This window comes from Sciurus carolinensis, chromosome 18 (assembly GCF_902686445.1).
Source record: "Sciurus carolinensis chromosome 18, mSciCar1.2, whole genome shotgun sequence".
NCBI classification, from domain to species: domain Eukaryota; kingdom Metazoa; phylum Chordata; class Mammalia; order Rodentia; family Sciuridae; genus Sciurus; species Sciurus carolinensis.
Window position 1 is genome coordinate 20,577,532 of NC_062230.1, and position 134,531 is coordinate 20,712,062.

The 134,531-nt window shown below is 51.6% G+C and overlaps 9 protein-coding genes and 1 long non-coding RNA gene across 51 annotated transcripts; 7 read left to right on the forward strand and 3 right to left on the reverse strand.

The window, feature by feature from the left end:
• Positions 1–4,303: 4,303 nt before the first annotated feature.
• On the forward strand, positions 4,304–17,003 carry Atxn2l (ataxin 2 like). 26 transcript variants are annotated; one of them, XM_047533995.1, is made up of 24 exons: positions 4,306–5,110; positions 6,593–6,629; positions 6,841–6,897; positions 6,982–7,053; positions 7,365–7,515; positions 7,909–8,033; positions 9,170–9,261; positions 9,983–10,183; positions 10,780–10,955; positions 11,107–11,217; positions 11,737–11,949; positions 12,043–12,114; positions 12,304–12,374; positions 12,534–12,829; positions 12,908–12,977; positions 13,478–13,624; positions 13,749–13,821; positions 13,914–14,101; positions 14,446–14,575; positions 14,670–14,791; positions 14,946–15,158; positions 15,453–15,696; positions 15,846–16,005; positions 16,243–17,003. In XM_047533995.1, exons 1-23 carry the CDS (start codon positions 4,809–4,811, stop codon positions 15,998–16,000), a joined length of 3,318 nt encoding a protein of 1,105 aa, XP_047389951.1. In that variant the 5' UTR covers positions 4,306–4,808; the 3' UTR covers positions 16,001–16,005; positions 16,243–17,003. The 26 variants fall into 26 exon arrangements, with proteins under 26 accessions (XP_047389975.1, XP_047389951.1, XP_047389952.1 ...); XM_047533996.1 differs by having other exon boundaries at positions 16,266–17,002; XM_047534008.1 differs by having other exon boundaries at positions 4,307–5,110; positions 15,969–16,005; positions 16,243–17,002.
• Positions 17,004–19,266: 2,263 nt separating this feature from the next.
• Tufm (Tu translation elongation factor, mitochondrial) lies at positions 19,267–23,053 on the reverse strand. Its single transcript, XM_047534034.1, has 10 exons — positions 22,902–23,053; positions 22,605–22,799; positions 21,846–22,012; positions 21,501–21,605; positions 21,245–21,409; positions 20,977–21,109; positions 20,794–20,898; positions 20,523–20,674; positions 20,303–20,422; positions 19,267–19,575 (listed from the first exon to the last, which is right to left on the reverse strand). The coding sequence occupies exons 1-10, from the start codon at positions 22,942–22,944 to the stop codon at positions 19,402–19,404; spliced, it is 1,359 nt and encodes a 452-aa protein (XP_047389990.1). The 5' UTR covers positions 22,945–23,053; the 3' UTR covers positions 19,267–19,401.
• Positions 23,054–32,551: 9,498 nt separating this feature from the next.
• Sh2b1 (SH2B adaptor protein 1) lies at positions 32,552–41,111 on the forward strand. Of its 11 annotated transcripts, none has more exons than XM_047534032.1 (10): positions 32,888–33,031; positions 35,002–36,029; positions 36,303–36,404; positions 36,652–36,743; positions 36,856–37,031; positions 38,728–38,940; positions 39,137–39,348; positions 39,479–39,647; positions 40,069–40,168; positions 40,328–40,498. In XM_047534032.1, the coding sequence occupies exons 2-10, from the start codon at positions 35,091–35,093 to the stop codon at positions 40,344–40,346; spliced, it is 2,022 nt and encodes a 673-aa protein (XP_047389988.1). In that variant the 5' UTR covers positions 32,888–33,031; positions 35,002–35,090; the 3' UTR covers positions 40,347–40,498. The 11 variants fall into 11 exon arrangements, with proteins under 11 accessions (XP_047389978.1, XP_047389988.1, XP_047389986.1 ...); XM_047534030.1 differs by having other exon boundaries at positions 39,479–39,700; positions 40,328–40,470; XM_047534033.1 differs by having other exon boundaries at positions 32,889–33,031; positions 38,728–38,931.
• LOC124970577 (uncharacterized) lies at positions 41,093–44,345 on the reverse strand. Its single transcript, XR_007106154.1, has 3 exons — positions 44,210–44,345; positions 41,546–41,669; positions 41,093–41,352 (listed from the first exon to the last, which is right to left on the reverse strand). It is a non-coding gene; the product is annotated as an uncharacterized LOC124970577 (long non-coding RNA).
• Positions 44,346–45,256: 911 nt separating this feature from the next.
• Positions 45,257–62,664, forward strand: Atp2a1 (ATPase sarcoplasmic/endoplasmic reticulum Ca2+ transporting 1). Its single transcript, XM_047532911.1, has 23 exons — positions 45,257–45,565; positions 45,878–45,895; positions 46,266–46,348; positions 47,786–47,890; positions 48,599–48,737; positions 50,521–50,601; positions 51,426–51,511; positions 51,638–51,935; positions 52,358–52,524; positions 56,048–56,136; positions 56,383–56,485; positions 56,719–56,850; positions 58,325–58,450; positions 58,573–58,791; positions 59,596–59,931; positions 60,099–60,319; positions 60,397–60,599; positions 60,787–60,872; positions 60,959–61,092; positions 61,228–61,345; positions 61,531–61,648; positions 61,929–61,971; positions 62,388–62,664. The coding sequence occupies exons 1-22, from the start codon at positions 45,448–45,450 to the stop codon at positions 61,931–61,933; spliced, it is 2,985 nt and encodes a 994-aa protein (XP_047388867.1). The 5' UTR covers positions 45,257–45,447; the 3' UTR covers positions 61,934–61,971; positions 62,388–62,664.
• On the reverse strand, positions 62,364–75,245 carry Rabep2 (rabaptin, RAB GTPase binding effector protein 2). 2 transcript variants are annotated; one of them, XM_047532912.1, is made up of 14 exons: positions 74,617–75,244; positions 73,910–74,119; positions 70,548–70,705; positions 67,757–67,867; positions 67,324–67,671; positions 66,440–66,535; positions 66,242–66,340; positions 65,353–65,508; positions 64,389–64,566; positions 64,206–64,217; positions 64,056–64,111; positions 63,904–63,957; positions 63,667–63,783; positions 62,364–63,246 (listed from the first exon to the last, which is right to left on the reverse strand). In XM_047532912.1, the coding sequence occupies exons 1-14, from the start codon at positions 74,675–74,677 to the stop codon at positions 63,145–63,147; spliced, it is 1,758 nt and encodes a 585-aa protein (XP_047388868.1). In that variant the 5' UTR covers positions 74,678–75,244; the 3' UTR covers positions 62,364–63,144. The 2 variants fall into 2 exon arrangements, with proteins under 2 accessions (XP_047388868.1, XP_047388869.1); XM_047532913.1 differs by lacking the exon at positions 63,904–63,957 and having other exon boundaries at positions 74,617–75,245.
• Positions 75,246–80,117: 4,872 nt separating this feature from the next.
• Positions 80,118–86,658, forward strand: Cd19 (CD19 molecule). Of its 4 annotated transcripts, none has more exons than XM_047532914.1 (15): positions 80,121–80,607; positions 80,835–81,101; positions 81,395–81,598; positions 81,731–82,015; positions 83,248–83,358; positions 83,634–83,682; positions 83,977–84,065; positions 84,448–84,561; positions 84,684–84,785; positions 84,868–84,936; positions 85,043–85,099; positions 85,188–85,244; positions 86,005–86,091; positions 86,192–86,287; positions 86,451–86,658. In XM_047532914.1, the coding sequence occupies exons 1-14, from the start codon at positions 80,439–80,441 to the stop codon at positions 86,281–86,283; spliced, it is 1,752 nt and encodes a 583-aa protein (XP_047388870.1). In that variant the 5' UTR covers positions 80,121–80,438; the 3' UTR covers positions 86,284–86,287; positions 86,451–86,658. The 4 variants fall into 4 exon arrangements, with proteins under 4 accessions (XP_047388872.1, XP_047388870.1, XP_047388871.1 ...); XM_047532915.1 differs by having other exon boundaries at positions 83,251–83,358; XM_047532916.1 differs by lacking the exon at positions 85,188–85,244 and having other exon boundaries at positions 80,118–80,607.
• A 9,646-nt stretch (positions 86,659–96,304) lies between these two features.
• Nfatc2ip (nuclear factor of activated T cells 2 interacting protein) lies at positions 96,305–106,648 on the forward strand. Its single transcript, XM_047533496.1, has 8 exons — positions 96,305–96,779; positions 97,521–97,593; positions 99,255–99,375; positions 99,989–100,069; positions 100,163–100,349; positions 101,616–101,760; positions 102,170–102,279; positions 104,458–106,648. The coding sequence occupies exons 1-8, from the start codon at positions 96,366–96,368 to the stop codon at positions 104,614–104,616; spliced, it is 1,290 nt and encodes a 429-aa protein (XP_047389452.1). The 5' UTR covers positions 96,305–96,365; the 3' UTR covers positions 104,617–106,648.
• Positions 106,649–107,052: 404 nt separating this feature from the next.
• Spns1 (SPNS lysolipid transporter 1, lysophospholipid) lies at positions 107,053–115,263 on the forward strand. Of its 2 annotated transcripts, none has more exons than XM_047533495.1 (13): positions 107,053–107,928; positions 108,158–108,465; positions 108,563–108,628; positions 110,141–110,277; positions 111,403–111,554; positions 111,641–111,707; positions 112,483–112,628; positions 112,907–113,062; positions 113,371–113,560; positions 113,869–113,934; positions 114,085–114,183; positions 114,493–114,664; positions 114,910–115,263. In XM_047533495.1, exons 2-13 carry the CDS (start codon positions 108,225–108,227, stop codon positions 115,002–115,004), a joined length of 1,587 nt encoding a protein of 528 aa, XP_047389451.1. In that variant the 5' UTR covers positions 107,053–107,928; positions 108,158–108,224; the 3' UTR covers positions 115,005–115,263. The 2 variants fall into 2 exon arrangements, with proteins under 2 accessions (XP_047389451.1, XP_047389450.1); XM_047533494.1 differs by having other exon boundaries at positions 107,203–107,928; positions 108,174–108,465.
• A 427-nt stretch (positions 115,264–115,690) lies between these two features.
• On the forward strand, positions 115,691–121,219 carry Lat (linker for activation of T cells). 2 transcript variants are annotated; one of them, XM_047533577.1, is made up of 11 exons: positions 115,691–116,095; positions 116,317–116,430; positions 116,651–116,738; positions 116,883–116,947; positions 117,047–117,076; positions 117,162–117,225; positions 117,298–117,401; positions 119,220–119,273; positions 119,452–119,514; positions 119,593–119,679; positions 119,808–121,219. In XM_047533577.1, exons 1-10 carry the CDS (start codon positions 115,993–115,995, stop codon positions 119,670–119,672), a joined length of 765 nt encoding a protein of 254 aa, XP_047389533.1. In that variant the 5' UTR covers positions 115,691–115,992; the 3' UTR covers positions 119,673–119,679; positions 119,808–121,219. The 2 variants fall into 2 exon arrangements, with proteins under 2 accessions (XP_047389533.1, XP_047389534.1); XM_047533578.1 differs by having other exon boundaries at positions 117,298–117,392.
• The last annotated feature ends 13,312 nt before the right edge of the window (positions 121,220–134,531 follow it).

Below are 134,531 nucleotides of genomic sequence, written 5' to 3' on the forward strand. Positions count from 1 at the left end.
TAAAAAGGGGTGGGGATGTGGCTCAGTGATTGAGGGCTCCTGGGTGCAATTCCCAGTACCAATAAAATAAGAGTTGAGTCAGGCATGTTGGTAAATGCCTTGTAATCCCAGCAACTTGGCAGACAAAAGCAGGAGAGTCACAAGTTCGATGTCAGCCTGGGCAATTTAGAGAAAGTCTCAAAATATTAAAATTTTTTTTTTTAAAAAAGAGCTGGGTGTAAAGCTCAGTGGTAGAGCACCTTTGAGTTCAATTCCCAGTACCACAGAAAAAGAAAAGTGTGCTTCTTTGTTTATATCTGCATTCAGTTTTTTGTTTTTTTCAGGAACAATGCATTTTATTGAATCCCACTGTGGACAGATGAGTGAGTGTAAATGCTTCAGAAGGCGTGGGGTGCAGGGCCAGCTAGGGAGGGTCAGGACGTGGCAAGACTAGAAGCCCTCATGATTCTTTATCATCAGTGAAATGACCTGGAAGATCACCGCAGAGAAGATGAAAATAACGATGAAGCCGATGGTCAAAATGATGTTGAAGATCAGGGCCCAGATGTTCCAGCATTTGGCAGTGGAGGCAAAGGCCTGAGCCTTAGTTAGGTGACCCACCATCTTCCTGTCCCTAGACTTCACGGAGTAGGTGAAGGTTCTGAAGCCCAGACAGATGTAGAGCGTGTTGAACAGGGACAGAGAACATGGTCAGGCACAGAGATATTGCTAGGCATGTTGATCACGGTGGTCATCTGGGGGGCCTAGCTGGGGCCCCCTATCAGGGACGCTTCTTACTTCTCCTTGTGCATCTCCTGGCTTTGAGTGACACAGTGTTGAGAGAGAAGCAGCCCTGGCCAGTGAGGTTGAAGGGAAGAGCAGAGCCTGCATTCAGTTGTTTAAGTTCTTACCTGATCCTTGCTGATTTAATTTTTGGACTATTTCAGAATATGTTAACACAGTTTGAAGTAAAAACTCCATGAAAAGGTCTACTCAAAGCAGTGTCTCCCCTCCCCAGTCAGAACTTCGTGGCTTCCTTTAATAAGACTGTAACCCAAGAAATCTTCATTTCCTCCTCTACCTCCAAAAGTAACTAATTTGACTCATTTTTGGTCTATTCTTTCTGTATTTTTCTTTGTAAAAACCTGCACATCCATTTGTTTTCTTGTTACTCCTTTCTTATACAAAAGCTAGCCCACTATATAGTCTTTCGAACTTTTCTTTCTTCACAGCATATCTTGTGAATCACTGTAGCATATTATTATTCCTTTTTCAAGAGATGGTGTCTTGCTATGACCCCCAGGTTGGCTCTGAATGCCAGGGCTAAGGTAATCCTCCTGCCCCAGACTCCCAAATAGTTAGGACTACAGGTGTGTGCTCCTCAGCTGAATTTCTTTTTTTGTTTGTTACTAGGGATTGAACTGGGGTGCTTTACCACTGGGCTACACCCCCAGTGATTCTTATGTTTGAGACAGGGTTTCTCTAAATTGCTTAAGTCCTCATTAAGCTAGCCTCAAACCTGCAATACTCCTGCCTCAGCCTCCTGAGTCACTGGGATTATATGCGTGAGCCACTGTGCCTGGCTCTCAGCTAATTTTTAAATCGCATGCAATAAGACAGCATTTACCAATTAGTGAGTGGGTGCTAGCGATTGAGCTGATAGAGGGATAGAGAAATGCCCTTCATGATATCAGACTCCACAAGAAACAAATACTCAAGAACACTGCTTTTGAGGCTTGGAGGAAGGAGTCAATAACAAGAGACATTTGAGCTTGAAATGAGAAAGCAGAGAATCAGAAGGGAATTGTGTGAGTAGAAACAGGACTCGGGCAGGCAGAGTTGAATTAGGACAAAGCTGGCTATGGAAAAGGGAGTTTAACGGGGCTAAAACTTAGAATTTGAAAGTGGGAGCAGAAAGGGCTGGGGAGCAGGTAGACACCCACAGTGAGGCTGAGAGGTGGCACTTCACCATGTTGTGAGGTAATGCTGGGAAAAAGCTGAACTGTTACGGTACCTGAGAGACAAGAAGGTCTTTAAAGTACCCTTTGGATTCATTCACCTTATAAATATTCAATTGACTGCCTACCTTGCACTAGATATCACAGGGAGAGAAGCAGGAGTCAAGACCCCAATCATAGGGAACTAACATTAGCAGGAAGACAGAATTCAGGGAGCCTAGAAAAAGAAGGGTAAATTGCTGGTCAAGTACCCGCGAGAGGAACCTAACACATTTGACTGAGGTGGGGTGACAATATTTCCCAAACAGTAAGAAGGACTCATAGCTAGCCATGTGTGTGTTTGGGAGGGAGGAGTTGGGAACAGTTCCAATGCTGGTGCCTTCTGCAGAAAGAATGGAACTTTGGGATTAAAATGGCACGCCCAGGCAGGAGAGGTGGAGCACAGCTGTAACCCCAGAGACTCACAACTCAGGAGGCTGTGGCAGGAGGACGCCAAATCCCAGCCAAGCCTCAGCAACTTATTAAGACCATGTTGCAAATATAAAAAAGAAGAAAAAAAGAAAAAGAAAAAGGACTGGAGATGTTGCTCAGTGCCCCTGGGTTCATTCCCCCAGTACAAAAACCAAACAAACAACAGAAAAAGCAAACCACATGCCAATCACTGATCCATTCCATTTGCCTTTAAAACCTGGGCTAAGGCTACCTACCTCTCTGTCTTTAGTATTTGGGTTCATTTTGACAAAATTATACACGTAAGGAATTTCAATTCCCATTCCCTTCTTCCCCACCATTCCTCTGTCCCCTTTTTTCTTTCTATTTTATTGACCTTCTTTTCACTCCTTTATTTTTTATTATTATTTTTTAAATAAACTTCAAGGTGAGATTCCCTTTGGAACATTTATATGTATATAACATGATTTTATTAGATTCATTCCATATTTCTTCCCCTTTCCCTTCTTTCCTCCCTCCCTCTCATCTACTCTGATTTTTAAAATTTGTATTTATTTATATATTTTGGGAGCGCTGAGGATTGAACCCAGGGGTGCTCTACCACTGAGTATAGTCCAAGACCTTTCTATTTTTAATTTTGAGATAGAGTCTCTCTAAATTGTCAAGGCTGACCTTGAACTTGCAATTTTCCTGCCTTGGCCTTCCCAGGCTCTGGGATTACAGACAAGCACCATGATGTCCAGCTTGTCTTTTACCTAATTTATGTTCCAGCCAAGCTGAATTTTTCATGTTATTCCTGCCTAGAAATCTATCTCCCTACCCTCTTCTCAATTTAGATGTCACCTAATGTTGGATATATACTGGATAATGTTGATGATATACTTACCTTCTCTCATAGTGCTCTGCTTCAGCTAACAGATCTCATCAAATTATTTTAACTTGAACTTTTTTAAAGAAAGGATTCTATTTTAAGAAACCTATATTTTAATTTTTTTTTAGTTGTTGGACCTTTATTTACATGCAATTCTGAGAATCAAACCCAGTGCCTCACACATGCTAGGCAAGTGCTCTACCACTGAGCTACAACCCCAGCCTAACTTGGAACTATTTGAGCAATAAGTGGTTTAATTACTCTTGTGTGCAAATTATCTAGATTAATGTTCAACTCATTTCGAATAAATGAAGGCTGCCTTCATTGCAGACTTGGGCAAAGGATTTTTAGTTTTGTTTTGCAGTGTTGGGGATCGAATCCAGGCAGAGGCTAGGGCTCTACCACTGAGTTACAGATACCCCCAGCCAACTGGTGTAGGGTTTTGAAGTAGACCCTAGGAATTTTGGCTTTCGATGATACCGTTCAAGGATTCATTCTCAGGTATGAAGAAAAGGCAATTTAGGTTTAAAGTTACTGGAATTTAAAATTTAGCACTGGGAATAGATTTATCTGCAAGGCAAGCACGCTCAAACTTTTTTTTTTTTTTTTTTTTTTGCACTGGGCATTGAATCCAGGAGCGCTTTACTTCTGACCTTTTTGAAGATGGCTTCGAACCTGTGATCCTCCTGCCTCAGCCGCCCGAGTCGCGGGGATTACAGGTGTGCGCTACCACGCCCAGCTCAAACTTTAATGCGCATTAACCTTTTATTCAAAGCAGATGCGGTGAAATGTGGCTCGTTTGGAAAACTACCACCTGCCTGAAGCAGCAGTTGCTAGGTCGTCCAGTTCCCGGGATTTTTTGGCACCTAACTCCGCCCACCGGTACCCAAGTGGCGGAAGAACCTCACGCCACGACGTGACAGCTCACACTGCTGCGGAGGCATCCTGACGTTACGCCGGCGGCGTGGGCGGGGCGGCCGGTCCTTCCTCTCCGTTTCTTCGGCTCCTCCCCCAGAGCTTCACACGCTCATTGTGAAGCGACAGCGGCCGCCAGCCTCTAAGGCGGTTTGAGACCTAGAGACCCTAAATCCTTGGCGCGCGTGAGCGCCCGCGCTGCTCCTTACCCACACCAAGGGCCAGGGGTGCGAGGGTCACCTATTTGATCCTCTCCCCGCCTCTCGCCCGGAGCTAACCGCCCGGTGCGCGCGGGCACCTCGCGCCGCGCTCCCTCCTCCCCGCCCCCCCTTCGGAGCTCCCGCCCGCGCGCTCCTCCCCTCCCCTCTCCCCAGCGACGCGCACGCGCGCCAAGCCGGCTCGCGCCCTCTCGCTTTCCTCCGGCCCGCGAGACCCCCTCCCCTTCCGCCTCGCGGCGCTTCCTCGCGCCGCGGTCTTCTCTATCCACCCCCGACACCGCGGGGCTCCCCCCGCCCGCCAACGGCGGGTCCCCAGCTTCCCGATCCCCCTCGCTTCCCGCGCTCTCTGGCGGGGACCCAGCCCCGGCCCCCTCTCTCCCTCCCTTCCCTCTGATTCCCCTTCCGGACGCTGCCATCATGTTGAAGCCTCAGCCGCCACAACAGACCTCCCAGCCCCAGCAGCCGCCCCCCACGCAACAGGCCGTGGCTCGCCGGCCTCCCGGCGGCACCAGTCCTCCCAACGGCGGCCTCCCGGGGCCACTGGCCCCCGCCGCTGCTCCCCCAGGGCCTCCCGCGGCTGCCGCTCCCTGCCTGGGGCCTCCGGCTACTGCCGGCAGCGGGCTCCGCCGGGGAGCCGAAAGCATCCTGGCGCCGCAACCGCCGCCGCCGCAGCAGCAACATCAAGAGAGGCCAGGGGCAGCCGCCATCGGCAGCGCCAGGTGAGGAGGGGTGGGTTTCCGGGCGCGGGAGCCTAGGCTGCGAGGAGGCGGCGGCGGCTCGGTTCCGGCGGGGTGGGCCCAAGCCCGGCGTCTTTGAGGGGCGCCGGGAGCCGAGGGTTCCCGTGAAGATAGGAGTGGCCCCTCAGGTCCCAACAGGTCGGAGGGAAAGGGTCCCCGGCGGCCACCAGGAAATCTAGGGGCCGTGCTCGGCTCTCGGGGCCTAGTCGGGGCTCGGGGCTCGGGGCCCGGACCCTGAGGGGAGGCGGGGCGCGTCCCGCCAGCGCCGTCGGAACCGGGAGTTGGGGGGGGGTGAGGAGGTGTTCGGGGTCCCCGGCTCCATTACCACGAAGGGTCTCGCGGTCCCCGGCTTCAGCCAATGGGGAGTCAGCTGCGGGAAAGGGTCCCCGGCCGTAGCCAATGGAGGGGGGCGCGCGGCCCACAGTTTGGCCAATGGGGAGGGAGGGACTTGGGAGCGGGTTGCTACCTCCCCCTTGCCGGTCTGGCCAGTAGGAGGGGAGCGGGGTGGGCGGGGGCACGGAAGGAGCGACTACTGGGAGGACTGCGGGCCGGGAACCCCCAGCGCGCGCGCGCCCTCCCCGTACGTGCGCGCGGATGCTCTGTCTTATGACCCGGGCATTCGCGTGTCCCGGTAACTCTTAGGGCAGGGGCTAGGGGTGTGCGTGGAGGGATTCGTCTGGTGTCAGGTGGATGAGTAGTGGACACACCACTCAGTTTCTTCTGTGTGTGCGTGTGTGTGTGCGCGCGCGTGTGTGTTAATGCGATTGAGAGTGGCAGTACACGCAGGCGCAGTGGGTTCTGATAGCGGGAGGGGGGATTTTGAAGAGGCCCGTGGGCTTTAGTGCGCAGGCGCAGACCGGGCGAGGCCTCCCGGTGGATGGCTTTTGCGGCTGCGCTGTCCCCCAGCCCCGCCAACGGCCCCCTCATCGCCCTCCTCAACTGCCGGTTACATCAGCCATCGAGGAGCAGTGTTACCTGTCGATTGGTGACCCCTGCAGAGTGGGTAACAGGCTGAATGAGTAATGAGTGTGCCGGGGTGGGGTGTGGAGGGAATACCCCTCCTCCCAGGGTTTGGGGCATAAGGCTTCTGAAAATGATTTTTTTTTTCCGTTTGGGAGGTAGTGTGCCTGAGCTGAGTAGTTCTGCATCTGCGCCCCTGAGCGTTCACCTTCACATCTGGGGAGGGTTGGTGGTTATTGAATACTACAGCATTTGTCCGTTGGAAGCATGCAGCTCTGTCCCCTTGGAGAAAGTGAGAGGGCTGTGTTGCATTGGCCATTACAGCAGTTGACAGCCATTATTGACCGAGGTTTTTTTTTACTGGCATTTAGAGGAAATGTGTTTATTGGCATTTAATGTCTACTTTCTTCCTTTTTAGAGTTTGAAAATCTTTGTGATTAATTTCCTTGTAGGCTAAATCAGCAATGCTAACTGTAACTAGTTTCTTGTTTCCCTCTCTTTTAGGGGACAGAGCACAGGAAAAGGACCCCCACAGTCACCTGTGAGTTCCTTTTTCCCTTTTATATGATATAAAAACCTAAAAGACAAATATATGGGAATATAGGGCAGAATAGGTGCATTTGACTGAGATGGTGAAATGGACTCAGAAGGTTTGGAGGCACTGCACAAATAAGGTGGATGTGGGTAGACTGACCATTTAGAAAGTGGACTGTTTATTCACTACTTCTTTCTCTTTCTTATGTTACTGACAGGTGTTTGAAGGTGTTTATAACAACTCCAGGATGCTGCATTTCCTGACAGCTGTTGTGGTGAGGACTTAACTCCTAGGTTGTTTGAGGAATGCAATGCATCAGTTTTCTAGAGTCATTCTCCTTAATCTTCCATTCTTCTAGGGCTCCACTTGTGACGTAAAGGTGAAAAATGGCACCACCTATGAAGGCATTTTCAAGACTTTGAGCTCAAAGGTCAGTGTATATGAATGTTTATTTTTGGCACTGCATGGGAAGAGAAGGAGTAGAATGAACTTGAGGGTGTGTTTTCAGTGGTATTGGAAAATGCTGTTAATGATTTATGTAGAACTTAACGTTTAAAATTCAAAAATTTTAAGATAAAAAGTTTAAGTCTTTTCTGAGTCCTGTGGCTGGAGTTGAGAATACAGGCATATGAGAATGAGGTGTAGGGCAAAATGTAGAAAGGGTAAGAGAAATACGTCATATTTTGCCTTCACGTTTCTTGATACTGATGCTTGGGTGTTGGGGGAATGGGTCTTTTGTAGTTTGAACTGGCGGTAGACGCTGTGCACCGGAAAGCAACTGAGCCAGCAGGTGGCCCTCGTCGAGAAGACATTGTAGACACCATGGTGTTTAAACCGAGTGATGTCATGCTTGTCCATTTCCGAAATGTTGACTTCAATTATGCTACTAAAGGTATGATGGTGCTAGGCTATTGTGTCAGACTTAGTAGAAGGAAGTTTATGTATAGGTAAAATATATTAACTTTTTCTTCACGACTGAGGAAGAGGGCTGAATTTTTCTTGTTGAAAATGTGTTTTGATATCTAGTATATGGGGGGCAAATTCTGACCTGTTATGGTTTTTCATATTTTCTCTGTTTTCAAATTACTGTTCCTTATGAACTATTAAGATCAGGGTTTTCATGCTCTGCTCCACCTCCCATACCCCGTAAGCACAGGTACCCTAAATCTGGGCTTGTTAAAATATCTTTGTTCTTGAACTACTTATGAGGGGAGGGGGTAAAGGTGAGGGGGAAAAAAGCTGTCAAATGTCACCTGACTCCTGATCTTCAACTCTGCCCCCACAGACAAGTTCACTGACTCAGCCATTGCCATGAACTCGAAGGTGAATGGGGAGCACAAAGAGAAAGTGCTTCAGCGCTGGGAGGGCGGTGACAGCAACAGTGATGATTATGACCTCGAGTCTGACATGGTATACTTTCCTTCCCTGAGAACTGGGCAGCTACAATGTGGGTTGATGACAGTGACACATTGGAATCAGGAGTTGATTGTTGAAAATGAGGGAGAAAAATGTTGACTGTTGCCTGTTTGTGTGGTTAGCAAATAGAAAAGTACGGAAAAGAGCTTAACAAAAGTACCAGTTCTACTCTTCATAATTGACAATTATTAACTTCTGCTTCGTGGCATCTATTTTTTTTAATATAACAAAAAGTAGAAGTGAGATTGACTAATGTAGACCCATTTGCCTTTCTAAAACAGCTACCTTGATACATTTAGAATCTTGTGAATGAGTACATTTCATGTTTAATTTGTAGAAGAATCTATTTTTAATTTGAACTTTTCATACTCTTACACAGGTCCAGTTGATTGCTTTTAACTATATACATATACCTGTGTACATAAACCAAATTGTATTCCTTTTTTTATTTATCTGTAGTTTGTTACCATTATTTTGCTATTAAAAACAGTGTCTTGCTGGGCGTGTTGGTGCACTCCCGTAATGCCAGTTGCTCAGGAGGCTGAGAGAAGATTTTAAGTTCAAGGCCAACCCTAGTAACTTTGCCTAAACCACTTGGCAAGATCCTGTCTTTAAATAAATAAATGAATAGGGCCCCTGGGCTAAATTTTCAGTACCACAAACAAAAAAAAAAATAGCATCTTTGTGGGTGTGGTGGTGGACACCTATAGTTCTAGTGATTCAGGAGGCTGAGGCAGGAGAATCACAAGTTTGAGTCTAGCCTTGGCAAATTAGAGCTTGTCTCAAAATAAAAAATACAAAGGACTAGGGATGTAATTCAGTGATTAAAGCACTTCTGGGTTCCATTCCCAGTGCCACTTGCCCAATAGTGTCTTACTGGACCTTAGAACATATATTCTCATATATAAATTTTTCAAGTCTGTAAATCTGGAAGTAGATTTGTTAGGTCTTTAGACTTTATGTTTTAGTGGTTATTGCCAATATATGCTACAAATTGGCATTGTTAGTTGATGCTCTCGCCAGCTCTGTTCCATTACTCCATACACTCTGGTCACATTTTTCTTCTTCACCAGATGGAAAAATCAGGTTCCTTGCTGAGTTTTAAAACTTTCTCCCTTTCTATTCCTTAGTCCAATGGATGGGACCCCAATGAAATGTTCAAGTTCAATGAGGAGAATTATGGCGTGAAGACCACCTATGATAGTAGTCTCTCTTCTTACACGTGAGTATTTTAGTGCTTCCTAGGTGGTACAGTTGGGGTTGTGGGATCACCAACCAACAGAAGGCAGATCTCTAGGTGGAGCATAGTTTTTATACCTGCTTTTCTGGGTATCTAGGTAACCCTCTCCCTCTCCTGGCTGCCTTGTGAACTGCTCCCTGAAACGTATTCTGATTCCAGACCACCCATGTGTAGAATTAGCTACTTGGTTATTCATCCACCCATACCTTTTCCCTTGAACATAAAAAACATAAGCATAATATTTAGGATATGTTAGCTGGACATGGCATGAACTCCTATAATCCCAGTTCCTCAGAAGGCTGAGAGAGGATGATGGCAAGTTTAAGGCCAGTCTGGGAAACTTAGTGACATCCTGATAAAAATAAAAAGGGCTAGTGGCAGAGCACCCTTGGGTTCAATCCCCAGTACTGGAAAAAAGAAAAGATTTTGAATATATCTTAGTTCTCTGCCTGAGACCCAATAAATACCCATTTAAATATGTGTTGACTAGGATGATGTGTAGCTCAGTGATAAAGCACTTAACATGCACAGGGACCCTAGGTCTGATCCCCAGCACTGCAAAAGAATAGCTGTTAGTGGAGGAATTAAGTACCATTTGCCTGAATGCCTGAACTGGCTATGGGACTGATAAGAATGTTTTCCATTTTCTTCTTTTGTTCCCCGGTTGGTGACGGGATGTGGTGGTTTGTGGGTGTTTGCTCAGGGTACCCTTAGAAAAGGACAACTCAGAAGAGTTTCGTCAGCGGGAGCTGCGCGCAGCCCAGTTGGCTCGGGAGATTGAGTCAAGCCCCCAGTATCGCCTGCGAATTGCCATGGAGAATGACGACGGGCGCACTGAAGAGGAGAAGCATAGTGCAGTCCAGCGGCAGGGGTCAGGGCGAGAGAGCCCCAGCTTGGCATCCAGGTATTTGCTGGGGCAGCCAGGGCTTGGGCTGAGACCTTTGTACAGGTTGTTAAATATCACCACGTTGTTAGATGAAAGTTAGTGCCTAGTTATCCTCAATTTGTGAGTTAGGAGACTGAAACCTAGAGAGATTAATTTGCAACAAGGCCAAGGCTTACAGATTTAGAAAGAAAAGCTTTTTTAAAAAAAAAGTCATATAGTGTGTTTTGTTCATCAAAATGAAATCAAACTACTATGAGCTTGTGAAAGCTCTACCTTAAACTGCAGTCTGATTCCTCCTAAGACTCAGGAGTGGTAGAATTGTGGAGCATGACCAGGTTGTTTGGGTCAGGGTTCATGTAACACAAGGTCACAAGCCTCAACATTTAACTCAAACTGATTTTCAGGTAGAATAGTGATAAAAGCTGGAGCCAGGAAATGTGTCCACAGGGCAACTTCAGAAAGGCCTCATGTTGCCAATTTGTGTGGGGTGTTCCTAGTACTGGGAATTGATACCAGGTCTTCACACATGCTAGGCAAGTTCTGCCATTGAGGTACATACATCCCTGTCCAAAATGTTCTGCAGCTACCTTCCCTTATTTAAACTCTTTCCCTAGGGAGGGGAAGTATATCCCTCTGCCTCAACGTGTTCGAGAAGGTCCCCGGGGAGGAGTTCGGTGCAGCAGTTCTCGGGGTGGCCGACCTGGCCCTAGCTCTTTGCCACCTCGTGGCCCTCATCACCTTGACAATAGTAGCCCTGGCCCAGGTTCTGAGGCACGTGGTATTAATGGAGGTGAGTTATGAAGCAGACTTATGGTAGAGGGTGGGATGGAAAGAAAGTAGGAAGGGTGATTGAAAGGATTTAGACCATTTAGGAAGATGATGAGTTGTTGATGACATAATAGGTTCTCTATATCTTCTTCTTCTTCATCTTTTGAAAATAGGTCCTTCCCGCATGTCACCCAAGGCACAGCGTCCTCTGAGAGGTGCCAAGACTCTGTCTTCACCCAATAGCAGGCCTTCTGGAGAAGCTTCTGTTCCACCTCCTCCTGCAGGTAAAGCTTCAGTGATGTTGGATGAGGAAATGGGTAGGAATTTGTACCTGGAGATAAACATTCCTTGGAATGATGGGATGGGGGATAAGTTGTATTAGAGGGCTTGGTTTTATCTTTTGGAGGAAGAAATTTTTCAGTTTCCCTAGTATAGAAATCTGACCTATCAGTCCATGGGTTGTAGGTTGGCTGGCAGATGTCTTTTTTCGTTTAGATTTGAATTTGTTGCCAACACTCTTAAAGCTTGAGAAGTCATAGAAATTTTACAGATTATTTTGAAATATGTGAAATTCTGCCAACACCGAGCCTGTCTTACTGCATGGCTCTAGCTGGCACAGAAGCGCAACTGTTTCTTTAAGCATTCCAGTCTTTCATGGTGCCCTTGAGATTATTTACCTGCTTTATGTTACCTACCTTGGCCTTCTAGAGTTCAGTTTGTGGCCCTAGGTATAATAAATGTGTATGGGTTTTAGTAAGTTCCTTGTACTTGGTGTTTATTGACCAGCAGTAACCATTGTACAGCTCTCCCTTTTCTTCCAGTGGGCCGGATGTACCCTCCACGCTCTCCCAAGTCTGCTGCCCCTGCCCCAATCTCTGCTTCCTGTCCTGAGCCTCCTATTGGCTCTGCAGTGGCAAACTCTTCAGCCTCTATCCCTGTGACATCATCAGTTGCGGATCCTGGAGTGGGCTCCATCTCCCCAGCTTCTCCAAAGATCTCACTGGCCCCTACCGATGGTAAGAGCCAGATGGTTGAGTGCTGTGAACAGTATAAAGTGTGACTCTGGACAGGAGGACCTTCAGGCATCTCTCTCTCTCTTTCCTTGTCAGTAAAAGACCTCCCAACCAAGGAACCTGGCAGAACTCTGGAGCCTCAAGAGCTAGCCCGGATAGCTGGGAAAGGTGAGTGTGATGCCCCTTTGTTGACGAGAGCTTTCAGGAATAGACATTGTCTATTACCCCTTCACTTGTAGTTACTCCTTTGGAATTCTCTCATTTTTCTTTGGTTTCTTGTCCTCTGGGCTACTAGAACTGTGTAGACACCTTTGAGAAAGAGATGTATTTTCTCCTTTTTCCACCATTTTCTCATAGTCCCTGGCCTTCAGAATGAGCAGAAACGATTTCAACTGGAAGAACTGAGAAAGTTTGGGGCCCAGTTTAAGGTATGGAAATTATTTAGATGTTAGCAGGGGGTATGGAGGATTTATAGAAGAGACAGAAGGGCCAAGTGGGTATAAGAGACGAATGAGTTCAAGCTGACAGGAGGAGGCAAGCCTGAGGTCTGGATCAAACAGCATGATAATGTATCTCTCTCCTTCCAGCTTCAGCCTAGTAGCTCCCCTGAGACCAGCCTGGATCCTTTTCCTCCTCGAATTTTAAAGGAGGAGGTCAAAGGGAAGGAGAAGGAGGTTGATGGTCTGTTGACGTCAGAACCCATGGGGTCCCCAGTCTCATCCAAGACAGAATCCGTATCGGATAAGGAGGATAAACCACCCCTGGCACCTGCAGGAAGCACGGAGGGGCCAGAGCAACCCCCACCTCCTTGCCCAAACCAAACTGGCAGCCCCCCGGTGGGGCTCATCAAGGGAGATGACAAGGATGAGGGCCCTGTTGCTGAGTAAGTGGGGTTGGGGGCTGAGTGGATGTCGAGTGGTGAGGGGAAACCATGAGGTCCTAACTTTATTTTTTCTCACAGACAAGTAAAGAAATCAACGTTGAATCCCAATGCCAAGGAATTTAATCCCACGAAGCCTCTGCTGTCTGTGGTGAGATGGGACAGGAGAATGTGGACTTGGGTTTCTGTGAGGGAATCTTGGGAGCAGGCTAGAACAGCAGAGGTGGGGAGCACTTCACTTCCAGGACCACTGGACTGTCCAGCAGTGCAAGGAAATACTACAAAAGTATAGGGTAGCTGCAGTTGTGCTTGTTTGGGAAGAAAGGAGTCTTGAGGGTTGGGTGAGTCTGACAGGTGTTGAGTTTCCCCAAGAGGTTCTTAGTGTTGGAGTATTTGAGACCATTTTGAGTTTGGATTTCATTTAGACCAACTGACTTTGCTTGAACCTGTAGCTTACAGGGTTTATGGATCTTGGACAAGCCATTTAACCTTTTTTCCCACATATAATTTGTGAATGCCCATGTCAGGGTTTGATGGGGGGTTTAAAAGTGCAGAATGTGTTTAGCACACAACATTGTGAATGCCAGCTCTTATGACGGGGTAGGAGTGGGAACACAGAAATTAAATGTTATCCTCTTTTGTCTCTTATAGAACAAATCCACAAGTACCCCAACTTCTCCAGGGCCCCGAACTCATTCAACCCCCTCCATCCCGGTGCTGACAGCAGGCCAGAGTGGACTGTACAGCCCCCAGTACATCTCCTACATACCTCAGATCCACATGGGACCAGCTGTGCAGGTAGGAGAAGAACCTTGGGGCCCAGGGTAAGAAGAGTAGAGTTTGGTGGACAGACTGAGGGACCAGGTCAGGCCAGTACTAAACACTGATAAGCAAGCCGAGCCTCATGTGTCCTTGTCCCTAGGCACCTCAGATGTATCCATATCCTGTATCCAATTCGGTGCCTGGGCAGCAGGGCAAGTACCGAGGAGCAAAAGGTGAGCAGGGTCAGGAGGGGCAATTGGTGGGGCTGCCTGGTACCTCCTGGCAGATGGAGCTTGAGCTCTGCACTCTTTTCCCCCACCCTCAGGCTCCCTCCCGCCCCAGCGCTCAGACCAACACCAGCCAGCCTCAGCCCCTCCGATGATGCAGGCTGCTGCAGCTGCTGGCCCACCCCTGGTGGCTGCCACACCTTACTCTTCCTACATCCCCTACAACCCGCAGCAGTTCCCAGGCCAGCCTGCCATGATGCAGCCTATGGCCCACTATCCCTCACAGGTGACCATGGCACAGGAGGGAAGGGGTGGGTACAGAGCCCTTGCCAGGTATCCCATCTTCTCCATCTCCACCACTTGTGTGCTGGGTGAGGGAGATAGGTGCATGATTGGCAGTTTCAGACTTGTGCTGAAATCCTGGCTCTAACAGGGCTTGATGCCTGTAACAAGATATTGAACGCCTGCTTCTGAGTTTTTTCTTCTGAAGTGTAAATAAGTTAGCATCTGCTTGACAGGATTACTGTAAACCTCGAATAAGTAAGGTAGCTGCTGAGGCCCAGGCAGTGCTGTGCATGCATTGACCAGCCTCCGTAGTTGGCTGAACTAATTCTCTCTTCATCCCATCAGCCGGTGTTTGCCCCCATGCTTCAAAGCAGCCCACGCATGCTGACGTCGGGTAGCCATCCCCAGGCCATTGTGTCATCCTCCACTCCTCAGTACCCTTCTGCAGAGCAGCCCACTCCCCAAGCCCTCTATGGTGAGTTCTACTTGCCTTCCCCTCTGCCTGGGCTGTACTCCCTAGTGGCTTCTGGTGTGCTCAGCACTGGTTCTCTTCCTTCCTCCTGCTGCAGCCACTGTTCACCAGTCCTATCCACACCATGCCACGCCGCTCCATGCCCACCAGCCTCAGCCGGCCACCACACCTACTGGGAGCCAGCCGCAGTCACAGCATGCGGCCCCCAGTCCCGTCCAGGTGCCTACTGTTGGGGATCTGAAGGGTGGCTGGAAGAGAGAGAGAGAGCCTGGCATCATCATTATTCCCCAGTGGGGAGAGCAGGAGTCAGAAGTCGTTGGCCTGGTACCAGAGAAGTACATGGCACTCATGTTTCCCTTCGCCTCTCCAACAGCACCAGGCGGGGCAGGCCCCACACCTGGGCAGTGGACAGCCACAGCAGAATCTGTACCACCCAGGGGCCCTGACAGGCACACCGCCCTCTCTGCCACCGGGACCTTCTGCCCAGTCCCCTCAGAGCAGCTTCCCCCAGCCAGCCGCTGTGTATGCCATCCATCCCCACCAGCAGCTGCCCCACGGCTTCACCAATATGGCCCATGTTACCCAGGTAAGCATCCAAGGAACTGCTCCTGCTGGATCTCTTTGCCAATGGAAATGAGTCATGGGGCTGTCCCTTTCTTTCTTTTCTTTTTTTTGTGGTCTGGGGATTAGAACCCAGGGCCTTGGGCAAGTGAGGAAAGCACTCTACCAACTGAACTAAATCCCTAGCCCTGGGGGTGGGGGTGACTGTCTCTTTCTAGAGGTTACTGTACCACCTGTGCAGGAGTGTCCCCAGTGCTAGGATTCTCAAGTCCCTTCTCAGGCTTCTGTGGTACTCCTAGCTGCTTTTTCTCCTTCACAGGCCCATGTCCAAACTGGAATCACAGCAGCCCCGCCCCCTCACCCTGGGGCTCCCCACCCGCCCCAGGTGATGCTGCTGCACCCACCCCAGAGCCATGGGGGGCCCCCCCAAGGCGCGGTGCCCCAGAGTGGGGTGCCTGCACTCTCAGCTTCCACACCCTCACCCTACCCCTACATCGGACACCCCCAAGGTGAGCAGCCTGGCCAGGCGCCTGGATTTCCAGGAGGAGCCGATGACAGGATTCGTGAGTTCTCGTTAGCTGGGGGAATTTGGCATGGAAGAGCTGAGGGGCTGCAGGTGGGGCAGGATGCACGGGTTCTGGGTGGGGAGTGAGGGGTCTTGGAGGCAGGGCTGTCCCACAGGGCGCCCGCCGACCTGCACCTGTCTGTGAAGTATGTAGGGTGGGCAGAAGCCACAGTCGCCGCCGCCAGGGGCTTGCTCCTGGCTCTGTCCTTTGCTTCCCTCCGTCCTCGCTCAGTTGTGATCCAGCAGCCCCCCTCCCCACTGCCTCCCCAGCTCTCAGTGACCCCGACTGTCTCCTGACTTAGCCGAGGTAAGGTCAGCGCAGCAGACAGGGCCAGACTGGGGTGTGGGGGGCTGAGCTGGGCACATGAGTAAGGGCTCTGGCTTACTGGGAAACAGCGATTGACCTGTGCTTCTGACAGCCCCATGAGACACCTTGAGGAGGCCGCTCCTACCCACACACCCCCACAGCCCCTGGACGCATTGATGAAGGGACAGCTGCTTGGGTTCTAATGCTCCTGCTCTCTTCTCTTTCCCCTCCAACCAGTTCAATCTCATCCCTCCCAGCAGCTCCCCTTCCACCCCCCGGGGAACTGAAGATTGTCCTGGCCGCGACCTGAGACCTCCATGAGTGGAGGGAAGAGTGATCTATGTCTCTTCCCCCAGCAGCTCGGACCAGTCCCAGCCCCCCAACCCCCCCTTTCCCCGGGGGAGCTGGGGAATTCCTGCCAAGCACCTTGAATGGGAGGGGCCTCAAAGTGGGCAGGGCCAGGGTCCAGCAGGGGTGGGGGGTTCCTGCTCCGCCCCTGCCTGTTCCCACCCAATCTTGCCCTCCCATCCTCTCATCTATTCCCCCCCACCCCCGCTGGAGACGGAAGATCTTTTATTTTCTATTATTTATAACCTCAGACTTGGGCCCCCTGTTCTTTCTTCCCCATTAACTTGAGTGACCTGCGTGAGAGACAGACAGACAGATGCCCCACAAGGATGGTTGGACAAGGACTTTTACTTTTTATTACATAAAAATATTAAAAAATAAATAAAAAAAATAAAATTTTAAACTAACTTAACTTGCTTATAGTTTGCTCTTTAGAGGTGAGAGGAAGGTTATAGTTGTTAGTCTTAGATGATATTAGGATTACATTCATCTTGTCACCTGTTCTTTCTCCTCTTTGTCTAAAAATCATAGCTAGGGTCTCTGAACCTAGGATGAGGGGAACCAAACTGGAGAGGTAGGCTATTCATTTGAAAGTGGGTTCCAGACTTAATGTGAAGTTGTGTGGTTAATGATTGAGTTTCTGGGTAACTGGATAGTAAAGAGCTTAAGTACCTGGAAAGTTGTGTCCGTCTTTTTTTGGTTGTACCAGGGGTAGAACCTAGGGCCTCACACGCTAGGCAAGGGTTATACTACTGAACTACTGAGACAGGGTGCTGCTAAGTTGTCAAAACTAGCCTCAAACTGGGTATCCTGTTTTGGCCTCCTGAAGTGCTGGGGATTATACACATGTACATTCTACCCAGTTTTGTGTACCTGTTTGTGTTGAATGCAGTTTTAGTATTTTTGGCCATTGGAGATTTATAAATAACCAGCTTTATTGGTTGGTGCACAGCCTAGAGGTGTTGGGTATGGGTAAAATCTATGGCTGAAGCTGCTATAAAAGGGGAGTGAACTGGATTGGGGAACCAGTTTAGGGAGAAATTAGGGGTCGGGAAGAAGATGGAAGCATGGAATGCTGAAATGGTAACAGGCTTCACGTGAGGTATTTTTCCAAGGAGGCAGTTTGGAATTCTTTGTGACCTGACCTTAATGGTTTAGTCCATAAAATGAGATTATTCCTCCCAGGATTGTGAAGATGGGACTAGTGCTCAGTGCCAGAGGCAGGGTTAACTGCTTCAAAGAGAATTGAGAGGAATTCCCAGGGCCACAGGGTCTGAAAACCTGGTAATTGATGGGCAAAGGGAGGGAGTGGGGAGTGTATTAAGTGAAAAAAGCATGAAGAGGGGGGACTTTCAGTGAAAAACAATGTGAGCCATTAGGATTGGGATTCTAAGCAAAAGAGCCTGCAAGATGGAAGCCTGGTGTGGTTGTACACATCTGTAATCCCAACAACTTTGGGAGACTATGGCAGGAGCATCAAAAGTATTTGAGGCCAGCCTGGGCAATTTAGCCAAACCTTGTTTCAAGATACAAAAAAAAAGGGGGGGAGGCTGTCCATGTAGCTCAGTGGTTGTGTGTGCCCGGGTTCAGTCCCAACTACAGAAACAATGGGCAGCAATAGAAGCAGCTGGAGCTGTAAAGCCTGCGTGCATTTGGGCTCAGGATGTATGACAGAGATGCAGGTATCTAGTATTGTGGAAGCTACGTGGAGTACTTTGATGCTTCCTGGGAGGGTTACAGATTGATTGAGATTTCTGCCTAAAGAAAGTTGGAGTTTTCATGGAGTTGGGAATTCTCATGAAAACTTTCAGCCTTGCTTGAACCAGGACGGTGGTGAAACAAACCTGCCTTGTCTTAGACACACGAATCTTGCAAAGATTTTCCTTGCATCTGTTTTCTTTCCCCCTTGCCCATTTCTCTTAGTTTTCCTCTGATCAGGTTTTTGAGCTCTCAGGTTGGGCCCAAGAGCCTTCCCTTGAATGTGCAGGTATCGTGGTGACATTGAGGCATCAGGATGCAAGCCTTACAGGCATGCCCACTTATCCTTGCTTTTTTATTCATATCAGCTTCTGTGACAGTCACCATGTTTTATCTTTAAAAGATTTCAACATTTTATTCCTTTTGTATTTGACAAATGGCCTTTTCCTTAATTTCAAACCTTAATAAATACTGAAAATGAAACTTCTCTTGCAGTGCTGGGGACTGAACATGTAGCTGCATGCTACCGGCAAGCACTCTACCACTGACCTTTCTATACTCCCAGCCCCAAACTGCATTTTTCTTTCTTTTTTGGTGGTTGGACATTATGCCTTTGTTTATTTTGTTATGCGGTGCTAAGGACTGAACCCAGCACCTCACATGTGCTAGGCAAGCGCTCTGCCACTGAGCTACAGCCCCAGTCCCCCAAACTGCATTCTTAAACCTTCTCATTCCTATACTCGGAACCAGTCATAGAGCAGTAGTGACCACTCAGGTACTCTTCAGGAATGATCTTAGTACTTATGTACTGGCTCTAGGTCTAGAGATGGACAAAAGTATAGTCCCCACTACAAAGCACTTAAATTACACAAAACAGATGAGTGCTTAGTGTTTAAGCTGACCCCATGGTGACTCCAAGTGACAAATTCTTTCCCAATGTCTCAGGTACCCAACAATGTCTTGCTGTGGCATTTTGCTAGGCAATCATTGAAAGCTCACCACAGTAGATTCCGCTTCTGAAACTGTCAATAGCAGTTATGATGGTTTGGAAGAGATTTTAGTTTATCTAACCCCCTCAGAGATGGACCTGATACTAGAGGAACCACGTTAAAGGCTCAGATCTTACCAGCTCCTCATCCATCCTGGGCTTCACTTCCTCCATGTTCTCTCCTGTCACCCCAACTTATGCAATGGACATAAGACGCAAAGGCTAGCTTACTATTCACAGAACAGTTTATTGCCCTACCTTGCCTGGCAGGCCACCCCTTGTAACCAGGGGAAGTGTCCGTCTAGCTGCACTATGCTAGATTACAGCCCTAAAATTAAGAGAACCTGAACAGAAGTCCACACTCAACTCCACTTGATGTTCTTGTCCTCTTCAGTCATGGCCGGTGTGTCTGTGACAAGGCCTGTGCCAATGGTCCGGTTACCATCTCGAAGGGTGAAGCGCTGGCCTTTCTCTAAGATCATTGGCTGCCGCAAGATTAGGCTGAGCTTCAGGTCCTCCCCAGGCATGGCAAGCTCCTAGAAGAGGTGGCGAGAAGGACCAGACATGGACTTGAGTCTATAACTGCTGGCTGCTGTGGAGGTTAAGTTGTGGGAAAATGCAGCAGGGTGACGATTCTGTCTGAGGACAGGTTCATGCATTCTGACCATCGGACATGTATTCAGCGATCACCAAGGGGCCCAGTGATCAGTGCTCCAAGGATAGGGCACATTTCCCTTATTTTTGGTACCTGATATTGAACAAAGGTGCTTAATCACTGAGCCACATCCCCAGCCTCCCTCCCCTCCCCCCACCCATTTTTCCTTTGGAGACAGGGTCGTTAAGTAGTGGGTGGAGGCTTGGCCTTGAACTTGGAATCCTCCTGTCTCACCTTCCCAAATTGCTGGGGTTGTAAGCATGCAACAGCACACCCAGCCTAAGGTACATTCTTGAGAAAAAAAAAATATTTAGGAAACTGCCTTGTGCAGGTTTCTTTGTCAGAAGACTTCTCAGAGCCCTTGTATTTAACAACATTCATCAAAAAGGAACTCAATGAGAGGATCCTTTCCAGGGAATGTTTCTGTAGGTGCGTGCTGGTGTAACCAGGCCTTTGGCTTTGTTCAGCCTAGAGCATGCTGGATGAGGTCTCAGCAGCAGCAGCCAGCCTCTCTTCACCCCAGGAAACAGCCACCCAAGCTTTCTTATGACAGAACTGGTAGAAATAGTACCCCCTTCCCACCTTCACATTCCCTACACCCATCATACCTTCCCTGGAGGCAAGACGACACGACAGGCCATGTCCCAGGTCAGGGAGAACATGACAGGCATGAAGTGGGACACAAAGGGCTTGTGGCGGCCACCTTCCTCCTTGCTAAGGATGTAAACCTGGAGGAAAGAGCAGTGAGGAGCTGGGCTTGGCTGGAAGCCCTGCTGCTCTACAGGAGACAGGTTAGCTCAGCCTTACCACCATCACTTGTACCCTCACCTGTGCCTCTACTTTCTGATGGGGCTGGATGGAACCTGGTTTGACCATGACCAAGCCACGCCTCAAATCCTCCCGCTTCAAGCCTCGGACCAGGGCTCCAAGGTTATCCCCTGCCTCTGCCCTCTCCAGGCTCTTGTGAAACATCTCAATGCCTAAGAAGAGAAAAGGGAGGGTAGACAAGCTACAAGGGAAATGGGGGGTAGGGGGAGGTCTCAGGCAGAGGAAGGCACAAGGAAAAGTCATCTTGGAGCCAGCCCCTTGCTGCTTATACCTGTCACCACAGTGCGAATGTTCTTGCTATGTCCCAGAAACTCACACTCATCTCCTTTCTTCAAAATGCCCCGTTCTAATGTACCTGTCACCACCGTGCCCCGGCCTAGAAAAAGGACAGGACGTCAAAAGACCCTGGGGTAAGCTGTTGCTATGGAAGGCTGTGAACAAGCAGAGTCCTCACCAGGGATAGAGTAAACTGACTCTACAGGCAGAAGGAAAGGCTTCTCCAGATCCCGTGTGGGCACCGGGATGTAAGTGTCCACAGCATCCAGTAGCTTCTGCACCGACTTCACGCCTAGCTCAGGGTCACGTTGCTGTTGGGGGAGGGGACAGGATTCTGAAATTTCCATTCTATTCCTTTCACCAAGAGCCACTCCCCCAGATAACAGAGCAAAGCCCTTAGATGTCCACCTAGCCCCACCTTTACCAGCAATAACCCCTGCCTTTACCTCAAGGGCACAAAGAGCAGAGCCTACAATGACTGGTGTCTCCTCCCCTTTGTAGCCAAATTCTGTGAGCAGTTCCCGGATCTCCAGCTCTACTAGCTCCACCATTTCAGAGTCCTGGACCGCATCTGCCTTATTCACATACACCACAATGTGCTCTACCCCAATCTGTAAATGGGAAGGAACGGAGTTGACAACCAGAGAGAGGCACTCAAGTTCCCATTCTTCCTCTTTCCATCCTCATCCAGGCTCTGAGTACCTGCTTGGCCAGTAATAAGTGCTCTCGGGTCTGGGGCATGGGGCCATCGTTGGCTGCCACCACAAGGATACAGCCATCGAGAGGGGCAGTACCTGTGATCATATTCTGGGTAGAAGGAGAGAAAACAGCCTCCTCAGCTCCACATTCATCTAACTAAAGACAGCAGTTAGAAACCAAGACCTCCCATTCCCTCCCATCTCCTTACCACCACCTGGTGTGACCATGGCCACAAACCCTTGATCTCACATCCAAACCTCCAAATACCTCGTAAACACCCCGTTCTCCCCCAGTCTACCATTATCTTGACAGGAGGCACGTTCTGGACCTGTCCCGAGCAACCCTCACCTTAACGTAATCTGCATGACCCGGGCAGTCTGTGTGGGCATAGTGGCGGGCAGCAGTGCTATATTCCACATGGGCCGCATTGATGGTGATACCCCGAGCTCTCTCTTCCGGGGCATTGTCAATCTCTTCATACTTCTTGAATTTAGCCCCACCTCCCTCGGCTAGAACTAATTGGAGGGAAGAAAACACACCTTACCTCTCAGCTCAAGTTCAGAGCTAGAGGCAGAGCTCAGGCCACTCCCCAGGGTCCCGCCCACCTAAGTAAACCAGTCTTCGAAGGGAGATTAGCGGAGGAAAAGGGCAGGGACATAAGGGTAAATCTGGGGAATGATATTGGGCAAATTATAAATTACAATTATTTTGTGTGCAGATACAAATACATAACAAATCCCACTGTTATGTACAACTACAATGCATCAATAAAATGTGGACAAAATTCTCTTCCAGCAGAGACAACTTTGGGTCAGAAAAAATTTGTTTAAGGGCCTTAAGGGGCTGTCCTGTGACTTCTAGGGAAGCCTCTGCTTAGCAATTACCATGCTAACGCACGGACATCAGGGTTTATGCATAATTAAGCTCTTCATGTTCAGGGAAATCTGGCTCCTACGTATTCCAAATCAACTCCCCCACGCTCGAGTTCTGCCTCTTGGGGCCACACTAAACTCTACCAACTGACACCGAGCTGGTCCCACCTCCCTGGTTCCCGGTACCTTAAGGTGATAGGATTCTGCCGGACGCCCCCACCCCAAGCCCGCTCACTTTTCGTGATGGCTGCGGTAAGTGTGGTCTTGCCGTGGTCCACATGGCCAATGGTACCCACATTCACATGGGGCTTGTCGCGCACGTAGGTCTTCTTGGCCTCCACTGCTAGGCTGCGGTACAGGAGCGGTAATGCCCGGGCGTTCAGCGGCCGCAACACGCCCTGCAGTAATGGGGTCGGGCTGGCGCAGAGACCTGCCGGGACAGGGGCGTGGAGTCAGGACGCGGGTCTGAGCCCAGCTGCCCGCCAAGCCTCCATGTGCCTCCGGGTCGCCATCACCCTCCCTGCCTCCTCACCACTAAAGCGGGGCGTCGCGCGCAGCAGGGTGGTGGCCGCCATTGTGATCGTACTCCCACCGAGAGCGAGTACTGAGTACCGGGACCCGCGCGTGCAACCGAGGAAGGGCACTTGCGGCCGCAGGTCACTTCCGGCGGAAGTGAGGGCCGGGAGGGCGGGCCTGGGTACCTCTAGCCGCCAGTTTCTATGGACATATCGCCGACTTCCGGGCGTGGGGCGGAAGGGGAGGGTGTTTGCGTCTCAACGGCGGGGAAGGTGAATGTTGCCGTGTCTCTGTCCGGCCTGGCGAGCTGACTGGTGCGGGGCATTGTAGAGCGCTCCGAGATGCACCAGCGGCTGTGAAGCTCCTGGGCTTGCAGTTCCCAGGGCAGCGGACTTCAGGGGTCAGATAGGGCTGGGCCGGGCTCAAAGGGAAGTAGGCACCGCGCGGACTGCTCAGGCACATCCTGGGCCCGACGCAGAGCAGCACCGAACACCCTGAGCGATCTGGCGGCCTCTGCCGCAGCTGGAGGTAGGACCAGTTCCTGGACTGGGGCTCAGATGTGGCTCATCTCTTCTTTAAACTGTTAACTGCAAAGTGGGAATAGTTATTTCCACTTTCGAAGGAGATCTGAGAAGAAATGGACTGGGCAGGAGTCAGGGAAGAAATTCTGGGGCTCCCAGTCCCTTCCCTCAGATACTCGCATGTCTCAGCCTGCGGGGATGCTCGCTGTACTGCCTGACCTCACAGTCAGAGCCACCAAGACAGCTTTGCCGAACTCCCCTGTAGCCCCTCTGCCCCCTAAGAAGCAATTCCCTTGGTGGTCTCCCACCCATAGAATTTTGCAGATGACACCGAGAGTGAAGGACCACTTTGGGGAGCTTTTTAAAGACAGCCCTGGGTCTTGTTCCCGCCTTGGCTCCAGTGCCTAACACAGGATGGGGCACGCAGTGAGTGCCCAGAAATTTCGACTGAATGAGTCCAAGGTAGTAAATGACCTTTCACATCCATCTTATCGCAGCTGTGACCTCACCCTGAGGAGGCGACAGTGGCTGCCTAAATCTCGAGTTATGTTTCTGACACTCATATATGGATGGGGATGTAGCCCAGTATGTGCCATGTCCTGATTTCGGCACCGCAGGAAGGAGGGAAGCCTGGTGCAGTATCGCACGCCTGTAATCCCAGCGACTCAGGAGGCTGAGACAGGAGGTTTGCCAAGTTTGGGACCAAACTCAGCAACTTCTGGAGGACAAAAACAACTTAGACTTTGTCTCAAAATTTAAAAAAAAATTTTTTTTAGAGCACTTGCTTAGCATGTGTGAGGTCTAGGTTCAATTCCCAGCACCCCCTCAAACAAACAAACAAACAAACAAAAAAACCCAAAAGTTAAATGAGCGACTTAAAGAACACTGTTTGGTAGATAACATAATGAGTGGTATGAACATATGACAAGTTTGTGGGAAAGCAAAGTGTGAATGACTGAAGTTTGAGAAACAGTGCTTAGGAAAGAGTCCAAAGTGAGGGGTACTTTCTACAGCTGCTGATTATAGTAACTTCTATAATAGTGAATTTCCAAAAGGGGAAATATTTTCTACAGCTGCTGACCCCAGCAACTTCTATAATAGGAGTTGTCTTTCACATTTTTTAATTGGTACATTATAGTTGTGCATTATGATGGGATTTGTTGTTAAATATTCATATGTGCACACAATATAACTTGATCAATATCACTCCCCAACACCCTCCAACCTCAGGAATCTCGATTTATAGTTAATGGACTTTACATTGGCTTGTTTAAGCAAAGAGGGCTTGTTAAGGGTATTAGGCAGCTTATAGACTTATGACGCAGGTTTGAGTAACAGTTCCAAGCTATAGGATTGATCTGATCTGATAAGAAAACTGCTTAAAAAGAAGATAAATTGGGAAAATAAAACTGCTGCCACTGCCAACAAATACCATATGCCAGAATTTAGATTCATCTAACAGCTACTACTGGTGGCACTGAAGCTGCTGCTTCTACAAGAAAGTGACTCCCTCTTTCCAACCCCCAAACCTGGTATATCCAAAGACTTACATGGATGTGTCTCATTGGAGGACTTTAAATCATTTGTCAGTGTTTATATCAGTGGAGGCTGACAGGTTGACAGACGTTGATGCTGGGGAACAGGACTGAGAGCAGAGAATTTCCTCAGATGTAGTCTCTTCAAAAGCTGGCTGTCTACTGATGATCTTATTACAGTGAGTGGAAAGAGCACACAGGCCCAGTCTAGTCTGGATATGGTTGGGGTTTTGTTTTGCATGCTGGGCAAGCACTCTACCACCAAGTTATATCTCTAGCTCTTTTTATTTTATTTTGAGACAGGATCTCACTAAGTTGTTCCACCTGGCCTCAAACTTGCCTCCTGAGTAGCTGGGGTGAAATGTTAATAGGGTAGGTTCAGAGGTGCAGAGACCAGGAGAGCCAAACACCTGTGAAAACATTTGTGAGCAATGTTAAATGAAGGACAGCTGGCTACTGTAGAAGAATAGCATGTGTATGAGAGGTCGGGTGAAGGGGTGGAGACAAAGGAAACTGAAACATTGCAACTTTAGAAGGCTGAATTTGCTTGGAGATTTTTCTTTCAAATGTGTTTACAGTTGAAGAAAAACTCTTTGGGCAGAATCTTGAACTTTTCTCTTTTTGTACTAGGAATAGAACTCAGGGGAACTTTACCTCTGAGCTACATTCCGAATTCTTTTAATTTTTTTGAGGCAGGGTCTAAATTGATGAGGGTCTCCCTAAATTGCGGAGGCAGGCCCTGAACTTGTGATCATCCTGCTTCAGCATCCTGAGTCACTGGGATTATAGGTGTGCTCCACCTTGCCTGGCCTAGAATCTTGAACTCTAGAAGGATGCTCTTAAAACCAAATGGCTTTCCATCCCCCACATCCAGTAATCTGTTTTTTCTACTAATGGCAGACACTTTGAATTCCTGCTTAACAGCCATTTTTCTGTTTCTGCCAGCAGTGTGCTGATTTTTTTTTTTTTTTTTTTTTTTTTTTTTTTTTTTTTTTTTTTTTTTTTTTTTGGCGGTACTGGGGATTGAACTCAGGGCCTTGTGCTTGCAAGGCAAGCACTCTACCAGCTGAGCTATCTCCCCAGCCCAGTGTGCTGATTTTTGTTCAGGTGGCCTTTTCCCCAGCTCCAGAAGAAATCCTAACAGGTCTATTCCAATTTTGGTGAACCAGTTCTCCTTGCAGGGGTTTTGTTCAGCGCTGGATGTGTGACTTCTTTGGGATCAGTGATTCATAAGAGATCTGCTTGGGTACTTGTGGGAAAGAATTCCCCACCTCTTTCATATTTTTTATTGGAGTATTATAATTATACACATTGGTGAAATTCATTATGTATTTGTACATGCACACAATATAATAACAATTTGTTAAGGATTCCTCACTGCTGAGGTTTGAAGAGGTGCACGTTCTTCTGACTCTGGATGTTGGGAGGGTCTGGATAGGAAATCTGGAACTGCTGTGCCCTCCCAGCTGATGGTGAGGCCAAATCCCAGAGAAGGACAAAGCAAACACCTTCTAAGAAGACTACTGGTGTGAGATGATGAATGCCCTATAGTTTATACCAAGGCTGTTGGTGTTTTGCAGCCAAATATATCCTGATTACCATCTCTTAACGGGGCTTGGTACCAAGATGTATTTCTTGTTTTTTTTTTTTTTTTGTCCTGAGATGGTGACTTAAGTAGGGCTCGGGGTAGGCTTCATCTGTTTCTCTCTGGACATCTTTATGTCTTTAGGCCTCTGTGAGTGTTTACACTTGAATTATTAATGAGTCTTCCCAAGTGAAGGGGCCAGTATTGTGGTACTAGACTCACATGTGCAAAATAGGCCTCATTTTTCTCCCCCACTTTCCTCCCTTGCCCCCTACCCCATTCCATCACTGGGTACAGGGGCACTCTACCTCTGAGCTACACCCCAGTCCTTTAATTTTTTTTTTTTTTTTTCCAGATAGGGTCTCACTAAGTTGCTGGTCTCAAACTTGGAATCCTCCAGCTTCAGCCTCAGCCTCCCAAGTCATTGGGATTAGAGGCATGTGCCACCACATCTGGCTTCCAACCCTCTTGTACATTAAATAAAAGGCAACACAGCTCTCTTCCCCTACTCCCACACCTAACCCAGTACCCAGTTCTGCTGGTTGCCTCCCCACACTCGATCTCAAATGTGACCACTTCTCACCCTCACCACTGTGGCTCATTCTGGGATCATCTGTCATCTAGGTTACCTTATGTGCTCTCCAGTGGGTCCTGTAGATTCTGTTCTTATTCCCAGTATCTGTCAAGTTCATTCTCCACACAGTCTTTCAAATGTGGACTGGGGGTTGGGGGTGTAGCTCAGTGGTAGAGCACATGCTTAGCATGTGCAAGGCCCTGGGTTCCATCCCCAGCACTGCAAATAAGCAAACCAACCAACCATCCATCCATCCAGTAATTCCTTGCTGCACTTAGAATAAAATCTGAACTCCTACTTTCAATGTGTGAGTAGCAGCTCAGTGGGGGCAGGTGGTAGGTGAATTATATCTCATTAAGGCTGATGTTGACAGAAAATCCAGACTCTTCCCTGTGGCTGCAGGGCCTGGCCCCTGCCCACCTCTGAATCCACCTAATATGACTCATTTCACTTGCTCTCCCCCCAGCCAGACTGGCCATCTGTTTTACAAACATCCTAAGACTCTTCCCCGGGATCATTCAGATGTCCTTCCCTCTCCCTGGAATGCTGCTTCCCAGGTTTCCCCCTGGCTCATCCTCATTCAGTCTACCTCAGATGTCACTTCTATCTAGAGTAGCCCTCTCGTCAGTTGTCCTCTTTGATTTTTTTTCATAGCACCTAGATAGCCAAAATTACTAGTTTGTTTTGTTTTTGCTGTCCTATCTCACTAGCTCATGACAATGAGAACTTACTGTTTAACAATAGTGTGTGACCTTTAGATGAACAAATGATTCAATGAAAAAATTACTTGTATCATTCAGTTGAACATTTCTGTTGGGCTTTTTAAGTTTCCTGATGTTTTCAATGGAAACAAACTTTGTATTCATATTCACTTTGTAAATAAAGATGAGTTGCTGTGACTATATGGGCCTCAGCTTACTATCTATAGTTTGGGGATGGAAGTTAACTATATGATCTCTAAGAGAGAGTTCTTGTATCTCAAAAGTTTGAGAACTGCTCAAAGTTAAGTTTAGTTTTGTTTTGTTGAGCTAGATTCTCACCAAGTTGCCCAGGCTGGCCTCAAACTAAGCAATCCTTCTGCCTTCTTGTTGTCACTTTAAAAAGTTTGTTGTCATTTGAATGAATGCCTAGTAGCTAACGGAACAGGTTCCAAAACTTTGTCCTCAGTGACACTCATCAAGCCCTCACGGAAGTTCAAGGGTGTCCTTTACTCTTCTTCCCACCAGCCAGCTTGGCACTGTGTCCTCAGAAATCTCTGGATGTTCCCCTAGGTACAGGCCCCACTGCACTGCCTTTGCCAGGTTGGCATCAGCCCTTCCTGGACCACTGCACCAACTTCCTGTCTGCCCCCAGGCCTACCCACTTGCCCTCCACCCCTGCACACCAACCGTCAGTGCTGATCACACCCATGTCACTCAGATGTGAATGGAGATATCCAAAGAGGAAACACTGAATGTCACAAAAGCTGCTAAATCAAAGGCACTTGGGAGGTGGCCTAGGGGGTTAGCCATGCATGGCTGCCTAGGGGAGGTCACTAAGAATGCAGGAAGTGCTCCACTTGGGTACAAATCAAGACCAGCCAAACAACAATAGGCACAGGGCAAATTCTGGGAGAGTCTAAAGGCAGAGCTCCAGTATACTGTCCCTGTGAAATCCAGGTACTTTACCCCCTGCACATCAGTGCATTCACACCTGTTAGATTTCCAGCATCCTGAGTTTTTATTGGGGTTTCATTACTTAGGCATGGTTGATTAATAAATCATTGGTCATGTGAATAATCTCATTCTCCAGGTCAGCTGGCTCCAAATTCAAATCCACAAATCACCAGGTGGTTCTTTCTGGTGATCAGCCCCATACTGAAGCTGCATAAGGGCCGGCCATTAATCAACTCATTAGCAAAAACTTCAGAATAACCTAAGGGACTCATGAGTAAGTTGTTTATATCACCTAGGAAATTGTGCACACTTTAGCAGCTCTGTGCTAGGAACCTGGGACAAAGAACATAAATTCCTTTTTTTCTTTTTTCAGTACTGGGGATTGAGTCCGGGGGAGCTTTACTACTGAGCCCCAGCCTTTTAAAAAATTTTTTATTTTAAGATCGGTCCTTGCTAAATTGCTCAGGCTGGTCTTGAACTTGTGATTTTCCTGTCTCACCCACCCAAGTTGTTGGGATCACAAGTGTGTCCCCCCACATCCACTAACATTCCCTATTATCCAAGAGATGACCTTAAGGTGACTAAAAGCTGAACTGAGGGCTGGAGTTGTGGCTCAGTGGTAAAGCACTTGCCTGGCACATACGAGGCCCTGGGTTTAATACTCAGCACTATATATAAATAAAGAAAATAAAAGATCCATTGACAACTAAAAAAATTAAAAAAAAAAAAAAAAGCCGAGTTGATGACGGTCCTATTTCTTTTGGCGAAGCCATCAGGAAAGTTATGATCTTTTCCCTTGAGGTTGTAGGACAAAGCTTAGAGTTGCTGTTGGTCATCTTGCTATTAAAGAGAAGACTACCTGTCTGAGAATAAAGGCCCCTCAGAGGAAAGCTGAGCTAAAAGAGACAGGCCAAGTTCAAAATGACATTCTTAGAGTCTTTGAATCCAGCCATGCCTGAAGTCATTCTACCTCTGATATTTTAATTCTTTTAACTGACAAATGCCTCCCCTTCGTGTTTAAACTAGCTTAAATTGGGGTTTCTATCATTTGTAGTGTCCTGAGTATTAACCCATTCCTGAGGAAGAAGTTTTTCCCCTTCATATTAATACCTTGGTTTAACCTGGCCCTGGATGCCATCCTGTCCCCCTTCCCCAAACCTTGTTCCTTCAAGGGCCATTCTGTCTCCTAGCTTCTTGCCCCTTACACTTCCAAGTCTTCCTCTGCAAATTTTCCCACCTTTTGTGGGGATAGGGGTGGGTGGTGCTGGGGATTGAACCCAGGGCCCTCACTCTACCGCTGAGTTACACCCCCAGCCCATTCCCACCTTCTCAAACTCCAACCCTCCATTTGGCCTTCCCTTTTCAGCCAACCTGTAAAACAGCTCTCCACATTCCTCCTCCCACTTCTTCACCTTTCGTTCACTCCTTAAACCACTACCACTTGTATGCTACCACCTCCTCCCTAGAATTACTCTCCCAAGGTCACTCACAACCCCTCAGTTATCAATGCCTTCTGTAAGAGACAGTGGCAGTGTGCAGCCCCCGATTCCCACAGGTCCCTTCATGTCCTGTATGCACTTGTGCATTTGTCCATCTCCCTGTCACACGTCCTGTGTTCCACATTCCCCATCTTTGGTACAGTTTCTCTTCCAACAGTTAAAACTCCCGCCTTTTATTATTTATTTACTCATTCATTTTGAGGAACACCCTCATGCTGTTGGAGGGCTTTGCCTTGACAGAAGTGCCTGGGCCTCCACATCTCCCAGGGGAAGCCCTGGGCCAATGGCTGAGGGATGTGGAAGTACAAAAAGGCCAACTTTGTTTCTGGACAAATCCAAGGCATAACTTACTTCTGGGGCTCCCTTGTGGGCTCTAACTGAAGTACTCTCTGCCTGATAATCATGTGCTTGCTTGGCTTCCTCTCCTTCCTTCTAATTCTCCTGCTCCCTTACTTGTTTCTCTTGGTCTTGGTAGCACTTTTTTTTTTTTTTTTTTTTTTTTTTGGTGGGGTGGCGATCAGATTGAACCCAGGGCCAGTCTCAAGTATGCTATGCACATGTGCTAGCACTGGGCTACACCCCAGTTCAGGTAGCTTTCTGGTATTGGGGATTGAGCCCAAGAACACTTTATCCCTGAGCCACATCCCCAGTCCTTTTTATTTTTTGAGATAGGGTTCCGTTAAATTGTAAAGGCCGCCTTGAGCCTCCAGAATCTCTGGGATTACAGGGATGTGCAACCATGCCCAGCTCCAGGCAACACTTTCTTAATAAATAATTTGAACACACTGAACACAAACCCTCATCTCCGAACATTTCTGGGAAATATGACTCAAAACACCATCTCAGCACTTTCTACTACTCTGTCTGTTTAGTGTTGATTGTTCCCCAGAACAAGGTCTCTTCTTTACATGTTACCTGGACAGTCTCATTCATGTCCTTGGCTTCAACCACTGTTGCACTGCTCACGTCTCATCACCAAACTGCTTTGTACAGCTCAGACTAAATTCCTCTCTGCTGGACAGCTCCACCTAGCTGTCCAAGAACACCTCCTGATATATCTAATACAGAAGCCACTGACTAGGAGCTGGGTTTGTGGCTCAGTGGTAGAGCGCTCACCACACATGTATGAGGCACTGGCTTCTATCCTCGGCACCATATAAAAATAAATAAATAAATAAAGGTATTGTGTCCATCTACAACTAAAAATATTTTTTTAAAAAATAGCCATATGTGGTTAGTGGCTACAATACTGGACAATGCTGATGTAGAATATGTCAGTAATCTCAAAGATTTATTGGGGGCTGGAAGCGTAGATCAGTCACAGGCCTACTACTGTGTGAGGCCCTGGGTTCAATCCCCAGCATGCCCCTCCTCACTTCATTGGGCAGCCTAGACACAACACTTCCAAACCTAACTCAACAACGGCCCTTTGCCCTTCTGTATTCCTCAACCGTATCTCTCTCAGATGGATAAGTCAACTACCACGAGTGTATAAAGGTATGCGGGGGTAGACCATAGATATAGGTTCCCTTTCACTGACATCTTCCCCTGAATCAGGAAAAGGGGTGGACAAAGCTGGTGATGAAGACCTCAAACAAAGGCCATCTGTGACCTGATGTATGTTTGGCTTGCGCCAGCAGGACTAAGATTGTCTAGGTCAGAAATTGTTTTTGCACAATAAGTTCTTCCAGCCCCATCTGGCTTCCCTCAGTCTTAAACAAACGTCTTATGCGAGTCAGGCCATTTATCCATCTCCAGGTTACTTACCTGTTTTAGAATAGGCACTTGATCCAATCAGTCAGCTCTGGAAATTTTATCGGAACCCTCAGGAAAAAAGGTGTGCTGCTTCTGCCGAGTTGCTAAGCTATTGGGACTTATACCTGGAGATAGGGAAAACCATCTTGCCACCAAAAGAGGGCACCTCGTCTGAGGGTGACACTAAATGCATGGGAAAACTGAACTAGAGGTGGTGAGCCACAGGTTCCTCCTATCTTTTGGCCCCTGTATTCGGCGGATCCTGGCCCACTCTGGACTTTTCAATTACTTGAGCCATAGATTTTATACCTCCCGATGTCCTAAAACAGCCCTCATTATTTCTGGCCTCCATTTTTATTTCCCATCTGGGATGGAATCTCCTGGACCACCTGCCCCTTTCCTCACAGACGAAGCCAAATTAAGTTCAGGCTCCGCCTCCTCGCGGGGCCTCCCCAAGGTCACCTGTTTCTTTCCTCGCCCGGCTCCTTGGGGGCGATGTCCATGTCCCTCAGCAGCAGGGCCAGGCGCTCTAGGCTGCGGCGCGACCTTCTAAGAGCCTTAGCATCTCTCTGGTTTCCAGGACTCGGCGGCTACTCTAGCCTTCAGCAGGGACTCGGGACTCTATCCCCTAGGGTGGTATCTCTATGGTTGCCTTTTCTCCTTTGTCCCGAATTTCCTCCGAGAGGACGCTCTGGCGGAACCCTCGCCCTTCCCACGGCTGCCTCTGCGGCCCCTCTTAGATGCAACCAGAGAAGTCAACGCAGCCCTACGAGATTCACCGGCTTTTAGCTCCCGAGGGTCCGCACTGACAAGAAGGATGGCGGAAGTGAGTAAGAAGGTGCCCTTCCCTCTCGCCGCTCTTCTCTATGGTCGCTTCCTTCGGCGACGGGAAAAGGGGTCCCGGCGCCTGCGCAGCACCGGGCCGGGCGTTCGTCGCGGGGGGGGCGCGCAGGGAGCGGGAGCCGCCGCCGCCGCCGCCGCCGCCGCCGCCGCCGGAGCTAACCGCGGGGACCGAGATGCAGGTGGGACCGGAACCGGAACCCCCCTCTTCAAGTGCCTCTTCCCTCTCCGCGACCCGACCCCGGAGCCTGAGGGGAGCCCAGGGTGGGGGTGGGCGTGGGGATCCGGGGGCAGGAGGGGCACTTGGCCCCGGGGAATGCTGCAGACTGGGCTGGTCCCCAGGAGACTGCGGCCCGGGGGAATGCGCGGGAGGGGGGTGTCCAGCGAGTCGGGTCGGGTCGGAGTGGATTGAGCACGGAGCCGGGAGGGTCCTAGCCGGGAGCAGAGCCTGCACCCTCCACCACCCGCCCTTCGGGAAATGTCAGAACTGAGCCAAGAGGCAGGTGCACTGGGAAAATGTTTCTGAGTCCTGCTTGGCAGAAGAGAAACTGAGTCACCAACTCAGGAGCCGCAGGGTCAGCGGGCCTGAAGGGTGCTGGGTCTGCCTGGTGCAGAGGACTGGGTGGGCCTGTAGGAGCCGAGGTGGCCTCAGGTTGGGGACCGGTCTCTGCTTTGTCTGCACCTCTTGGCTCGGTTCCCCTGTGCTCCATGACTCCCGCATCTCCTGGCTGCTTCTCGTTGGTTTGGAGTTGTCCCTGTGTTTGGGGCCATCTGAGTATGTAAGACCCAGTCCATAGGGGAAGGGGAGGGGTCGCTGACTTACAGCTTGGCTGTGGATTTGAGCAGGAGTGTGAGGTCGCTGATGGATCCGGGAGACTTTCCTGAGCTGCCCTGGCCCAGTCCTGGGGCCAGTCATTTCCAGCGCAGCAGGGGGGAGGAGCACTAACCAAAGAGCCATGGGTTGTAAATTCCTCACCAGCTCTGCCACTTTGTAGTTTGTGAGACTTTGGGAAGCCCCTTCCTTTCTCCATTTCTCTTTCAGAAATTTGGAACCCCACCCCAATACTGTCCCTCATAAAGATAGCAATAATGGCAGTCATTTCCTATGTGCTTATTTTGTGTCAAGCACTGACATGTTCCGTTCCGAATGACTGTAGGGAGTAGAGATCTTTAGCTCTGTTTCACAGGCACGAAACCCACGGCTCAGGGTTGTGTAATTTGTTCACTCCAGAACCCCTGGCCTTAATCAATTGGCTAACCAGCCTTTAGAGCACACTCCCTTGGAAGAGAAAAGGGAGGAGCGAGATCCTAGGACCCCAGTGCTATGTGATGTTTTATTTTGTGGCCAGCAAAGACGTGCCCTGACCCAGCCATCTCTTCTGGTGCTGTTATTGCTGCTGTGTCCTTAGACTGGTGGGGACGCTCAAGGGCCATTCCAAGTCTCCTAAACATAGTGCTTGGGTGCTGGGCTCTGGGGTCAACTTCCAAAACAATTGCTGTTGGAATTCATCATTCATTCATCCATGAACCTGAATGTGTAAACTCTCTCTTCAGAGCTCAATCGTAGGGTGCAGGAGGTAGGGTCTCTAAGCTCTGTAGCCCCAGCACCCCCTTGGCCCTCTGAGAGCTGGGGTAGTAAGGAGATGTGATTGAGGCTGATCCAGCTAGTCCCTGGGTACTAGGACTATGCAGTAGGAAAACAGTAGACTCAGAGTTTTGAAAGTTTTCTGAGCTTCAGTTTTCTCATCTGTTGGAGAGGTCATTAAATCCTCTCGCAGGGAAAGGTAAGATGACCCCCATGGAAATCTCTCCAATGGCACATGAGGAATGTGTGGTAGATGGTGGAGGATCCATCTTAGAGAAGGGATAATGGTGATGGGGAAATCTTTTGTGGAGGAAGGTGTTCCTCAATTCTTTCGCTCCTGGATCCCACATAGGGAGAATGGTCTGAAAGGCAGCAGGAGAGATGCAGGCTAGACACCAGGAGGCCATTACCCTGGGCATGTGGAGGGAAGGGAGACAGTTTGGTTCTCTCCACCCTTGCTTTCTGAGGATGAACCAGAGTAGGGAGTCCCTGGCTTGGGGTGGGACATGCTTTCCAGCCCCACCTCTGCAGTGACTCCATATCTGTACCTCTCTCTTCCTCCTGCAGCTGCTGCCGCTCACCCCGCGTCTTCTGGCCACTTCCCACTTTGTCGCCCCTTCCCACAGGCTCCCCCTTTCCACCTCCTGGGGCCCATCATGAATGGTGCCCCCTCCCCAGAGGATGGGGCCTCCCCCTCCCCTCCCCCCCTGCCACCACCCCCTCCCCCAAGTTGGCGGGAGTTCTGTGAGTCCCACGCCCGGGCTGCAGCCCTGGATTTTGCCCGTCGTTTTCGCCTCTACCTGGCCTCCCACCCCCAGTACGCAGGACCTGGCGCAGAAGCCGCCTTCTCTCGCCGCTTCGCTGAGCTCTTCCTGCAGCACTTTGAAGCTGAGGTGGCCCGGGCCTCAGGCTCCCTCTCACCACCAGTTCTAGCTCCCCTGAGTCCCGGTGTGGAGATCCCGCCGTCACATGACTTGTCCCTTGAGAGCTGCAGGGTAGGCGGGCCCCTGGCTGTGCTAGGCCCTTCTCGATCATCCGAGGACCTGGCTGGTCCCCTCCCTTCCTCAGTCTCTTCTTCTACGACCTCCTCGAAGCCGAAGCTCAAGAAACGCTTCTCCCTCCGTTCAGTGGGTCGCTCCGTCCGAGGTTCTGTCCGTGGCATCCTGCAGTGGCGGGGAACTGTTGACCCTCCCTCCCCAGCGGGTCCCCTGGAAACCTCATCAGGCCCCCCAGTCCTAGGTGGAAACAGCAACTCCAACTCCTCTGGGGGGGCTGCGACTGTTGGTCGGGGACTGGTTAGTGATGGCACATCCCCTGGGGAAAGATGGACTCACCGATTTGAGAGGCTGAGACTAAGTCGGGGAGGGGGAACATTGAAGGACGGAGCAGGGGTGGTGCAGAGGGAAGAGCTGCTGAGTTTCATGGGGGCTGAGGAGGCCGCCCCTGACCCCGCTGGAGTGGGCCGGGGAGGAGGGGCAACTGGGCCTTCCTCTGGGGGAGGAGGGCAGCCCCAGTGGCAGAAGTGTCGCTTACTGCTTCGGAGTGAAGGAGAAGGAGGAGGAGGAAGTCGCCTGGAGTTCTTCGTACCACCCAAGGTGAGGCATGGAGGAGGGTGGGCACTGAGAGCAGCCAGAGGGTAACCCAGCTCTGCAAATCCGCGCAGGGTCTGCCAACCCACACCCATAGCTTCACCGACTTGTTTTCAAAGTGAGCTTCACTTTCTGTCAGTAGCTGTGGGCAGGACCAGAACAGCAGTGTTCCTGCCTTTTGCCACCTGCCCTAGGACTATAAGGAGAGATGCATGTCTGGAGGGAGGGGGAGCAGGTCTCTGCACACCGGAAGGCTGGATCCCGTCCCCTCTCACCTAGGCATCTCGGCCCCGACTCAGCATTCCCTGCTCTACTATCACGGATGTTCGGACAGCCACAGCCCTGGAGATGCCTGACCGGGAAAACACGTTTGTGGTTAAGGTAGGAGCTTGGAGCCTTCCACCCCCGCCCCTGCGGAGTGCTTGTGCTGGGGAGAAAGCTCAGCGCTTTTGAGCAGGCATCATGGGCTGAGAGAGGTATGTATTATCAGATGCCTCGAGAGTGTGTCCCTGGGACTGGCTTTCCTAGGAGTGTTAGAGTGGGAGATGTTTTCATTAGGGGTGGAAGTGGCCCGGGGGCTGCCTCCCTGGCCTCTACCCAGGCTGAGGTCCTCCTCTTGGCCTCATAGGTGGAAGGCCCCTCAGAGTATATCCTGGAGACAACTGATGCTCTCCATGTGAAGGCCTGGGTGTCTGACATTCAAGAATGCCTGAGCCCAGGGTGAGGAGCCTGCCTTCTGTTGCTGAGGGGACCTGGGGGTGGGGGTGGGAAGCAGCCTTATGCCTCTCTCCTGGTGACTTTCTCCCCAGCACTATTTTTCCTGTTTCTGCAGACCCTGCCCTGCTACCAGTCCCCGCCCCATGACCCTCCCTCTGGCTCCTGGGACCTCCTTCCTCACAAGAGAGAACACAGATGGCCTCGAACTGCCCTGCCTGAACCACTCAGAGAGTCTGCCCAGCCAGGATCTGCTTCTGGGAGCCAGTGAGAGCAATGACCGCCTTTCACAGGGTAAGGTGGGCCTTCAGGAACTGGGAGCCTCAGACTCCTCTGTGCGAGGCTCCTGCTGTCAGGCCCCACACCCTCTTCCAGACACTCTTGGGCACCCCATTCCTCTCCCCCAGCTGCCCTGCCAATTGCTTGTCTCTTGTCCCCAAACATGCCAAACACTCTTGAGCCACAGCTTGCCATTTAGAACCATCACTGTCACCATCCCACACAGGCCCCAAGCAAACTCCTAGTCAGCTTCCGTGCCCAGCCTTGTGACTTTTCCCCTAAGTCTTCTGTGGGTCACCACTCTTACTGGAGATAATGGTTTCCTTCTCCAAGCTTCCAGAACACTTTGTAGACATCTTTGTTTCGTTCTCACTCTGCATCTCTATGCATATGTTGAGGTCACCAAATTTCTTTTGTCTCTGTATCTTCTGGCCTGACCAAACACACAGAGGTGCCCACAGCTCACCTTTCTGGACTTGACTTCCACTCTGCCCTTTTTTCTGGCCTGTGTTCTGGGTTCCAGCATCACAGCACCTAGCACACAGCCATATTCAGCAAATTAACAAAGAAATCATAGACTCTTGGAGCTAGAATGGACCTTACACAGTATCAGAGCTCAGGCAGCCAAAACCAGAGAAAGGAAGTGGATTTTCTGAGGTGATCTGAGATGGGCTACATCATCTTGGTTCCTGAGCCCCAGCCCTCCTCTCCACACGTGCCTGTCTTCTCAGCATGGCCCAGGCCTGCCAGCCAGCAGACATGCAGGCAGGCCCTAGGACACGCATGGTCCTGGGTGGCCCTGGGGCAGGATGGGGGAACTCAGATGTCTGAGATGAGCTCCTTGCCCTCCGTGGGCTCAGTCTAGCTGGGTTGGCAAGACATCACTCCTGAGAAAAAGCAGGTCCCAAAACAGTGTCTGCTTAGTGTCCTCTGAACAGCACAAGCAGGAAGTCCTTAAAGCTCAGGAGGAAGAGCACAGGGGAAGGTGGAGTAGACGGAGTACTACACAGAGGAGGTGAGACAAGAGAATATGACTTGGAGCAGGTGAAAGGCCAGTGCAGAGACCTGAGGTGGGGAGGGCTCAGCACACTTGGAAAAATTGGATAGGCCGAAGCGAAGGCTTCATGGATGCAAATTAAGGCGAAGATGAAGTAGGAGATTTTTTTTTTTTTTTGGTTCTGGAGATTGAACCCAGCGGTGCTCTACCACTGAGCTATGTCCCCAGTCCTTTTTATTTTAAGACAGGGTCTCACTAAGTTGCCCTGGCTGGCCTCAAACTTGCAGTCCTTCTGCCTCATCCTCCCAAGTTTCTGGGATCACAGGCATGTGTCACTGCACCAGCTAGAAGGAGGCTTTTCGATGCCTCTGAGAGTTGGGAAATTTGTCCTATATTCCAAAAAAAGGACTCCTTTTTAATGTGAGAATATTTGAGAGATTCTGTCCCCACACCTCTGCAGCACTTTTTCAGCTATTGATTCAGAAAAGCAGTAGGCACATTTGGATTCTAGGACCTTCTTGCAACAAGCACGGTCCCTCGACAGCGCAGAAAGTGGCAGTCAGGAGCCATCAGAAATCAGCGGGGGTCCCTGCCTTCAAAGGGGTCTGGCAGTTGGGCCCAGGGCTGGGTTGCTGGTGGGGCAGTGGGCAGGAGACCAGGCCTTCGGAAGAGGGATTCTCCAGTTCTCAGCTTTGCCCTCCAATTTTTTTCCAGGGGCATATGGGGGCCTCTCAGACCGGCCCTCAGCATCCATCTCCCCCAGTTCAGCCTCCATTGCTGCCTCCCATTTTGACTCCATGGAACTGCTTCCCCCAGAGCTACCCCCCCGCATCCCCATTGAGGAGGGCCCCCCGGCAGGGACAGTTCATCCCCTCTCAACCCCTTACCCTCCCCTGGACACTCCGGAAACAGCCACAGGTACCAGAGGTGTGCGTGGGTGTCTCTCTAGGCCAGTTGCCTGCCTCCCTGACATTCCTGTCTTGGGATTCTGAGGGCTGTGACCCTGGCGGAGGGGGTGACGTGTGAGGGAGGAGGCACCGAGTGAGGAGGGCAAGGTTTTTTCCTCCCAAGATGGGGAAGCTTCCCTGACACCCAGGTTTCCCTCCCTCTCTCCTCCCTGAAGGGTCCTTCCTGTTCCAGGGGGAGTCAGAGGGAGGTGAGGGGGACCAGCCCCTCTCAGGATACCCTTGGTTCCATGGAATGCTCTCTCGACTCAAGGCCGCCCAGCTAGTGCTGGAAGGAGGCACCGGCTCGCATGGTGTCTTCCTGGTACGTCAGAGCGAAACGAGGCGGGGTGAATATGTCCTCACTTTCAACTTCCAGGGCAAGGCCAAGGTAAGTTCCTCCGAGGCAGAGGCTCTGCTTTATGCCTGGGGAGCTTGAGGGACACTGCCGTCTAGGGGAAGAGGGTCTTGTGAATGGCAGGGGCCTCGGCTCCCACCTTACTTGCTCATCCTGCCCTCAGCACCTGCGTTTGTCACTGAACGAAGAGGGTCAGTGCCGGGTCCAGCACCTGTGGTTCCAGTCCATTTTCGATATGCTCGAACATTTCCGGGTGCACCCCATCCCTCTGGAGTCTGGAGGCTCCAGCGACGTTGTCCTTGTCAGCTATGTGCCCTCCCAGCGGCAGCAGGGTGAGCAGAGCAGGTCTGCAGGGGAGGAGGTGCCCGTGCACCCAAGAAGTGAGGTGTGTGTGCCAGAAAGCTGGGGCGGGGGGATGCGAGGAGAGGCGTGTTAGGGGAGATCAGGGCAGCGGAGGCTCCCTCCCAGGGGTCTGGAGGGGACGGAGGAAGGCTGTTAGGGCGTAGGAAGGAGGGCTCCTGCCGGGCTGGTGCATTCCCATTCCATTGGCCTCCTCCGTTCCATCGTCTGTCTCCTGGTCCATCCTCCCAGCGTTGTCTCTGCCCTTTGTCACTGCCTTGCCTTGGGCCTGCCCTTCAGGGGTGCTTGGTCTGATCCACTCCCTCCACCCCTGATGTCTGATGTCCCTGTCTGATCTCTCCCTCTCCCCCACCCCAATGTCCCATCTGTCCCCACGTTGCCCCTCCCCCCCAGGCCGGGAGCAGGCCGGGAGCCATGCAGGGGTGTGCGAGGGAGATCGATGCTACCCCGATGCCTCCTCTACCCTCATGCCCTTCGGAGCGAGTGACTGTGTGTAAGTGTGGTCCTCCTCTCACCTCCGCCCATGATCCATCTTCCACGGGGGGTGCTCAGGAGACGGGCTGGGGGGAGATAGCACATGGCTGCTGGGGGACGAGCAAGGGGCAGGTCACTGCCAGAGCAATCAGTCTGTCTTCTTGCCATTCCTGTCCAGAATCGAACACCTCCCATGACCTACCCCAGCCCCCTGAACCCCCTTCATGGACAGATGCCCCACATCCTGGGGCAGAAGAGGCGTCGGGGGCGCCAGAAGTGGCGGCAGCAGCAGCCCCAGCAGCCAAAGAGAGGCAAGAGAAAGAGAAAGCGGGCAGTGGAGGGGTCCAGGAAGAGCTGGTCCCCGTGGTTGAGCTGGTCCCCGTGGTCGAATTGGAAGAGGCCATAGCACCCGGCACTGAGGCCCAGAGTGGCGCTGGCTCTGGTGGGGAAATTGGGGTGACCCCGATGGTGCAGCTCCAGCAGTTACCACTAGGGGGCAACGGAGAAGAAGGGGGCCATCCCAGAGCCATTAATAACCAGTACTCCTTCGTGTGAGACACCCCACCTCACCCTCTCTCCACTCTTCTTGCTCCCCAGTCCTCAGGTCATGAGATTGGACTGGGTAGGGACATAGAGGAGAGTTGGGAGTCCCCTTCCCACATGCTTCCTGACCCTTGTCAGCCAAGGGCATATGTGTTGGTACAAGCAGAGGTTCAAGAGCCCTGTCAACTTCCTAGTTTGTACACTACAGGCGCCCATCCCCTAGGCAGGGGATTTGGGCCCCATTACCTACCTGAGGGGCTCTTACGGTCAGTCCCATCCCTGGGGGCCATTTCCCCATTAACCACCTCCCAGCCCACACAAGGGTGATGGGGGGAAGGGCTGTCAGTTATATTAAGGTTGTTGTTGTTGTTGTTTTAAACAAAATGGAGAAGCATAAATAAATAAAAGGGTTTATCTGAGTTCCGCTGTGATGGCTGTGGCTAGTGTTTGTGGTGAGGACCCAGACAGGTGGGTTGGGAAGGCCATGTGTCAGTGTCGTGAGCTCCAGAGCTGGGAGGCTGGAGAGCTGGCCCAGGTCCAGCCCCTGTCACTCTCCAGCTCTCTGGTTTGGTGAGTACTAAGCTCAGCAGTGCTTCTTGGTGTCTCCAGGAAGGTCTCTTAGTGGGACAGGATTGGTGACTGCCAAAGGCCCTTCCTGCCCTGGGGAGAAAGCAGGCAGAGAGTAATGGGAAGTGAGGATGGAACACTGTCGGCAGATACCCAGCGTGGCAGAGGGATGCAGGGCAAGCTGGCTGCCCCTCCTCAGGGCCAGTCTGGAAGCTGAATGACAGAGCACTGGCTTCCAGCCCTGGCTCCTCTCTCATTTGCTGTGTGCCTTGGGGGCAAGGCGTACCTGCTCTGGGCCTTGGTGTCCTCAACCAAGATGAGGTTTCATCTCTGTCATGCTGCTGAAGTGATTTGTTTGGCCTGGATAATGTTTCCAGTGTGTCACAAACACACTCAGATTACTGGCTTCCCTTGAAAGTCAGAAGATCCACTCGCATGGGTCCGGATTCCACATCTGCCACATCCCCACCAGCTCCTTTCCTGCACTACAGTGCCTGGCCTGTGGGCATGGAGCTAGCAATGCCCACATTTTTAAACTGCTTTCTGAATTGATTTTCTGCGCTACAGCCATGCCCTCCAACAGAGGGCACCCCTGGACTTTGCAATGCTGGGGTGATGGGTGCCAGCAAGGGGACTGGGTCTGAAGAATCCCACCTCTGTGCTTTCCCCTACCCCCCAGCCCTGCCTCCCATCATGTCCCTTACTCCCTACGCCCAGCACCACCTCTCAGCCCCTGAGTCTCTGCTCAAGCTCCAGGAGGCCCTACCCATGCTCATGACCTTGCTATTCTGGGCCTTGTGTCCTGTGGGGAGATGGACAGGAGACAGCTGGGCACACAGGCTACACTGACTAGGGGAAGCCTGCTGGCTCTCCCTGTTTTGTCTCATCCCTGGGGCTCCCCCAAAACTTGGCCTCAGGAGACAGAATAGAATTGGCCATCAAGGGGTGGGGAAGCACTTTGGACACCTGGGTGCTGTGTTCTCAAAGCACGACAGCCAGTGACGCCCCAGGGTAGGCAGGGCCTGATCCTATCCTAATGCGGCAGCAATTGGTCCTCTGAGGCCCCCCCTTCCCCCTAAACGCTGCCAGCCTTCAGGGACTTGCCTTCCAGAGATGAAGCAGGGACTGGCACGAGGACACCTACCCACTCTCCAGACAGGCAGGTCTCAGCTGGGGGAGCCTGAGACATTTATTTCCCTCTTAAGTCTTTATAAACTGAAGTTCAGAACCTGTCAGGGAAGGGTGGCTCAGCACCCCAGCAGGAGGAAGAACACCTTCAACCCTGAGGGTACAGACCACCGTCGAGTCCAAGAGAGCCCTCTGTTGCCATTCTCCCCATCCCAGTTCCCACCGCAGCCACACCTCCCTGGTGGAGAGCCTTCTGCAGTGTCTGGCTGGTGGCTTTCCCTCTCTGACCTCGTTCTGCCCCTCTGGGAAGCCGGAGGAGAAACAAGTAACCTCAAAGGGCCCTGTTGGCAGGAGCACCCTGTAAAGCCTGCCTCTTTCCCTCCGTCTCAGGCTTGACTCCCCTGAAGCCACCCAGCTCCCAGCTTCCCCCCTCCATGTTTGGGCATTCCTGCTGCTGTAAGACAGTGGCCCTGTCACTCCTCCAGGTGCTGCTGGAGAAGAGCCAGCCAGTGCCAAAAGGCTTGAAGGGTGCTGGGCCTGACTCTGGTCTGAGACATGGGTGCTAGGCCAGGTGGAGGTGCCTGTTGATGTGACCCCCGACACATACACCCCCCATTGTCCGAGGCATCCACCTCCCAGGTCACGGCAGGACTCTACTTCAGGGGAGGGGTTTGTGGGAACTGTGAAAAGGGGGAGGGAACACCTTGTCCTCAACTCACCCAGGAGGCTCTCCCTCCCCAACTCCAGGCACAAGGCGTAAACCTATGAGGCCAAATCCCTAGCTTGCATCCACCTCTGTTGGCCTTACCCTCCCCAGTGCAGGCAGTGCTTCCCTGTGCTCTGCTCCACTGCCTCCTGCATCCTGTCTGGAAGCTGGAGACAGCGGCAGAAGCGGCCTTAGAAACCCTTTCAGATCATAGTTTTGTGGCGCATGTCTAATCCCAGCGACTTTGGAGGCTGAGGTAGGAAAATCACAAGTTCAAGGCCAGCCTCAGCAATTTAGCAAAACTGTCTCAAAATAAAATCAAATGAACTGGGGATGTAGCTCAGCAGTGAAGCACCCCTGGGTTCAATCCCCAGTACTAAGAAAGAAAAAAAAAAAAAAAAAAAAAAACAAAGTCAGGTGTGGTAGTACAGCCTGCAATCCCTGTGACTCAGAAGGCTGAGGCAGGATTGCAAGTTCAAGGCCAGCCTCAGCAATTTAGAGAGACCCTGTCTCAAAATAAAAAAATAAAAATGAACTGTGGATGTGACCAGTGGTAAAGCACCTCCGGGTTAAATCCCCAGTACCAAATTAATTAATTAATTAATTTTAAAAATACTTTTGAGTCATCTATACATTCCTTGTTCACTGCAGGCAACTGAGGCCCTGGCAGAAGGACTTGAGCCCAGGTCACTAGGCTGCTTGCTCTTACTGACCTTTCACACTGCTCTCACACTCTCTGCCTGGCTTCCCTCCCCTGCCCACACACACCCCTGGTACCCTGTCTGCTTCTCTAGCAGCTGCCCTGGTGGAAACCAGAAGACGCCCCCATCCTAGAGCAGGGTGGGGAAGGGCAGCTCAGAGCAGCTGCTTCTCTGAGGAAGCTGACACCAAGGCCAGCCGCTCAGCAACAACTTGTGGCTTTGCACCCAGCCCTGGGGTCCCCGCCCACCTGGCTACCACTAGCCAGCTCCCACTGTCCCTTTTCCCCACTGCTTCTCAGACTTCCCTCTGATCCTGGTGGCCCTGTCTTTCTGCTCCTTCTTTCCTCATTTCCCCCAAACCTGTTCCCAAAATCTGCCCCCTCCCTGTTCCTCTGGACTGGAGCCTCTGCTTTACCCAGCTTCCCTGGGTGCTTCATCCGTGGGGCAGGACCAGCTCCATGAACACGACATGTCTGATCCTCATTCCCTCTCAAGGGTGTCAAGACCATCAGTGCCAGAGTACAGTGATGACGACATGCTCCGGGGTCTACCATATTAACGCCCTGGATCAGAGCAAGCGCAGAGGGAAATGAAACGACACTCGTTCCATGACTTGGGGTGACCCCCTCCCCCATCCTGAAAGTTATCCCTCCCCCTCTGCCATCAGCACATTCTGTAGCCTCTTGGGTTACCTGGCTGCCTGGGTGTCCCATTTTCTTGGAGGGGGATTCCCTGTCAGGGATGGGGGGGCCCTGAAGCCTGTGTTCCCAGAGGCTGAGCTAGAGCAATGGGGGGAGGTGGTTTAGGGGAGAGACAGGCAGTCCTGGCTTTGCTCACCAGGCGCTGGACACTAAATCCCCTGTTGATGGCTGCAGCAACCCCTCCCTAGGGTAGGGTTACCATCTTCGGCCCTGTCCCCTTGACCCTCTCCCCTCCCTACTTCCCCTTGTCCCTCTAAGAACCACTTCCTCTGGTCCCCAAAAGATGTTCTCCCCTGCTTTGGTCCCCTGAAGGCTTGGAGTTGTCTTTGCTGCTGCTCTTACAATACACTAGGTTAACAGGAGACGGACAGTGGAAACAGGTTCAGGGTGACAAGACTGAGATGGAAAGAGGGTGTGACGAAAACAAAAGGCCAGGCCCAAGAGTGGGAGAGGACTTAAGAACTGGGGGGATGAGTCTGGGACCGGAAACTGGGTGCAACTGGGGAAGCTGAGGCAATTGGGGGAGGGGTCAGTAGCAGATGATAGTGAAGTCTATCCTTGCCCCCCAACCCCCAGGGCTAGGGCCACCTTTGCTTCCCTCATGAGTGACATCTCAGGCTGCAGCCCCACTGTTCCCCTCTGTCAGCAGAAATATCTCTCTCTTCTGACCCCTCCTGCTGGAGTCTCAGCCAGCCAATCCCTGATCTGGGGGAGGGGGGAGCCTGGCCCCCCCCACTCCCTCAAAAGGACCAGCTGGGGGCTGGGGGGGTGGCCGGCTGCTACAAGTGGGACGGGGGTCAGAGCTTCGTGGAGGGAAGGAAAACCTGGGGGGGGCAGGCGAGAAAAAGGAAGAAACCCAGACCTACAGGCAGGTGAACACTGAGGAAGGCCCCCACGTGTGAGAGCCCCCCGGAAGGAACAACCGCCCCCTGGCCCCCAAGAAGGGAGCACAATGGAGGCTGCACATGCCAAGACCACAGAGGAATGTTTGGCCTATTTTGGGGTGAGCGAGACCACTGGCCTCACCCCGGACCAAGTTAAGCGGCATCTGGAGAAATACGGCCCCAATGGTAAGTGTTCCTTGGAGAATAGGCTGGTGGCACCATCCTGGGCCTACACACATCCCTCCCCCACCCCCCCGGGGGGGGGGCTGCTCCCTCCAGGGCAGCATAGAGACGTGGTCTGATGAGTGCAGGGGTAAAAAGATACTGAGAAAGCTGGGTCTGAGATGTGAAGTTTGGGGAGGTTTTATGGGATGACCTTGATGAACCTCAGATGCCTGTTGGCCTGATTCTCTTACCTTAGCCACAAACTCCTGGGCGTGGGGGGTATGAGGCTGAACCCCAAATGAACATGTCCTTTTCTCCTTTTTCCCTGTGTAGAGCTCCCCGCTGAGGAAGGTAAGTACTGGAAGCCCTGAGCCCTCATAAATGATCCACCCTTCTCCCTGCCATACAGACCCCACACTCCTTCCCAAAAGGCAAAGATCCCCTTCCCGGATATTGAAGTCCCCAAGGCAGAAGTCTCCAGGCACTTTCTCCTTGAGGCGTCCCATCCTTGAATAACTGCCCACTATTTTGAGGAGCCTGTCTTTTGGACTCCTGGCAGCTCCCTCAGCCATTCTCTCATAAAAGCCGCCTGCCCATCATCCTAGGGATTCAGGGCACTACATTCCCTGGACCCCTGCCTGTATGCAAAGTCCCAGACTTTCATCCTTTGGATCTTAACCCCGGGGACCCTTCCCCTTGCCTCTCCCCTCCCCCCTCCCAGGGAAGTCCCTGTGGGAGTTGGTGGTAGAGCAGTTTGAAGACCTCCTGGTGCGGATCCTTCTCCTGGCCGCCTGCATCTCCTTTGTAAGTGTAGGAGGGCGTCTGGGGGCTGGCTGGGGTGTGATGGGGGATCAGGAGTCTGCTCGTGGCAGAGGTGAGCCAGACTCCCGGTCCCGGATCCTCTAGTCCAAGCCCTGAGCATCCTTATTTTCCAAACCAAAGTTGGGGGGCGGGGGGGCTGGTTCGCGCCCTCCGTCCTCCCCCACACCCCGCAGGCAGGTTTTATTTTAAGCTGTAAGGGTGTTCTCAGCCAAAACACTGAAGCTAAGCCACCCTCGGAGCTTCAAGGGCTTCGAGAGCTCGGGTTACCCCGCAAGCGCTGGACTCGGGGCTCAGACGCGGGCGCTGAGGCTCCTGGGCCATGACCATTCCCGGCATGCCCCGGGACCCTCCGTGCAACCAATCACCGAGCATCCCGGCGCCCCTGCCCCGCCCTCCCCGGTCTCTGACGCTGATTGGTCGAGGGAAAGACTTTGCTCAGAGAAGCGGGAAAGCGCTGCTGGTGCGAGGGTGGCTCCAAATGCGCCCCCAGCGCCCCAACTCCTCACCTGTCTCCAGGATTCACCACCACCCCAACACCCATCAGGGCTGGAACTGGGGATCCTCCTCCTAACCCACCGGGCTGACTTGCCCCTACCCCTTCTGCGCCTCCCCAGACCCCTCACAGCCTCAGGGCTACCCCACCCCTCTTCAGACCCCTGCCACCTCTCCTGCCCCGGGCATTCTCCTCCAGGGTCTGCAGCCCTTGCTGGCCGCTCCTCCGCAGACACCATCTCAGCAGGCCACCCTGCATTTCGGACTTTCTTTAACTTCTTAGTCCTGCTGGAAGCCAAGACTCTGGTCTCCTTAATGGAGGCCCTACAGCCCCTGAGCGCAAGCTGGCAGGGCCTCACTTCTCCCTTCTCCCTTCTCAGATTTGCTCCTTGACATTTGCCTGTGACTGTTGCCTGGCAGTGGCAACAGCTGGGGCGGGGTGTGTACAGGAGGCGGGTAACACTATCCCCCCCTCCTGCTCCCTCGTGAAATTGGACCTTCCCTACCTCGGCTGTTGGGGGAGGGCTGTGGGTGGGCTGGGCGCCTGCCTGTGAGAACCACAGGGTTTTTCCTATGGGTTTTGGCTCCCCTGGGATGGATGTGGCTGTGGGGGTAGTTGGCCTGGGTGTCCTCTGAACTTTGCTTCCAAGCCAAAAATTCAGTGAGGGAAACCTGAAAGCGCTCCCAGTTAATCCTGAAATTGTGCATGTCTGTGCTGGCCTATTCGCGCTGAATCACGGCAGTGGCCATGGCCAGTGTTCCCAGCATGTAGAACTTCCCACAGATGTGGGCCTGCAGTCCCCATGTGCCCCATAAGCTCCTGCAAAGGACCTCTGCAGTGGTACCTGGAACCCTTCCACTTCCTTTCTTTACCCATGTTTGAGGGAGGGCTTATTATCTGTTATTCTTCCTTGCCCTGCTCCCCAGGTGCTGGCCTGGTTTGAGGAAGGTGAAGAGACTATCACTGCCTTTGTTGAGCCCTTTGTCATCCTCCTGATCCTCATTGCAAATGCCATCGTGGGGGTTTGGCAGGTGAGCATTGACCCCTCCTCTTTCCTTTGCCTTCTAACACTAAACATGGGGCCAACCCTCCCTCCAGTCTGCTCCTCCTCCTTTACTTCCCCTGGGTCAGGTCCCTGTTCCTCTGGTCCTCTCACCTACTTTGGAAACAGGATGGAGTGTTGGAAAGGATGGAGAAACACTGTCACTTGTTCACTGTATGACCCTCAGCAAGTTCCTTCATATCTCTGAGGCTCAGTTTCCTCATCTGTAAACTAGTGCCAATAATCCTGTCCCTCAGGCTTGTGGTGGAATTGAATAAGATGAGCAGGAAAGTGCCTGGTACACAGTAGGACCTCAATAAGTACTAGTTTGGTTTCCTTCTTCCTCTTATCTTACCACCCTGTACTTACCTCGTCCCCTGCTTCCTGATTATCTTTCTTTTTTCTCTGCTCAAACCCCTTTTACCTGTTTTTAGCTATAGGTGACAGCTTTCTCAACACACACACACACACACACACACACACACACACACTCATGTGGGGTTTTGTCTACTCCCTGTGCCAGTTGGAACTACATAACTCTGCCTGTGGTGGTCCTAAGTCCCCTAGAATCCTGATCCCTGCTCCTCCATCTCTGCCCCCCTCACCCCTGACCCACAATCCTCCTGGACCAGTCCCCTCCCTCCCCACTCCCTTCCTTCCTTTGGTGACCCTGCTTTCCTCCACCCGCTTCCCTCAGGAGCGAAATGCAGAGAATGCCATTGAGGCGCTGAAGGAATATGAACCCGAGATGGGGAAGGTCTACCGGGCTGACCGCAAGTCAGTGCAAAGGATCAAGGCTCGGGACATCGTCCCCGGGGACATTGTGGAGGTGGCTGGTGAGTGATGGGAGTGAGTGGTCCAGGATGGGCGGCCTTGGGTCTGAGGCCAAGAAGAAGGTGGGGGCTGGTCAGTCTTGATCCTGGTGTCCAGGAGGATGGTGGAGTCTGCTTCTCCTTCCCAGCCTCCTCAGGAGGTCACCCCAGGACATTCCAGCCACACACTCTCTCTGTCAGAGTCTCAGCAGGAACAGCCAGTCCTGTCCCTGAGTCTGCAGGCAGACCCCCTCTCCCCCTCTCTCCCCCAGCACTGCAAGCAACAGGTGGAACCCAGTCTCTGCCAATGGCCCCGTCTCCACCCCCTCGTGGGGCCTGGCTTCCCTCTCCTTCCACCCACCCCCAAGCTTGGTCAGCTTTCAGTCTTGACCTCCTAGTGCCCTTGAGGCCTCTCAAAGGGGAAGGAGTGAGGGTAGAAGGGAGGAGGGGAGCTGAGGCTCAAGCCCCCGGCCATGTAAGGGAAACTCTGGTCCCAGCTCCGAGCACGGGACCTGGGAGGAGGGGAGCTCAAGGAGGGCCCCACCCCCAGCAAGGGACACTTAATGCCTGCCCAGGGAGGGTGGGGGCCGGGTGGCTAAGATTACTGGGATTCTGCCCCCTTCAGCGGTTTTTATATTTGCCCTGCGCAGGCTTCCCGCATCTCCAGGCCCCTGGCATGGGGAACGTATCTTTCTAGGCCTCCTTCCCTTCATCAGACACCCATGTCACCACCACGGGAAACACGGGGAGGAGGGCAGGCAGGCTGAGGACCCCAACGCTGTCCTGCTTCGGCGACAGTTTGGAGTCAGCGCCATGAATATCTATAAATATCCCTGGGGCTTGGGTGACAGGGTGTCGGACTCCATCACTGACCTCTTCCCTCTTCCGTCTGCTTCCTCTGACACAGGAAGAGGGACCTCAGAAACTGAGGGAAAGGAAAGACAGTGAACCCTGTCCCTAGGACCAGGGTGGACTTAGACAGAGGCCCTGGGGACTGTTCAGCCTCCCTGAAGGTCTCTGAGTCTGTGGGGCGTCCGCCTCTTCAGCTCCTCCCAGGGTGCTCTCGGTGTGCAGGCCTCCTACCTAGGCCCTCACTTACCCACCACAGCCTTCGTAGCTGCCCATGTGTTGCTCTTCCTGTTGCAGGAACACGCAGACTCCTTTTCTCTCCCCAGATCACTCACCCCTGGCTCCTGCCTGCCCCCAGATGCTCAGACCTGGCTGCCAGGTTTGGGTGTGTGGTCCCATCCGCGACCACACGTGCCCCTTCCTTTCCTCCCACATCCTCCCCTGACCTCCCTCCTGGGCACTCCTTTCCTGCTTCACACTCCACTTTTTCTCCTGTTCAACCTTGATTTTCTCAACTCTGGGCTTTTTCCTCTTTCTTTCTGCCTCCTCTGGCTGTCCACTTCCTTCTCTTGCCTGGTGCCACCTCTTCCAACTCAGCCTGTTCTCTCTGAGTTATCTTCCTGCCTTGCCCACCTCACCTTTTTCATTCTTGTCCTCCTCTCTGTTCTGCTTTCGCTGGGATTGTCTCTGATTTTCCCCCTCGGCTGTTTTAATGAGTACATACTATGTGCCAGGAATTACACCAGACCCTCCCTTCACAGGCTCAAGCAGTGGGAAGAAAAGCATTCAACAAGGGGGACAGTGGGAACAGTGCTATACAGTGGAGGGGTGTGCTTGCTGGGGTGGCAGGAGTGTATGCCGGTGCCCACCTGAGGAGGGGTGAGGTAAGCTTGGGGTTTCTTAGGAAGGAACAAACTCCATCCCCAACTGATCTTGCTGTTCTCTACTCTCTCCACAGTGGGGGACAAAGTCCCCGCAGACATCCGCATCCTCTCCATCAAATCCACCACCCTCCGGGTCGACCAGTCCATCCTGACAGGTCCGCTGGCCTGGGTGGGAGGATGCACTGAGGGAGAAGCTGGGTGGACAGGGATGAGGTTCCAGGCGGACATAGAAGAGCCGGTGGCAGAGCCTCCTCCTGGCTGGTGGCAGTGGCGATGAGAGCCTGGCTCAGCCTTCACTGTCCCATGCGGGGTCATGGGCGGGAGCTTGATATTGGTGCCCATTCTCCATAGGGCCATCGACCCACCCCTTCCACACAGACATGGGGACACACATACCCCACGAACCGTCCTGTCTCCTCCAGCATCCTCTGAGTGCCCAAGTGAGACGCCATGAGATTCTGGAACAGGTGGAGGGTTCAGACACACTTCAGACCATGGCTGCTTCTCTCTTTACTGGGAGGGCAGGGGAAGAACCCTAAACATTCCCCAAGGCCCAAGGAGGCAAGGAGGCCTGAGCCCCTGCCATTAGGGAGAGGGAGGCCATATCCCAGCAGTGGGCAGCTCCTCCGCCCAGGAGCATGCTCTGCAGTATGGTGCCTCTCCACGTGCATCAGCTCATCTGATTTTGTCACTAAAACTCTGTTCTCGAGTGTACCTGATCTTGTGTGCAGTTCTCAGAGGAGCAGGTGGAGGTTAACTGATCATAGTCATGCAGCCAGGGCTTGGGTCAAAGTCCTTTTCCTCGAAATGCAATGGACTTCCCATTTTCCTTGCTCAGTTTCTTCCAGAGGCCAGACTTCCTCCAGGACGGTTTCTTGGTCCTGGCCAACCTTGTCCTGCTGAGCAGGGAGGGAGTTAGGGACAGGAAGTTAAGGGGAAGTTAAGTCATCTGAAAATCCCCTTGGCCCCTTCTCTGCAGGCGAGTCTGTATCTGTCATCAAGCACACAGAACCCGTCCCTGACCCCCGAGCTGTCAACCAGGACAAGAAGAACATGCTTTTCTCGGTGAGTGATCCAGGGCCAGCTGTCGTGTCCTCAAGCTGGAGGCCCTGGTTTGGGAGAGAAACATGGTGTCCCTCTGCATGGGCGGATGTGGCATGAAGGTTCCTTGCTTCTTCTTCACCTTCCCAGGGCACCAACATTGCAGCCGGCAAGGCCTTGGGCATTGTGGCCACGACTGGTGTGAGCACTGAGATTGGGAAGATCCGTGACCAAATGGCTGCTACAGAGCAAGACAAGACCCCTCTGCAGCAGAAGCTTGATGAATTTGGAGAGCAACTGTCTAAAGTCATCTCCCTCATCTGCGTGGCAGTCTGGCTCATCAACATTGGCCATTTCAATGATCCTGTCCATGGGGGATCCTGGTTCCGTGGTGCCATCTACTACTTTAAGATTGCCGTGGCCTTGGCTGTGGCTGCAATCCCAGAAGGTATGGAGCAGCCTTTCTTTCTCCTTCCCTTTGCTAATCTCAATAGCAAAGACTCTTTTTCACATTAAGGTAACAGTGACAGTTCTAGGGATCGAAAGTTGATATCTTGCTGGTTGTGGTGGTGCACGCCTGTAATCCCAGGGACCTGGGAGGCTGAGCCAGGAGGATTGCAAGTTTAAGACCAGACTCAGCAATTTAGCAAGGCCCTAAGCAATTTAGCAAGACCCTGTCTCAAAATAAAAAATAAAAGGGCTGGGGATGTGGCTCAGTGGTTAGGAGACCCTGGGTTCAGTCTCTGGTACCATAAAAAATTAAATAAAATAAATAAGAAGCCAATATCTTTGGGGTCAGTAGGTATCTAGCTGACCACATCAGGCCTCCCTCCTGCCCTGCACTGACCCTGCGCCCCTCTCTCCCCACAGGTCTTCCTGCAGTCATCACCACCTGCCTGGCCTTGGGTACTCGTCGGATGGCAAAGAAGAATGCCATTGTGAGGAGCTTGCCCTCTGTAGAGACCCTGGGCTGCACCTCCGTCATCTGCTCCGATAAGACCGGCACCCTCACCACCAACCAGATGTCCGTCTGCAAGGTCAGGAGCAGTGTGGGCAGAAGAGAAACCTGTTTTGAGGGTGCAGTGAGCCCTCCAAACATGGGGTTATCCCTTCATCACCAACAGCTTCTCTGTCTGACCTGAGAAATGCTTAAAGAGCGGAGCGTGCCATCCTGCCAGCTGTGAAAGGGATGCTGGAGCCACCATCCCGGTGCCAGCCACGGCTGCGTGTTCTCGCACCCTCCACAGCAGCCCATTCAGGCGAAGGGCTCAGTCATGCCGCTTTTCAAAGGCAGAAACTGAGGCTCAGGGAGCGTCAGTGGCTTGCTGAAAGATGCACGGTAGCAGGTGGCGAAGCTGTGTGCTGTCATCCCTGCTACTCAGGAGGATGAGGCAGGACAGTCCTTTGAGGCCAGCCTCGGCAACATAGCAAGACCCATCTCAGAAAGACAGGTAGCAGAGTTGAGTCCCAAATCCAAGTCTGCGCAGTCCTAAAGCTTCTGCCTGTGCGGCAAACTGACCTCCAGAATGGTCACTTCAAGGCAGCACCTGGCAGGCCCAGCCACACTTATCTTGGACAGCACTTTCCCTCCCTCCCTCCCTCCCTCCCTTCCTTTCTTCCTTTCCTTCCTTCCTTCTTTTGGTTACTAGGGGTCAATCAAGCCACATTCCCAGCCCCTGAACAGCATTTCTTTTATTTTTTTTTTAATTTTTCATTTATTCTTCATACATTTTATTTATATAAAATAATTTCATTTCTAACATGTAATTATGTTTATAATTTTATTATTGCAGAAGGAATATTAAAAGTCACTAATTGCAATAGATAAAATAGGTCAGATTTCAAATTAAGAATTGTGTGTGTTTCTGACAAGAATATAACATCTGACTTGAGAAGTTAAGTTTCCTTTGGAGTATAATAAATTTCTATTTTAGTTCAACCCTTGAACAGCATTTTTTAAACTGAGAATTTTTTTAAAAAATATTTTTAGTTGTCAATGGATGCAATACCTTTATTTTGTTCATTTTTTCTTTTTTTTTTAAAGTGGTGCTGGTGATCAAACCCAGTGCCTCATGTGTGCTGGGCAAGCTCTACCACAACCCTAGCTCCCCTTTTTTTGGTACTGGGGATTGAACCCAGGAACCCAGGGGCCCTTAACCACTGAGCAACATCCCCAGCCTCTTTTTGTATTTTATTAGAGACAGGGTCTTGCTGAGTTGCTTAGGGCCTCTCTAAATTGCTGAGGCTGACTTTAAACTTGTGATCCTCCAGCCTCAGCCTCCCGAGCAGCTGGGATTACAGGTGTGCACCAAGGCACCTGGCTTAAACTGAGAATTCTTAATCTTTTCTGTGCATCGGATCCTTGGTAGTTGGACTTCTTCTCAGTATAATATGTATGTTTGTATATTTAAATACATATATTTTCTTTTCTTTTATAATGCTGGGGATTGAAGCCAGGGACTCATGCTTGCTAGGCAAGCATTCTGCCATGAGATACAACCCATCGTCCCTCCATGTAAAATTTTAAATGTGTAAAACAAAATACACAGGATTCTGTTTTAGAAATTTAAAAAAAAAAAAAAAACAGCTGGGTGTCATGAATCATGCCTGTAATCCCAGCAACATGGGAGGCTGAGGCAGGAGGATTGCAAGTTCAAGGCCAGCCTCAGCAACTTAGCAAGACCTGTCTCAAAATAAAAAACAAAAAGGGCTGGGGATGTGGCTCAGTGGTAAAGCTTCCCTGGGTTCAATCCCTAGTACCAAAAAAAAAAAAAAAAAAAAAAAAAACAGAAAAAATACATAGAATTACAGAAGTACCTAATGATTGAAATAAAGTGGTTTATATATATTTGGGAGGGTAATGGGGCTAGAACCCAGGGATGCTTTACCACTGAGCTACATCCCCAGCCCTTTCTATTTAAAAAAAATTTTTTTAGTTGTCAGTGGACATTTATTTATTTATTTGTTTATATATGTGTGATGCTGAGACTCAAACCCGGGGCCTCACACATGCCAGGCAAGTGCTCCACCACTGAGCCACAACCCCGGCCCAAGCCCTTTCTATTTTGAAACAGGATCTCACTAAGTTGCCCGTGCTGGCCTTGAACTTCAAATCCTCCTGCCTCAGCCTCCTCAAAATATTTTAAAAAGGTGTAATTTGGTAACATGTGTTTATTTATTAATGCATTTAAATAGTGAGTTCTAGCAGCAGGTCTAAAAATTATCACAATGTTGAAGTTGCGATGATGCTCTTTTTAGAGATTTGCAGAATGGTAACGTAACAGGAAGCAGCTCTGATTATACTGATGAAACATCAGTGGTTTTGTTTTGGGGCTTTTTGGTTTGTTTTTTGAGATGGGTCTCTATAATAACCAGGCTGGTCTTGAACTTCTGGGCTCAAGTGATCCTCCTACCTCAGCCTCCCAAGTAGCTGGGACCACACCCAGCTCAAAGTCACAGGTTTTACTAATTCTAATGTGGCCTACCAACCACATAACTGAAAGGAAATGCTATATGTCAGAGACAAAATAAAAGACATAATTTTTTTTTTGCTATGAAAGTTCACAGACTTCCTTGAGAGGTTGCCCATGGACCCTAGACACAAAATCCCTACCCTAAACAGAGCTCTGTGGAATTCTGTGTCCTTGAAATAGAAATTGCTGCTCTCTAGTGCTGGGGTGTAGCTCAGTGGCAGAGGGTGTGCTTAGCATGCATGGGGCCCTGGGTTTGATCCTCAGTACTGGGTAACTACTCTGAGGAGTGAGGGATATGGGATCAGATCAGCGCAAGAAAGGATGTGCCCTTGGCACCTTGTGGAGACCACAAGAGCCCTCTTGGCATCTGAAAGCCTTGGAGAGCCATCCGTAGAAGTGATGGCTTCTACTTTATTTAACCAGAGTTTCCCAAGAACCTTCTTTCCTGGGAATGCAGTATGACCATTTTTCTTCTCAGGAATGAGAAACCCTCTCCCCCTGATGCTTGCTGTGGGATCAGGGCGGGCCACTGCCCTCTGGAAGTTATGTCCTCATAACATAAATATGTTTCAAAGCCAGACCACGGGCACGTGTAACTTGGCTCCTGTCCTCTTTCATAAAAAAAAAAAAAATTAATTGCTGACATTTGAAAGAGATAAGATTGCATAGAAAAGTAACCTGAATTTTGAGCTCCTCCTGCAAAACTGGAAGATCTGGCCAAAAGGGACTCGAACTGTAGATGGGCCAGGTGCTAACAGGTGCATTTAGCTGCAGTCCACACCACACCTTAATGGACTGTCCTATTTTATCAGCTGATTTTCTTTAGCCCCAATGTGGCCTGCAGTAACTTTTAAGTCCACAGGGACAGAATGTGGAGAATGATTGACTGCTAAGCCACGGAGTGGAGGGGGATGCAGGGAGGAACAGGGAAGGAGCTGGAGGGAGATGCCAGGAAGCTTGCTCAGTCTGCTTGGCGTGCTGGGTCTAGTGGGGTTGGACATCAGGAGCGTGGGCCTCCCTCAGTGCGAATGCCTTCTTTCGAGGATGGGGAGATGCAGACATCTGTGCATGCCCTTCTCCCCTGCAGATGTTCATCATTGACAAGGTGGACGGGGACATCTGCCAGCTCAACGAGTTCTCCATCACTGGTTCCACTTATGCTCCAGAGGGAGAGGTGTAAGTCACCCGGAGCCTTCTCCCGGCACCTTTGCATGCCCCATCTCGTGGGCCCTCCCTCTGTTTTTGCTTCCTTTCCCTCTTCCCTTCCTTTCCCTACCTTTTCTTTCTCCCAGCCCATCTCTGATCTCCAAGTTCATTACCATCTCCCTGAACCCTGCTCTCTGCTTCCCTGTGCTCTCTGCATCTCACTCCCTGTTCTTCTCGACTGTCTCTCTCCTTCCTTCCTCCCCACCCTGCTGCCAGTTTGAAGAATGATAAGCCAATCCGAGCAGGGCAGTATGATGGGTTGGTGGAGCTGGCCACCATCTGTGCCCTCTGCAATGACTCATCCTTGGACTTCAATGAGGTAACCTCCCCACCCCCAGAGCTGCCCCTTCTTCCCTTCCAGCTGGCTCAGAGTCTGTGCCTCCTTAGCAGGCCGGGAGGAAGGGTCATAGGAAGGGGCAGGGAGCTGAGCCACTGCCCTGGGGTGCAAGGGAAAGGAGTTCTTGGCTCCCTTCTCACTCCATCCAAGTGGAAGGTGGGTGTGATGGTGGGGGCAAGGGCACCCACTTCCTCTTCCTTCTCTGCCCATCTCAGACCAAAGGTGTCTATGAGAAGGTCGGTGAGGCCACCGAGACTGCGCTCACCACCCTGGTGGAGAAAATGAACGTGTTCAACACTGACGTGAGGAGCCTCTCCAAGGTGGAGAGGGCCAATGCTTGCAACTCGGTGAGTCTGGACACGCCTCCCTGGGCCTTCGCTTCACACCACACAGCCGCAAGCAGCCCCAGGCCCAGCAGAGCCTTGTGCCCTGTATTGGGTCCCAGCTGTCGCAGGTGGGCGACCTTACCTGCTGTGAAGTTCAGTCAAGCTGACTTCTGGGGGGACCCACTGTCCCTGCAGTTAAATGGGTTCTGCTGCTGCCTGGCCAGAGTGCCCGTGGAGGTCACATCTTCTGTCATGTCCCAAGTTGAAATGGATGGAGGTGGACACAGAAACTACAAGCAGCCCATCCTGGGCCCCCTTTCACCCTGATCCCTTTGTCTCTGGGAGCACGCTTGTTCCCATCAGCTCTCAGGTCCTGCTTTAGAACTGGGCTATGTGGCCACTGCACCTGCAGGGCAAGACCATCCGCGTCCAGATGATCAAGGCCAATTCTGTTACACTCAGTCTGAGCTCTCGCTATTATTGTAATATTTACTGAATTTCCCTATTGAGTCTCTTTGAGATGTTATTTTCCTCTCTCTCTCTCTCTCTCTCTCTCTCTCTCTCTCTCTTTCTCTCTCTCTCTCTCTCTTTCTTTCTCTCTTTGTACCAGGGATTGAACCCAGGGACCACTGAGCCACATCCCCAGCACTCTTTTTGTATTTTATTTAGAGACAGGGTCTTGCTGAGTGGCTTAGGGCCTCACTAGGTTGCTGAGGCTGGCTTTGAACTTGCGATCCTCCTGCCTCAGTGTCCCGAGCCACTGGGATTACAGGAGGGTGTGCCACTGCACCCAGCTCAGGGACACTCCATCACTGAGTTACGCTCTCAGTCCCTTTTTTTTTTTTTTTTTTTGAGTCAGGGTCTCACTAAGCTACCCAGGCTGGCCTTGAACTTGTGATCCCCATCGTAGCCTCCCAAGTCACTGTGAATACAGGTGTGCACCACCACACCCAGCCAGGAAGGATTAATTTTTAAAATTTACAAATGATAACAGAAATTTATTTTTATTTTGTTGTTTGTTATTTTGATGTTGGTCTTATTTTGTGGAGAGGTAGGCACGCGTATTTGGTGAAAAAAAAGGCTTTCATTCATTTTTGTGAAGTGCTTTTTTCAGCATGCCAGGTACGAGGCCTGTGCTATCCAACAATCCATGTGGTTATTTACATTTGAATTAATTAAAATTAAATAGAGATGGAAATGCAGCTTCTCAGTCACACAGACCACGTTCCCAGTGCTCAGTAGCCGTGGCTCGCCTGCTTACCCAGTGCAGATGGCTGATCTCAGTCATTTCTCAGAGTGCTGTTGAACAGTACCACACAAGGCCATGCTGTTTCTGCTGTGCTTTACACCAGTCCCTGTCAGCACTGTGGCAACATTAGCCTTGGGATTCTCCCCATTTGTGCTCCTGGTATCAGCCTTAGCATTAGTCTTGGGGTCTACTCTGACCTCCAAATCCTTCGTGACTGTTTTAACGGGTCTGGTCTCCTCTCTCCAGGTGATCCGACAACTGATGAAGAAGGAGTTCACCCTGGAGTTCTCCCGGGACAGAAAGTCCATGTCTGTCTACTGCTCACCAGCCAAGTCTTCCCGGGCTGCTGTGGGCAATAAGATGTTTGTCAAGGTCAGAAATTGGAATGTGTCCCCACCCCTTCTTCTTCCCAATCCTGCAGACTTCTCTGTGCCCACCCCGACTCACTGTGTCCTGGCAGACAGCGGTCTCTGAATGCTATTCTGGTCTCCTAGGGTGCCCCTGAGGGCGTCATCGACCGCTGTAACTATGTGCGAGTTGGTACCACGCGGGTGCCATTGACCAGCCCAGTGAAGGAGAAGATCATGTCAGTCATCAAGGAGTGGGGCACTGGCCGGGACACCCTGCGCTGCTTGGCCCTGGCCACCCGGGACACGCCTCCCAAGAGAGAGGAGATGGTTCTGGATGATTCTGCCAGGTTCATGGAGTATGAGGTGAGCAGGGGGAAGCCTCTGTTGTCCTGGAGGTCACCAAGAGGTGGACTTCCCATTGCTTGCCTCCTTCACCCTCTTATTTCAAACTGGTGGCTCTGTGATGTGGTCATGGAATCACAGGATGTTAGACTTTGAAAGAGCCCTAGAGAGCGTCTAGTCCAGTGCTGCTCTGTTGATCTGAGGTGCTGGGGATGGAACCCAGGGCCTTACACATGCTGAGAACATACTCGTACCGCTGAGCTGTGCTGCAGCCTCCCGGGCTCCTTTAAGTGTGACCTGTGGGTGGTCTTCGACCAGGGGAGGGAGGCTCCTGTGCCAGAAAGGAAGTCAGCGTCACTCCACAGAGGGGCTCAGCTGAAGAGCCTCCTGCAGGAGACTGCCTCCAGGTGCTCACGCTCATTCTGGTGCAGGGCCCTACTGGTGCTGGACTCTGCCTGGCACCAAAAGCCCACGCCTTCATTTCACAGAGGGAGACTGTGGCCTGTCAGGTCACAGGGATATGCTCAAAGTCGTGGGTCAAGAGGTGGCGCTGCTGGAAGCAGAAGCCACTTGCTCTTACTTCCAGAGTGTATTCTATGAAGGGCACAGCGTGGCACCTGAGCTTGGCCTGGCACTGCGAGGACCTGCAGGCACATATTGGAATGAGAGACGTTTCTTGTCCCTGAGCTTCCAGGGCACTGCTGAGGCCTAGCCCCAGGGCCCGAGGCTGCGAGCTGCAGAGCCTCACATCTTTCTCCCCATTCCCCAAGCTCCTGCCTGGCTCATTTCCGAGTCCCTTCCCGACCGCTGTCTGCTCTCTCTCAGACGGACCTGACATTCGTTGGTGTGGTGGGCATGTTGGACCCACCCCGCAAGGAGGTCACCGGCTCCATCCAGCTGTGCCGCGATGCTGGGATCCGTGTGATCATGATCACTGGAGACAACAAGGGCACAGCCATCGCCATCTGCCGACGAATTGGCATCTTTTCGGAGAGTGAGCAGGTGACAGACCGTGCCTACACCGGTCGTGAGTTCGATGACCTGCCCCTGGCTGAGCAGCGGGAAGCCTGCCGTCGCGCCTGCTGCTTCGCTCGCGTGGAGCCCTCCCACAAGTCCAAGATCGTGGAGTACCTGCAGTCCTACGATGAGATCACAGCCATGGTGAGGGCCCGGCTGGCTGCCAGGCCTGGGCTGGTCCTCCGAGCGTCCTCTGAGTCCTGGTGTACTGGGGGCCCTGGGCGGGAGGGCCCTGGTGACAGGCACAGAGGGAGGGATCCAGGCTCCAGGGGTAGACTCTCAAGGAGGGGTGCGCCTCCTTCTCCCCTCAGACAGGGGACGGCGTCAATGACGCCCCTGCCCTGAAGAAGGCCGAGATCGGCATTGCCATGGGCTCTGGCACCGCTGTGGCCAAGACAGCCTCTGAGATGGTGCTGGCCGACGACAACTTCTCCACCATCGTGGCGGCCGTGGAGGAGGGCCGCGCCATCTACAACAACATGAAGCAGTTCATCCGCTACCTCATCTCCTCCAACGTGGGCGAGGTGGTCTGGTGAGCAGCCAGGGCCCCTGTGGGGTGGGCGGGGTCGCCAGGGTCTGGACCCATGTGTGACCCCCCCCTTCTGGCAGCATCTTCCTGACAGCCGCCTTGGGTCTGCCTGAGGCCCTGATCCCCGTGCAGCTGCTGTGGGTGAACCTAGTGACTGATGGGCTCCCAGCCACAGCCCTGGGCTTCAACCCCCCAGACCTGGACATCATGGACCGGCCCCCCCGGAGCCCCAAGGAGCCCCTCATCAGCGGCTGGCTCTTCTTCCGCTACATGGCCATTGGAGGTAAGCAGGATGGAACCCCATAATCCTTCCCAGCCCTGGGGATCGACCCCCTCCTTGGGACACCAGCTTCCCCAGTGCAGCCTCCCGATGGGTCCTCTTCCCCAACCAGCTGTTATCAGGCATGGGAGACCCTCCCAGTGCTGGTCATCTCCTGGCCCTGACCCCCACCCCATATTCTCCACCGCAGGCTATGTGGGTGCAGCCACCGTGGGAGCAGCTGCCTGGTGGTTCCTGTATGCAGATGATGGGCCTCATGTCACCTACAACCAGCTGGTAAGAGGGGGGACAGAGAGGTGGGCACCAGGAAGGTGGTGTGGAGGTGTCTACAGGACCTCAGGCTCCTGTCCCTTCCCCTGCAGACCCACTTCATGCAGTGCACAGAGCACAACCCTGACTTTGACGGTCTGGACTGTGAGGTCTTTGAGGCCCCTGAGCCCATGACCATGGCCTTGTCTGTGCTGGTGACCATCGAGATGTGCAATGCTCTCAACAGGTAGGGCTGCCTGCCTGCCCCCTCAGGCCTTCTGGGGTCACCGCCTTGGTCTTCCACCTCCCTGCCCACCTCCTCTCCTCATGGTCTCTCCCTCCTTGTGTCCCCCTCTGTGGCTCGGCCCGGCCCTTGCTGCAGCCTGTCTGAGAACCAGTCCCTGCTGCGGATGCCGCCCTGGGTGAACATCTGGCTGCTGGGCTCCATCTGCCTGTCCATGTCCCTCCACTTCCTCATCCTCTACGTCGACCCTCTGCCGGTGAGCTCTCCTGCCCTGTCCCTAAGTCCCAGGGAACCCACGCAGGGCTTGTGGTCACTTGCACTGGAGTGCTGACAAGGGGAGGAAGGTGGGACTGCCTGGGGCAGTGCCTGGTCCCCTGGTCCCCTCTCCACCTCCTCCCAGAGGTGACCTGCTTTCCTCACGGCTGCCATCCCCACCCCCAGATGATCTTCAAGCTCCGGGCCCTGGACTTCACCCAGTGGCTCATGGTCCTCAAGATCTCACTTCCAGTCATCGGGCTGGACGAAGTCCTCAAGTTCATTGCTCGGAACTACCTAGAGGGTAAGGAGCGCCCCTCCTCTGACCCCCTGAGCCCCAGGCCCTGAGCACACCCCTGCCCTCTGCGCTGCGAAGCGCCCGCCCTACCCTCCTTTGCAGGCAGGTAAGTTCTCTGTGGCCCTGGTAGGACCAGTGTCCCCAGGGAGGGCGCCCCAGGCCCCTTCTCTGCTCCACCACTCCTGGCAGGGTCACTCTCCTGGGTGGCCCCCAGCCTGCTCAGCCCTCTGGCCCTGCAGGCCACCTCCCTCCTTGACATCAGCTCTCTCTGTCCTCTTGGCCATAGGATAACCGCCCCCCTCCTCCATGTCTTTGAACCCGTGTCACAGGTATCGCCCTCCCTCCTTGCCCTCGCGCCAGCTGCTGCGCCCCGCCGCCTGCCCCCTAGCCTCCCGCGCATCCCAGGTCACTTGCGCTCGCAGCTCCACCTGGAGCCACTGCCACTGCTGCCACTGCCGCGCTTCCACATGGCTGGCCTGTGCCCTCACGATGGCACAGCACCGCTGCCAGGGCCTTGGCACCCTGGTGGTGCCCAGCTGCGGGACACCACTGTCTGCTGGGCTGCGCTGCGTGGCGCCGGCTGCCTCTGCTGCTGGGGCCGTGGGTAGGGGTGGGGTGGGATCTGGGGACACAGGTAAGTACGGGGAGGAAAGGGGCTGGATGACCTTCCGGGCTGCACCAGGAGGCGGACACTGGGAGGGACATCCCCCCCCCGCCCGCTTCATCCTTCCCTTTCTCCTTCCAGATCCAGAAGATGAGAGAAGGAAGTAACCGTCCCACTGCCCCCTCCTCCCCCGATAGCGATGCACCTTCAGCCAGAGCTGTGGCACGACTCCTCTCTCACCCCGACACGTTTCTGTTTATAAACAACGTCCCCCTCCTTTGCCCTTCCCTCTTCAGCGACCTGTCCTCCCTCCAAACCCTGTCAATCCTCCCCTCCCGACCCCATGGGGCTTGCAGGGACAAGGCGACCGACTGAGCTGAGCTGCTTATTTATTGAAAATAAATGACGGAAAATTCTGGCCTCGCCTCCGTGCACGTCTCGAGCCTGCGTCAGGCCCCTGTGGACAAGCGTTTTAGTGTCATGCGGTCCAGAAAGCAGCTGCCTGTCTCAGGGTGTGCATGAGGGACCTGTTGATGCTGACAGAGGCTTCCAGCCACCACACAGCTGGGCTAAGGCCTTGGGACGGGGACGGACTGTAGCCAGTGTGGCTGTTGGCCAGCTGGGGCCCTGGAGGCAGCATGGCAGCCAGAAAGCCGCAGGGTTCAGCCTGCACCTTTGGTTCCAGGAGGGGCTGGTGTCATCCCTGAGAGCAGAAGGCCCAGCCACCCTGGGAGGAAGCGCTGGGCAGTGGTGGCCCCAGCACGCCGACTCCAGGCTTGGAGAGAGTGAGAGCTTTGTCCTGAGACCCCAAAGCCCAGGCCACAGGGTCTGGACTGGAGGAAGGCAGTCTTCCCCAGGCTGGGAGGAAGCAGGGTGGGGTGGGTTCTCGCCGAGCCCCTCAGGTATCCTTGATGTCCCTCACATCCCTCAGGGACCCCTCATCCATGATGCCGCGCACTTGCTCCAGAGTCTCTGCCTGGCGGATCCGCTCTAGGCGCACCTATCGGGTCAGGCAAGGGACGAAGAAGTCCCCTGGTAGGGAAACACAGTTCCTACCCCACCTGCCCGCCCCCGGTGGCAGGGCCCAGAACCAGTATACCTAGGGGCACCTGGCCTCCCCAAACCCACGATGCCATCAGGGAAAAGGGAAAGAAAGGGTCCCAGGACAGCTCAGGGAAGTTTAAGCTACCACTGGTGGTGCTGATGGCACAGACTCTAGGTGTCACCAAGCCTGTGCTAAAGGCATTCTGTGACCAACCAAGATACAAAGAGCTTCGGCTTTTAGAGCATCGTTCAGGGGAACAAACCATGCCAGCCCTAGGAGGAGGAGGAGGACTCCCCCAGTTGAGGGCCTGTCCTTGCAAGACCCTGGGCAAGTCACTGAAAGCCACGCCAGCCTGGTGGGAGGGGCCTGCCATACCTGCAGGGCCTGGGACAGTCGTACGAAGTCCCTCTGCACCTGTTCACTGGTCTCCAGCTCGGCCTGCAGCCGCAGCACTTTGGCCCTCTGTTCTGAGAGGAGGTCTGTGAGCTGGGCCTATGGGGACAAGACACTGAGTTAGGCCCCTGCTCAGTCTTGGGTCAGCCAGGAGGGAGCGTGGCCAAAGCAACGGGATGTCCCCACACAGTCAACCCTTCTACATCAGCTGACTCTGACCTCTTCTGTCCGGCCAGAGCCTGGCAGTTGTATGAGGCCTTCCTGGCGCTGGGCCTGAGGGAGACACAGAGGCAGGAGGGGCTTGGAAGGGCCTTCTCTGCATAGCTGCCCGTCCCTCAGTAACCCCATCTCCTCCCTGGGCTCTGCCTCACCTTGTTCTGTTCCTGCTGGATCCGTTCCATCTCTGTCCTCAGGCTACACAGGGAGGCTGGGAAGTCAGGCGCAAGGAGGCTGGAAGTCAGGCCCCCGCTGGTTCCTTCCCCACCGCATCCAGACCCGGCCAGGGCACCTCCCATACTCACCCTCTAACACTTCTGTGTGGGAGGGGGAGAGGAAGAGAGGGAGAGGGAGAGGGAGAGGGAGAGAGGTGTCCAGGTTGGTTCTCATTCCATCTCCCCTCCTCTGCCCATCCCTGGCCCACGTGTCCCCACGGGAAGTCAGGCACCCAGGCAGCAGGGCAGGTGGCTCCTGCCCTCTTCCCTCACCTGTCTCCTCCCGCTGCACCCTAAGCTGCCCCTCCAGGCTAGCCCTGGCCGAGGTCTCCTCCTCCAAAGCCTCCCGCAGAGTCACGATCTCAATCCGCAGGCGCTCGGCCTCGTGCTCCTGGGCCTGCTGCCGGGCGCGAGCCTCCTGCCGCGTGCGGTGCAGCAGCTGCTGCAGCTCCTGGAAGGGACGCGAGTGGCCAGCTAGGCACAGGGCAGAAGAGCAGGAGGGCAGGGGTTGGCGGGGGGCCGCTGAGAATTGTGGGGAGGAAGCGGAAGGAAAGAAACTGCCCAAACAGGGAAGAACCCAAATGCCAGTTGGGAGGGTGGATAACCGCTCCTAGTTCAGTGATGGAAATGAATGAACCACAGCCACGGCTGCCACGCCAGGACTCTCAAAAATGGGGCGGGGCCCAAGTTCCAGGCGACCAAGAGACCCCTTCCTAAAGGCCCAAAGAACAGAAGTTTAGCAGTCCATCATTTATGTAATGAAAATCATACCAAAAAAGAACAGGGCCCAGGAGGACTACAGGGCATGCGCAGAAGTAGATGTGAGCTGTGATCCTGGGGTGAGGACCGGTTCCAGGTGATCTTTGCATTTTTAATAAATTATATTATTCATAAATTAAATCAACAAAGGCCATGCACAGATCAATGGTGACAGCTTATGAACCAAAGATTATGATGAATTCAGTCTTAATAGACCTCAGGTCTCTTAAAAACAGGAAACAAACCAAATCATTGACTCCTTGGTGTCAAGAAATATTAACTCGCTCTTCTTCATGCCTATGCTGGGAAGACGGTATGGTCCCACTTCTCGGATGAGGAAACTAGCCTTAGAGAAGTCAAGTGGGTTGGCCAAGGCAAAGCAGCCAAAATAGAGGATCTGTCCCCTTCTCCCCACATGGTCCCAGGCTGATGCTCTCCTCCGCCTGGAAAGGAAGGGCTGACAGCTGCCCCGGCTCACCTGCACGGAGCTGGGCAGTGACTCCTCCTTGCCCTCGAGCTGCTCCAGGCCCTGGGGGGCTGAAGACGGCAAATGCTCGGCCCGGAGCCCTTGGTTTTCCTCATTCAACCGCTTTACCTCATGGTGCAGGCACTTGTGAGAGGTGGCGAGCTCTGCCTGGGGACAAACAGGAGCACATGGCAGTGAAGAGGTCAGGGCATCTCTAGTCCCTGCGAGGCAGGCTGACTGTTGTCGTGCTGAGACAGGAAGACACCCCCCTTACTGCCTGGCTTTGGCTCCACGCTCTAGACAACTCCCTGCTGACCTGGGGTCATATGCTGGCAGCCACAGTGCACACTGGGTGTCTGATTTGCTCCACACACTATTTTTAAAACCTTCAAGTAGTGCCAACTTTGAATATTGAGAGATGATACACACATATCAAGATTTCTGGCTTCTCTTGAAAAATCAGCACATCTGGCAGCATGGGGCTGGCGTTCCCAGACAGGTAGGCTCTGTGTAACTGAGTGGCCGTCCCCTTGGCACCCACTCCTCCGGGCCAGGCTAGCTACCACACCTTCCTACCTTGCCCCTGGCCCCATGTGATCACCTCCCTCTCCTCTGGCCCTGGAAAGCACCTGACCTGCTTTCTGTCTCACGATTCTGCATACCAGGCCCTGTTATCTCAGCTTCCGGGATGGTGAAGCAGAGGCACCGAGGTTGCAGGTTAGTTCAAGATCCCACAGCAGTGGCCGTGGCTGGGCTAAACCCTTTACCTACCTGGCACCAATGCCTGGGGGAGGCCAGAGCAGCTGGAGGAGGAACAGGTGCCTCAGCTTTCCATGTGTCCCCACAGTACCCCAACTAGTCCTGACCCCTCTTCCTCCTGCCACACGTCCCCAGCACTCACCATCTGCAGCTGCACCCGCTCCTGGGCCTGGCTCACAGTCCCTTGCAGGGTCCGAAGTAGCTGCTCTGAGTTCTGGACCTGGGCCAGGAGCACCTGCATCTGGGGTTGGAAGGAGGGCAACAGTCAGGTCAGGGCCACCTGGGGGGCAGCAGGTGGCCAGAGGCCCCATGAGGGGCCACAGCAGAGGCCAGGACCCACCTGCTTGGCGCAGTCCTCGTTGCTCCTCCTCAGGCCTTCCTGCAGTTCATCCCGCTCACGGCTGATGCTTTCCAGATCCTTCTGCAGTTGCCGCCCCTGCCACGGACCCAGACCTGTCTCAGTCCACGAGGGAGGCCATCCCTCTCCTGCAGGCATGGCGCCATCGCCCCCTCCCCCCAAAGCCAGAAGCCCCGGGATCGGGTCAACTCTTCTCTTCCCTGCCCACGTCCACCCCGGCAGGCCCTGCCACTATTCCTGCACCGTGGATTCCAAACCCACCTGTCTTTCCATCTCTGCTGCCATCTCCTGGCCAGTCACTATTTTCTCCTAAGCCACAGTCCCAACCAGTCACTGGTCATTCAGCTTCTCCCAGCCCCACCACAGCCCAGCCCTTCACCCTGGCCCAGGGAGCTCCCCAAGCAGGAAACCAGGCAGGCCGCTCCCTGGCTAAGGCTGCAGGCACTTCCTCCACTCCTGTCTCAAACGCAGGCTCCAAACAGGCCCACAAGGTGCCTGCTACTTCCTGACCTCTCCCCTCCTGGCTGGCCTTCCTGCTCCTCAGACACGGTGGGGTCTGTACATCCTCAGGGCCTTTGGACTTGCAGTTCTCCTGCCCCTGCCCCTGCGAAGTGCCTCTTTCCCTCCATCTGGGTCTGTTCCGACACCGACAGTTTCTGCCCCAAAGCCCCCTCTTCAGTTCTGTCCTGGGCAACTCACCCTGTGACCTTATCTCCTTTGTCTGTCCAAGTGCATGTTGGTGTCTGATGCCTGTTCCCTAGGAGACAGTGTCTATCTTTCCCTGTGGCATCCCCAACTCTAGCTCTCGCTCGGGCCTGGACCAGGTGGTGTGGCTGCCCCCAGACCATCCTCCCCCGGCCACACACCTCCACCTGTAGCTGCTCCCACTGGTTGTCTGGGACAAGCTGGTAACCAGGAGGGGGCAGGTAAATGCCCTCAGGGACCAGGGTGCCCGTGGACACCAGAGAGGCTGTCTCTTCCTGCTCAGGGCTCAGGCCTTGGCGGTTGCGGGGCAGGGAGGCGCTGCTGCCAGCCCCGCCAAGGGAGAAAGAAGAGATGGAGGCGCTGTCGTCACAGTTGTGGGCGAAGGCCTCGGCCGCCGGGCCCCCGTCTCCGCTCGGCTCTTCCAGGGGCTCCAGTGGAGGAGATGGGTTCCGGGACAGTGGCAGCAACTCCGTGGAGCCATGCAGGGAAGGAGGATGCCGGGGACGTCTCTAGGGAAAGGGTGCAGGGAAGAGGCTGGGGACCCGGGCTCCTGGGGCGCCACTTCTCACCTCCACACCCTGGCTGCCCCCTCACCTGGATCTCTTGAATCAGCTCCTCTGCCTTCAAAAGTTTTGCCTTTAGCTCCTCGATCTCCTGCTCCATGGGCAGCACTATCTCCCGCAGCTTCTCAGAGTCCTCGTGGGCCTGGGGGGATGGGGGGGGACGTCAGGAGGTGGATGGGCAGCAACAACATCCCCAGCAACCTTTGGACCCCTCAGTTCTGTTCAGGGCTTTCTCTCAGACGCCAGCTCTTCTCACTAGAAGGTGCTGTCCACCTTTGTGACTTGCCCCAGGGCAGGAGGTAGGTAAAGGGGTCAAGGTCATGACTATCTTCCTGTTGCCCATTTCCTCTCCAACATCCATTTTTTTTTTTTTTTTAAATCCTAAAAACTTTTTAATTGAGCACATGGTCTAACTTCTACCATATTACCTATATTTCTTGGTGTTCCTATAACTAAACGGGATCCTATGATTCAGTTCCAGCTAATGAGCCCCATGTGAACTTCCAGGAAAACTCCTTAGCAGATGTGCCCCATGTGAACTTCCAGGAAAACTCCTTAAAGGAACAGAGCATGTCTTTCTGTACTTCCTTCTCCTCCTTCTTGCTGGTTGAAATGTGGATATGACGGCTGTCACTCAAGCAGTCATCTAGGACCACAAGGCACTTTGCTACCTATGGCAAAATATCAATACAGGAGGAGCCTGGGTTCCTAATGACTTACTGAGCTGCTATACCAGTCTGCACTTTAAGAAAAATAATCTTCTATCTTATTTATGCCACTGCTAATTTGGATCTCAATTACACGTAGCCAAACCTCATCCTAACCTACTGATATGTCCTCCCACACTCCCAATGCAACTCTAAGACTGATTCTTTTCAGTTCCCACTGAGCTTACAGAGCAAGAGCCTCTGGATGTGTCCATTTGGCTCCTCTAACCTAACACAACCAAAACTGAGCCAACTCACCACTGCAGTTCCTCCTGCCCCAAGTGCCAGGTCACAGAGAATGGCCCTGTCATCCACCCGGGTGTTCAAGGCAGAAATTGGCCAGTCATCCTTTCTGTCACCACCCTCTTCCAATTCATGCAGTTTTTCTTTCTTACTTTCTTTCTCTCTTCTTCATTTTTTTTTTTTTTTTTCAGTGCTGGAGATTGACCCCAGGGCCTTGTGCATGACAGGCTGTGCCATTAAGCTACATCCCTAGTCTTTTTGAGTTTTTTTTGTTTTTCAATCTTGAGACAGGATCTTGCTAAGTTGCTGAGATTGGCCTTGGATTTGCAATCCTCCTGCCTCAGCCTTCCAAGTCACTAGGATTACAGGCAGGTGCCACTGTGCCATTTCTACCTCTTGAATTACTCAAAACCTGTTCACATGAGCGCAATTTAAACCTCCAAATCTCTTATAGGAACAGCTGCAATGGGCAGGAAAACCTGTGTGGTCAGAACACAACACCCCAATCTCATTGTGGCCCTCAAATATACTCTGCAGATGCCCAGGCAACAGAGGGTGACACTGAAACGCAGGGGTTGGCCAGACTAGCCCCTGCCTGACTGCAAACTGGGCACACCTTCCTCCACACCAGGGGCTTGTCCCTGAGTGAGGTCCTCCTCTTTACTACTTTGTGTGAATGTTCACAGAGGAACAATGGATGCAAGTAGCAGCCTCTGCCAGAAGCAGAGGAGCAGAAGGAAGCTTTCCTTTCTTGGACTCCTGTTTTGATCTTTGTCTTTCTAACTGGGCAGTTCCCTCCATTTCTCTGAGCCTCAGTTTCCTTGTGTATGAAATGAGGTATTAATTACTTACATACCTCACAGGGCTGCTGAATGGATCAAGTGAGGCAATGATATAAATTTGCTTTGAAAGATGAAACATTTGACATTTAGAAATACATGCTTCCTATCTACTGTTGTTTTTAGGGGTTTTGTTTGTTTTTTTGCGGTACTGGGGATCGAACGCAGGGCCTTGTGCTTGCGAGGCAAGCACTCTACCAGCTGAGCTATCTCCCCAGCCCTGTTTGTTTGTTTTTATGTGTACATGTTTATGTGGTGCTGGGGACTGAACCCTGGGCTTTGCATATGCTAGGCAAGTGCTCTACCTCTGCACTACATCCCCAGTCCAATTTGTTCATTATATGTGTGTGTGTGTGTGTGTGTGTGTGTGTGTACACATACATATTAAACATATACATATATAAAGACAGACAGATAGATAGATAGATAAGGTTTTTCATTTTTTAAGACACAGGATTGTCCAACCTGGCTTCAAACTCCTAGGCTCAAGCCATCCTCCAGCCTCAGCCTCCTGACTGGCTGGGAGCTACATCCAGCTTACTATTTTTGTTAATAACAACAAAAATGATAAAGGAGGCAATGTACCATAGATGTTAAGAACAAAAACTTCAGAACACGCTGCTTAGACTGGTAAATCCCAACTTGGCGCCTTTATATCTACATAAGCCAGGAGAATCACTGAGTCCCTCTGGCACTCCCCTTACCTGTTAAATGGACCTGATGATCCTGCTTCACATGTGGGGCAAAGACTGGAGGCCCCAGGTCTGCCCAGCACTAAGCACAGTGCCTGGCACATGCGAGGTACCCTTAAGTGTTAGTTCCCTTCCCCTTACACGACTGACCAGGCTTTGGAGGTAATGAAGTTGGTCACCCCACAAGCACAGGGCAAGCCGGGACTTCGCCAAGTGGTCAACTATATGCGGTGCTCCTTACTCTGCATCCTACACCCAGTGACTGTGGACGGGCACATTAGTGATTCTCACCCCACCTCTTCCCCAGGCCCAGGGAGAGCAGAGGCCACCCCAGCCCCAACCTTTTCCATCTGCTTTTCCAAGGTGTCCAGGGGGTGGGCCCGGGCCAGCAGCTGCTTCAGGTGGCCCAGCTCTCGCTCCTTCTCCTCACAGTCCTGCTGCTGCTGCTGCCGCTCCTGCTTCAGGGACACGATCTGAGCTTCGTAGCTGCTGATGGAGTCTGTGGGAGGGAAGGGGGGCACTCTTGATGTGCTGCCTTTCTCTGTAAGGCCATCTGCCATGGTGGGCGCCACAGGGGCTCTGCAGACAGACCTGGGTGGGCAGGCCATTAGCCTCTGTGTGCTTTGGAGTCCTCAACAATAACTGCTGAGCTACTGCTGGTTACAGGACCAAGTGAGATGACATGTAAGGTGTCCAGTATTCTCCCTGGCTCACAACAAGGACCAACTGGCCAATCTGTCTCTCAGACATACTCAATTAAAGAACTGGTCCCTGGATATTTATACTAAAACCAAAAGTCAAAACACCATTTTAGTTAAAAGGAAATGGTTTTGACAGAGTATTTATCTTAATGTGGACTAATGTTAGAAGTAAAGGCTCAGTCGCCACACTGCCTGGGTTTATATTGAAAGCACTAAGTCCAAATCAATCATGCCACATAAATTCACCAAGAGGTGAGAGGACAGAGAAGCTGGGATGGTGATGGCTACTCTGAGCATACTTATAGGGAAGGAGTGGCTGAAGGTGATGATACACACACAGCCCATGAATCAGAGTGGGTGTCACGACAAGGCTGAACTACACCCTAGAAGACAGACAGCCAAGTTTGGGCAGAATGGTCACCAACAATTTCCAAATAACCAATAGCTGGTTGATGGGTAGTACCGATGATACCAGAAACCTTTATTTTCTGCTCTGGAGCACTGTGTGGTGATACTTGATTTTGTGGCCAAAACAGGACTAGATTTGCAAGTAATGCTCTGGGCCACCAAGCTGTTTTGGATACAGTTCAAAGTAATGCTTGGATATTTCACGATGGAAACTGTAGATGCTAACAACTGTGTGGGCCAAAATTTCTGTTAAAGCAGTAGTTACTATATCTTACTATATCTGTGTCTTCTACAGGGGCAGACTGTCAGATGGAGAACCACTGGGAGGGCTGGGGGGCTTAGTGGTAGCACACTCACATAGCATGCATAAGGCCCTGGGTTTCAACCTCAGCACCACATAAAAATAAAGGTATTGTGTCACCTATGGCTAAAATATAGTTAAAAAAAAAGAATCACTGGGAGAATTTGAAGAATCTGATCCACTCAGAGACAAACTGTCCAATCGATCCCATAATAGATAATACCTAACAGCTATTCCTATTAATATATATCAGCCACAACAAATTTTTTTGGGTTTTTTTGATTTGGGGTGGTACTGGGGATTGAACTCAGGGGTGCTCTACCACTGAGCTACATCCCCAGTCCTTTTCATTTTTATTTTGAGGTGGAGTATCCCTAAGTTGCTGAGGCTGGTCTCAAACTCACAATCCTCCTGCCTTAGCCTCCTGGGTCACTGGGATTACAGGCAAGCACCACAGTGCCCAGCTTACAATAAATATAAATATTTAATAATAGTAATAAACATTTATTCTGGGCTCTGGAAATACAGGAATTACTCAAACACAAAGTCTGATACCAGGAGCTCACAGTCCAGTGGGGAAGTTAGGAGACAGCGGAAGATCTACAAAAGAGGACATTCCTGGGTTTGTGGATCCCCTAGGAAGGAGCGCTTTCTCTGCCTGCCTGGCCTGGCCACGAGAGGATGCTGGCATGTGTGAAAGAGGGACAAGACATACCAGGTAAAAAGGCCAGCATGAGCAAAGGCTCAGAGGTGGAAGGTGGCTAATGTGTCTGGGCACAGTGGCATGTCAAAGAGCACAAGTGAAGGCTCCTGAGAGATGCTGGGAAGGGTAGAGGGGGTGGTAGTACATGGCTCCTGAGGCTTTGAATGCCACACCAAGAGGTCTGAAAATTATACAACAGTCAGTGGCAAAGGAAGACAACTACAAAAACAAAAACATTTTGTATTGGCACAGATATTTATTTATCTTAATGTGTACTAATGTCAGAAGTAAAGGTTCAGTTGCCAGATTGCTTGCCAAATCTTCTGCTGCTTTCTAGCTGTATGACCTTGGGCAAGTTACTTAAACTCTCTAGGACTCAGAGTTCCCTCTGTAAAATGGAGATGGATAATAGTTCCTTCCTCATAGAGTTTGTTACGGAGATGAAGTACTCATCAAGCATTTAGCTTTGTGCCTGGCATATACAAGTGCTCAATAAAAGCTATTGTTATTATTTGAGACACACCTTTTTTTATAGAGATAAGAAGCTTCCTTTAATACATGTATGCAAGCTTTTAAAAAGTGGATCTATTTAAAGAATAAATATTGCCAGGTATGGTGGAGCATGCCTGTAACCCAGCAACTTGAAAGGCTGAGACAGAAGGATCTCAAGTTCAAGGCCAGTCACAGCAACTTACTGAGACCCTAAGCAAGCAAGATCCTATCTCAAAATAAAAAGGTCTGGGGATGTAGAACTGGGTGGTAAAGTGCCCCTGGGTTCAATCCCTAGTACCAAAGAAGTTTTTATTTTTGTAAAAGGAACTTGAAGTAAATAACAGGATAAGTTGTATGAAGACACAACTACACTGCACAGGTATATGGATGTCCGAAAATGTGGGAAATGGCTCCAGAGAAGGAAACACAAGGTGGGATGGGATTTTAGGCAGTTTACTCTGGAAACCAAAGTCAAAGCCAGATAATAGAGGAAGATCTGTGAGGAGTCTAGGACAATTTAGGAAAGTGCAGACAGAACCCCACTATAGCAGGTGGCAATGGGTCTGTCATCTGTTTCAAAGAATTTGGCCACTGACTAGAGGATGAGGCAGGAATTAGGAAAAGAATCTCTGGAGCCAGAGAGTTGGTGTTTCCAAGGACAGAGGAAGGAGGGAAGAGGGTGCATGTGTGTGGATAGTGGTGCCTGGGGAAGGTAGGAAATCAGAGGAACAGACTCACAGACTTGGCCCCAAGTGGAGTCTGTAACCCAAAGGCCCAGACCAAAATGAGACTCATTCAGGGAACTGAAAAGTTTCTTGCTCATCTTTAGGGTTGATCAGTCATCAGTGAGGGACGAGAAATGACAGGGGCAAGGGAAGAGACAGAGGCAGGGAGCTAAACTTAGATGTAAGTAACAGAGTTGCAGCCATCACATGTGGTTCCTCTATGCAAATCATAAAAGAGTGGCCCTAGCTCTGGGCCATAGGCGTACCCTGTGGTAGACCACCCTGTAAACCTGCCCACCACTGATCTGTACTCTTTCTTGTCCTGTGCTCCCCTTATGAGCTGATGGGGAGTCTGGGAGAGAGCCCTTCTCACCTTTCAGGATGGCCTGCAGCGAAGCCACCTCCTCTTGACACTGCCGCTGTACTGCAGCCACAGCCTCGGCTTTCGTGCTCTCGCTCACCTCCGCCACAGCCTTCATGGTCTCCATTTCTGCCAGGGCGCCTGCTAGCTCAGCCCGAAGCCGGCTGAGCTCACCTGACTCCGTCTCAACCTTTGCACCTTCAAGGGACTGGGAGTCCATGACTGTGGGGGACAAGGATCAGCCTCTATTCCCATTACTTCACGAATCCCCAACACTCTAGGCCACCCACCAAATCAGCAATTCCTTCAACTCAGTATTGCAGCGCCACCTTCAATTTGGCCCCGCCCACTCACCTGGCCCCCGCCCCACTCACCTGGTCCAACCCCTTTCCCGCCGCCTTCCCACTTCATTCTGCCTAGGACCGCCTACAGTCGGTTCCTCGATTCACCCAATCTCCTCTTCCCTTTGACGCCACCTCCCCCCAGTAGCCCCGCCCCTTCCCCACTGCGCCCCGCCTCTCACCTGCTCCTGGCCCTACCCTGAAGCCGCTAGGCCCCGCCCCCTGAGCCGGATGCTCCAGGCCCCGCCCCCTTTCCCGACGGCGTGGCCCCGCCCCTTTCCCTAGCCTCCCCTCTCCACCCCCCACCCTCCGGCTGCCGAGCTCCGCCTCGCCTCGGGCCCTAGCACCCCCCGCGTGCACGGACGCGTCCCGACGTACCGGCCCCCGGCCGCCGTAGCCGCTCATCCTCGCCCGAGGCCGCCGGCGCAGCTGCCGCCATCGCCTCAGCGCAAACGGCGGATTCCCGCACTCTCTGGTGACGGCGCTTGCCGCTTCCGGGTCCGCTCGGCTGTTTCCGGATCCGCTCGGCTGTTTCCGGATCGGCCCCGTACCCACGGCCGAGGCCGGAGGTGAGGGGAATTTCCGAGCGTCGGCCGAAGATTACCGAGTGGATCGACGGCCCCTGGTTCCGCCCCTCTCCTGGGCCGCGCGGGTCCTGAGGACGCCTGCCCTTCCAACTCCAACAAGGTTCTCGGTGCGGATCCCTTCCCTGGCGTCTCTCCGTCACCTTGGAAGTTCTGCTTCTATCCCACCTCGGGACGCCGGCCGGCCTCGCCCGGGAGGACGAAGCGCTCTCTGGCTCCTGTCGCGCTCCTCCCGGCGTCAACCCTGGATGGCCCCCGGCCGCCCTTCCGCCGCAGCCCGGCTCACGTTACAGCCAGCGGTGGCCCGGCCCTCCCCGCCCCTCCGCCCCGGCGGAGCGTCCCTCGGGCCGGAGCTGGGTCGGCTTCATTTTTCTGGGCGCCTCTGAGTCCCCGCGTAGTCGGGCGTAGAAGTGCGAAACTGCCACGTCCCCACCCCCATTTTGAAGCCGCTTCCTGCTAATCCCCTTCTCCCCCTCCCAGTGCCTCAAATCCTTCCTCTGGCGCAGCCTGGGTCAGGCTCTCATTATCTGTGACCTCTCCTTTTGGAGAGTGCAAACAATTCAGACTCAAGTCCAGAGTCTTGCTTCTCCTTCTCCCAAACCTGTATTCTGCTTGTTTATTTGTTTTAACTGGGGGTTGAACCCAGGGACGCTTTACTACTGTTACAGCTTCAGTCCTTTTTTTTTTTTTTCCTTTAAACTTTTGAGACAGAGTCTCTCTTAAGTTGCTGAGGCTGGCCTCAAACTTGTGAACCTCCTGCCTCAGCCTACCGTGTCGCTGGGATTATAGGTGTGTGCCACCGCACCGGTCCTGTAAACTCTACCTCCAAGGTACTCAATATTCTAGAATGCGTTCCCTTTTCTTCCATTGCCAACATTCAGTCCCAGGGCCCATCGCCTGAACTTCCATGATCCCCCAGTGTCAGTGTCAGTATGGATCCTGTGGACCCCTTTAGTTAATCTTCAAAGCTGCTGATGACATCTTTGTAAAATATTGGTCATGTTTCATTCCTACTTAAAGCCTTGTAGTTATCTAGCTTGAAAATGGGCGAAGGACAAGAACAGACATTTCACTAATGTCACAAGTGGCAGCCTCATGAAAAGATGTTCAACACCGTTAGCCTAGGAAAATGCAAAGTAAAGTCGCAGGGAGACAGCACCGCAGGCCTCTGGGAATGGCTGAATAAAAGTGATAACACTAAATGCTGCCGGGTATGTGAGCAACACGTGTTTCTTATATATTGCTGATAGGAATGTGAAATGGTGCAACCATTGGGGAAAGAATATGGAAGCTTCTGACCTCAGTAAATGTGCTTACTTGAACACGCCAAGTTTACCCATCTCAGGTCTCCCCTCAAATGCCTCCTTCTGAGGCCTTCCTTTACCACCCTCTAAAGTAGCCATCTCTCTGGGGGCAGTGACTAACACCTATAATCCCAGCAGCTTGGGAGGCTGAGGCAGGAGGATCGAGAATTAAAGGCAGCCTCAGCAATTCAGTGAGGCCCTTAGCAATTTAATGAGACCCTATCTCTAAATAAAGTATAAAAAAGGGCTGGGGATGTGGCTCAGTGGTTAAGCACCCCTGGGTTCAATCCCTGATACCAAAAAATAGATAAATAAATAAATAAATAAATAAATAAATAAATAAATAAAATAAAGTAGCCACTTCTGTCACCTGGCCACTATATGGTGAGTGCTTCTCACCACCTGCAAATTATTTATTGGTTAATACCATCCCCTTTATCCTTCCTTGACCCCAAAACTTGCATCAGAGCTTTGTGAGATTAGGAACCTTGTTTTTCTTGTCTTCTGTCTCCCCAAACCCACTGGGGGAAAAAGAAATGAATAAGTGCTTTCCTTACAGGTCTGTCTGGCCTCCCTCCATGTTGCAGCCAGAGGGACTTGTGGGAAATATCAATCTGGCCAGGTTTATAAATCCCCAATAACTCCTTGTCCTCAGAATTAAGTTAGACTTTCTGTGTATGTGCAGGGTTTCTAGAAGAAAGTAAAATGATGACTAGCCCCCAGTCAGTTTGGGGAAAGCCTGACTGGCAGCTCTCAGGCCTGGCTTTTATCCTGTAGGCCCTGGGAGCCATTGAGGCTGTTGAGCAAGGAAAGGACGTGACCAATTAAGAAGCTTTGGGAATCAGAGACTCATTAGAATATTCAAATGACCACTGATCTTCAAGAAATGCAAATTGTCTTTGTCCTGGAGATCTATCTGTAGAGGACTGGGGAAGGCACTAGGAAAAGTGATTCATTGTGATCATGTTTGACCATTGACACCCCAATTCTGTTACTGGGGATAGACTCATGCCATCATTTCAGGTCCACTGGCAAGGCAGTCAGTCCATCATATATATCGGCTTAAAGTCCAGATACCTGTAGAACTTCGTGGTGTCTATTTAAAACAATCATGTCTCTAAGTCATTTGGACTTGGGCACTTAGCGTCCTATTTTTTGGTACAGCAGATTGACCCAGGGGCACTTAAACATTGAGCCACATCCCTAGCCCTTTTTTATATTTTATTTAGAGAGGCTCTTGCTTAGTTGCTTTGGGGACTTGCTAAATTGCTGAGACTGGGTTTGAACTTGCAATCTTCCAGCCTCAGCCTCCCGAGCTGCTGGGATTACAGGCATGCGCCATCCCACCCAGCTACTAGCACATCTTGCACAACCGAATATTTGCAGTTATGTTGTCAGTTGGGCATTCTACACAAATAGTAAAACAGAACATAACAACAACAAAAATGCCAGGCACCACTGTGGTGCATGTCTGTAGTCCCATCAGCTCTGGAGGCTGAGGCAGGAGGATCAGGAGCTCAAAGCCAGTCTCAGCAATTTAGTGAGGCCCTAAGCAACTCAGTGAGACTCTGTCTCCAAAAGTTCGGGGGATGCGGGGATGTGGCTCAGTGATTAACTGCCCCTAGGTTCAATCCCTAGTACCAAAAAAAAAAAAAAAAAAAGCTTTTTAAAAGTTTCTTTTTGCAGTACTAGAGCTTGAACTCATGTCCTCAAACACTACCACCAAGCTGCACCCTCAGCACCCTCCCCTTGTTTTCCTCCAAAGGAAGCTTTCTTCTTTTTTCTTTTCCTTTTTTTTTTTTGAATCCAAGTGCACTTAACCACTGAGTCACATCTCCAGCCCTTTTTATTTTGAGTCTCACTAAGTTGCTTAGAGCCTTGCTAAATTGCTGATTCTGGTTTCAAACCTGCGATCCTCCTGCCTCTGCCTCCGGAGTCACTGGGATTACAGGCTTGTGCCACCATGCCTGGCCCAAAAGAAGCTTTCTTGATCTACAGTGTGTAAGTGGGAAGCAAAATGCTCAGGGAATAGAACCCCAGGATAGAAACTGGTGAATTGGTTCTGGATGGGTCCAAAGAGAGGAGAAAATTGATTCAAGAAATGTTTAGGATCTAGAATGAATCAGCCTTGGCGATTGAGAGAACACATACAGGAAGAGAGAAGAAACTTTTCTTGCATGCTTTGTAACTTCTTTCCTTCCTTTATTTAACAGATACTTAATTGAGCACCTAATAGGTGCCAGTGTACATCTAGGGATAGTAAAGATCCCTGTTGTCAAAGAGTGAACATTCTGGTACAGGGGGCAGGTGAGAATATTAATGAGCATGCATGATTTGAGATGGGACAAGCACTGGGAAGGAAATAAAACAAAGATGTGAGATCAAAAAAGTACCTGGGGAATCAAGGAAGGCCCTTCTGAGGAAGCAGTATGTGAGCAGAGAGCTGAGTGATGAAAGGAGCCAACCAAGTGGGAAAACAGCAAGTGCAAAGGTCCTGGGGGTGGGAAAGTGCTTCTAGGTTGGAGCATGGTGAGAGAAGAGGAGAGTGGTGGAGGAGTAGATAGAAAATACAACATCATTTGGATCTTTGGAAGCCATGGTTTGGAGTTTTATTTTAGGTAGATGAAAAGCCACTGCAGTGTTTTAAGAAGGGGAAGGCCATGCTCTGGCAAGAACTAGACTGGGCAGCTGGGGAATTAATGCCAGGGATTTAAACTGTTTTGTTGAGTGAAAAGCAAATGGGGATCCAGCTACTCACTCTCTCCATTCCCCAATGCCCCACTTGTCCCCTCCCAGCCCCCTTGACTTGGCTAAAGGGAAGTGGGGGCCCTGCCACCTGTAGAGTCCCCTGGGGTTTGCCCAGGGCAAACAGGAAGCCACAGCCCAGTGAGACGGACCTGGGAATTAACAATTGAGAAAGCAGGTCTCTTGGGTCCCTGAGCCCTTTCCCTGAGTACCTTCAGCAGTGAAAGGCACATAGACACACACACGACAGAGAGGGAGGGGGAGAGTTAGGAGTTGGGACTCCTGGGTTCTAGTGTTCATTGGATCACCAGCTCCATGCTCAGTGTGTGACCTTACACAAAGCCCTGCTCTTCTCAGGGTCTTAATTTCCCCATTTCTAAGTGGGTATTTTTCATAACCAAAGCAGGGGTTTCCTGGAGGAAGACCTGGATGAAAAAGTGAATCATTAGTCATTTCTAAGGACCACTGCAAAGGGGCTGCCGCTGCTCCTGCCTTCTCAAATAGCTGCCTAGCGCTTCCCAGCTTTATGTACGTTGACTGATTTATCCCGAGTTATCTGTGGGATAGGTTCTCTTACCATCCCCCCAGTTTATAGATAAGGAAATTGCCCATGGTTTTGAACACAGGCAGCTTTTAACCATTAATTGACACTGTCTTTAACTGAGGGCCTACTATGTGCTGGGCTAAAACTGCCATACATATATTGTCCTATTTAATCTACACAAAGTACATATATATTTCTTTTTCTTTTTTTCCCTGCCATGTTGGGAATTGCTCCCAGGGCCTGGCACACGCTAGGCAAGCACTGAACCACTGAACCACATCCTCAGCCCACAAACTATTTTTTTTAGTTCGAATAGTATCTCTCGAGAAAGACACTGAGGCTTTGAATGAGGAAGGATTTGGCCTAGGGTTGGAGATAGAAAGTTCAAACCCCAGTGCTGGGCATAGTGACACACGCCTGCAATCCCAGCGGCTCAGGAGGCTGAGGCAGGAGGATTGCAAGTTCAAAGCCAGTCTCAGCAACTTAGCAAGACCCTGTCTCAAAAGAAAATATAAAAAGGGCTGGGGATGTGGCTCAGTGGTTAAGTATCCCTGGGTTCAATCCCTGGTACCAAAAAAAAAAAAAAAAAAAAAAAAGAAAAGAAAAGAAAGAAAGAAAAGTCAAACTCTAGACCCCGAAGTGTGCTGGAGGTGGAAGAAGCCCCAAGAAATGGGTTCAGAGCCTGGGGTGGGGAGGAGGAAAGATGAGGAAAAAGAGGGAGCTCCTAAATCTGAACCCATTCATTCAACAAATATTTATCAGGTGACTCGCTTTAGGCTCTGTGCATACAGGGGCACACAGGACAGTGTCTGCTCCCAAGGGCTTATGTGCTGTAGGGGGAAGCAGAGCAAGGAGACATAAATATGAGCATTTCTCAGGGTGGCGAGTGGCTGAGATGCAAACAGAACAGCAGCAGGAAGAGGGCAAGCTCCACGGGTCTGGAGGGGTGAGCCGAGAAGGGGCCTGAGGCGTGACCACCCCCTTCCTCTCTGGGGGGATTGCCTGCCGCCCTCACAGACACCCATGCTCCATTGCCCACCAGGCCCCGGCCGGCCCCAGCATCCCCTGCGCGGGGAAGCTGGGTGCCCGAGGAGCCTGGCGACCATGCCACCTCCTCTCCTCCTCTCCTTCCTCCTCTTTCTTACCCCTATAGGAGTCAGGCCCCAGAAACCGCTGCTGGTGGAGGTGGAAGGTATGTCTGAAGGGCAGAAAGGGAAGGAGTGGGGGCTGGAAGCTTGGGTTCCGGCTGGGTGACCTCGACTGAGTAACTTGCCCTCTCTGGGCCTCCATTTTCTTATTTGTGAAATTCTGGGAGTGAGAAGGACTCCGAGGGCTCATCCATGCCTAGCCTGTGGGGTCCTCAGATATTTGAGCGGGGAAGGGGACTAGGGGCTCCTCTCTCTCTTTTTCTCTCCACAGAGGGAAATGATATTGTGCTGCCATGCCTCCAGGGTCCTTCATATGCTCCCTCTGAGCAGCTGGCCTGGTCTCGGGGGACCCAGTCAGCACCGTTCTTAGAGCTGAGCCTGGGCTTCCCAGACCTGGGCTTCCAGGTGGGGCCCCTGGGCATCCTGTTGTTCATCTTCAACGTCTCTCACCAGATGGGGGGCTTCTACCTGTGCCAGTCGGGGCCCCCCTCCGAGGATGCGTGGCAGCCTGCCTGGACAGTGAGCGTGGAGGGCAGTGGTGAGGGCCAGGCCGGGCTGGGCAGCGGGCTGGCCAAGGAGAGGGAGGCCTTCCGTGGACAGGGGTCCTATGGTCAGAGTGGAGCTGGAGGGAGGGGCGGGAGGGGTACGGGACAAGCCAGGTTCTGCCTGCAACTGTGTGACTGACACAGCTGCCCCGTGTCTCTCTGCTCTCACTCTTCTCTCTGGTCACTGTTTCTCTGCCCACCACCCCCTCTCTGGGTCTTTATTTCCGGGTCTCTATCTCTCTTCCTCTCCTGATGTCTCTCTGCCTGCTTCTGGGTTTCTTCCCAGGGGAGCTGTTCCGGTGGAATGCTTCAGACTTAGAGGCCCTAAACTGTCACCCAAGGAACATGGCCTCAGGGAGCCCCAGGGTCTCTTCTGGTCCCCCCACCAGCTCCCAGCTTTATGTGTGGGCCAAGGACCACCCTGAGATCTGGAAGACAGAGCTGGTGTGTGACCCACCAAGGGGGATTCTGAACCAAAGCTTCAACCAAGGTAAAGGGTCAGTGCTGAGGAGAAGCCGGAAGTGGGGTTCCCAGATGGGGGATGGTGACTGGAAACTGGGAGGTTCCGGGAGGTTCAGACCCCGAGCATAGGCTTTCCTTGCCTTGTCTCTCTCTGCTCCAGATCTCACTGTTGCCCCTAATTCCACACTCTGGCTGTCCTGTGGCGTGCCCCCTACCCCGGTGGTCAAAGGTCCCCTCTCCTGGACCCATGTGCGCCCCAAGAAGCCTACCATCTCAATCTCATTGCTGAACTTAAACCTGAGCAAGGAGGCCCCATCCAGAGAGATGTGGGTCCTGGGGCCTCTTCTGTCGCTGCCCCAGGCCACAGCTCAAGATGCTGGTACCTATTATTGTGTCCGTGGCAACCTGACCAGCGAGATGCACGTGAAGGTCACTGCCCGGCCAGGTAGAGTATCTCCCCACTATAGGGCCATTGTGTGGGGCTCCTGGAAGAGTTGGCAGCTAGTCAGCCTTGGACCCCTGACCTGAGGGCTACCCACACCCTGGTCCCAAAACCCAGTTTCTACACTGGACACACTCCCAACTCTTTCCCCCTTGCGTCTAGGACCTGGTTTTTCTGAGTCTTCCACTGCCACTGGCTGTTCCTCGCCATCTGCTGTGGGAGGAGTCTTGTCCCCTGCCCCTCACTGCTGGAGCCCCGGGCCTTCTCATCCATGTCTTCTCACTCTCATTCCCCATGACACATTCTTCTCATTGGACCTTTATTCCCATGGCTCCTTGTGTCACCATGCCGTGGTGACCCTCTTCCAGGTTCCAACTCAGCTATCCCTGCACTTGCCCCTGGGAACCTTAGGTACAACATATATAAAATCAAAACCAACCTCTTTCCCAAGTATGGTCTTCTGGGTGGTGCTGCATAAGCGAAGGATGCCAACCCCTGTGCACTTGCCCCAGCGGGATCCCAGCGTGGGCATCCTTCCGTATCCCTCAGCCCGGTCATGCTGTTCTGCCCGTTCTGTCTCCTTAATACACTCCCACCATGCTCTCCTAACCAAACCCTCAATCTCCACCTCAGCTTCCACTCCGAACTTGACCTCAGTGACATGCTGGATCCCAACTCTAACCTTGCAAACTCACCTCTGCCCTTCACTTTGACCTTGATTATTCTTAACAACAGCAAGAAGCTGATTACTAAGCTCCACTTAATCCTCACTTTGCCTTGGATCATACCCATGCTTTGTACTTTGTTTGCTTAATAGATACTGCCTCATGCTTTGTGCCAGACTCTGTGCCACAGTCCCTGTCCCTGTCCTCCTAGGACGTGGCTCCTTAGAGCAACGGAGAAGAGCCCTCCTCTTAGCTTGGGATTTAGAATCTCTATCTTGTTCCCGTCCCCCAGATGTGTGGTCCCTTTTTTTTTTTTTTTGTACCAGGGATACTTAACCTCTGAGCCACATCCTCAGCCCTTTGTAATTTTTTAAATTTTGAGACAGGGTCTTGCTAAGTTGCTTAGGGCCTCACTAAGTTGCTGAGGCTGACCTTGAATTTGCAATCCTACCTCAGCCTCCCACATCACTGGAATTACAGGCTTGTGCCACCACAGCCAGCTCCTTTGTATTCTGGGTTGGGAAATAAGATGCCAGCCTGGAGTCTTGTCTCAAAGCACCTTTTCCCTAGCAGTTTGGCACTGGCTGCTGAGGACTGGTGGCTGGAAGGTTCCCATTGTAACTTTGGTTTATCTGATCTTCTGCCTGGGTTCCCTGGTGACCTTTCTTCATCTTCGAAGAGGTGAGTTATGTCCCCCATCCAGTTTGCCCAAACCCTACCCCATCTACCTCAGGATAAGTACACACTGGCCAGTATGACCACTGTTTTTCTCTCCTCCCATCCCCCGATCCTACAACCCTGTCCCCCTACTTCTTCTCTAACCCCTTTCCAACCTCCCAATCCCCCTGGAATTAGATCTCATCTCCTCTGTTGACACAGGGGACCTCCTTAGTACCCCTGAATCCTCACTCTGCCAAGCAGCCCCTCCTCTGATCCCTCTTCTTAATTCCCACCAGTTCTGATCCAGAGGAGGGTAAGGAAGCGGATGACTGACCCCACCAGGAGGTAATTCGGCAAGTGCACCCCTAACCCCCTTTATCTTATGCGTTGCATTTACTGCCTCCTTGGCCCCAGGTGTTTGCTCCATCTCCACCGGCAGTATTACTGCCCAGGCTCCAAGTGCAGCTCCAAAGCTGTGCCAAGACCACCTCGGAGTGATCGGACTCCTCCGTAGCCTGTCCCACAGAGGAGCCAATCACGAGCGACCACGTTAAACCTCTGAGGGCCCGAACTGAATCTGAAGTGTGTCCCGGAGTCCTTTTCAGGTCTAGCCTCATGCACACCCGCTTCTTCCTCCAGATTCTTCAAAGTGACGCCTCCTCAGGGAAATGGGACCCACAACCAATATGGGAACGTGCTATCCCTTCCCACGCCCACCGCTGGCACTGGTGAGAGGCAACAGCATTCCTTCTGGCCCAGGCCCAACCCCTCCCGCCTTTAGCTCCGCCCCAGCGTTAGAGCTCCACCCATCGGCCTCGTCCCTCTAATCCCCAGAGCGCCAAGCCTTCCTGAGGGGCCGGTGGGAGGAGGGTGCGGAGCCCCGCCCAGGAGTGGCTCCTCCCCTAGAGCCAAGCCCCACCCCCATGACGCCTCCTGAAGTCCAGTTCCACAGCCGAACCTCACCCCAGAACTTGAGGCCACCACCCCAGATATAGATCTGGCCTCCATGGTTCAAGGCCAGGTACCTAAACCCAGAGTCCTTCCTTGGAACTTAAAGCATCCTCTCTCCCTGTCCCCCACCCTGTCTCCTTACCACGCCATTCTCTCCAGGACGTACCAAGCGCTGGGCGGCAGGCCTGGGGAGCGCCTCCTTGTCCTACGGCAACCCGCGCAGCAATGCCCAGGAGGCTGGAGCCGTGAGATTCCGGAGCACCCCAGAAGCGGGTGAATGAGGGGGTCGTTCCTCACTTGGAGGGTGTTGCAGCTCTCTGTGGCAGGATTAGTGGCCTGGGGCTGGAGGCGGACAACAGGAATTCAGTTCCCCACTCCTGTCCCCAAACCCGCAGGACTAGAAGAAGTTGGAGAGGGTTATGAGGAACCGGATAGCGAGGAGGAATCCGAGTTCTATGAGAACGACTCCAACCCTGGGCCGGATCAGCTTTCCCAGGGTAAGGCTGCCCACTCTCGGTCTCCCCACTTCTGCGGCGGTGGGAGGTGGACCCCTGCTGGACATCCCTCCTTCTCCACCAGATGGCAGCGGCTATGAGAACCCTGAGGAAGGGTCCCTGGGTCCTGAGAACGAGGACTCCTTCTCCAACGGTAATTTAGGGTCCCTGTGGGGCTTCAGATACAGGGGAGGGACCAGCCAAAAGTGGAGCCCCTAAGGGTTGGAGTGGCCCCTGGAGTTTTCCTCCTTCTGCCTCAGCTGAGTCTTACGAGAACCAGGATGAAGAGCTGGCCCCACCAGTCACCAAGACAATGGGTGAGTGAGTGTGAAGAAGGTCACGTTTCTGGGGAGGGGAAATGTCTGGAAGCTGTGAGGAATGGTGACACCCCTTTTCCTTTTCTAGACTTCCTGAGCCCTTATGGGTCTGCCAGGGATCCCAGCAGGGAAGCAACCTCCCTTGGTGAGAGATGCTTAGGACCAGACCGCCTTGCCCAGCCTGGGCTGTCCTGCCCTCAGCCCTGACACCAGGCCCAACCTCAACCTGATTCTGACCCCAAATTCAAGCTTAACCCTGACCTTAGATTTGATTCCTAACTCTAACCTCAACACTGACCCCTTCCCCAATCTGGACCCTCAGTATTTACAGTCACTAACCTTAAACATCAACATTGAACCCAATGCACTGCCAACCTGGACTTTGACCTCCACCTCACCCCCAGCCCCAAGGCAGGCTTCAGCCTTGACCCTAGCTCAACTTCTTCATTCTCACTTTTCCTAATTCTGCTCACCCCACCCCCACCTCATATCCCAGGATTGAATCTAGGGTCTTGTACATGCTAGGCCAGAACTCTGCCACTGAGCTACATCCCCAGCTCTGTGTTATTTTATTTTGGGACAGGGTCTCACTAAGTTGCCGAGGGTGGCCTTGCCATCCTCCTGCCTTAGCTTTCTGAGTGGTTGGGATTACGGGCATGTGCTCCTGTGCCCAGCTCCAGTTTTGTTCTTGACCCTTTTTCTGATCATTACCATGATCTAACTCATACCTAACCATGGCCCCAAACCTGGTGGTGACCTAATTAGTCATTCCTTCTAGAACAACAGGGGTGGAGCCTCTGCCTTCCCCTACCCCTCAGGTTCCTTCCTAATAGTAGGCCAGCTTCGCTTCCTCAAGCCCTCAGCCTGGCTTCTGACCTCCAATTCTCCATCCCCTGCTCCATCAGGGTCCCAGTCCTATGAGGATATGAGAGGGATCCTGTATGCAGCCCCCCAGCTCCGCACCCTTCGAGCTGGTCCCAATCATGAGGAAGGTACGTGCTTCTCCACTGTCCCTGGTTCTCCTCTGGCCGACTCCCCGCCTAGCCTACTTCTACCCCTACCTGCGTTTTGCTCTTCTCTGGTCCTGTGCAGATGCAGACTCTTATGAGAACATGGATAATCCTGACGAGCCAGAACCAGTGTGGGGAGGAGGGGGGCGCATGGGACCCTGGAGTACCAGGTGACCAGGTGAGCTGGGAACTGCCCCTTGGAAATAAGGAGGAGGAAGAGGGAGATGCACAGGGATGGCAGAGGACATTGACTCTCCAGGGGGAGAGGGAAAGTGGTTCCCAGAGCTTGGTGGGCAGGAGAGGACCCCAGGACCCATTTTCACCCTGTGTCTTCTACACAGCTTGGGTGTCCTTAAGGCCCCAACATCGGCCTACTCCTGACTTGGAAATCTGGGGACTCCAAGCGGACAATGTCAATCTCTGGAGGGAAGTTGCTGGGGATGTGTGTGTGTGTGTGTGTGTGTGTGTGTGTGTGCATGTACACATGTGCGTGTGCTTTTGTGTACATACAACTGAAACTTCCAACCCCTTTTGCTTTCCCCAAATAAACTCAACAAACTCTTCCAGTCCTCTGAAGTAGTGCTCTTTTGTGCGAGGGAAAGGAAAGGTGAGGATGGACACACCCCTGTCCCCTCCTGAGTCCCCCAGAGGCGGAGGGCTACATTTCATGTACTGCTTTTCCCCTTCTGTGGTCTGGCTCCTTCCATTACCCTCCCCTTCCTGCCACCACCCTGTTCCTCACCTTCAGCTACATTCCCACGACCCAGTTTTTTGATCATTGCTCCTTCAGCAGTTGTAGGCACCAGGAAGAAACACTGCAGGGATTGGAAGACTAGATAGAAACATCATCCACCATCACGAAGTATTTATTGAGCATCTACTATATGCGCCCAGGCTGCTCAACTCCTGGGCTCAAGTGATCATCCCGCCTCAGCCTCCTGAGTAGCTGGTTCTACAGGCACTCACCAGTGTGCTCAGTATGCTTTTTTTTTTTTTTTTTTGGTGATGAGGATTGAACCTACAGCCAGATACATGCTAAGCACATGCTATACCACCAGTTTACACTCTCAGCTCCATGAAATATATGTTTGGTTTTCATCCCTGTTAGGAGTATACAACTCCTAAAATCCTTGAAATCCTTGAAACTGTATCTTTTTGTAAGCTAATGAGTTGAGTGATGGCTGGCAGCCCCCGGGGGGCTTCAGGATGGGGGTCACAGGAAAGATCAAAGCAGGATTAGAGGGTTAGGACCTTCAGCCCACCCCTCAACCTCCAGGAAGGAGAGAGGGGCTAAAGGTTAAGTTGATCACCAATGACCACATTACGAAGCTTCCTTAAATCTCCAAAGGACAGGGCTTGGGAGCTTTAGGGTAGCTGACCAGGTGGAGGCTCTGGAGGGTGGCACCCTGGAGAGGGCGTGGGAGATTCGTGCTCGGTCCCACAGACTCACCTTATGCATCTCTTCATCTGTCCTTTGTAATAAACTAGTAAATTCGTTTCCCTGGGTTCTGTGAGCCACTCTAGCAAGTTAGTTGAATCCAAGGAGGAGGTTGCGGGAACCCTGATTTGTAGCCAGTGGATCAGAAGCACAGGTAGAGCGACCTGGGGCCTGCAATTGGTATCGGAAGGAGGGGAGCAGTCACAGGGCTACACCCTAACCTGTGGGATCTGATGCTTTCTTCAGGTAGCGTCAGGAGGAACTGGATTAGGGGACGCCCAGTTGGTCTCTGCTGCTGAATTAATTGCTTGATTGCTGGTGGGGAGCAATCCTTTTAGGGTTTTAAAAAGTCTTCTTTGTTGAGGATCAGATTATATAAACACATTTTATCTCCACAAACTTATACTTTAGAGTATACTTTAAGTATACTCTATTATGGCCATTTCACAGATGAGAAGACAGAGGCAGAGAAGTTAGATAACAAGCTCAAGGTATTAAGTGGTGGGTCTGTGAAATCCAACTCTGAGCCCATACTCAATCTTTTTAGGGGAATGAGGGGGTACTGGGGATTGAACCCAGGGTCACTTTATCACTGAGCCACACCCCTAACCCTTTTTATTTTGAGACAGGGTCTCACTAAGTTGCTGAGGTCTTTGCCGAATTGCTGAGGCTGGCCTTGAACTCGTGATCCTCCTGCCTCAGCCTGATCTGCTGGGATTATAGGCACGTGCCACCACACTCGGCCTATACTATATATATTTGTTGTAGATGGGTACAATACCTTCATATATATATATATATATACATATATATATATATATTTTTTTTTTTTTAATGTGGAACCCAGTACCTTACATGTGCCAGGCAAGTGCTGTACCACTGAGTCAGATCCCAGCCCTCTGCACTCAATGTTGACACTCTCCCTTCAAGATATGAAATTGTAGAGGAGAAACTGAGAATCAGAGTCTAAGTGATGCCAGTCCTGGTGGCGTTTGCCTGTAATTCCAGCAACTCAGGAGATGGAGGCAGGAAGATCACACTTTCCAGGTCAGCCTAGGCAATTTAGTGAGATTCTATCTCAAAATAAAAAGTAAAAATGACTGGGGGTGTGGCTCAGTAGTAAAGCACCCTCGAGTTCAATCCCCAGGATCAATAATAATAATAATAATAATAATAATAATAATAAATTTTAAAGTCAAATAAATCAGAGACTAAAAGTCTTCAGTCCCCAAAATCATTCCATAGTAAACTCCAAATTCTTTTTTTTTTTTTTTTTTTTTTTAATTTTTGGTACATGGGATTGAATCCAGGGGCACTCAACTGAGCCACAATCCCCAGCCATTTTTTTTACATTTTATTGGAGATGGGGTCTCACTGATTTGCTTAGGGCCTCGTTAAATTGCTGAGGCTGGCTTTGAACTCTCAATCCTCCTGTCTCAGCCTCCCGAGTTGCTGGGATTACAGGTGTGCACCACTTCGCCTGGCTACATCCAAATTCATCTCAGGAAAAGCTGGCATCAGTCACAGTATTCCTGATATCTTCTGCCTGGTCTACTTTTCCTGCCGCCACCAGTGTCCCCAAGTTCCCAGTGTCTGGTCTTCTGAAACCCAGAACTAGCATCTGAAAATCAAGTTCCTCTTGCTCCAGAAATTTCAAACCTCTCTGCATGCATGAAACATTCTAGAATATTTCAGTATCTACGTTTTTATTTCTAGAATTACTTTTGTTTTCTTATTTATTCTAATTTCCTTTGAACTACCCTAAATTTATTCCATTATTTTTTTTTCCAGTGCTGGAAATGAACCTGGGGCCTTGCACACGCTGGCAAGTGCTCTACTACTGAGCTACATCCGCAGCCCAGAATTTCTTTTCCTAAGGCATCAGTTCATAATACTCTATTTTTCTGGGGCTGAGGCTTTTTAGTTCAGTAGCAGAGTGTTTGCGTAGCACCAGGGAGGCACTGGGTACCATCCTTAGCACCATATAAAAAAATAAATAAATAAAGGCAAGCTGTTCATCTACAATTACAAAAATAAAAATTAAAAAAAATGTAGATATCCTGTTTTCCTTCTGGAGAGTTCTTCTTTATCTCTGAACATTTTTTTTTTTTTTTAACCATGGTGCTGGGGATCGAACCCAGGGCCTTGGGCTTGCAAGGCAAGCACTCTACAGACTGAGCTATCTCCCCAACTCTATCTCTGAACATTTTAAACCTACTTTGCCTATATTAACATTACTGCCATGTGCCAGGTATCTTTCTAAGTGCTTTATGGGTAGCATCTCATTTTATGTTCACAACGGTCCTAGCAGGAAGGAGCATGAAAATCACCATCTTACAGCTGAGGAAACCGAGGCATGGAGAAGTTAAATACCTATTTTGATTGCTAACTGGCTGGGGGAAGAGGCCTTATACAGTTACTATTATCTTTATTAATTAACTAATTAATTAATTAATTTCTTGTGGGTACCAGAGATTGAACTCAGGGGCACTCGACCATGGAGCCACGTCCCCAGCCCTATTCTGTATTTTATTTAGAGACAGGGTCTCACAGAGTTGCTTAGCGCCTCGCTTTTGCTGGGTCTGGCTTTGAACTCTCAATCTACCAGCATCAGCCTCCTGAGCCGCTGGGATTGCAGGTGTGCGCCACCGCGACCAACACAATTTATAATGGTGAGAATTCTCCCGTGGTTTCCTGGTGTCACCATGGAAGGCTTTTTGACTTCTTTGTGCGTCTCCTGCCTGTGGGAATCCTTTGAGTTCCCTCGGCCCCACTGCCCCACCCTGGGGACAGTTTATTTTGGCTTCTGCCACTGTTATACCGGCCACACAGGTTTCTGACGGTTTTATTCATGAGTTTGTCTGAGTAGGTTTTCGTACCAGAGGTTTGGGCTGTATCCTGACTTCTATGAGCTTGAGATCCTGATTACCCATGACAATTTACTTCCGTGTCCCATGCCAGGACCCTGGGAAAGGATTTTCTTTTCTCCCTTATCTGTGCCCAGATGAGATGTTCCTATTTCAGTTTGCTGCTGTTCCTGAGGCCTTAGTCTTGACCTCTGTCCCCAGGTGAGTATTAAAATTACAATCCCGGAAAGCAGTATGGAGATTCCTCAGAAAACTTGGAATGGACCCACCATTTGACCCAGCTATCCCACTCCTTGGTTTATACTCAAAGGACTTAAAATCAGCATTCTACAGTGACACAGTCACATCAATGTTCATAGCAGCTCAATTCACAATAGCTAGATTGTGGAACCAACCTAGATGCCCTTCAATTGGATAAAGAAACTGTGGTATTATACACAATGGACTATTACTTGGCCCTAAAGAAGAATAAAATTATGGCGTTTGCTGGTAAATGAATGAAGTTGGAAAATATCATGTTAAGTGAAATAGACCAAGCCCAAAAAACCAAAGGCTGAATGTTTTCTCTGATAAGTGGATGACAATATATAATGAGGTGAGGTGGGGGGAAGAGAAGAATGAAGGAACTTTGGATGGTGTAGAGAAAAATGGGGTGGAAGGGGGTGGAGCACAGAAAGCTAGTAGAATGAAACAGACAGTATTATCCTATGTATATGTATGATTACAAGAATGGTGTGAATCTACATTGTGAACAACCATAGAAATGAAAAGTTATACCCTGTTTGTATATAATGAATCAAAATGCAGTCTGTAAAAATTTAAAAAATTTAAAAAAATTACAATCCCACATCTGGGCAAAGTGGCATACACTTGTAATCCCAGCAACTCCGGATTGAGGCAGGAGAATCACAAGTTCTAGGCCAGCCTGTGCAACTTAGTGAGACCCTGTCAAAAAGTAAAAAGGAAGAAGGACTGGGGCTCCAGCTCCGTGGCAGAGCATGCCTGGGTTCAATCCTCACATGAAGGGTGGGGTGGGGAGTCATGCCTGGGGCTGCTCGACCTCATTCCTCCTCCCCGAGCCATCAAGCCTTTGATTTCCTTCTTTATTTCTGGCACCAAGAAAATAAGAAGATTCTGGATTTTTTGGGGGTCGGGGGCGGGGGGACACTGGAGATTGAACCCAAAGGCGCTTTACCACTGAGCCACATCCCAGCACTTTTCATGCTTTATTTTGAGACAGGGTCTCCCTAAGTTGCTTAGGGCCTGGCTAAGTTGTTGAGGCTGGCCTTGAACTTCAGATTCTCCTGCCTCAGCCTCCCGAGTTGCTGAGATGACAGACCTAAGACTAATTTGCTTGTGGTCAAAAACTCCTGCTTTCCTGAGGTTGGATCCTCGTCCCAGGCTCCTCAGTGCCCCCAGTAGCCAGCTAGGGCTTGGGAGTGATCTTCAGAGGCTCAGGGAATGAGAGGGAATGGGAAGGAGGAGGAGCAAATGTCGGGTTGCAGAAAGTGCAGCCAGTGGGAGTTTCGGGCACTGGGGGGTGGGGTGGAGGATGGAGGGTCCCTGTGGGCTCTGCCACTTAGGCAAGTCTCAGGGGGAAGCAGAGGGTGGAAGAGAGAGGTGCCACCTCCAGCCCAGAGCGCCAGGATCAGGCCCCAAGCTGTGGGACTCAGGTCTATGAGCAGCGGTTTCCTGGACTATGAAGTAGGGATGATAATGCGAGCTTCATCCTTAATGAGTCTGGTTTTTTTTGGGGGGGGCGGTGCTGGGTATTGAACCCAGGCCCTTGCTCATGCTAGGCAAGCCCTCCAGCCCCGCCCGTGTACTTTACATGTTATTTGTTCATCAAGGGGCCGCATTCCCAATCCCTTAATGAGCAAATGACACTACAGTGGCATAGTAAACACTCGAACATTAGCTATTATTAGAATTGGGCATTTATTAGGTGCCTACTGTGTGCTAGGAGGTAGAAGGCACCAAGACTACTGTGCAGAGACCTGTCCAGGAAGAAACCACATTCCCAAGCTTCTCAATTTCCTGTTCCATGACTTGGTTTGGGGGTAGGGCCTGGGCCGCTTTCATCTCCTGAGGCTTGGGGAGCAGGAGACTTGAGGGACATTTCAGGCCCTCAGGGTCACTTCTTGCATCTCAGCTCCAGTTGTCTCCCAGGTGGGGCCCACGGCTAGAAGAAGGGTGCAGGGCTGTTTTAAACTTTCTCTCTACTGTCAGCCAGGTACGGTGGCACTTGTCCCAGCTACTGGGGAGGCTGAGGCAGGAGGATCGCATGTGCCCAGGAATTCAAGACCAGCCTGGACAACATAGTAAGATCCCGTCTCCAAAAAACAACCTTTCCCTCTATTGTCTGAAGATTTGATAACTTGAATCTCTGGAATAACCTCATAGTAGACAGATTAATGAGAAAAAAAAACTATTTTCTGTCTTTCTCTTTGGTACTGGGGATTGAACCCATGGGTACTCTACCGCTGAGCTACACTCCCAGCCCTTTCTAGTTTTCATTTTGAGACAGGACCTCACTAAATTTCTCAGACCGGCCTTGAATTTGTGCCTCTTCTGCTTGAGCCTCCTGAGTTGCAGGGGTTAAAGGCTACTGTGTTAGCTAGAAAAATCATTTTAAGTACAGCTGCATGCATGGGAATCACGCAAAATTATGAGACTAAAAAAAATTCAGATAATTGAAGTTTACATATTATTCCCTAAAGATAGAGAAAGAATTGGCTTCAGGGGTGTCTCCAGGGAATCTCAGAGAAGCCGGTGCCAGGGACCTCTCCTTAGAAACTCTCCTTTACTTTCCTGAGCCCTGCAGGGCAGAGTTTCAGAAGGGACACGTGATGGGGGCTAATGTATGTAATATTATATGTATAAGTAACATATATAAAGTGTACGTATCTAATATAATATAGTTACAGAAATAAATGGGCCTGGGTCTTCTGGGGGTAGGTGGTGATAGCTAAGATATCCCAGGAGAAGAGGTGTCTGTCTCCCAAGAAAGGTCCAAAGACTTCCTGGGGAGAAGGTGGAATTCCACCCAGGACAGGCAGGGTTCTTGGTCTTATGTGATGGAAAGAATCTCAGCACGCAGCAGTCAGAGGCACAGACAGAAGTTTATTTAGGAAAGTAGATTAACACATTCAAGGGAAAAGGCAGGCCATCTCGAGAATGAGAGACTGGTTTTAGGGGGTTCCTGGCTCTTCTTTGAAAGAAAACTCAGTGAGGAGCGGTTGTAGGAAGGTATGTGTAATGACATCAGTCTGGGGATCTCAAGGTGGTTTCTGGTGACATGGAGATGGTCTGATCAATAGATAGCCCTGGAAAGTCACCTAAATAATAGGTTTCTTAAAATGTCATATCTCTCTTTGCTTAATCTGTTTATTGGGAGGATAATTAATCATGCTTATGACAAATTTACTTATTTTTCAGAAATTTGGGAATGACAGACCCAGGAGAGAGACTGGCTTAGGCCTAGAGAAGGATACAGAACTTCTGAATTTAAATTTTGATTTCCTTGACCTTCCTTTATATCTCCTTTCTTCTTCTTTCTTATTTCTTCTATTCTACCTCAGAGGGGACCCCAGAGAAAGCCACAGCTGGCGCCTACTGTTTACTTTCTTAATGTCGATTTCCTTTATGAATGTAAATGTCTTTTACAGACTGTCAGCATTTCTCTGAATAGCCATCATGAAATACACCAAATAAGTATATTTTGGGGAAGTGTATTTTGGTCTCCCATCAGGGCCTTTGGTGCAATCTCTATGTCTCCAGCCTGGCTGCAAAGGTCTCCTGGGGCTGGGAAGTCCTTGGCGTCCCCTCTGTCAAAGCCCGGGAGTCTCTGTGTCCTGGGAAACAGCTCCACCTGCTGGCTTGAGCCTTCAGTCCTGACCTGGGCTGAGTCAGCGTGGAGGAGCTGAGGGTGCACTGACTGAGTTGGGGTGAGTGTGGAGGGGATGTCATAGAGATGGTGGTGGTGGTGTCTGGGATGGGATGTGGGTAGTGTTCGGGATGCTATTCTGGATGGATGTGTGAAGTACAAGTGACATGAACATTGTGTGTGTGTGTGTGTGTGTGTCTTGTGGAGTTGGGCACTTGGTGTGTAGGTGTCACCGGAAGTATGCATGATGTGAGTTTCAGGGATTTATACACTCAGAAGCAAAGTGGGAGGTGCGAAGTGTTGAAGGAATGTGTTTGTGTTGTGTTGCACAGGACTCGTGTGGAAGATGCTGGTGTCGGAGGTGTGTGATGCCATTTGTGTGACACGTGGGTGGGTGTGTTGGGGGAATATAATTAAAAACAAAATCTGCCAACCCATTAGCCCTCTCCACAAAGGCTGTAGGGACAGGAAGGTTTTATTACTGAGTAAGCATGAAGGCAGAATGTGATTGGCATCACAGGCAATCCACTAAGATTGCAAAGGCAGAAATCTTGCCTTGAACCCAGGGCCTCCAGCAAGTCAAGCATGTGCTCTACCACTGAGTTACACCCGCAGCCATTCAAGATCAAATTTCAAAACTGATATCAGGCTTTCAAGAAAAACTACTCCTCAGAAGGAGTTGATAACACCTTTGGTCAAACATGGTTCATCTTAATTCTATCATTAGTAAGAAGACAATTTGTGCTGATATGTTTGCCAGGGAGCGAACAAACTTCTCAGGTACTAGTTTTGCATGTTGGAGCAGGATGACCAGAGAAGTTAGGCTTTATTTTCCCATAGGGACCAGGAGACAGGGAAGCTGTGTTTCAAAAACAGCTCCTGTGAACTAGGGGTGTGGCTCAATGGTAGAGCACTTGACTGGCAGTACCAGGCCCTAGATTCAGTTCCCAGCAAACCACTCCGCTCCCCACCCGCAACAAAACAATACAGCTCTCAGGTCCTTCCTTTTTGAGTTGTGAAACGCCTGAGTTGTGAAAGGTATTATAAAGATTAACAAATGCAGATGATGGATCAACTATTTTTCGAGACATTCAGCAGAAATTGTACTTCCAAATGTTGGATTTCGATTTGTTTCCAGACTAGCACGGCAGGCTCCTCTCACTTGATGCTGGGCAGGGACCGGAGCTGAAGCTCCCAGTCAACCCTGCCATCACAGGGTGAACAGCCAGTACACCACAGGGTGTTGTGGTGTTGAGCTGCGATGTTAGGCATATTAAGTGCAATGGTTTTATTGGGAGGTAATGCCATCATAAATCGAGAAGCACCTGTATTCTAAAGGACACATTTTGAAAGAGGGAAAGGCAAGAAGTTTTTCTATTTGTTTTCAACTGGGAGAATTAAGCCTCTTATCTGAATCTGTCTTTGCCCTTGAAAGTGTTTCTGAGCTGAGTTGTGCCAAAGGCTGCGTTGTGGGAGTGTGTTCTATGGGTGTATAGAGCCATATGTATATATATACCCACAGATGTGTTTGAAGTTGTCTGATATGAGTGAGGGCATACATGTGTGAGTATGCGGCACTGACTGGAATTCCTCATGCCCACGACATGTGTGTTTGTGGGGACCGTGGCCAGACACCTGTGAAATCTCAGGTCCAGTGTCGCAGCTTCTAATGTAATTCCCACTCGTTCCTCCTCTCTGAAGCCTGAGGACTACAATTCCCAGGATGCGCCGCTCCTCCGCCCACCAAGGAGACGGGTCTCTTCAATGGCGGGTCTGGGGGAAGGCTTTTCAGAAGAGAAGCAATCAGGCCAATGGGTGAGCTAGACCGAATCGAAACTTTCTCTGATTGCACCGAGGACATTGGAATCTTTGGCGCCTTTGTTTCAGTGGTGGATGCGTGATGGACGGGCCAATTGACCAATGAAAAGGTAGGGAGGAGGAGCCAGAGCGTGTGGGCGGAGAGAGATGCTGACTGGCAGGCTGTTCGCCCAGTAAAAAGCGAAAGTCGCTGGAGGGGGCCGGGCGAAGAGAGAAGGAGGGCTTGTGTGACGGCCGAGCGAGAGCCATGGCGGAACCGGTGAGGAGACGGGGTCGAAGGCCCCGAGGCGGCGGTGTTGGCCGAGGGGCTCGGGGAGCCCGGGGCGGTCGGGGCCGGCGTCCTCGCGCCCAGCGGTCTCCAGCTCGGCGCACTCTGGACACCGTGCTTGTCGACTTGGTCAGCGACAGCGACGAGGACATCCTGGAGGTGGCGACTGCGCGCGGTGCTGCGGACCCAGCTGAGGTCTCGTCCCCGGCTGAGGTCTCGCCTCCAGAGCCGCAGCCCAGGCCGGCCGCACCCCGGGCCGACAGCGACAGTGACAGTAACAGTGAAGGCGCCGACGCGCGGCCTGCGGGAGCCCAGCGGACCCTGGTCAGGCGGCGGCGGCGGCTGCTGCTGGATCCGGGGGAGGCGCCGGTGGTTCCGGTGTACTCCGGGAAGGTGCAGTCGGGTCCTCGGGAGGGCTGGGACCAAGGGGCCGAGGGACTGTGCGACCCGAGAGGGGGGCGGTGTTTAGGGAGTGCTGGGGCTGGGTGCTGGGGCTGGGTGCTGGGGCCTGCCTTGGAGGGCTAAACAGAAACCAGGGGCTCGGGTGTCGGAGGCGGAGAGGCGAGGCCTCTGGGGCACCTACAGATTGTGGGGGGAAGTGAAGGGACTTGGGTATGTTAGAAGTATGGGGCTCTTTTGTCTTGGGAGTAGGGAGGTTCGGGGAGTGGGAGAATTTAGACTGGGATTTGGGGCATGTTGGATTTTTAGATTGGAGCCCATTGCTGAGGAAGCCAGGGGGCTGGGGTTCATCGGGATTCAGAAGGACTGGAGTTCCCTAGGAGTCTAGGGTAGAGGGATGGCTAAATACCCGGTTAAAAGAACTAAGCTTGCATCTTCAGAGTGCCTTAGGGAAAAGGGCTTGGTACTACAATTTTGGATCCTGAGCGAGCTGGCAATATTGCACAGTGGTAGAATGCTTGCCTCGCATACATGTGGTCTTAGGTTGAATCCCCAGCACTGGAAAAAAGAAAAATTGGATTCTGGGGAAGCTGGACTTCTGAGTTGCCTGGACAGGGCCATAGTATCCTCATCCTCAGGGAGGACATAGGAGCTAGGTGCCAGAAGATTCATCCTTATGTTCCCTTTTGGTAGGGAGTGAACTTGGGACTGAATCTCCCCTTTTTGTCTTTACAGGTGGAAAGCAGCCTCCACCTCATCCCAGATCATGTGTCCCTCCTGAAACTCTGCCCTGCAGAGGCTGAGGAAGGTAAAAGGAGCATTGGCTTCCCTCAGGAGACTTTCTGGAGTTCACATCCCTGCAGCCAATTATCTCTCTCTTCTCTTATGGTTTTGGAATCCAGCCCAGGGACTGTGCTTGTGCTGTACCACTGAGCCACATTCCCAGCCCTATTTGTCTCTTGAGTCTCAGGGGAAGGACATGAAAGAGGGGACTCCTATGTCCTACCTAAGAAAAGACTCTGGTTCTGGAAGGAGCTGGGCTGTTAACAAGAAGGCACAGGATCCAACTTAGAAGTGCTGTCCAACCACCCTCTTCCCAACTCTAATAGAAGAATGTGCTAATACAGATTATCAGGTGGCACCCCCAGACATTCTGATTCTGTGATCCTAGTGGGGGCAGGGGAAGAGGAGGTGTTTAGAATTTGTGACATCTTGTTACATCTGCACCAAGTACTTGGGAACACTCTGGAGCCAGAAGAGTTTGTTTGAATCTTATCAGGGCTGCCCAACCTTTATCCTCCCCCAGTGATATGTGATTTTTGCAAACCACCCAAGGGTACTTCGACCAAGGCTTTGGTATTGTGAGGAAGTAGGGTAGACTGATTTGACTTGGCTAAGAATCCCAGCTCTAACTCTTGGTAGCTGTGTGACCATGGGCAAGGTATTTAACCTTTTAATGCTTCAATTTCCTCATAAGGAAAATGGGGATTATATTGGATCTATGTTAAAATGACTTTGGTGAGAATTATTTAAAGGGAATATATAGAGAGCTGTTTCTTGGCCATGTGTATAGTTTAGAACAGTATCTGGAATGTAGAAGTACTATCAAAAGGTACCTCCATCCCTGCTATTCAGAATGCAGGCCCAGCAGTGTTGGGCATCCCCTGAGTTGGTTAGAAATGCAGAATTTCATACCTCTGACAGCTGCCTTGCTTAGCTAGGACAGAATTTCCCAACCTCAGCATTACTGATACTTTAGGCGGGAAAGGTCTTTATTTAGGGAGGCTGTCCTGTGTACCCTAGGAAGTTTAACTGCATCCTGACTTCTGTTCACTACCAAACCACGACCCCATTCCCCTCCACAATGTGACAACAAAATTGTCTCCAGACATTGTCACATGTCCCCAGGGAGGCAAAAATTGCCCCTTGTTGAGAACCATTTATCTAGAGTTTATTATTGTTTCATTTGCACAGTATTTATTTATTTTGTGGTGCTGGGAAAAGAACACAGGGCCTTGTGTATGCTAGGCAAGCACTCTACCACTGAGCTGTACCCCAGCCCAACAGCATTTATTCTTATGTTTTATGTTAAAATCTTATTGGCAGTGAGCAAATGGGGAAAAGCTTCTGTATTTTAGAATAATATATATATATATATATTTTTTTTTTAATTAGAAATTTAAGTTAAAAATGGTGACTTAAAGGAAAATATTCAACAAATAGCAATCACATCCCTTCTCACTTCTTGAAGGCTGAGTGCTCCCTTGTGTCTTTGGGTTCCACAGTCTCCTTTCTTCAACCCTTTTTAATTTTTTATGGTGCTGGGGCCTTGCACATGCTAGGCAAGTGCTCTCCCACTAATCTACACCCCTGGCCCAGGCCTTTCTTAAAGCCTGTGACTTGTTTCTTCTTGGTAGTCCCCTCCCTCTCTTGGCTAACCCTTTCCACTTTCTCCTCCTCTGCCCCCAGAGGCAGATGTGACAGATGCTAGCAGTCTTCACCCTGAGGATCCCCCATTTCCAGGCTCTCCCTGGAAGAAGAAGCTGAGGAGTAAGGATGAGAAAGAAGAGAAGAAAAAGAAGGTGTTTGTGTGAGTGAGGCTGGGGCTCTTGGGCCCTGGGAACAGGAAGGGAGTTGGAGAGGTAAGCTGAGGCAGGCAGGACCTTTGGTGGCTCCTGAAAGGGAAAGGAGAAGGGATAGAAGGAGTTTTGAGACCCAGGTGGGGAATCAATCTCTTGGGAGAAGAGGGGACCCACCAGGACCTTTCAGACCAGCATGGAAATGGAGTCTGAGGTGGGATAATGTAGGATAGGGGTGAAGACAGCTGTCTGTTTGCTGTCTTCTCTCTGTTTCTCTTTCCTTGTCTATTAAGTGGGAACAGTCATGGTACCTGAGTCAGAATTGTCGAGTAGATGAAGAATAGTAAATGCCTGGTATCTCTTAGATGTTATTAGACATTTACCTGGGAAGTGGCTTATCTTTAAGTGGGGCATTTTCCTCCTTTCATGTTTGGCTCTTGTAAATATAAAGTTGATGTTTTAGGTTTTCCCTGTCCCTTACCTACCCTGGTCTTCTAGTAAAATAAAAATTACTAGAAAGTGCTTTTTCTTGATTCTGCAGCTCCCACTGTGGTTCTTGGGGATCCACAGCTGGGGCTGGAGTCTTTCCTTTGTCTCCATCTTGTTCCTCTCTTCTCCCTACAGGGCTCAGGACAACTCTCCTTTGCCCCCACCTCCACCAAGAACCAAGAGCAGAAAGCATACTCGGGCACTCCAGAAATTGAGGTATCAGGGGCATGGGGCTCTGGTTGGGGTAAAGAGGGACAGTTTGGGAGGGTGGCTGACCCCAGCTGACCCATAGTCCTATCTGCACCCCAGGGAAGTGAACAAACGCCTCCAAGAAATCCGATCCTGCTTGAGCCCCAAGCAGCACCAGGGCCAAGGCCACCAGAGCCAAGATGATGAGGTGGTCCTAGTGGAGGGGCCCACCCTTCCAGAGAGCCCCCGGCTCTTCCCACTCAAAATCCGGTGCCGGGCTGACCTGATCAGATTGCCTATCAGAATGGTAAGTGCCTGAGGGTCCACAGGAGAAGGACCCAAGAGCTGCTTTTGGAGAGACTGCAGGCGGGTCCTGGCAGGAGGGACTACATTTTTCTCTTCCCATCCTGCTCTCTGGAGGTGCCTTCTACTCTCCCATCCACATCTTTGATCTTCTCTCTGTAATTTTTCCTTATTTTCCCCTCTCTGGCAAACTTCCTGCCCATTCTTCGAGGCTCCACTGAAGTATCATATCTTCTACAAAGATTTTTTGGTCATCCATCTTGCTTTTTCCTCCTAGGATTCTCTGCTTCCGTCTTGTGCTTGTTCTCACTGCATTGGACACAGCAGATGTCACTCAGTCATCCTGAGCTCCTCCAGCTTCCTGGAAAAGGCTGATAGTTGTGTGGGGATGGCCCCAGTTCAACACTAAGACTGATAACAGAATTGAGCACTTACTGAGTGCTAACCATGAGTGGGTCAAAAGCAGCTCAGCCTAGGTTGCAACAGGCAGCCCAGGACCTTATCAGAAAGCAGCCTCTACTTTGCTCCGTGGGGTGCTTTAAAGATATATTGAGGGGGTGGGAATGTATCTCACTGTAGAATGCTTGCCTTGCATGTGCAAGTCCTTGGGTTTGGTCCCCCGTATCATAAAAGAAAAAAAAAAAAAGAAAGTTTGTTGCCAACCTTTGGGTTATTATGGGTAATTTCAGGCAAAAGTCCAGATTTCTGGCTTCTTTTAAAAATAGGTGTGTTGGGCATGGTGGCGCACACCTGTAATGCCATAATCCTAGTGACTTGGAAGACTGAGGCAGGAGGATTATGAGTTCAAAGCCAGCCTCAGCAACTTAGCGAGGCCCTAAGCAACTTGGTGAGACCCTGTCTCTGAATAAACTATATAAAGGGACTGGCAATATGGCTCAATGATTAAGCGCCCCTGGGTTCAATCCCCAATAACAAAAAAAAAAAAAAAGGAAGGCGTGATCAACTGTTCCTCTTTCCACATGCTGCCAGTCAGCTGGCGTGGCCTGTTTAGATGGGCATGCCGTTCATTTGTTGTTCCCTTTTTTTCTCCTATACCATGACTTCTTCATTTCTTTGTGCTGCTCACGTGAACCTCTTACTGACATGTTATTCTATACTTGCCAGGTAAATATGGTGAAACTCACGGCTGAGGAGTTCAGCAAGTAGCTCAGGCCAGAAACCTGTGTTTGGTGTGGCGGGGGTGGGGTGGGAGTAGGGCAGGGAATTTGAAGGTGGGAAGGGCTCCTTTGCTTCTTTTTCCCCTTCTCAGTCGGAGCCCCTTCAGAGTGTGGTGGACCACATGGCCACCCATCTCAGGGTGTCCCCAAGCAGGATTCTTTTGCTCTTTGGAGAGACAGAGCTGGCCCCTACGGCCACCCCCAGGACCCTAAAGCTTGGAGTGGCTGACATCATTGGTGAGTGGAAGGCAGGGAGGTGGGCCCTTAAGGAGGCTTTTTGTTTTATGCAATACTAGGTATTGAATCCAGGGGTGCTCAACCACTGAGCTACATCCTCAGAAAGCTACGTGAAGCTAGAAACCCATGTTTGGGGTGCTGGGGGTAGTGCGGGTAGAGCAGAGAATTTGAAGACTGAAAGGGCTCTTCTGTTTCTTGTCCCCCTTAGTTTTTTAAATTTTTAAACAAGGTCTCCCTAAGTTGCTAAGGCTGGCCTTTGACTTGCAGTCCTCTTGCCTTAGCCTCCTGGGGTGCAGGGATTTGGCTGGAGGAAGTTTTGCAAAGGGAGGGGGGAATGAGGAAAGGTCCAGAGTGGGCCCTACTTCCAATGCCCCACTTAGACCTGGCTTCCTGATTCTGCCTCCCACAGACTGTGTGGTGCTAGCAAGTTCTTCAGAGGCCACAGAGACATCCCAACAGCTCCGTCTCAGGGTTCAGGGGAAGGAGAAGCATCAGATGCTGGAGATCTCATTGTCTCAAGTGAGTGGGAAAAGAAATGGCTGTCCACACCCCTTCCCCTTTCCTCTGCTGTCTCTTGTCAGTTGACAGCAATGGATTCTTCCCAATCCTGACTCAACAAAGACACTACCCTCCATATTCCTGGGCACACACCTGGCTCTGTTCTAGTTTGTATGTCCCCTCAGTCTCCTGACTCCTGGTCAAAACAGAAATGACCCTTGGACAGTAACCAATAAAGGACAACTGAAAAATAATTAAAGCCACATTTTTTTTTTTAGTGGTGGTGGTACAAGGGCTGGAACCCAGGCCTTACAGGTATTAAGCAGGCACTGTACCACTTGTAAGGGCTAGCCTCTTGCAGGGATAATTGCTTGATGAACAAGGAGATTATTTTACAACAGTCTCACCTGGGAAAGCACCGTGGTTGACTTCACTTAACAAATAAGAAACTGAGATCTAAAGTGGTGGAGGAACTTGCTATGTTAGTTCTTATGGCAGCTGTTATAAGCTGAAGTGTAGTCCCCTCTTATCTGGGGTTTACCTTCTGGGGTTTCAGTCACCCATGGAACTGTGATCCGAAAATATGAAGTGGAAAATTCCAGAAATAAACAATTCATAAGTTTTAATTTGTGTATAGTTCTGAGTAGTAAAATGAAATCACACACCTTCCTTTGTCATCCCACTGTGTCCTGCTTCATGTGCATTTTCCATTGTACCCTGCTGTGCACTCAGCAGCTGCCTGGGTTATCAGATTGACTGCTTGATATTGTAACACCTGTGTTCAGGTAACCCTTATTTTACTTAATAACGTTCCCCAAATAAGAGTTGTGATGCTGACAATTTGGATATGCCAAAGAAAATCTGTGAAGTGCTTCTTTTATAAAGTGAAAAGATGAAAAGAAACTATGCAGAGGTGTCTGAGCAACTGGATAGAAGATATACACACACACACACACACACACACACATATATATATATATGTATTTAATTGTAGATGGACACAATGACTTTATTTTATTCATCTTATTTTTATGTGATGCTAAGGATTGAACCCAGGCAAGCACTCTACCACTGAGCCACAACCCCAGCCCTATAGAAGATATTTTGAGACAGACCACAGTCATAACTTTTATTACAATGTACAGTATACTGTTAAAATTGGTCTAATTTTATTATTGTTGGTTTCTTTCTATGCCTAATTTATAAGCTAAGCCTTATCATGGGTGTGTATGCATAGGGTTTGGTACTGTCCTGGGTTTTAAGCATCCACAGGACGTCTTGGCTCGTCTCCCCCTGAATTATGGACAGTTACAATACCACAAACCCGGTGGCTGAACTCAGTAGAAATCTGTTCTTTTACACTTCTGAAGATCAGAAGTTGAAATCAAACGTCAGTGGACACAGTGAGCCCTTCCTTGCCTCTTTCTGGTGGTGGCCAGAGTTCCTGGCTTCAGCTGCTTCTGTGCTCACATGGTGCTCTCCTGACATGTCTGTGTCCCTATTTTCTCTTGTAAGGACATATACATATATATATATATATTTTTTTTTTTTAACTTTTTTTTTGAGACAGGCTCTCGCCAAGTTGCTGAGGCTGGCCTTGAACATGTGATCCTCCCATCCCAGCCTCCTGAATTGCTGGGATTACAGGTGTGCACCACCTGTCCACATTCATGTCCGGTTTAAGGACATGAATTATATAGGTTGAATAGAGCCCTAATCATCTGAACTTCATTACATTTGCAAAGGCCCTAAATCCATATAAGGTCACATTCACATTTACCAAGGTTAGGACTACCAGGTATCTTTTTTGGGATACACAGTTCAACCCATAACACTTGTGTAAGGTCACACGTCCAGTAAGTGGGAGAGCTAGGCCCCCAGCTGGATTCTCACTTCAGAATCTGGCTTTTCTTATGATTTTGCCTCCATATTATAGGTGAGGTGATTGGGGCTGGGGGACACGCCTGACCCAGAGCCTACACCCTCAAGCCTTGGGCTCATAGCTCCCACTCTTCTTGAGGAGCCTGTGGCCCAGAGGGAGAGGAGGACTTGCGCCAGTGCCCAGAGAGGACCGCGCAGTGCTGAAAGCCTCATCCGCCCGCTGCCCCCTCCAGGGCACCCTGACTTCACTGATTTGGATCCTAGAGTCTCCCCAGCCTCTCCTTTTAGTCTTTACATCTGTGTTTCCTCTCCATCCAGGATTCTCCTCTCAAGACCCTCATGTCGCACTATGAGGAGGCCATGGGACTCTCTGGACACAAGCTCTCTTTCTTCTTCGATGGGACAAAGCTTTCAGGCAAGGAGCTGCCAGCTGATCTGGGCATGGAATCCGGGGACCTCATTGAGGTCTGGGGCTGAAACCCTATTCCCTGTCTGGAGGCCCAGCCAGGACTTGGGGACAATGTTTCTTGCTTTTTTTGCCCCATAAGAGTTATCAGAAGCTGAGGTAGAACTTGTCTTTTAGCTGAGGCAAAACCGAGGCGTGACCTTTGACTCCCATCTCTTGTTGATCCTGGTCTCAAGCCCTGAGCTGCTTGGTTAGTTGTGTAGTGGTTGTTGCTGCCCTGGGTGGCCTGTGGCTCCATGGCATGTCCTACTGAGTTTTGCAGCCCGTGGGACATGGAGGAGTCTCCCCAGCCTCTCACTTTTATAGCCCGTCTCTTCATTGAAATGTCCGTTCTGTGAACCGTTGCTCATCTTCAAAGTTGAAATAAATGAGGGTGGGATTATGGGCTTCCAGGACTGGGACTTAGGTCACATCAAGGACCAACAGTAGCCTTATTGTCATTGGGCGCTGGGAATGCAGTTTGCTGGAGACGCCTCGTTGGTGGGAAGGAAACTAAAGGAGCATGTGCGTCCGTGCTGCGGCTTAAGCCCTGGCAGACAAGTGGAACGCTCTCAGAGTGAAGGTCGTGGAGTCTCAGCCATGGTGTCTCCTCTCCCCAGGACCCTTTAGAGCCACCTTTCTGGTACACACATCCTGGTGCCCACATTTAAGGCATAACTGAACAGTCAGCCGTTTTGCTTTGGATCTTGGGATTCTCTGGTTTTGTGGCGTGTTCGCCTTTCTTCACGCCACCTCTCCCATTGGCACGCTGTTTGTTGATTATGTATCTTTGAATGTCATTGTGTCCTTATAAGATACAGTGTGTTAGGAGTGAATATGCTTTTGCTCTACCTATGAGCTGTTGTGCAATAATTTCACTGTTTTCACTCAATATGTATGAGGATGTAGCCTCTGCTCAGTCTAGATCTGCCACATGGAACCCACGGTGGCATCAACTGCATCTTATTCACACGTTGCCTTACATGGTGGACACCTGGGTGCCCGTCAAGTCCTTGGCACCACTTTCCAGGCCACGATAAACATCCTTTTTGGTGTCCCTTCTTTGCTCGTGTGAACTTCTCTAGCATACAAACCCAGGAGAGGATTACGGGTTACACAGGTTACTTTCTCTGGCTTTCCAGATTTTTCATTAGAATGGGGGTTGACTCCCTCTTGAGGCTTCCTTCCTCCTATCCTCACCAGCACTTGGTACTGCCCAACTTTCTGATTTTTGCCAGTCTGGTGGGTCCAAGGGCACTGTGTTTAATGTCCTCCCATTGGATCACCATTGATTTGGGGATCCTGTCGTATGTCTGTCAGCCTTTCTGGTTGCTCTTTCTATGAATTGCTCCTTTTCCCACAGGGCTTCCTTTTTGTGTGCTGTGTTTGTTTGTTCTGAGGAGCTGCTCATATATTTCTGGGCAATTGCAAATAACTCAGAATGGCACTTTTTGAATCTAGGAGATCTTTCACCAAACAGACATTCTTAATTTTAAGGTAGACAAGTTATTTTGTTTTGAAGTTTGTTGCTTTTTGATTTATTTAAAATTAGTTAAGATATTGTCATTGTCTTCTGTTAACTCATTTGCTTTTCCTTTCATGTTGAAGCCACTGAGTTCAGCTTGTTTCAGCTAGGACACCGTGGCACAGTGTACTGACTGGCAACTGTCCTGAGTGGTCAAACGCTGGTTCTTACTGGTTAGTGCCAGGCTGTACTGGTTGGTAAAGATTGAACATCACCTTTAAACTATTTGATATGTTGCTTTGTGAGACCAAGTTTTTTTTTTTATCATATAATGAGCCATTTTTCTCAGTTTTGTCTACTAAAAAAGCCATTAATCTTTCACCGACATTTGTTGTAATTTTTTCAAAAGTATGTTAGCTCCTTAAAAATGTTTTTGTTGGAATGCGGCATTCCTTTGAATTTTATGACATGTAAATAATCCGTGATATGGTATAGCTCTCCATCTTTTTAGCAGAACTTTTGTATCCACTAATAAGTTTGAACACATTAAAATTATGTATTCAATCTCAACAGAATAAATGGGAGTACATTCAACTGTCTATGCTTGAGGAGTTCCATCTTCCTGGACCTCATGTGACCCCTCCACTGAGATCCTTATGACAGAATCCATTATTTATTCCCTCACATCCATTCTTCTCCCTTCCAAGGTGAGAGAACTCATGGCTTTCAGTGAAGTACAGACACCCTCAATAAAGAGTCCAGTCAGCTCCTCTGGGTCTGTACCAATAATAAAAATAAAAGTCTTACTGTACTGTGCTGTATTCTTGGACTGCAGTCAACCACAGATTACTGGAACTACAGAATGTGAAACCTAGATTAGGGGGAACGTGTGCATTGCTCCTCCATATATGAACCCATGGCCCACTTCGTGAGAGAAGCCCTCAACCTCCCTGACCAGGTCAAATACTAGTTCTATGACATCCATGTGCTGGATGTCTCCATGAGACTCCAGAATTTCTGTGTCCTCGATATCTGGGGTCTTGAAGCTGCAACTTCAAAGAACTATAATAATTTTACTTTTACAGAGTTTATGTTTATTAAACGTAGCTTGGAGAGCATGCCGGTCCTTGGGTCCAGGGCTCCTATCTGACCCCAGTCCTACAGGTGGCAGTCTCATTAGGCTCAGAGGCCCTGCTGCCCTACACGAGACCACTAGAGGGCGCGAGGCATCCAGACCCGGAAACCCGCTGCAGCCCGGGCGGCTGAGGACGCTTCTTTCAATGGATATTTAAGTGTCCACAGTGAAAGCTCAGGACTGGGGAACCCGAAGGAGACAGACAGGAGGCTGCCCAGCGTTCCTTCAGCATTTACTGAGCTCGTATGACGCCGCCAACCACGCACAGGGAGGAAGAAACTGACTACTGGAAGCGAGAACTGGTCACCGTGTGCCTAGAGATATTTACTATTTCCAAATCTTTTGAGATCCCATTATCTCTTGATCAACAAGAAGCCCGGCAAGTGGGCGTTCCAGACAAAGCCACTGAGACCGGCCAAGTCACGGGGACAACCTTCAGGTTGGCGGTCTCGGCAGGAACTAGCGCCGGGTTGCCATGGCGTCGGATCCAGCGGAGCCTCGGGGGTTGCGGTCTAGGACCAGGTCCCTGGTTACCCCGGAGACCGACCGCCAGTCATGTGATGCGGGAGGCTGGCGGTTCCCTTGAGGCTTCCGTAGTCGGGGCCGGTCACGTGCCGAGGGCTTGCACCCAGGGACTCCTCTGCCGGCTCCAACATCACATGATCGGCTCCAGGGCAACATGGCCGCCGCCGTGGTGCAGCGCTGGGGTTGAGCAACAGCGGCCGTACTGCGCCCCTACCCGGGGTGAGGGGAAGCCTCAACATGGGAGGGGGGCCGGGCCGCCTTCACCCTGTTCTGTCCCCAACGTCACCTGAATTCCAAATGTCCTCCCTGCGTGGTGGGTCTTCTGGGACGCGAGAGAATGACAGGGCCCGGGGCCCTTCCCAACCATGCTTATGCTTCGGGGCAAGTTCCTTACCTGACTCAGGGCGCACTGGAATCCCCTGGGTTCTCTCCGTCCTCCTTTCTCCAGCCTCTTCCCCTCGCAGGTGGATCGTCGGCGGGACCGGAGCGCGCGCGGGCGCGGGCCCCCCGGGACCATGGCCGGGTCCGATACCGCGCCCTTCCTCAGCCAGGCGGATGACCCGGATGACGGGCCAGTGCCTGGCACCCCGGGGTTGCCGGGGTCTATGGGGAATGCGAAGTCCGGGGAGCCGGAGATCCTGGACCGCGAGGGTTTGCAGCGCATCACCGGCTTGTCCCCGGCCCGTTCGGCTCTCATAGTAGCAGTGCTGTGCTACATCAACCTCCTGAACTACATGGACCGCTTCACCGTGGCTGGTAGGTACATTTCTTGCGGGGAGGGAGACAGGAAAGGGAGCGAGGTGCCGAGGATGGGGCCATCTCCGCGAACTCATGCAGAACCTTCTCCTTCCAGGCGTTCTCCCAGACATCGAGCAGTTCTTCAACATTGGAGACAGTAGCTCTGGCCTCATCCAGACCGGTGAGTGGAAGCCACCTTGGTCACACACCGCAGCAGTGCTTTCTCCTGGGGCCTCCTTAATAAGGGTTAACCGGCCAGACCTGAGGGAGGTGATGGCTTTAATTTTACTCTGGGGCTGACCAGTTTAGCTGGAGCATCACATTTAAAGGGGGAGTCTCTGTAGTGAATTTCTGCTCTTCTGCTTACTGTGTGATGATAGGCAAGGCACTCAGCGTCTCTAAGCCTCATTCTCTTTGCCTATAAGATAGAACTAGTAAGAACAGATTGTCTGTTAGGACCTATATGAGGATTAAATTAATTTATGCTTGTGAAGTCCCTGGTGCAGTGTTTGGTGGTAGGCACCCAGTAAATAATGGCAGAAGAGGGGGTCTGGAATAGGGAAGGGTGAATTTTCCTTGTTTCTGAGTACCTACTAGGTGCTAACTGCTGGAGGAAATGGTGATGCATCTTCAGAACTTTGCCAAGACATCAGTCAGTATCTTCAAATCTTTCCATTGGGGAAGGAATAGGGATAGGAATCGGTGTTGTTATTCCTGTTTTGCCTAGGCAGTAGGTAGTGTCACCTGCATCTTTTAAAGACATGGAGGCTTGGAGAAGAGTTTTATTCAGGGTCACACATCAGGTTACAATAGGAATTTCAAACCAGGTTTTGCAATTTTCTTTTTTCTACTCCAGACCAATGAGGAACTTGAGGTATGAAAGTCTGGAGAAATAATGGGATCATAGGTCAGGGTTGCAAACCTCTGGAGAGTTCTTGAGTTAAAGTAGACATGAATCTTTCTAAGCAACCCTGTGTATTCATTTTTTCATTCAACACGTGTTGATTGAGTCTAGTTTTGTGCTAGGCTGTGTGTGAGAGAAATACAGTCGTGGCCTGTAGAGGCAAGGTCCTTGCCCCCAGGGAACTGACATTCTGTGTGTGGCGGGGGTGGGGTCAGTAAAGCTCTCAATTAGAATGAGATAATTCTCCATAAGGATGAAGTATTATGTGAAATAAAGTAAACGTGATAGACGGGGACTGACTGTGTGGTGGTTTGGAAAGGTATCTAGTCAGAATCTGAAGGAGCTAAGCTCTGTGAAGCTCAGGGGAGAGGAGACTATGTTCCAGAAGAAGGGGACAGCAGGTGCTCAAACCCTGAAGATGATTCTGACCTTGGCAATTGGGCCATTGGATCCAGCGGGGAAGGCAAAGTGCATGGCCAAGAGGTTGACCTGGTAGACAGCTCGCTTAGTTAGGGCATTGCGGGCCACTGTGTCGCGCTTGGATTCTGTTTTAGGCTGGGACGGCATGGCCGCTGGCGTTCTAAGTGGGAGTTTTGGAAAGATGTTGAAGGTGGGACTGGTCCACATTGTTGGGTTACAGGACTGGGATGTGGGGATGGTGTGGAGTCCGTGAGGAGGAGGGTGGGGCTCTCTGGTGCTTTAGTGGTTCCTGCATCTTACATCCCCGGCTGGGGTGGGAGTCGGGGGCCGGGGACTGGGGCTGAGCTGTGGCTCTCTGCTTCCCCACAGTGTTCATCTCGAGTTACATGGTGTTGGCACCTGTGTTTGGCTACCTGGGTGACAGGTACAATCGGAAGTATCTCATGTGTGGGGGCATTGCCTTCTGGTCCCTGGTGACACTGGGGTCATCCTTCATTCCTAGAGAGGTGAGGCCCCGAGCTGGTTCCTGCTTCTGGCCACTCCTCACTCCCCCATCAGTTTGCTGCTGCTCCTTGGAGCCATTTCATCCTGGGCCTGGGGAACCTCTGCAGTTTCCTCGGTCCATGCCATCTTACGCCCTCTCCTTGCCTGAGTTAGTCTTCCCACCCCATCCTCTTCCCTTTTCTTCCAGAACCTTCTGTTCATCATCCCTTATTCCCCTGGTTGTTTGCTTCTCCACTTCATACATAAACACTCATGTTTCTGTGGAAAAGAACCCCACTGGACAGCCCTTTCCCCTTTCCCCTTCCTGGTCAGACTTTCTGAGAGGGCCCTTGAGCTCAGGGCCAGCCTGGGCGAGGGAGCAGCCAGGGAGCAACTCTCAATCTGCCCGACTTCCTCAATTCCCACTCACCCTCAAGTGCTGCCGGCTGACTTCTGCCCCCACCACTCATTGAACTTGCTCTTGCCAAAGTCAACAGTGACCTCCCAGTTGCTAAGTGGGGCTCCTATTCCTAGTTCTCTCCTGCTAGATCTCCTGGGAGCCCCTGGCACCACCAGCCCCCTTCTTCCTTCTGGAAGCTCTTTTCTGATTCCTCTGATGCATGTTCTGGTTTCCCTCCTGCCTCCCCGGCTGTGGCTTCTGTGTTCCTTTGGAATCTCCTCCATCTGCTGTCACTCTGCCCTGGACTCTGTCCTCAGCCCCAGGCCCTCAGTCAATTGCACCATGTCCTTAGCTTCAGGTGTCTCTGATAGCCAAATAACCCCCACCCAAGGTCATTATTCACCTTTGGATGTCTTGGTGGGAGCGGCCTGGTAGCAGCTAGGGTTTGTTTTGCACCTACTGGGTGCAAGGGAATGGGTGGACCTGTACTCTGCGGTCTTCACCGTAGCCGTGTGAACAAGTTATTGTTATCCCCCTTTTGCAGATGAGGAAGCTGAGGCTCAGAGAGGTTAAGTTACTTTCTCAAAGTCACAGCTAGTAAGTAGTGGAACCAGGATTCCAGCCAGGTCTGTCTGATTCTAAAACCCAGGCTTCTCCTGCTGTCCCTGTCACCTCCCCAGCACTGGCTGGTAAGGTGGCCCGGGATGCTGACTCCAGGGTGGGCTGCCACCACCCCATTCTTCCCCAGCGTTTCTGGCTGCTCCTCCTGACCCGGGGCCTGGTGGGGGTCGGGGAGGCCAGTTACTCCACCATCGCGCCCACTCTCATCGCTGACCTGTTCGTGGCAGACCAGCGGAGTCGCATGCTCAGCGTGTTCTACTTTGCCATCCCGGTGGGCAGGTGAGCTGCCTTGAGCCTGGCGGGGGCAGAGGGCCTGTGTGTGGGCTTCACTGACCGGCTGTCCCTTTCTTCCCCCTTTCCCCTAGTGGTCTGGGTTATATCGCAGGCTCCAAAGTGAAGGATGTGGCTGGGGACTGGCACTGGGCTCTGAGGGTGAGTCTGGTCACGTCCTGGGGGAAGGTCGGGGACGTTCTCCCTGAGCGCCCTTTCTGCCCTCAGACACCTCCTTCTGTGGCAGTGCTCACTCTCTGAGGCTGCAGGAAACCTGGCTGCCCTCACCACGAAGCCGTGTGCTCGTGGGTATCAGGAGCCTTGGTAAAACTGTGAGCCCCAGAAAGTGACTGCATTGACTTTCGTAGTGGAAAGCCCCAGGGTGGTGAGCATCAGGTAAAGCTGGATCCAGGGCTCCCGCACCGTCACAGGAAGGTGATTGTTCTCTGTTCAGCTTCCTGCCCTTGACGTTAGCTTCATTCTCAAGTGCATGAGAGCTCTAAATGATTCTTTCCAATGAGCAACTTGGGCACCTTGGATCCGTGGGCAGTAATTCTGGGATGGTGACTGACATGTGGGTCACATGCCTACCTGAAATCAGTCACCAGCATTGAGGGTTAACAGTGCTCTTTTTGGCCAAGCCTAGGATGCTGTTTGAACCATGTGGATTGAGAGAAGTATTGGCGGGGAGCGGGGGGGTGCTTTCCCAAAACAAAACTAGGGTGTTGTTATCAAAGAGGAAGCAAAGTTGGGCTTATAGAAAGGGTGGCCCTGAGTGACACCTCCACTTCCCACACTGCAGGCTTGGCTTCTTTGAGCAGGTGCTCACAGGCGCTAGAAGCCTCGGAGCCTGTGGCCCACCCTGTCACTCTCCCCCAGCCCTGGGGTTGAGTGTGTCCTGCCCTGTGCCCTGTCCTGACTCCCACTGTTTCCCCAGGTGACACCAGGTCTGGGAGTGGTGGCTGTCCTGCTGCTATTCCTGGTGGTACGGGAGCCTCCAAGGGGAGCTGTGGAACGCCACTCAGACTTGCCGCCCCTGAACCCCACCTCGTGGTGGGCAGATCTGAGGGCTCTGGCAAGAAAGTGAGTTTAATCCCTTCCCAGCCCAACATCTGAGGCCCTGGCATCTAGTGGAGGTTGAGGTGGCCCTGGACTTGGTCTGCCAGCAGCCCAGTAGTGGCTGGGACAGTTCAGTCACTACTGCCCCCTTGTGGCAGCTGCCTGAACTACAGGCCCAGGACTAGCCAGGCTCACGTCCACTCCCAGGGTTCTGACTTAATAAGTCAGGAAGGGAGAAGAGTGGCCCCTTTCTATCTGGACACCTCCGGGGAACTGACTTCCTCCCTCCCCAATGTCCGTAGTCCTAGTTTCATCCTGTCTTCCCTTGGCTTCACTGCTGTGGCCTTTGTCACGGGCTCCCTGGCTCTCTGGGCTCCTGCGTTCCTGCTTCGTTCCCGCGTGGTCCTGGGGGAGACCCCACCCTGCCTTCCTGGCGACTCCTGCTCTTCCTCCGACAGGTACCCAGATGGGGTGGGGGGTGGCTGTAGGTGGCAGGGGTGAAGGGTCTGTGATCCAGGACTGGGCGGGAAGAGCGGAGTCTGGGCTCCATGAGCGACTTCCTCCCTGAGTCTTGGTCTCCAGGTCTGGGTCACATGTGCTGGGATGGCAGCTCCCTCTCAGGGCTCTGTGTACCAGGGGTGCTTTTCCTGAAAAGACCTGGGTGGGAGGTGGCTGGGAGGGCCATCTTCCTCCCCAGGCCAGGGGGACCAGGCCGGGGGCCTTGCAGGCAGAGGGTCTAGTCCCCATGCCCCACCCCCACCCCCAGTCTCATCTTCGGGCTCATCACCTGCCTGACCGGGGTCCTGGGTGTGGGCCTGGGCGTGGAGATCAGCCGCCGCCTCCGCCGCTCCAATCCCCGCGCTGACCCGCTGGTCTGTGCCGCTGGCCTCCTGGGCTCTGCACCCTTCCTCTTCCTGTCCCTCGCCTGCGCCCGTGGTAGCATCGTGGCCACCTATGTAAGTAGCCAGCAGGGGTCAAGGGGGTGTTTGGGTTCAGGGTGGAGGAACCATGCACTGGGGCAGGACTCAGGTCAGCCAGCAAGGTGGGTCAGAGCCTACTCAGTGGAATGCCTGGTTTCGAATCGCGTCTTTGGTCTTTCCCATCTGTGTGACACTGAGCAAGTGGCTTAACCCCTCTGTGCTCAGTTTTTCTCATCTGTAAGTTGGGACCTGCCTCAAGGCGGTGTAGTGAGAAAGTGAGTGGATGAGCCTGGTATGTGGCAGACCCTTCCTTATTGTGAGACCCTCACACCTCCCACCCCCAGATTTTCATCTTCATTGGTGAGACCTTGCTGTCCATGAACTGGGCCATTGTAGCTGACATTCTGCTGGTGAGTCTCGGGCAGCTCCAGGGTGAGCCTAGAGGCCGAGGGGCCTGAAGTCCTGGCCTGCTCTAGCCCTGGGCCTAGACTGAGCCTTGGCCCTGCCCTGGCCCCTGCCTCTCGCCCGGGAGCCCCCACTGAGCCCCCCTCCTCCCCCAGTACGTGGTGATTCCCACTCGACGCTCCACGGCCGAGGCCTTCCAGATTGTGCTGTCCCACCTGCTGGGTGACGCGGGGAGCCCCTACCTCATTGGCCTGGTGAGTGCCGACCCTGGGCTGGGACAGGGTAGGGCCGGGGCCCTCGCTGGCAGCACTAGCCAGTGGCCTGAGCTGGACTGGGCGGGATACGTGTCCCCTGTTAGGCGTCTGTTCTCCACCAGGCGTCTTTCCGTAAGGCCTGTGCTGGACACCAGGGGTTCTGTCTGAACATTTCTACCCGTGGGCTGGGGACTCGCCCTGGGGCCCAAACCTCCTTCGCTTCCTCAGGTGCCACTGTCCTTTTTCCCTGGTGTTAGGGGTCCTTGTCCCTGGCTCCTGCCTGGGTTCTGACTTGCTCTCCTCCCGCAGATCTCTGACCGCCTCCGCCGGAGCTGGCCACCCTCCTTCCTGTCCGAGTTCCGGGCCCTGCAGCTGTCCCTCATGCTCTGTGCCTTCGTGGGGGCACTGGGCGGTGCAGCCTTCCTGGGCACCGCCATCTTCATCGAGGGTGACCGTCGACGGGCCCAGCTCCATGTGCAGGGTCAGTGAGGCCTACTGTCAGCACTGTGTGTCTGTCTGTCTGTCCGGCTAGGCCTGTGTGCTCAGCATCTCCCAGTCCACCCAGCCCGTTCAGCTTCGGGTCTGTCTGTCCGGCAGGCTGATACCTGTCTGTCCCCAAGTCTGGTGGTTCTTGCTGCTGCTCCGTCCGTATCCCAGTGTCTGTCTGTCCCTCCCCTCTCTGGCTCTGCCTGTCCATCCAGCCCTGCTCTGACCCCATCCCCACAGGGCTCCTGCACGAGGCGGGGCCCACCGACGACCGCATCGTGGTACCCCAGCGAGGCCGCTCCACCCGGGTCGCGGTGTCCAGCGTGCTCATCTGAGGCGCCATCACCCGCCTATCTGCGTATCTGCTGCAGCTGGCCCCGGGCCGCCCCAGGAGGACCCCTGGTCCCAGACCCTTACTCGGCCCGTTTTCAGGAGGAAGCCCTGGGCCGCGTCTCTGCTCCGACACTACATGGGCATCCCAGAGGAGGACAGGGGCCTGGGAGGGGGATCCCTCTGCTGGGGCGGCCCCAGGGGCTTGGTGCTATTTGTGATGGGAATAAAATTTGTAGCCAGACCACAAGTGCCTGCTGGAATCTTTGGGTGCTGGTGACCTCTGACCTCTAGACTGTGGGTGACGTCCCCTCCTGTGGAGAGTCCCTGTCTTCTGGGCTGGCCGACCCGAGGGAGGACTGCCGTGCCGTGAGCTGGCTGGCGTGGCCGCTCCTGGAGGGCAGGCCTGGGAGTGGGGTGGATGGTGCCCTCGGCCCTCAGGACCCTGCTGTCGGAGCCTCCCGGGATGGGAGGCTGCTGAGGACGAGGCCAGCCGGTGCTCCCCTTCCCGCCAGCTGCGCCACCCCTACCTGCCGCCGGCAGCCCCTTCCTGAGAGCCTGGGGTGGCTCCTGGGCCTCTTCCCCCTTCCCACAGCTGGGTGGGGGCGGCTGGGGGCGGGTGCAGCGGCCGAGGAGCCTGATGACTTCCTGCCCTCGCCTGGCGCTCACCACAGCTTCCTGCTGCGGGCGGCTGGCGGGCGGGCGTGAGGAGAGGCAGGCGCTGAGCCGAGGGACAGGGACGCCTGGGGCACAGGGACCACACGGGGTACTGGTGCCCCAGACCACAGCCCCAGGCCCCGGCCTGGCCACCCAGCATCAGGGTCTCAGACTGAGCCCCACAGTCCAGCAAGGGGAGGGGTCCAGGAATCCCCAAGGAGGACACAGCCGCTCTCCAGGACCCCCAGCGGGGGCCTTGTTGGTCCCTACGCACCGGCGGCAGCTCTGCCGAGCGGCCTGTGGGGCGGCCAGGCCTGGTGCAGCTCTCTCCTGTAGATGGAGGTGGACGGCCTGACCCCCTACATGCTGGGCCTCCTGCTGCTGCCCCTCCTGGCCATGCTGCTGATGGCCCTGTGCGTGCGTTGCCACGAGCCTCCTGGTGAGTAGGGAGCCGGCGCACTGGGTCCCATGGCACCCGGCAGGTATCCCAAGGGAGGCCCTGCCCCACTCCAGCCCCCGCCCCTCTTCAGCTGCCCCCACCTCAGCCCTGCTCCCTGGCGCTCTGAGGGCCCCTGGGCTCTCGCGCCTCTCCCCCTGCACCCCCTCTGTCTCACTGGCCCTGTCTCCCCCAGACTCATACGACAGCGCTCCCGCAAACAGGTGAGTCTGTGTGCCGCCCCCCACGCGGCTGGGGCTGGGTTCTCTTGGCCACATACCCCAGCTGTGTCTTTCCTGCCAGTTCAAACCCAACGAGCATCCTGATCAAACCTTCCTGTGAGTATACAGAGGGTCCCCCGCCTCTGGTGCAGGGGAGGGGTCCCCGCATGTGAGCCTTTGTTCAGCCCCCCACCTTGGGCTGCCCACATGATTTTCCCTGAGCTGTGATGGGAGGGGCAGGGGGAGGCGGGAGCCCCAGGCACAGGGGCTTCAGGAGCTGAGTGCCCTTCAAGACCTGGTGTCTGGGGTCCTTCCTTCAACTCGGTTCTGTCCTCAGACATGCCTGTTCCCTGGCCACCCGCCACCTCCTACCCACCTGTTATCTCCTACCCACCCCCGAGCCAGCCAGACCTGCTCCCCATCCCGTGAGTACCCCTCAGCCACTCTTCACTCTCCAGATCTCACTTTACACCCCCTCACTTTCTTGAACTGGGGGCCTCTTTCCCTGTCACAACCCATCTTGCCTCCAGAGCCCCTCCCAGACATGACCCCTGACCTTTGACTCCCAGGAGATCCCCACAGCCCCCTGGGGGTTCCCACCGGATGCCATCTTCCCGACAGGATTCAGATGGTGGTAAGGGCAGAGAGGGGCTGTGGGGTGGGGGGCTCTGTGGCTGGGCGGAAGGCAGACCTGGCCTGAGCTGACTCCGTCTCCATCTTGTTCTCTCTGAAGCTAACAGTATGGCGAGCTACGAGAATCAGGGTGCGTCTGGGATCCCGGGTACCCAGGCTAGGTGGGGCAGCTGACAACTGTCCCAGGTCATGCTGACCCGTGTCATTATCCCCAGAGCCGGCCTGCGAGGACGCAGATGAAGATGATGATGAGGATGACTACCACAACCCCGGCTACCTGTGAGTGACCAGGTGGGAGGTGGGGGCCGAGGCCAGGGATCCTCACTCACCTTCCTCATTGTTTCCTTCCAGGGTGGTGCTTCCTGACTGCACCCCGGCCACTAGCACTGCTGTCCCCTCAGCTCCTGTGCCCAGTGAGCCTGGCCTCCGTGACAGTGCCTTCTCCAGTGAGTTAGGTATTTCTGTCTACCTCCTTTGTCCCATGTACCACCTGTCCTTCTTCTCTTCCCTCCCATATTTCTTTGATGATGGCTACCCTTCTGTTTTCTCATTCAGATGTTGGACTTCCTGTTCCGATTTGACTTTTTTTTTTCCCCCTTAACTTTTATCTCCCCTTTTCTATCTCTTTTGTCTTCTTCCTTTGTATTTGTTGTTTGGAAGATTTCCTTGACTTTATTCTTCAATCCTGCTGCAACTTCCTTTCTCCTATCCAAGAGGTCTTTCCTGGACTCTTGAGTGTTCTTTTTGTATAGCCTCCTGTTCTTGTTTCTTTTTCTTTCTTTTTTCTTGTAGTAGGGATTGAATCCAGGGCCACTGAACCACATTCCCAGCCCCTGTTCTTGTTTCATGGAGGCAATATCATTTTATAAATCTCTAAGTATATTAACTAGAGGTGGTCTTTTTATTTTCCTGGAAGTTTTTTTCTGTTTCCTGCATTGTCTCAGTTTCTTTTGAGCTGCTCTTCTCCCTTCCTGGTCTCATGACTGGGATTTCTTCAGTTTTCTCTTATTGCCCGCTCTCTGTACAAGTTGAGTATTCCTTATCTAAAACACTTGGGACCAGAAATGTTTTTGATTTGGAATATTTGCATATACTTAAGGTGGTATCTTGGGGATGGGACCCAAGTCAAAACATGAAATTAATTTATGTCACATACAGTTTATATCCATAGCCCGATGGTAATTTGACACAATATTTAAAGACGCTGTACACAAAACTAAGTTTCATGGTGTGGAATTTTCCACTTGTGGCATCAAAAGATTTTGGATTTTGGAGCATTTTGGATATTGGATCTTTAGATTAGGGATGCTCAGTCTATATGTGCTTGAACTGGGCTGTCACTTCTATGCCATGGCTCCATTTTGCCACAGCTCTCCTGGGCTCCGAACTGTATGTTCAAGTTCTCTCATTTATTCATGTATTCATTCACCCCTTCCTTCCTTCCTTCCTTCCTTCTTTCCTTCCTTCCTTCTTTCCTTCCTTCCTTTATTGGGCATGTCTGCTGGGCTAACACTAGGAATGAATGAGTTAATGAGGCAGGTTAGAATGACAGAAGAGCTGTCTTTTATTGAAGTCCTACTATGTGCCCTACTAAGAGTTTTATATGTATAATTTATTAAGCCTCACAGTTGCCAGTTGCTCTGGTGTCTGTCCCTTCCCCTCCTGCCCCACAATTGTGTCTTTTGTACCATGGCAGGTTTTATTTATCTGTTTTTATTTATTTATTTATTTTGAGAAAGTCACACTATGGCATCCAGGCTGGCCTTGAGACCCTGGGTTCAACTGATCCTCCTGCCTCAGCCTCCTAAGTAGCTGGGACTCGGGATTTATTGATTTAGCAGACATTTGGCAGGACTTACTATAAGACAGGCCCTCTGCTTCAATCCTTACAACTCTGTAAGGCAAGTCCTATTCCTAACCCTGTTTCACATTTGAGGAAACAGAGGCACAGAGAGGTTAGGTAACTTGCCTGAGATTACACAGTTACTTAGTGCTGGAGCTAGGATTTGAACCTGGGCAGTCTGGCTGCAGAGGCCACCTTGTCCACATCCTCCTGGGGAAACCGGGCAACATATCAGAGAATCAAATAACATCAGGGGTGACAAGTGCTGGTTCTTCAGAACATTCTCTGCATCCCTGTGCAGCTGGGTTGTACTGAGAGTCTCAGGGTGTCCTCGAGGCCCTGGGCATCTGAGCCAGGGGCCCTCTGGGAATCTGTGACTGAAGGTGTCTAACAAGTGCGGGGGCGGGTGGCTTGGCTGGCTTTCCCGCAGTGGAAGATTACGTGAACGTTCCTGAGAGCGGAGAGAGCGCAGAGGCGTCTCTGGGTGAGTGACTGGCCTCCAGGTGCCCACCCTGTCCCCGCTCCACCCATGGAGCCCACCCTTGGCCCCACAACCCCTTCCTGTCTGGGGCTTCTCCTGCCCTGCCCACTCCCTCCCACTCCCTCAGCTGGACTCGACCTCCCCTGGTGTGACCATCCCTCCTTCTGACCTGTCCCCACAGATGGGAGCCGGGAGTACGTGAATGTGTCCCAGGAGCTGGAGGCGGAGGCCAGAGCCAGGCCTGGTGTGTGCGGGGTGGGGCGGGGTGGGGCGGGGCAGGGGTGGCCTGCAGACTGGACGCCAACCTCCCCTCCTGTCCCAGCTCCCCTGAGCTCCCAGGAAATGGGGGATGAAGAAGAAGAGGGGCCCCCGGACTATGAGAACCTGCAGGAGCTTAACTGAAGGCCGGGTGAGTGGCCGCGTCCTTAGCACCCCACGACCCCTTCTTGACCACCCCAGCACCTCCGGCCTGGTCTTTCTGGTGCTGACCCTCCTGATGGCCACCGATCCCTGACCCCCAGTCCCTGTGTGTTTCAGCCAGGGTCACGTCTGTCGTCCTGGAACCAGCCTCGCGGGCCGGCTGAGCTGGGCAGCTGGAAGTGGCGCTGGGGGTGCCACTGGGTGCCCTGCCCTGACTCCAGCGGACAGCAGCCTGAGAACCCCCCTAACTTATTGTCACTTTGGGGGCCAGTCTGTGTGCCCCCACTACCCTGCACCTTCTGACGCAGCCTGAGAACGACCCTCCCTGGTGCAGCCCACTCCTCCTAACAGAATAAAGGCCCTGTGGTCTGCAGTGCTCTTGGCTCCGAGCCCCAGGCGCTGGAGGCGGGTGGGGGGCTGGGCGGGGTCCTGCCTGTGTCCCCTGAGAATGTGCCTGCAGGCTGCGGGCTGCGGGCCAGGAACCTGGGGCCCTCTGCCCTGTGTTGGTGGGTCCCGTCACCCGCAGTGCGAAGGTCCCGTCCTGGTTCTGTGAGTGACAGCAGACGCAGCCAGGTTGCTGCTGCCTTTGGAACGAGGCTCTGACCCAGCAGCCAAGACACGTCTCCCCACGAGGTGGTCCATGACCTGCAGCTGCCCGTTGGCAGAGTGGGCTGATGGCAGACGGGCAGGGCCCTGGGGGCGCGGGTGTGACAGAGACCGGCCGCTGGCACTCCCCGTCTGGCTTGCAACCAGGGGCTGGCCCTGGTCACCTGAGCGCTCCGTTCTTGGCCTGTGTGGTTCTCAGCGAAACAGAAATGGTGGAAGCAAGCGGGGCGTGGTGGCGGGTGCCCCGAGTCCGGGCTACTCTGAAGGGAGGGTGGCTGGGTGGGAGGCGGGGCGCGGGTTGCCACCACAGCTAGACCTTGTCCCTAAAAACAGTTCCAGGCAGCGGGAAACGGGTGTGGCAGCCTGGCACAGCGCCACCAGGACTCGGTGGCCTGGGATGGGACTTCACGCCTGGCCCACGGGATTCCCGTGCTGCCGTTCTGTGCTCCGTGACCTGCGCCTTGAGCGGCCAGGGTTTGGTGACTGCTGTTCACCTGACCAGGATCCAGCACCGCTGGTTTTGGGAATGTCCCCTCGGTTTCCCCTGGGATCCCCTCCTTTCCCAGTCTCATTCCGGGTGGATCTGGAAATTATTGAGCCAGCCTGCACCTCAGGAGGGAAGCCCAACCAGACCTGGACCCCAGTGGTCCCCTGACCTCTGACCACGGTGACGGCTTGGGTCACATGACCCACATGACCAGCCTGCGTGCGGCTGAGGAGCAGGCCCGGGACGTGCTGGGAGGAAAAGCCTCAGTCACAGTCGTTCTTACACTGGACGGGTGCAGTCCTGGGGCCACTTGGAAAGTCCACCTAGAACGAGGCCATCAGAGAGGAAAGAGTGTCCCTAGACAGGCAGGCACGGCTTCCTGGTGGTGTCATTAGAACTCCTGGATCTAGCCGCGTGGGCAGGATGACCCCCTCAGGTTCCCTGGTCATGTGGACCAATAAATCACAGTTTGTCTTCAACCGGCTTGACTTGGAGTCTGTCACTACAACCAAAGTCGCTCTGAGCCACACAGCATTGCCGGTTCTCTGTGGACTCCAGAGGTAATATGAACCTCTCCTCGTGGGCACCCCTGATTTCCACAGGCTTTCGGTCATCATAACTTCCCTATTGTCAGGGTTAGCGCCCCCACTTCACAGGTGAAGAAGCAGGCTCAGAGAGGTGAGGTGACTTTCCCAAAGGCACACAGCAAAGAGGTAAATCTGCAGTTAGGTCTGTGGCCTCCAGATTCACTGCTGCCTGTGCCCTTCTTCTGGTTATCATGCAACATGCCAGCTGCCTGACCTGGCAGAAGCTCATGGGACCCAGTGGGAGAAGATGGGGGAGGGGGAGCCTGGGAAGCAGGCGGAGCTAAATCCTTTTATTTGGGGGAACTAGAAACGGGCAGAGGCACCTCTGCATCTGGGAAGAAGCAAAGAGGACAGTCACCACCCAGGGATGCTGGGACACCCAGCTTGGGGAGCAACCTAGCAACGCCTGGGAAATCCGAAGAGGTGGGTGCTCTTCGCCCAGCAGACCCTGGCTGACTGGCGCACGGGCTGAGGAGGCAGGGGCACAGGCACAGGGCCACACTGCAATGGCCACAGCTAGACGCAGCAGACGCCTGTTGCTAGACCACAGTCTGATAAGTTGGGCAAAGTCACATGGCAAGTACCAGCAGATAAAATGAGCCAGGCCTGCAGACACAGATGGGCCTCACCATTGGAATGTGGGGTCAGGACCCAAGCGAACCCTGCACATCCAGTTAAAAGCGGGAAGATGGTACAAGCAGAGTGTCCCTCATCCAAAACGCTTGGGACCAGAAAGTATTTTGGACTTTGGAATACCTGCATCTATATATCGGTACCATGGAAATGAGACCCAAGCCTAACACAAAATTCGTTTATGTTTCACGTATACCTTATACACAGAGCCTGAAGACCGGGTCTTGCTAAATTGATGAGACTGGCCTCTAACTTGAGATCCTCCTGCCTTGGCCTCCCAAGTCACTGGGGTCACAGGTGCGCCACCGTGCCCGGTTCATACAATAGTTCCAGTGCACTCACATTTTGTCAGCATCATGTCATATGAGGTCAGTGTAGAATTCTGCACTTGTGATCTTGTGGTGGTGGTCAAAATGTTTTGGATTTCAGATTTTTGGATAAGGGATGCCCGATCTGTACCCAGTCTGAGGACACACACATAATAGTATGCAGATGGGGTCGGAGTGAAGGAGACCACATTCAAGAGACTGGTAACCTGGGGTGGAGGGAGAGACGCCGACACTGACATACGGAGCTGAGGGGCTGGCGTGTGGTCAGCGGTAGAGTATTTCCATATCTGAATGAGTTCACAACTAAGATCAAGGCCCCAGGATGGAACGGGCGGGGGCAGGGGATGTGGCCCAAGCAGCTCTAAGACGGTGGACAGCAGGCCACGCCTCACGGGTGGGTTTGTGCCAAGTGAACAAGCGGCTGTGGTGCTGCAGGCCTGAGCAACAGCATCCGCCCAGGCCACCAGGTGTACCTGAGGAGCTAAAAGGAGCTCCCCGTCATGAGACAGGAGGAGGCACAGAGGTGCGGACGGTCGGGAAGGGGCTGAGCAGGCATGGAGACTTGATCCTGAGACGCGTGGGCCGCCCCCGGAGGCTTTGGAGCTGAGGATGACGTGATCCGATCCTGTCTTAGCAGATATCTTTGGCTTGGTTGATGGGCAGAATGGATGGAGAGGCCAGTTAAACTAGAGGCAGGGAGGCCATGAGGAGGCTGTTGGAGGAATCCATGTGGGAAATGGCGGTGGGCTAGCTGAAGAAATGGCAGGGGCAGCGGAGAGAAGTGGTAGAGTGAGAAGGTGTTTGAGAGGCCCAATCCAGGGACCAGAACAAACCAGGGCTGGCTGTGGGCTGGAGCCATGGAGAGAGCCAGGGCCACTCTGGTCCTTGCCTTGGGGGTGGGGGCATTCCCTGAAGCACCGAACAGGTTCCCATTTGTGTTTCCTGAGTAAAGGGATGTGGCTTTTCCCACCCAGTGACCCGGATGGGACAGAGCAGTCATGCAGTGAGGCCTCCTGGGCTGGGGCACATTGGAGCCATCAGGGGGAGACCCCTACAGGAGGTGAGAGCAGAAACAGGGTTTTCTTGAATCGGGCTTTGGAGAAAAGGTAGATTTAGTAATAAGAGAACATTTTGTGGAATCACTGGGGAAGAAATCTGGACCTGTGCCATCCTCCTGCCCCAGCCTCCCAAGCCACCAGGATCACAGCCTGTGCCACTGCGCCACACCGCTTTCGTTTGATTTATATACTTGATTTGATTCTTTTCGGAGATGACAAGCAATCGTCCAAGCATAGAACTGTATTTGATAACAAGAGCTTTGAAATCGAAGTCAGGAGGCTAAAGTTTTTGTCCTGACTCTGCCACTAGATTTTTGTGAGACTCTGAGGATGCTGGATTAAAGTCTGTTCTTGTGTGCGTGCGGGGTAGGGGAGGGACGTTGGGGAGGGAACCCAGGGCCTCGCGCATGCCAGGCAAGTGCTCTTTTCTTGAGCCACATCTCCAGTTCTGGATTTAAGTTTAAAACCTTTCCATGCTGAGGTGCCTAGCCCCAAAGAATGTTCTTGAGAGCAAACGAATAGGATTCTTAGTGCTGAGAAAGCCAGAAGGTTCACGAACAGCTGGAGTCAGAGGGTGAAGGCATCTCCCACTTCTAGTTTGGCTCAGCTCTCTGCTCTTCTTTCTCTACTGACTCCATTTTTCTCTTCGCATGTTCCATAAAACGACGGTTCAGCGAGTCCAGGGACCCCATCCCTCCAGGTTGGGAGTAAAACAGTCCTACATTCGCGGCAAAGCCCTAAGCTTACTCTGATTGGGCGAGCACGGGGCACATGACTCCCCTAAACCAATCACCGGCTAGGAGAACACCACAGGAAGCCGGGTTTAGGCCCGCCCATGTCCTAGAGGCCACTCCCAACTTAAGGGCCTGGAAATGGGGATGATATCCAGAGAAAAATTTGGCACTATGCTGGTAGAAGGAGGGATGTCCGTGCGATGCATTTATTGCATGCTTACTGTATGCCATGCTCATTATTACATCGAGTCTCACAACGCCCGAGTGCGAGGTATGTCTACATTCTGTAGACAAGAAAAAGGGCTCAGAGAGGTTGAACGATTTACTTAAGGTCACACAACAGTTCTGAAGTTACTCGTGGAGGTGTAGCCTACTTGGAGGGGGCGGGAGGGAGGCTGTACATCAGCTAGAAGTTGGTGGGAAGGAAAAATTGAGAAGGCACGCCAAAAGAGAAATCTGTGGAGGGTCAATTCTGCTTTGCACAGGGGACTTTTGCTAGAGCTCTTGGGATGAGGCTTTCTTTTTGTGCTGCGACCACTTAACAGGGAAGACACGGCCCCGGAGCTGCCAGTGACCACAATGAGCAGTGGCCTAAGAGAAGGCAGCAAGAAGGGGAGCAGCATTGAGAAGTGAGGTGGCAGGTTCCTGAGAACACGTTCTGAGGTGCTGGATCCACTCGTTCCTGAAGTCGGATCCACCCGCGGACTGTGCAGTGCTGGGGTTCACGAATGCCCTCCTCTGCCTTGGCTCCGCTCCAGCTGGTTTCTGTCATCTGCAATGAAAGAGTTGACTCACAGAGACAGGATGCTGTGGGAGCTTGGGCTTCATCAACAGGGCCCCAGCCTCAGGCACCTGCCAGTGCCCTGTGGGTGTGGCTCTGCCTGCGTCCAGTCCACCCTGGACCCCGAGGAGGTTCTTGTCTTGCTGCCCTTTATTGAAGAGACTGAGGCTCAGAGAGACAAGCTGGGACGACAGCTGTCCCTCCCTGAGCAGCCCAGGGCCACCTTGTTCTGAATCCCTGCTTCCTGCCCCACCCCCCTGGGAGCGGCCCCAGGGCCCGCTCCTCCTCTCTGCCCTGCGTGTGGTGGGCAGCTGAGGCCACTAGAGCAAACCTCCCCACTGGACTGCTCCCGGGGGCTGCAGGCTCCCGAGCTGTCCTCAAGGACTCCGAGTTACATGGGCCCGTCGGCGTGGATGCTTGGTGGACGCCCAGGCCCCCGAGGAAGGGCAGATGTGGGTCTCTGGCCTCCCCCGACCCTGGGCCCCGGCTGCTCTTCCTGGCGTTCCTGGGGGGCCTCTGCTCATTCCTCGCCCCTCCCACCAGGCTGGGAAGCTCCCGACTTCCTGTTTGCAGGTCCCCGTTGCAGTCCCTGCACCTGGCAGCTCTCATCTGTGCCACGTTCTTGGTCTCTCGTCTCTGCCTCCGTGTCCCTCTGTGTGACCCTCGGGGTCCCTCCTCCCCTTTCTGACTATCCCTCTGTCTCTTGTCTGTTTCTGTTTCTTGCGCTTGTCCGTCGGTCTGTCTGCCTCTCCTCTGTCTTGCACGCTCTGTCCTCTCTGTCCGTCTGTCCGTGTCCCCTCTGCCCCTCCGCCTGGACGCCCCCCTCTGTCTCTGATCTTCCTCTCGCTCTGTCTCCCTCCTCCTCTCCCTGCCCCTCCCTCCCCACATCCTGAGTTGTCTTTGGGGAACCGGAAATTTGGGGGATCAGAGAGATACCGGGAGGCTCAGCTGCTGCTGCTCAGAGATAATGTGCTGGGGGTTGCGGGTGGGGGTGGGGCAGAGCCCAGAATCCACTGCGTGCCCCCCGCCTGCGGGGACCCAGGGAGTCGCCTCCCATCCTCCCCCAAGTGAGGCTGGAGGGGCCGCTCCGCCTCTGCTCCTCTGGGGTCCATGTGAGGATTTCATCAAGCAGCCCGACAGAGCGGGGACCTGGACAGATGGGGGCAGGAGGAGGGGTCTGAGGGTCAGGCCAGGGGCAGGCAGAGTAAGAGGAGGAGGGCTTAGCCCGGTATGCGGAGACCAGTAGGAGCTCTCAAGCCTGTCACCACCCTTCCTTGCCCCTCAGGGTCCCGTCCTTACTAGGGTGGACCCTTGGGGACACTTTCTCTATGACAGGTCTCAGCCTAGAGTTTACGGTTTTAATCCTCACAACAACCCTTTAGGGGGTACTGTTATTAACCCTACAGCGGCACAGAGAAGTCGAGCGACTTGCCTAAGTTCACACAGCTAAGAACCCTTGAGAGAACACAACTCTGTTCAAATTGGACTGGTCGTTGCCAAAGCCAGGACTGGCCATTGGCTTGTCCATTTTGGATGGAGGCGGAGTTAGTTCACCTTGAACCCTGGGGAGAGAAAGCCATTTGCTTTTCACTTCCGACCCTGGTTGCCCGCCTCTTTTGGGTGCTGCTGCTTCACCAGCTCTGCGCTGGCTGATCTCCCCTCTCGCGCGGAGGGAGGAGCTCTCCAGCTCTGGGCCCTGAGCAGGCCGCTCTGGAATTCAGGCATGGTTTCGGGTTTTTTAGGGGATCCTTTTTATTGAGGGCAAGTAACACTGGTTTTTTGTTTAGGAGTGTGATGCGTAGTTACCTCTTAAGTGAATTTAAGTAAAAAAAGAAAACCAATAAGAGAATTGAGTAGCGACAGCTACAGTTGTGGTCAAAGTCTGGCGTTTGTTTATCTGCTGTTTAGTGCTGAGGATGAAATCCAGGGCTCACGCCGGCCAAGCTCATGCTCGCTCTCTCTCTCAGAAGAATTGAATTTTAGGCAATCTAGAGCCAGCTGGTGACTGAGAGCCCCTTTCTGGCTCTCCCATGTCCCGGTCCCAGCCTGACAGAGCCTGGCTGGGCCCACAGTCGCCTTGCCAAGACCATATGGCTAGTGGGCCCCTAGCAGCCATTGCAGGGGCTGTGGGGGTGGCCATGGTGTCTCGGAACCTGGGAGACCCTCCAGGGTCTTCAGAACTCCTGACGGAGGCCACAGAAACCAGGGGGCCATTGATGCCAAAGACCTGCTGGAAGGGTGGCCTGGCTCCGAGGATCATGGGAGAAGTGGAAGCAGCCTCGGAAAAGCAGCAGGAAGCTGGGGTGGTCTTGCCGAGCAGTGCCGTGCCCAGACACCCCCAGCTCTGCCACCAGGCCACAGAATGTCCCTCCCGCCTTGGTCACCTGCACCATGCCCTCTGTCCAGCCCAGAGTGGGCCCCACTCCCAGGCTGCCTGCGTGTGGGAGAGGGGTTTTCCCCGTAAGGGAAGTGGGGCCCAGGTCCCTGCAGTCCCCCACAACTGGGGCTGCTCCTGCAGACCGCAGGGCCACAGGCCCTTTGCACATGCCCAGCTTGGTGCCCCTTCCCACTCCAGCACGCCCACCCGCTGCTTGGGGCGAAGGGAGTCGGAGCAGAGCTGACCCCTGTGTGCGTGCGTGGTGCTGAGGACGGGGCCCAGGGCCTGGTGCGTGCTGGCCAAATGCTCTGCCACGGGGACAGGCCCCACCACGTGCCCAGATTGGGCTCCAACTTTCAACCCTCCTGCCTCAGTGTCCTGAGTCGACAGGAGTCTGTCACCACACCCACCTGGATCAGTGGTTTTGAATTCGGAGATTCAGTGGATGTGGAATGTGTTGAGACAAACACAGGGTTTTCAGAGGTTTCTGGCGGCCCAGCCTTCTCTAGGACCAGTTTGCTGTCATTGATTTTTTTTACCATAAAACATAAGAATACATTTGAACTCCCCAAACCACTCTATGCTGATAAAGATGGCCTTGTCTGATTCATGTGCACGGAACTACCGGCCATATTCCCACTATCCACTCCTACCTGCTCCCTGCTGGCTCCGATGGGTCAAGCTGGTTTCTACCCCTGGGCCTTTGCACTTGCTGTTCCCTGGATCTCTGCCCTGTATCCTCACATGGTCCCTTCCTGTCATTCAAATTTCAGCTGAAATTTCTGCTCCTTGGAGGAATCTTCACAGTCTATCCTGCGTAATCTTGCCCCGTTTCCCGATGCCCTTGCTTCCTGTTACAAATTGGCTTCAGAATGCTGCTCTTTATGTATTTATATACTTAGCGCTGGGAATCCAACCCGGGCCTGGGTCTGCTAAGCACTAGCTGCATCACTGCCAACACTTGGGGCCCCAACTGCTGATCTTTTCATGCATTTGGTGTCTCATGTCTGTCCCCCTCTGGACTAGACTCGCTGCACATCATTATCACTTGAGGGGCCAGCGTAGTGTTGGCGCAGAATAGTTGCTCAGCAAATATGGTTGGATGAATGAAATAAAAAAAAAAAAAAGAGCTGAAAAAGACAGGCAAGTGAGACCCTCAAGAAAAGAAGTTCCCTCTGATTCTAACTCGAGGAACCTGCCCAGCCTGGCAGGAGGCGCTGTCTAAAGGAGAGTCTGCAAGCCGGAAGCCCACTGAAGCGCTCGATGAAAAAAAACGGTGGTAAGAACCACATAACATACAATTACCATCTTAAGCTTACGAACCCCTCAACGCGGTGGTGTCAGGTATATCTTCGCGTTATGCAGCAGATCTCTGGAACTTTCTCATCTTGCAAAACAGAAATTCTGCACCATTAGACAACTCCCCCCTCTCCCCCACAATCATTCTACTTTCTGTTTCCCGTCCTCTTGTGACTGGCTTATTTCATTTAGCAGAATGTTCTCAAGGTTCGTCCAGGTGGTAGCATGCAAAAGAATTTCCTTCCTTCTTTTTTTTTTTAATTTATTTTTATTGTAAACAAATGGGATACATGTTGTTTCTGTTTGTACATGGAGTAACGGCATACCATTTGCATATTCATACATTTATATAGAGTAATGATGTTTGATTCATTCTGTTATTTTTTCCTTCCCCCCCACCCCTCCACCCCTCTTTTCCCTCTATACAATCCCTCCTTCCTCCATTCTTGCCCCCCACCCAACCCCCATTATGTGTCATCATCCGCTTATCAGCGATATCATTCATCCTTTGGTTTTTTGAGATTGTCTTATCTCACTTAGTATGATATTTCTCCAATTTCATCCACTTACCTGCAATGCCATAATTTTATTATTCTTTATAGCTGAGTAATATTCCATTGTATATATATACCACAGTTTCTTTATCCATTCATCAATTGAAGGACATCTAGGTTGGTTCCACAGTCTGGCTATCGTGAATTGAGCAGCTATGAACATTGATGTGGCTGTATCTCTGTAGTATGCTGATTTTAAGTCCTTTGGGTATAGGCCGAGGAGTGGGATAGCTGGGTCAAATGGTGGGTCCATTCCAAGTTTTCTAAGGAATCTCCACACTGCTTTCCAGAGTGGCTCCACTAATTTGCAGCCCCACCAGCAATGTATGAGTGTACCTTTTTCCCCACATCCTCGCCAACACCTATTGTTGCTTGTATTCTTGATAATCGCCATTCTAATTGGGGTGAGATGGAATCTTAGGGTGGTTTTGATTTGCATTTCTCTTATTACTAGAGATGTTGAACATTTTTTCATAGTTTGTTGATTGCTTGTAGATCTTCTTCTGTGAAGTGTCTGTTCATATCCTTAGCCCATTTGTTGATTGGGTTATTTGTATTCTTTTTTTTTTTTTTTTTTTTTTTTTTTTGCGGTGCTGGGGATTGAACCCAGGGCCTTGTGCTTGCGGTTATTTGTATTCTTCATGTAGAGTTTTTTGAGTTCTTTATATATTCTGGAAATTAGTGCTCTATCTGAAGTATGAGTGGCAAAGATATTCTCCCACTCTGTAGGCTCTCTCTTCACATTGCTGATAGTTTCCTTTGCTGAGAGAAAGCTTTTTAGTTTGAATATATCCCAGTTATTGATTCTTGCTTTTATTTCTTGTGCTATGGGAGTCCTGTTAAGGAAGTCTGATCCTAAGCCAACAAGGTGAAGATTTGGACCTACTTTTTCTTCTATAAGATGCAGAGTCTCTGGTCTGATTTCAAGATCCTTGATCCATTGTGAGTTGATTTTTATGCAGGGTGAGAGATAGGGGTTTAGTTTCATTCTGTTGCATATGGATTTCCAGTTTTCTGAGCACCATTTGTTGAAGAGGTTATCTTTTCTCCATTGCATATTTTTGGCACCTTTGTCTAGTATGAGAAAATTGTATTTATTTGGGTTTGTGTCCGTGTCCTCTATTCTGTACCATTGATCTTCCTGTCTATTTTGGTGTCAATACCATGCTGTTTTTGTTACTATTGCTTTGTAGTATAGTTGAAGTTCTGGTATTGCAATACCCCCTGTTTCATTCTTCCTGCTAAGGATTGCTTTAGCTATTCTGGGTTTCTTATTCTTCCGGATGAATTTCATGATTGCTTGCTCTATTTCTGTAAGGTACATCATTGGGATTTTAACTGGAATTGCATTGAATTTGTATAGCACTTTTGGTAGTATGGCCATTTTGACAATATTAATTCTTCCTATCCAAGAACATGGGAAATCTTTCCATCTTCTAAGGTCTTCCTAAATTTCTTTCTTCAATGTTTTGTGGTTTTCATTTTAGAGATCTTTTACCTCTTTGGTTAGATTGATTCCCAAATATTTTTTTTTTGAGGCTATTGCAAATGGAGTTGTTTATTTTGCTGAATTCATTGATGAGGTCTAGAAGATTTCTGGAGGAGTTTTTGGGATCCTCTAAATATAGAATCATGTCATCAGCAAATAGTGACAGCTTAAGTTCCTTTTTTCCTATTCGTATCCCTTTAGTTTCTTTAGTCTGCCTAATTGCTCTGGCTAGAGTTTCAAGGACAATGTTGAATAGAAGTGGTGAAAGAGGACATCCCTGTCTTGTTCCTGTTTTTAAAGGGAATGGTTTCAGTTTTTCTCCATTAAGAATGATGTTGGCCATGGGCTTAGCATACATAGCCTTTACAATGTTCAGGTATGTTCCTACTATCCCTATTTTTTCTAGTGTTTGGAGCATGAAGGGGTGTTGTATTTTATTGACGCTTTTTCTGCATCAATTGAAATAACCATATGATTCTTATCCTTAAGTCTATTGACATTATGGATTATGTTTATTGATTTATGGATGTTAAACCATCCTTGCATTCCAGGGATGAACCCCACTTGATCATGGTGCACAATTTTCTTAATATGTTTTTGGATATGGTTTGCCAATATTTTGTTAAGGATCTTTGCATCTATATTCAGCAAGGATATTGGTCTAAAATTTTCTTTCCTTGATGTCTCCTTGCCTGGTTTGGGTATGAGGGTGATATTAGCTTCATAGAATGAGTTTGGTAGGGTACCCTCCTTTTCTATTTCCTGGAATACTTTGAGAAGTATTGGAATGAGTTCTTCTTTGAAGGTCTTGTAGAACTTGGCTGAGAATCCATCTGCTCCTGGACTTTTCTTGGATGGTAGGTTTTTAATGGCTTCTTCTATTTCATTTCTTGATATTGATCTGTTTAAATTGTGTATGTCCTCCTGGTTCAGTTTGGGAGGAGCATATGTCTCTAGAAATTTGTCAATGTCTTTGGTAGTTTCTATTTTGTTGGAATACAGATTTTCAAAGTAGCTTCTCATTATGTTATGTATCTCAGTAGTGTCTGTCGTGATATTTCCTTTTTCATCACGAATTTTAGTAATTTGAGTTTTCTCTCTCCTTCTCTTTGTTAGTGTGGCTAAGGGTTTATCTATTTTGTTTACTTTCTCAAAGAACCAACTTTTTGTTTTGTCAATTTTTCGAATTGTTTCTTTTGTTTTGATTTCATTAATTTCAACTCTGATTTTAATTATTTCCTGTCTTCTACTACTTTTACTATTATTCTGTTCTTCTTTTTCTAGGGCTTTGAGCTGTAACGTTAGGTCATTTAGTTGTTGACTTTTCATTATTTTCTGGAATACACTCCATGCAATGAATTTTCCTCTTAGTACTTGTCGCCGCCCACGGCAACAATTGTGCAGGTATTTATCGGAGGTGGACTGAAAATAAACTACTTTTCCTATATTCACTAATTTATAGAGGAAGAGAGACTTCGAGACAAAGATAGGCTTTGCTTAGAGGAAGAGAAACTTTGCTTAGAGAGAAAGTTTTAGAGAAAGAGAGGCTTGCTACGCTTATCAGAGATTTATTTCTTCTTAAAGTTCTGCTGCTTCTTCTTGAAGGTGCGTCCTGCATCCTGTGAACTAGGTGCGATCTATCTGTCATCTATGACCTAGAGGTGTGTTCTCAGTTCTCCGCTCTACGATCTGCCTTCTGTCTGGGTTGAGAAGTCAGCTGCTATCCGTATTGGTCTCCCCCTATATGTAATCTGATGCTTTTCTCTCGCGGCCTTCAAAATTCTATCTTTATTTTGAATGTTAGGCATTTTCATTATAATGTGCCTTGGTGTAGACCTGTTGTGATTTTGTGCATTTGGTGTTCTGTAAGCCTCTTGTATTTGATTTTCCATTTCATTCTTCAGGTTTGGGAAATTTTCTGATATTATTTCATTGAATAGGTTGTTCATTACTTTGGTTTGTATCTCTGTGCCTTCCTCAATCCCAGTAATTCTTAAATTTGGTTTTTTCATGATGTCCCATAGTTCTTGTAGATTCTGTTCATGATTTCTTACCATCTTCTCTGTTTGGGCAACTTTATTTTCAAGATTAAATATTTTGTCTTCATTGTCTGAGGTTCTGTCTTCCAAGTGGTCTAGTCTTTTGGTGATGCTTTCCATTAAGTTTTTTATTTGGTTTATTGTTTCCTTCATTTCAAGGATTTCCTTTTGTTGTTTTTTGTTTTTGTTTTTTTTTTTTGTTTTTTTTTTTGAGAATCTCTATCTCTTTGTTGAAATGATCTTTTGCTTCCTGCACTTGCTCTTTCAGCTTATTGGTATTATCATTCATTGCCTGCATTTGCTCTCTTACCTCATGCTTTGTTTCACGAATCATCTTAATTATGTATAGCCTGAAGTCCTTTTCTGACATTTCTTCTAACATACTGTCATTGGATTCTATTAATATAGAATCTAGATTTGTTTGGATCATTTTCTTCCCTTGTTTTTTCATGTTGTTCATGTATCTTCCCCTCTAGCAGTGCAGATCTGGGGTATTGCAGATTTCCCCCTATAGGCTTATAGTGGCCCTATAGGTTTCCAGAACCCTTTCTTTAAGGGGAGATCAATATTAGCAGTGCCCAATTCAGACACTATGCAATCCTAGACCAATTAGCCCCTATGAGGACAATAACAAAATTGTCATAATAAATAGAATGAGTTCAAATATTATCTTCAGTAAAACAAACAGATTTGCAATAAGGTTTGCAGTTTCAAATGGAGGACAAAGAGGATGCAGAGGGATGTAGAGTGTGGCTGTTAATGGGATAAGAAAAGAATATACAGAAGTTCTAGATAATAGAAAGGGTGAGAGTGTAATCCAAAGAAATTGGATATTAGCATGCAAAAAAGGGAGAAAGAGACTCTGAGGGAACAGGTAAACAAAAGGAAAAGAGAGCAAGGAAAGTAAAGAAATAAAAACTTAAACTTTTTCAATAAGGAGAAAAAAGAAAATCTATAGTATAACAGTCATATAGTAATGAAACCTCCCAGAATTCAGTGGTCTGATGCATGAGAGGCACCTGACAGTGAGCTTCAAGCCTCCAGCAGGTGTCTCAGGATGGGATTTGCCCCACCTAAAGATTGGAGCTATGGCTTCCAGGATTATCCAAGATGGCCGCTCTGGCTTCCAAATGTGTTGGCAAATGGGGAGCTGCAGCTCAGGGTTTGGACGTGGTCAGCAGGAGGTCCTGGAGGTGGGATGTGGTTGGTCAGGCCGGGGTCCTGGAGGTCGGGTGTGTTTGGTGTGGTTGTGGGATCCTGGTGGCCGGTTGCAATCGGTCGGTCTGGGGTCCCAGTGATAGGGTGCAGTCAGTTGGTCTGGGGGTCCTGGCTGCAGGGAGCAGTCAGTCAATGTGAGGGCCCCAGAGGCAGGGAGTGATCGGTCGGGCTGAGGGATCATGGAGACGGGGCTCAGTCAGTCTTGCCAGGGGTCCTACAGGGCCTGGCTATTGTCTCAAAATGGCGGCAGCCACGTGTAATCCAAGCTGCTGGTACTGTCACAGTGAACTTCCAGGCAACAGCAGGCAGCTGGTGCTCCATTGGCAGTCGGCGATCAATTTGCTGACTGTTATCAGATGATCGGGAGGTGAACTTTGTGCGTTGGGTGATGGATAGGTGTAAGGCAGGTGATGGACAGGCGAGAGGCAGGCAAGATGCAGGCAAATGGCGGATGATAGGCGCCTGACAGTGAGCAATCTGCACTTAAAAAAGGCATCGTTATACTGGCAGACTGCAGGTGATCACAGCAGACAAATGGGGTAAACAGCAGGGGATTGATAAGCAGCAAAAACTGCCTCACCAAGAAACAGATATCCTCTGCTTGAAACTGGAGTTACGGAGCGACAAGGAACACAGCCTCCCTCTAGTCT

Bases quoted from the DNA above. Each gene is read 5' to 3' on its own strand.
- Rabep2 (XM_047532912.1), bottom strand. From the start codon at position 74,677: ATGGCGGCAGCTGCGCCGGCGGCCTCGGGCGAGGATGAGCGGCTACGG. The intron at 67,868-70,547 runs GTTGGGGCTGGG...CCATCCCCCCAG, and splicing joins TGGAAAAGCAGATGGAAAAG to GCCCACGAGGACTCTGAGAA. The intron at 63,784-63,903 runs GTCAGAGTCAGC...TTGTCCCCATAG, and splicing joins GCTCTGGCCGGACAGAAGAG to GCCCAGCTCACAGACCTCCT.
- Tufm (XM_047534034.1), bottom strand. From the start codon at position 22,944: ATGGCGGCCACCACCCTGCTGCGCGCGACGCCCCGCTTTAGTG. The intron at 22,800-22,901 runs GTGAGGAGGCAG...CTGTCCCGGCAG, and splicing joins CGCGACGCCCCGCTTTAGTG to GTCTCTGCGCCAGCCCGACC. The intron at 21,410-21,500 runs GTACTCAGAGCC...TCCCATTTACAG, and splicing joins ACTTATTACTGGCCAAGCAG to ATTGGGGTAGAGCACATTGT.
- Sh2b1 (XM_047534022.1), top strand. From the start codon at position 35,091: ATGAATGGTGCCCCCTCCCCAGAGGATGGGGCCTCCCCCTCCCCTCCC. The intron at 36,405-36,651 runs GTAGGAGCTTGG...TTGGCCTCATAG, and splicing joins AAAACACGTTTGTGGTTAAG to GTGGAAGGCCCCTCAGAGTA. The intron at 37,032-38,727 runs GTAAGGTGGGCC...ATTTTTTTCCAG, and splicing joins CAATGACCGCCTTTCACAGG to GGGCATATGGGGGCCTCTCA.
- Atp2a1 (XM_047532911.1), top strand. From the start codon at position 45,448: ATGGAGGCTGCACATGCCAAGACCACAGAGGAATGTTTGGCCTATTTT. The intron at 48,738-50,520 runs GTGAGTGATGGG...CTCTCTCCACAG, and splicing joins GGACATTGTGGAGGTGGCTG to TGGGGGACAAAGTCCCCGCA. The intron at 56,486-56,718 runs GTAACCTCCCCA...TGCCCATCTCAG, and splicing joins CATCCTTGGACTTCAATGAG to ACCAAAGGTGTCTATGAGAA.
- Atxn2l (XM_047533995.1), top strand. From the start codon at position 4,809: ATGTTGAAGCCTCAGCCGCCACAACAGACCTCCCAGCCCCAGCAGCCG. The intron at 8,034-9,169 runs GTATACTTTCCT...TCTATTCCTTAG, and splicing joins ATGACCTCGAGTCTGACATG to TCCAATGGATGGGACCCCAA. The intron at 10,956-11,106 runs GTGAGTTATGAA...TTTTGAAAATAG, and splicing joins GGCACGTGGTATTAATGGAG to GTCCTTCCCGCATGTCACCC.
- Spns1 (XM_047533495.1), top strand. From the start codon at position 108,225: ATGGCCGGGTCCGATACCGCGCCCTTCCTCAGCCAGGCGGATGACCCG. The intron at 108,466-108,562 runs GTAGGTACATTT...TTCTCCTTCCAG, and splicing joins GGACCGCTTCACCGTGGCTG to GCGTTCTCCCAGACATCGAG. The intron at 113,935-114,084 runs GTGAGTCTCGGG...CTCCTCCCCCAG, and splicing joins TTGTAGCTGACATTCTGCTG to TACGTGGTGATTCCCACTCG.
- Nfatc2ip (XM_047533496.1), top strand. From the start codon at position 96,366: ATGGCGGAACCGGTGAGGAGACGGGGTCGAAGGCCCCGAGGCGGCGGT. The intron at 97,594-99,254 runs GTAAAAGGAGCA...CTCTGCCCCCAG, and splicing joins CCCTGCAGAGGCTGAGGAAG to AGGCAGATGTGACAGATGCT. The intron at 101,761-102,169 runs GTGAGTGGAAGG...TGCCTCCCACAG, and splicing joins TGGAGTGGCTGACATCATTG to ACTGTGTGGTGCTAGCAAGT.
- Lat (XM_047533577.1), top strand. From the start codon at position 115,993: ATGGAGGTGGACGGCCTGACCCCCTACATGCTGGGCCTCCTGCTGCTG. The intron at 116,431-116,650 runs GTGAGTATACAG...TTCTGTCCTCAG, and splicing joins CATCCTGATCAAACCTTCCT to ACATGCCTGTTCCCTGGCCA. The intron at 119,515-119,592 runs GTGTGTGCGGGG...CTCCTGTCCCAG, and splicing joins GGAGGCCAGAGCCAGGCCTG to CTCCCCTGAGCTCCCAGGAA.
- Cd19 (XM_047532914.1), top strand. From the start codon at position 80,439: ATGCTCCATTGCCCACCAGGCCCCGGCCGGCCCCAGCATCCCCTGCGC. The intron at 83,683-83,976 runs GTAATTCGGCAA...TTCTTCCTCCAG, and splicing joins ATGACTGACCCCACCAGGAG to ATTCTTCAAAGTGACGCCTC. The intron at 84,786-84,867 runs GTAAGGCTGCCC...CTTCTCCACCAG, and splicing joins GCCGGATCAGCTTTCCCAGG to ATGGCAGCGGCTATGAGAAC.